At 46.9% G+C, this 144179-nt stretch overlaps 5 protein-coding genes and 1 long non-coding RNA gene across 14 annotated transcripts in view; 5 read left to right on the top strand and 1 right to left on the bottom strand.

The window, feature by feature from the left end:
• Positions 1–3363, top strand: part of LOC130386583 (protein phosphatase 1D-like) — a 20172-nt gene extending 16809 nt beyond the window's left edge. The window contains exons 7-10 of the transcript XR_008896135.1: positions 1209–1321; positions 1923–2039; positions 3067–3088; positions 3334–3363. The gene's annotated coding sequence lies outside the window, so the exon portion shown is untranslated. The remainder of the gene's footprint in view (positions 1–1208; positions 1322–1922; positions 2040–3066; positions 3089–3333) is intronic.
• A 4649-nt stretch (positions 3364–8012) lies between these two features.
• LOC130386158 (T-box transcription factor TBX2-like) lies at positions 8013–10282 on the top strand. Its single transcript, XM_056594933.1, has 4 exons — positions 8013–8290; positions 8715–8982; positions 9091–9237; positions 10202–10282. Exons 1-4 carry the CDS (start codon positions 8013–8015, stop codon positions 10280–10282), a joined length of 774 nt encoding a protein of 257 aa, XP_056450908.1.
• A 28954-nt stretch (positions 10283–39236) lies between these two features.
• On the top strand, positions 39237–48270 carry LOC130386585 (uncharacterized). 2 transcript variants are annotated; one of them, XR_008896136.1, is made up of 6 exons: positions 39237–39339; positions 42295–42407; positions 45096–45215; positions 46108–46132; positions 46397–46426; positions 47101–48268. It is a non-coding gene; the product is annotated as an uncharacterized LOC130386585 (long non-coding RNA). The 2 variants fall into 2 exon arrangements; XR_008896137.1 differs by lacking the exon at positions 39237–39339 and adding an exon at positions 41617–41890 and having other exon boundaries at positions 47101–48270.
• Positions 48271–51001: 2731 nt separating this feature from the next.
• On the top strand, positions 51002–60402 carry LOC130386584 (uncharacterized). Its single transcript, XM_056595592.1, has 7 exons — positions 51002–51269; positions 54626–54738; positions 55342–55461; positions 58390–58411; positions 58682–58711; positions 59354–59525; positions 60189–60402. The coding sequence occupies exons 1-7, from the start codon at positions 51209–51211 to the stop codon at positions 60298–60300; spliced, it is 630 nt and encodes a 209-aa protein (XP_056451567.1). The 5' UTR covers positions 51002–51208; the 3' UTR covers positions 60301–60402.
• Positions 60403–67893: 7491 nt separating this feature from the next.
• acaca (acetyl-CoA carboxylase alpha) lies at positions 67894–122943 on the top strand. Of its 8 annotated transcripts, none has more exons than XM_056595583.1 (55): positions 67895–68056; positions 69476–69752; positions 73728–73860; positions 74079–74217; positions 74432–74541; positions 75093–75174; positions 75352–75450; positions 76782–76888; positions 77364–77474; positions 77977–78186; positions 78717–78887; positions 80466–80627; positions 81277–81440; positions 82499–82649; positions 82928–83031; positions 83646–83873; positions 85353–85503; positions 85973–86107; positions 87205–87351; positions 87993–88181; positions 88975–89075; positions 89464–89552; positions 90104–90228; positions 90637–90750; positions 91172–91285; positions 91711–91800; positions 91920–92038; positions 93755–93778; positions 94441–94563; positions 95595–95738; positions 95983–96085; positions 96428–96535; positions 96658–96714; positions 96986–97030; positions 99075–99116; positions 100286–100501; positions 101010–101165; positions 102386–102610; positions 103944–104099; positions 105018–105164; positions 106130–106399; positions 106825–106922; positions 107498–107618; positions 108196–108306; positions 113285–113428; positions 113835–113955; positions 114472–114568; positions 114969–115065; positions 115460–115595; positions 115891–116068; positions 116999–117111; positions 118519–118673; positions 120236–120406; positions 122283–122419; positions 122777–122943. In XM_056595583.1, the coding sequence occupies exons 2-55, from the start codon at positions 69511–69513 to the stop codon at positions 122901–122903; spliced, it is 7209 nt and encodes a 2402-aa protein (XP_056451558.1). In that variant the 5' UTR covers positions 67895–68056; positions 69476–69510; the 3' UTR covers positions 122904–122943. The 8 variants fall into 8 exon arrangements, with proteins under 8 accessions (XP_056451561.1, XP_056451558.1, XP_056451556.1 ...); XM_056595581.1 differs by having other exon boundaries at positions 95595–95744; XM_056595582.1 differs by lacking the exon at positions 67895–68056 and adding an exon at positions 68076–68183 and having other exon boundaries at positions 95595–95744.
• Positions 122944–140237: 17294 nt separating this feature from the next.
• The window catches only part of LOC130386516 (LIM/homeobox protein Lhx1-like), a 4586-nt gene continuing 644 nt past the window's right edge, over positions 140238–144179 (bottom strand). Inside the window, exons 2-5 of the mRNA XM_056595466.1 lie at positions 143140–143360; positions 142241–142518; positions 141103–141268; positions 140238–140689 (exon numbers count right to left, since the gene is read on the bottom strand). Of these exons, the coding sequence (XP_056451441.1) occupies positions 140238–140689; positions 141103–141268; positions 142241–142518; positions 143140–143360 (1117 nt within the window). The remainder of the gene's footprint in view (positions 140690–141102; positions 141269–142240; positions 142519–143139; positions 143361–144179) is intronic.

Genomic DNA, 144179 nt, shown 5'->3' with positions numbered 1-144179 from the left:
AACGAAGCCCACTGACTGCACAGAGGCTGAGTCACCGATCACCAGGTTTAAGGTGTGGCTCACATCTGGATTTACTTGTTTGTGTCCAGCACTCTCTGATGTACACCCTGGTGTTTCCTCTGCAGGTGGCTTTCTTTGTGATTTATTGGCCACGACAGTCAGAGATGTTTACTTTGAGTTTTTCTAGACGCTTGATGAAAGTATCATAGAGTCCCTTTCAAGTTTGTGTCATGGACGCAAAAATCCCAGAGAATGCTCCCTAACGTCTTTTTTTCACAGTTAGCTACCACACGCATGACAATGAATTACTGCCAGTGTGGCTTTTGTCAGGTGTACAGTCCATTATGACAGCACAATACTTACCTCTCTGAATGACCTCGACATGCTAGGTTCCGTTCAGCCTGACTAAAAACATGAGTTATTGTCTCCCCGTATTTCATCATTTCATTTCATCTTATAGTTTTATTTTGCCAACCTCCTTGGGTATGTTTCTGTTTTTTTTGGGAACTTGATATCCCTTATTTGTATGCGGCCTTTATTGACCATTTTAATTCTCCCATTATCTGTCAGTTGATCTGCCCATAAGGTGGGGTCTTCACCAATGATCGCAGTCTCTCTCACACATCTGCTGCCCTCGTTGGCGCTGCTCAGGTGGCTCTGTGGTGGGGGTGATGCAATCTGCTGCTGTCTGTCTGTGTCGCCTCTGACACTTTCCTTCCGCACTCTTGCTGCTGGTACATCGCAAGCAATAGTTTGGCACTCGTTTGGAGTGACGAGAAAGGAACACTCGTAAGCAAAACAAAGCTTTCGCCGTTGTCTCTTGTCGCCGTTTGTTTGTCATTATCCCCCTGTCGCACGGTAAACTAATAGCTTTAATCCTTGCCAAGCCTAATAAAGGAGCCTCCTTTATTAGGCTTTGCCAATAATTCAAACTAGGCCTATTCATAATCAACCCTCTTCTGAATATAATCTGTATAAGCTTCATTAGAATTGTATTGAGCCTGGCTGTTCATCTTAGCCTTAATTAAAAATGCTTTCATTGTTTATTTGGTAGGCCAATGTCTGTCAGTGTCAGATCTACATCTTTCCCTTCATTACCACGTGTTCATTCAGGTTCATTTCTTCAAGGATAAGATAATATTGTTGCCTCTATATTCTTTGGTATAGATACACAATATAGTTAGACACCCTTTCTCTTTCATCTACAGTTGGCGTATTTGGTGACCCGTGCAATGTCACCCTTCTGGGCAAAGCAACGACGTACAACATCTCAAACCCTATCAGCAATGCAGACTGGGAATACACCTGGGCTGATTCTGATGTAAGTAAAACATTTATTTAGATAGATTACTGGATAATGGAATGATTGTGATTGATATAAAAATGACTAGCTGAATATTTTATTTAATGAGTTCAACGCTGACTCTGACTCCACCCATTCCAAATAAATGGACGCGCAATCATGCACAACAGAAGCTTGCTCTGGGTCATGAGTACGTGCACGAAGGGGTCACGCACGGGGAGCGGGGGAGGGGGAGGGGGTGTGCAGTACGACCGTTTGATTGACATACTTACTGTCCAATGCCACTTGGTGGGTCTGGAAAACATTTGCTGGAGTTTTTCGAGCCCTGCCCGTTCCACAGATGATTGACTTGTTTAATTTTCATGTCAGTACTTCTAACTCAGTGGCTGTAAGTGGGTTATGATAACGATTTCAAGTAATTTTGCAAAAATTGACAAAAAAGAGAATTCCATACCCAACCTTTAAGTTAAACTTTTAGGTAAATTAAGGGGTACAGTATTCCCGTAACTAATCCTCTTAATCCACAAAATTGTAAAGGCATGAAACAATTTAAGTGAATACAGTGCTGTCAATCATGTCTAAAAGCCCTACACATTCCTCCTGTATGCTTGAACTACAGGACGCCCTGGCAACTGATGCCCTTCCCAATAATGGAGGTATTACCTCATCTCACCGCTCTCTCACTTTGCTTGGATGCCGGAAGAACGTTTGTGTTGAAATTAATCGCCCTCCGAAGGTAAGAGAACCGTAGTCCTTGACCTCCATTCAGATAGGAAGCCCTGTGCATTGTTGTCATCTCTGAATATTTTCTGTAGCTGGCACTGACCCAATCTCCGCACAGTGTTGAATACGGATGCACCAGTTCTGATACAAAACCTTTAGTAGTCTGATTTCCAAACATTGGCATCATATGTTCAATATATAGCCACTATATCAGGATTATTCCTTGTTTCATGAGTAGCCTATTCTTTAAAATATGAAATAGATTTGTGATATTGCTACTTCTGTGTAACCATGGACCAACCCGCTCACATAAGGTTTCTCTCTGCAGATTTAGCGGGCCTATAGTTGAAAAGTAGGATGTAAGGCTATGTTATCACAAGTAAAATAAATGGTGAACATCGCTATTGTTACATTGTGGTATTGTTACACGAACAGATGACTTGACACGTAAACACTTCCACCCAAGCAATTTGTTATTTATTATCTCGTCAAACGAAAGGTCAATCAATAATAGCCCCTTGAATATAAGGGCCAGTCTGATACCCAATCTTTGGCTTGGTGACAGCTGGTGGTTAACAGCTGGGAGAATATAGATCTATATTCATTGTTTTGTCCAAGTGTAAGCAGGAATCAGAAATGTTGCCTTTGCAATTGCAATATTAAATAAAGAGGTAATGACGTCAGCTAGAAGCCATCAATGCTACTGAATCTGTTCTGCACCTTCCAAACTGCAACACTACCAAATGGAAGATACATCTGTGAACCGCATCGACTCAGACTCACCTCGGGCTCCAAGTCTTGTGCTTGGAGACGCCTTCACTTTATTTGGCAGAAACTTTTATCCAAAGCGACAAGATAACATTTTTGTCAGAACAAAGAGAAACAATATATATATATATGTCGGTACAGTTAGGATGTTCATAGAACCAAGGGCCAGGCTCTACATACTCTGAGCCAGTGGTCCCAGAAAGTGTTTTAAGAGTTGACTTGAAGAGTTGACTTCCTTTAAATCACATGTTCCTTTTCTCCTCTCATTGTAGCTCTACAGAACCTGCTGCACCAGTGAGTTTATTTTTATACTTGATAATTATCAGCGAGAAACCAAAAAAAATATATATATATATTATTCCACTCTAAACATTATTTCGATATAAAAACGAATTATATTTTCCCAAAATAATTTCCTGTTAATCTGATGTGTTGATGGAACCAATATCTTGGGGATAAAATGAGTATAGAGTTGAATTATTTGAATGATTGGTTTTTAAGTTTTAGTTAATGTTTACTTTGCATGTTTATTTCAACAGCTAACTGCACTGCTGCACCAGAACCTCAAGGTAGGGATGCATTACTTTCACCAACTCCACAAATGGCAACATGCAAACCTAATGTCTTCTGTCTCAGTTATCTGGTAGATTACGAATGTCTACAATTCATAAATAGAATTAGACTACGCCAAATGTGGTCGTTATTCTTTTACATTTAAAATGTTTTCTCTTTTGTCTTTTGAGGGCTGTACTATTAACTTGACCTGCTAAAATTATAAAATTAGTATAGAGTTGAATTATTTGAATGGTTGGTTTTCAAGTTTTAGTTAATGTTTATTTTGCTATGTTTATTTCAACAGCTGACTTCCCTGCTACACCAAAACCTCAAGGTAGGGATGCATTATCTTCACCAACTCCACAAATGGCAACATGCAAACCTATTGTCTTCTGTCTTAGTTATCTGGTAGATTACGAATGTCTACAATTCATATATAGAATTAGACTACGCCAAATGTGGTCGTTATTCTTTTACATTTCAAATGTTTTCTCTTTTGTCTTTTGAGGGCTGTACAATTAACTTGACCTGCTAAAATTATAAAATGAATATAGAGTTGAATTATTTGAATGGTTGGTTTTCAAGTTTTAGTTAATGTTTATTTTGCTATGTTTATTTCAACAGCTGACTTCCCTGCTACACCAAAACCTCAAGGTAGGGATGCATTATCTTCACCAACTCCACAAATGGCAACATGCAAACCTAATGTGGTCGTTATTTACTTATATTTTGAATGTTTTCCCTTTTTCTACTGAACTTTGGTTGTTCTTGTTGTTTGGTCATCTAATGTGTAACTGAAGTCTTTTGAGGGCGGTGCAATTAACATTACCTGTCAGTATTGTACTTCTACAGCTAATCCCACCGACAAATTATCCTGGATCCAATCGTTTGCTGTTGATTATTATTTTTCTCTATGCCGCTCAAAGCAGTATAGTATATAAACCCTGAATTCCAAAGTAAAACATTGATTTACCTCTTTAAATTAGAATAATCTGTAGTGTTTGCCAAACCTAAACCAAGATATTCAACACCCAAATCGGTAGATTAAATTGAAATATAGTCAGCAATTTCACAGACATCACATGGGTGCAACAGAGTTAAGCAACCCTGTTGGGGGAGGCTGAGTGTGTTAGCCATTAGTGTGTATTCTTACTGTGCGTTGATTTAGATTCAGAAGCTTTGCCAATCACCCTTCAATGTATTTCTGCTTGTAGAACGCATTGACCCCACAACCAGCAGCCCCCCACCTCTGGCTGCAATCTGGACACCGGTGGTCACTGGAGTGATTAAGGGGGGGATTGTCGTGGTCATTGCGATGGTCATTGCGGCGGTCTGCTGCAGAAAGAAAATAAGCAGGTATTACAAACAACATTTTTGATGACAGTCCAATGTCCTCATTGTCGCAGCCAGTAATTATGAACCATCTTCACCCAATTAATCCATGTGCAATTCAGTAATACACTGCTGGCTAAACAATATTTTCACTTAGATCGCCACATTTTGTCTCTCTTTACTGTGAATCTAATGTGTGTGTTTGTAGGCCTACATCTATTCTTCTGGATGTTCAGTGTGGCTGTTTGAAACCCATATTATGAGGGGTCGAACAATATTATGGTGCTCTTGTGCATTGAAGACTCTTTAGCCTACAGTTGATTACTGAATTGAATATTGAATAAACACTCGATAGAGCCAAGGCCTACATAGTGTAGTGAAGTGTATGCACAGAGCGAACGATAGAAAGATCATCAATAGGCTGATGTGGTCTGACTGGTTACTGTTTATTTACTGTTGAAGTAGATAATGTTGATACTAAGGCTTTGCCACGCAATGTCTTATGATTAACATTATAAACGATAACTTGAGATTATTGTGCGCAACACAATTTTTTAATGAATTATTCCTTTAAAATAAGAGATATTTTTTCCTTCGAATTACACATTTTGATAAGGTAGAAATATTAACATGCAGTTTATTTATGATGATGCCCTTTTTTCACTTTCTAATAATACAGTTGGTGGGAGCGGTTCAATGGAGCGGGTTCTTCAAACGAACCACAAAGCGGAAGTGGAGCAGATGCGAGACCAGAGGTTATAGCGATGCTAGACGTTTAGACACGTGACAAGGTTGAGTTCTATGGGCTGTGGAAGCTGGCAGACTCTTAATGCTGTACCAGGGTGCGCATTTATAAAAGGAACGTGATCATGCATAAATCATTTAGAAATCTGAATAGCATGAATAGTATAAATCTATATAGTAATATACAAATATTAATATCTTATATACGACAAAGTATATTATTATTATTATTATTATTATGTTGAGGTTGGTCAAGTGGATCAGGCCAATCAATCATAATTAGAGAACGTGTCTGAAGGTTATTATCTGTGAGTTACAATGTCCAAATTAAAAGAATAATATTAATCCAGTCTAGGACTGTGATTGATTTTGAACTCAATACTCCTCTCTTTCTCTCACGCTCTCTAAAAGGGTTCAGCATGGGCTGTGTTCTTGAGACATTGGCAAGGGGAGGTTTCTTTAAACTGCCAGTGTGGCGTGATGATGACTCATAGAAGAGTAGTTACTAACCACAGAAACGTCAGCATGTGGTTCAACTCTGAAATCGTTGCTTCACTAATAAATTGGCTTGATTGTATTGTATTGTATGGCTTGTATTGGAAATGATCTCAGTCTTGCACTTATTACGCAATCACAATCTCTCAATCTCTGCACAATATACAATAATGTGAACAATCTAAACACATTACAACATTAATACATTTAAGTAAGGAAGATTAGTTGGTATAGTGCAAACAATAAATAATTAAGCTTGATTATATGAAATGATTGACAAGACAGTTAAATTGAATAAGCCATGTTAACGATATTTTGAGTATTTTGTGACTATGAGAAGCAATGTTAGCCTGAAATCCATAAGAAAGTCATGCTAAATGGTCAATGTCAATGGTCAATGTTCAGATGACTTAATGCAGAAGGGTCAATACTACGTCAATAGTATGACGTAGCAGTACTTTTCCTCTTCTTTCCTGAGCTTTAGCATATTGCATTCTTAGGTCACACAGCACGCACTACTACACATCATTTGACCAATATCAATTTAACAGTGACTGCTGCAACAGAGTCAAGAAAACACCAGGTGCCACCTCATTTTAAGTGTCTGGTCTGGTATGTTGATCCAGTTTGAAGATAGTCCCATTAGTCCTTCATGGCCTCGTTGCCAGTTTCGTTGCCTTACCATGTCCCACACAAATCCACCGAAGTAGGAGATCTTTTGCTTGTTTCACTGTGGGAGCCTGTTGGACTTTGCTTATAACTGCGTATCCAGTTATATATTTATAATAATCATCTGCAACAGCTGTGATTCAAAATGAACACTGCAGGTTTGATAGGCCAACGCTGGAATAGTTAAGTAAGGTTAGTTAACATGTAAGAAACTTCAACTATTGTCATGTGTTCGATGAATGAGGATGACATTGTTGTTATTAATCTAAGTGTGTGTCCGTTTATGGTTATGAGAGGAAAAAGAGTGTAATGACATCATTGAGTTTCCCCAACCGCTTTTGTTCCACACAAACCATGCCATTAATTGGCATCTGCAGGCCCCAGCAAGTCCAAAAATGTCATCCCCATCTTGCTACGAACTTGCCTTCTGGAGATATGGGATTTCATTGGAGTTTTTATCCCTAAACCTATAAGCGGAAACTTGACTAAATTTGCAATCTACCTAACCCCTTCCAAAGCACACCAATGGACCTCCACAGGCTCCAATGATTCCAACCATGTTGCTTCCATCGGGCCTTTCTGCAGGTGTCTATTTTTAGGGGCAATATGTCCGTAGGTAAGTAGGTAGAGTTGAAAGGGTTGGCGCTGTTCCAGCTGAATCATAATTGTAAGTTGTTTTGTTTGTCCACCAGATGAAAGTAGACCCTAACTCTCTTTTGGATGTGTGCGTGTCTAGATGATCAAATAAATAGTTGGATGAATGCATGCTTTAATGCATAACAAAATGCTAAATAAGCGTGGTCAGGTGAAACATTCTTACCAATCTAAATAACTGCTTGACTGATGTTGTACCATGACCAAAGTATATGTCTCCAAAATACGTAGGCTATGTGGTGACCTCCTATTTGAGCCAATCATAACCAGTGCCTTCCAGCCCTGGACCGGGCCTAGAGAATCCAACCAATTCGTCTCTCTGAAAGTTTGGTATCTACGCTCAAGCTTCACCCCCTGAGATTCAGCACGTTGCATTCTTAAATCACACAAATGGATTAGGATGGATTTGATCTGAGGCACTTTCCTTTGCAGTTCATCTGACCACTAGTGAGCTGCGGGCCAGCCACTATCTCATGCGTCTGGGCTCTTCTCAACTCTCCTCAGCCTTTACGCAGCGTCTGGACTCTTCTCATCTCTCCTCTCTAAGCGCGATGCAGACCGCGGCTGCTCTCCTAAAATTCCGGTTACAGTTGTTTAAGTCCCTGATAGCCTCTCATACGATGCGTAATGTAGCTTCACGGAATGTTCATCGACACGTTGAATGTAGACGCGTCGTGTGCACCCTTGGGACCCCCCCCCCGCCCCCCTCCAACTCAGCGCCGGAGTCGCCACGGATCGCGCCCCATTCCGTCCCTGCCGCGCGGCCGACATGACCGACTTTGTAGCCACTGTTCCGTTTCTCCCCGGTTTCCCGTTACCCCCCGGTATCCTCGGCAAACGTTTCCCGGACCGCGGGCTCTGTGACGAGGCGGACCCCAGCGGGGGACCGGGAGAGGGGGGTCACCCACACCAAGTTCGAGGGGCTCGCTCTGCGCGGCTCGCGGAGGACCGCCCCGCGGATGATCCCAGAGTCACCCTGGAGGCGGGTGGTCTGTGGGGGGAGTTCCATCACATGGGGACGGAGATGGTCATCACCAAGTCCGGGAGGTAAATACACACACGTGTTTCTCAATTCAATTTAAACGATACCAATGAATCTTATCTCCGGACATTTAGGGAAAAGTCCGAGAGCAGCGGCGATAACCTGCAAGTTATCCCAAAATACATCGACTGGGATTGTGACACAAAAAAAGTGTTTTCTACTACTGATTTTCTCTTTCGATTTTAGAAGTAGCCTAGGCCTACTTTCCCTGCTGGCTTTGGGGATATTGTTGTTAGATAAAGATATATATATATATTACAAAATCCGTAATAATCTTCATAGGCTTCAATATTATGCATAACCTCTGACAAATGTACTTATTGTAAGTCGTTTTGGATAAAAGCGTCTGCTAAATGCACTGTAAATGTCTTGTTAACATCAAATGATCCAAGTCCTGATTTTCTGTTCTCTGGATAATATCCATTCCAGAAGAATGTTTCCTCCGTTCAAAGTGACCGTCCGCGGGTTGGATCCCGGCTCCAAGTACATCCTCCTGATGGACATCGTGGCGGCGGACGACCGGCGCTACAAGTTCAACCACTCGTGGTGGACGGTGGCGGGCCAGGCCGACCCGGAGATGCCCAGACGGATGTACATCCACCCGGAGAGCCCGTCCACCGGAGACCAGTGGATGTCCAAGCCGGTGGCTTTCCACAAGCTCAAACTCACCAACAACACGTCGGATAAGCACGGATATGTGGGTAAAAAACGAATAAGTTAAAGTAAAATCGGCGTTTTGTTGATTTAACATATTGCACACTTGATCTTTTATTTTGAAGTGAACTCATTTCTTCGTGCTTTCCAGACCATTCTGAACTCGATGCACAAGTACCAGCCGCGGTTCCACATCGTGAGGACCAACGACATCCTCAGGCTGCCCTACAGCACCTTCCGCACCATCGTGTTCCCGGAGACAGAGTTCATAGCCGTCACCGCCTACCAGAACGACAAGGTAGGGACACTCCAGTTCTCCCAGCACTCCCAGTAGGACTGGTGCTCTCACTCTGTAGACTCTCTCTCTCTCTCTCTCTCTCTCTCTCTCTCTCTCTCTCCCTCTCTCTCTAACTCTCTCTCTCTCTCTCTCTCTCTCTCTCTCTCTCTCTCTCTCTCTCTCTCTCTCTCTCTCTCTCTCTCTCTCTCTCTCTCTCTCTCCCTCTCTCTCTAACTCTCTCTCTCTCTCTCTCTCTCTCTCTCTCTCTCTCTCTCTCTCTCTCTCTCTCTCTCTCTCTCTCTCTCTCTCTCTCTCTAACTCAATATTTCTCTCTCTCTCTCTCTCTCTCTCTCTCTCTCTCTCTCTCTCTCTCTCTCTCTCTCTCTCTCTCTCTCTCTCTCTCTCTCTCTCTCTCTCTAACTCAATATTTCTCTCTCTCTCTCTCTCTCTCTCTCTCTCTCTCTCTCTCTCTCTCTCTCTCTCTCTCTCTCTCTCTCTCTCTCTCTCTCTTTTCCCTCTTCCCTCTTCCCTTCCATAATTGTGATTTCTCAAGGTCCTTGAGTATTTACCAATCACCATACGTATTCCATCTTCCTCTTCCTTGGACAGCTTTGTTAAAGCAGAGAGCCTGAAAGTTAGATCAACAAACAGACGGTGGAAATGAGTGGAAAATAATTCTACTCTGCAGGCCGGCCAGTTTGGGGTTATTTAAACATGCACACGTCATAGATGAGTACTGCATGAGTACATACATATGTACGTACGCGCATACATACATACATACATACATACATACATACTGTACATACTGTACACACAGCCGTACTCACATACCTACATACATACGTTCATACAAATGTTGTCAACGTATTAATATAGAACATGTTATCAACTTAATAATGTAGAACCTACGTTATCAACATCATAACAGAACGTCCCCTCCAGTGAGCAGGTCGTCTCTGACTCAGCGTTGTTTCGTCTCCAGATCACGCAGCTGAAGATAGACAACAACCCATTTGCTAAAGGCTTCAGAGACGCAGGAAACGGAAGACGAGAGAAGAGGTAACGTCAACCTAAGGTCTGTTTCCATTCTGCCGTGGACCAGTGACTCACACGGGAGGACACTTGACCCATGACCTCTCGTCCGGGTGGGATGACCTCATCTCTCTTCATGACTTCATCTGTCGTTCTGATGACTCCATCTGTTGTTGTGATGACCACATCTCTCATCTCTTGTGTGATGACCTCATCTCTCGTCCCCGTGTGATGACCTCATCTCTCGTCCCCGTGTGATGACCTCATCTCTCGTCCCCGTGTGATGACCTCATCTTTCGTTGTGATGACCTCATCTCTCGTGTGATGACCTCATCTCTCGTCCCCGTGTGATGACCTCATCTTTCGTTGTGATGACCTCATCTCTCGTCCCCGTGTGATGACCTCATCTCTCGTCCCCGTGTGATGACCTCATCTCTCGTCCCCGTGTGATGACCTCATCTCTCGCGTGATGACCTCATCTCTCGTCCCCATGTGATGACCTCATCTCTCGTGTGATGACCTCATCTCTCGTCCCCATGTGATGACCTCATCTCTCGTTGTGATGACCTCATCTCTCGTTGTGATGACCTCATCTCTCGTCTCTGTGTGATGACCTCAACTCTCATCCCTGTGTGATGACCTCATCTCTCGTCCCATGTGATGACCTCATCCCTCGTCCCCGTTTGATGACCTCATCACTCATTGTGATGACCTCATCTCTCATCCCTGTGTGATGACCTTATCCCTCGTCCGCGTGTGATGACCTCACCTCTCGTGTGATGACCTCATCTCTCGCCCCCCTCCGTCAGGAAGCAGTGGAGGCCCTCAGAGGGGGAGGAGGAGCCCGGCCCCCAGGAACCGGACTCAGACGACTCCTCCTGTCACCTGACCGGCGCCAGGGGGCCCGCCTCCATCCTGACGGCCAATCAGGGTGCTTGCACTTTAACACTAGGAACCAATGAGATCATGAGTTGAGATGAGTTGTGTTCTCACAGGGATTGTACCTTGTGTCATAAAGGGAGTGATAGTGTGGTGGTTAGGGGTGTTGGGCTATGAAAGATACTTGGTTCGATTCCCGATGTCCTACGATTTCACCGTCATGTAGGAGAACAGCCTCTACTCTATAGTAAATACTGAGTGATTTTTCTTCTGTCTTCAACGACAGATGGCTTCCATCTGTAAATACGTGGTAATTGGTGGATGATGTTTTCTGTCTTGAGTGAATGAGTCACTGTGAGTGAATACATCCTGGTTGGAAGAATGGGAATCTACGCCCTAAAGCTTATGACCGTGCCATCCAATCAGCTCGTCTGTGGCAGTGACTAAAGTATCAGTATCAACCAATGGAAACGCTCCTCCTTCCTCAGACGGGAGGAAGGCGGAGAGCGATGAAGACCTCAGTCCCCTGCAGCAGGGGTCCCCCGGAGACCCCGGCCGCTGGGGGGGCGCTGGGTCTCCTCTGGACCTCACCGAACGGGACTCCCCCCCTCTGAGGCCCCGACACCCGGGGTCCGGGAACGGACGCGGCGCGCTCCACAGGACGACCCCCAAACCCCCCCGACCCCACGGCGAGACGGAGCGGGAGCGGGGCGTGGCCAGAGACGGCGTGCTGCCCGCGGCGTGGCTGACCGCAGGGGGTCTGTCTGCGTTGGCGTTCTACCCGCAGCCCCTGATCAAGCTGGGGTACCCGGCGGTGTTCCTGAACCCCGGGCCGGCCGCCCTCCTCCCACGGGCGATCTGCGGCGCCGGGCGGCTGCTGGTGACTCAGGTAGGAGGACAGACAGACAGGTGCTCTCCTCAGGGAGGAGGACAGACAGACAGGTGCTCTCCTCAGGTAGGAGGACAGACAGACAGGTGCTCCTCAGGTAGGAGGACAGACAGACAGGTGCTCTCCTCAGGGAGGTGGACAGACAGACAGGTGCTCTCCTCAGGGAGGAGGACAGACAGACAGGTGCTCTCCTCAGGAAGGAGGACAGACAGACATGTGCTCCCTAGGTAGGAGGACAGACAGACAGGTGCTCTCCTCAGGTAGGAGGACAGACAGACAGGTGCTCTCCTCAGGTAGGAGGACAGACAGACAGGTGCTCTCCTCAGGTAGGAGGACAGACAGACAGGTGCTCCTCAGGTAGGAGGACAGACAGGTGCTCTCAGGGAGGAGGACAGATGGACAGGTGCTCCTCAGGTAGGAGGAAAGATAGACAGGTGCTCTCCTGACCGTTCAGGACAGGAGAAGAAACAGCCTTGTTGAAGAGAGTAAATCTAAAACTAAGTCTACAGCCCTTGATCCACAGTTCATCACAGTGGGTCTCCAGGGCTTCAGAGGCCGGCCACGCCCCTATCACAACCTGTCTTGTATATTGGACATAAAGCCCAATCCCATTTCTACCCCTTACCCCTTCCCCTTACCCCTCCCCCTTGTTTTGAAGGGGTAAGGGGAAGGGGTAAGGGGTAGAAATGGGATGGGCCTAAGTCTCTCTCTATACCGTAGATCGCTACATACAGGACTCATCCTGGTCTCTCTCTCCAGGGGGTCTCCGTGTCCCAGAGTGGAGGAGGGGGAGGAGAAGGGAGGCTCCCCCACCCCTACGGCCTCCTGGGGGGGGCGGTGAGGCCTGCAGGGTGGCCCCCGGGATTGGCCCCCCCCTCGGGGCCCCCCAGCACCACCGCCACCAAGAGGCCCCCCAGCCCGCGAGGCTCCCAGCCCTGGCTGAGGTTCAGCCCCTACCACACCCCCCCTCCCTCCAGGGGGCCCCTGACCTCCGGGCCCCCAGGCCCGCCGGGCCCCTGCCCCCCCCGCGGGTCTGGACCCAGCGAGGGACGCGTGACCAAGAGTGACCGGTAGTGACCGATAGTGACCGATAGGGACCTAGACCCTTGGAGACAACCGCTATCACAACCCCTACGTCCAGCCCCTACTGCTGCCAACTAACACTCACCCACTACCTCACCCACTACAACTACCTCTACCTCTACCACTACCACTACCACTACCTCTACCACTACCTCTACCACTACCACTACCTCTACGACTACCACTACCACTACCTCTACCACTACCACTACCTCTACGACTACCACTACCACTACCTCTCCCACTACCACTACCACTACCACTACCACTACCTCTACCACTACCACTATCACTACCACTACCTCTACCACTACCACTACCACTACCTCTACCACTACCACTACCTCTACCACTACCACTACCTCTACCACTACCTCTACCTCTACCTCTACCTCTACCACTACCTCTACCACTACCACTCTACCACTACCCTCTACCTCTAACATTGCCTACTAGTGGGTAGTTTACCCACAACCACTACCACTACCTATACCTGTACCCTCTACTCCTCTCTTGGAACTGGAGAGGAGGGAGCGAGGGCGGGACTTCAGTCACATGGGTATAGCGGTCAGAGTGAGGGCGGGACTTCAGTCCCATGGGTATAGCGGTCAGAGTGAGGGCGGGACTTCAGTCACATGGGTATAGCGGTGAGAGTGAGGGCGGGACTTCCGTCACATGGGTATAGCGGTCAGAGCGAGGGCGGGACTTCAGTCCCATGGGTATAGCGATGAGAGTGAGGGCGGGACTTCAGTTAAATGGCTATAGCGGTCAGAGTGAGGGCGGGACTTCAGTCACATGGTATAGCGGTCAGAGTGAGGGCGGGACTTTCACAACAACCTCAACAACGAAGGAAAACATTGATGAATATGAGAACACTTTTCTGAACTTCTACGAATCTGTACTCCAACATAACTTTAACAAACTATTTATGTATCGACAAAGTGAGACCTGCGGAAAACCTCTCTAAGATACTTTCGCTCTGTATCACCTAATAATTACCCATAATGCATTACTTTTTATTTAATAATTCCGTTCCCTTGTGTAAATAGAACATTTTTTAAACGATTGCTGTTTTTTTATATTCTTATAATGCTTAATGTGATTTTGTATTTTGACATCAAGGTGTAACTTTGATGTCGTCTGTGTTCTTGATCAAATTGAGGACCATCTTAGCTTCCCAGTCTTCCAAACTAAGAGAGGACTCTTAAAAAAAATATGTGTTTTTTGAAACACATTCTTATTGTTTTTGATCACAATATGATTAATAAAGACAATCACGTTTAAGTGGACTTGTGTGAATCTGTATTCCTAACTTGTTGATAAATATAAGGTGTAGGTCATATCAACGTCATGTGCACAGTACCAACAGTTTCTTGCATAATGGGTAGAAATATGCAATGCTAAGCTATAAATTGTAAAATAAGGTACAACTGTGCACCACTAGAATGCAATGTATTCCAGAGAAAATGTCACAATTTCGCTTTACCTGAATTACTACAATTGAAAATGCTGCACATTTCACTAATAAAGAAACATAACTTACAATTTATTTAATTAAAACACCGATTTGTATTAAAACTGCTCATAGGCGGATCAACCGGATATTACCGTTTTCAAGTAATGTCCAGTTTGAATCCTGAAATTCATGCTTAGAGCAAAGTTGACTGTCGAGGGTTGATGTCAGAGAGAAAGTGCAGTGAGCCAAACGCTGTCTACTGGTGCCACCTCGTGGAGAAGGATGGTACTGACGCTGATTGTTATTGTTTTGCTGTTACAGCTGTTACATGTGATTGATATGTCTCTCTGTGGCTACAACATACAATAAGTGCGAGTGCCTTGTGGTCCGTATAGGAGTGCAGGAGGCCAGGCTAGTGCTGTGGTGACTAGCCTTGGACCCCCAGGCCCAACGCTCTGGGTTCGTACCCCCAATGTCCACAGTCGTGGGCCTCCTCGAGCAAGCCGCCCCCTAACCCGTACCCCTGAAAATGAATCCACCGTGAGCCTCTTGTGTTAAAGGCCTCTGCTAACCTCTGGACGGGTGTGAAGCTCACAGGCTGCTGGGACTCCTGTTGGAACGTCCTCCACGCGTTTAGTCTGCAGGTCTGAAGGTCTCCTCCACCACAGTGGAGCTGATGCGATGCAGGCCTGGATGTACAGCGCATGTGACAAATGTGGTCTCTCCAGCTTTACACTAGCACAAAGGCACAGTCTTCATGGCTCTGCTGCTCTCGCTCCTTCGCTCTTGCTCTCCCCCTCTCACTCTCTCCTGATGGCCTATAGCTCACTCTCTCCCCCTCTCACTCTCTGCTGATGGCCTATAGCTCACTCTCTCCCCCTCTCACTCTCTCCTGATGGCCTATAGCTCGCTCTCTCCCCCTCTCACTCTCTCCTGATGGCCTATAGCTCACTCTCTCCCCCTCTCACTCTCTCCTGATGGCCTATAGCTCACTCTCTCCCCCTCTCACTCTCTCCTGATGGCCTATAGCTCACTCTCTCCCCCTCTCACTCTCTGCTGATGGCCTATAGCTCACTCTCTCCCCCTCTCACTCTCTCCTGATGGCCTATAGCTCACTCTCTCCCCCTCTCACTCTCTGCTGATGGCCTATAGCTCACTCTCTCCCCCTCTCACTCTCTCCTGATGGCCTATAGCTCACTCTCTCCCCCTCTCACTCTCTGCTGATGGCCTATAGCTCACTCTCTCCCCCTCTCACTCTCTGCTGATGGCCTATAGCTCACTCTCTCCCCCTCTCACTCTCTCCTGATGGCCTATAGCTCACTCTCTCCCCCTCTCACTCTCTCCTGATGGCCTATAGCTCACTCTCTCCCCCTCTCACTCTCTCCTGATGGCCTATAGCTCACTCTCTCCCCCTCTCACTCTCACCTGATGGCCTATAGCTCACTCTCTCCCCCTCTCACTCTCTCCTGATGGCCTATAGCTCACTCTCTCCCCCTCTCACTCTCTCCTGATGGCCTATAGCTCACTCTCTCCCCCTCTCACTCTCTCCTGATGGCCTATAGCTCACTCTCTCCCCCTCTCACTCTCTCCTGATGGCCTATAGCTCGCTCTCTCCCCCTCTGTCCATTCCTCTCAAGCCTCCACACAGACACGCACAAACATGATGCATAAGCTCACACACACACACACACACACACACACACACACACACACACACACACACACACACACACACACACACACACACACACACACACACACACACACTGATGAAAACGCATCACAGCACCGCAAATTAATTAAATATTACTCTTTGTAATTATTATTATTATAAAGCCTGCATAATTATTTAGTAATGATATTCTTTTATTAATGCATGAGATCTTTATATAACGGATGAAAATGCCGTTGCTCGCATGTCTCTCCCTTGTTCCTCTGCGTCCCGCTCCGAGCTCATCAGAGCCTCTTGGCGGCTCTCTGAGCGAGTCTCTGAGCTCCGGAGGTGACGGCTAACATGTTCCCTCCTTGGAGTTTCGGCGCGTCTCGGAGACATGTTTCAATGGTTTCTTCTCCACATAATGGACAACACCATTTTAGGATTTTGTAGATAAGTTAAAGACTAAATTTTGCCACTTTGCAATTTCCGCTTTAGCCAAGACAGACCCGGGGTTTACCCGGGTAAAAAATTTAGGCGTGGCTTAATACATTCTCCCCACTATACTCTGTTCACCTGTTCACAGAACACCAGCTCGTTTACCGTGTGTCTCTGTTAGAATAAACCACCTGTGGAACATTTACCACTCTCCGAGTCATACCTAGCCCGAGACGACCATACCACAAAGGATCGAATTTGGAGTCGGAATGAAGGGGCTTTTTTTATTAATTCCAGCCTTATTTACCGGTAAGTTTTAGCGTGGACTATATTTCGAGTGAGAGCGTGTGGGCCGATGAACATGCGACTATCTCGCATTCCATCGGATATAAACAATTGGTCTAAATTACTCGCAGTTTTATCTGGTAAATATCAACTTATTCTCAAACTTTAAATGAGGACTATACACCCTGCTCCCTGGCTTCTGGCAGGGCGTGGAATGCAAGTGCCCATTGAGTCACTTTTGGTAAGCAGCACTCGCGCTGCGGGATGAGCCGGGGATGTCCCGGTGGGCCGATACTCACGGCACTTTTTTTGTATATATTGGTCTGACCGGTCCATAAAACCAGTTGATCAGCGGCCCAATTGACACTGGGCTGGGCCAATCACTATCGGCATGGGGGGTTTCCTCACCATCAGGGCATGTCAGGGCATGTAGCCAACTTCAGTCTGCGTGTCCTCCGGTCACTGAAGTTGACATTTAGTTTTACCAGTGATTTTAGTTATACTATTTGATCATGGTGGGAGTCAAAGTCAAAAAATATAAAAAATCAGTGAGATGAAATCCCGCAAACAATCTTGAAAAGGAATACATTAGTGACTTTTTTGTTAATCTACGTTCTTGCTTTTTGTATTTAATCAAATAAATTCATGATATGGTACCCAAATGCATGATGGGTACCATATCTGTTCGTTGAAAATCATATCACGTCAACCGTAGCCAACCGTAGCTGTAGGCTGCTCGTTTACTCTCTCAGAGACGATATGGCCAATCATCATCTTGTCAATTGAGAGTGAACGAGCACACGCACATCGTCAATGACTTTGCTGAAACCAAGGCGCGTCGAATGCCTTGTCAATAAAATCGAGATGAACAGTTAATGTTAGGCCTGTATACAGGTTGGGTTGCAAAATGGCATTTTTACAATTCCTCAAACTACCAACATTTCTATCACAAAATATATAGGTAGATTATAAAAGGAAAATAATTATATCAAATAAAACAGTTTAAGGGTTATTATATTATGCCCCAACCAGACCTTCTAATATTTTTGTTTATAATTTGCCATATGTATCTATACGTTCTTAGAACTTCTAAAACTATCCAATATTATTGTTGGACTAGCCTACTATGGGCCCATCAGATGTGGTGCCTGAGTGTGTATGTGTCTTTATTTAGTTGGAATTTTATAATAGATGTCATGTTTGTAGTTTAGCCTAATCAAGCCAGCCCACTTAAGGGGGCAAATTAGCCTGTGTGTGTGTGTGTGTGTGTGTGTGTGTGTGTGTGTGTGTGTGTGTGTGTGTGTGTGTGTGTGCGTGTGCGTGTGCGTGTGCGTGTGCGTGTGCGTGTGCGTGCGTGCGTGTGTGTGTGTGTGTGTTGGGGGGGACCCATATCTGCCACAGGGCATGACCCATATCTGCCACAGGGCCCTTTGTAAAGTTGTTCCGCCACTGATAAGTACGCCGACAGTACACTTATGCTAGGCCGGGGTTTAAGCCGGATGGCGAAAACCGCCGCAGCAACGTAAGCATCGTGACCTCATAGCACCCCGACACAGTGTAGCCTGCTAACTTCTGCTTGACATTTTCTTTGATAGAAGAATCGCCCTTGTCCATAAATACCTCACGGGTACTGTGTTTGTTTTTTATTATCCCCCTGTCGCACGGCAAGCTAATAGTTTGAATTCTTGGCCAAGTCTAATAAAGGAACCTCCTTTATTTGGCTTTTCAAAGAATTCAAACTGGATAATCAACCTCCTTATCTGTATTAGCTTCACTAGAATTGTATTGAGCCTGGCTGTGTCTTAGCCTAAATTAATGCTTCATTGTTTATTTGGTAGGCCTATCGTTTAATGTCTGTCCATGTCAGGTCTACATCTTCCTCTTCATTGCCTCGTGTTCATTCAGGTTAATTTCTTCAAAGATAAGATTGTACAAAGGTTCATATTGATGTCCCTATATTCTTTGTTATAGATACAGTTAGACACCCTTTCTCTTTCATCTACAGTTGGCGTATTTGTTGACCCGTGCAAAGTCACCCATCAGGGCAAAGCAACGACGTACAACATCTCAAACCCTAAGAGCAATCCAACGTGTGATTACAGCTGGGCTGATTCTGATGTAAGTTAAACATTTATTAAAGTGGATTATTGAATGATTGTGATTGATATTAAAATGAGTAGCTGAATGTAAAAAAAAAAAAAAAAAAAAAAAAGAACTTTTAATCCACAACATTTTGAAGGCATGAAACAATTTAAGTGAATACAGTGCTGTCAATCATGTCTAAAAGCCCTACACATTCCTCCTGTATGCTTGAACTACAGGACGTCCTGGCAACTTATGCCAAACCCAATAATGGAAGTATATCCTCATCTCACCGCTCTCTCACTTTGCTTGGATGCCGGAAGAACGTTTCCGTGACAATTGATTGCCATCCGAAGGTAAGAGAACCTCAGTACTTGAACTCCATTCAGGAAGTCATCATCGTGATGATGACTCACTTCCTTTAGGAAGCCCTGTGCATTGTTGTCTTCTCTGAATATTTTCTGTAGCTGGCACTGAGCCAATCTCCGCACAGTGTTTATATATGGTCTAAAAAAAACAGTTCTGATACAAAACCTTTAGTGAGTCTGCTTTCCAAACATTGGTATCATATCTTCACAATATAGACACTGTATCAGAATTATTCCTTATTTCATGAGTAGCCTATTCATTAAAATAAGAAATAGATTTGTGATATTGCTACTCCTGTATAACCATGGACCAACCTGGTCCTCCGAGCTCACATAAGGTTTCTCTCTGCAGGTTTAGCGGGCCTATAGTTGAAAAGTAGGATGTAAGGCTATGTTATCGCAATGTTGCTGACCACTTGTTTTTTAATCCGACAAAAGCCTTGTAAGGACAGTTCCTCTGCGTCTCTCTCGTAGATCGCACCATCTTTCAACGTCTTTGTTTAATACGACTGCATCACCTTCTCTCACATGATCAGCAGCTCCCGGATTTCACTTTCTCTCCAGTTAGAAGTTAACTGATCAAGATATCGCTGTGTTGTCTCTGTGGAGACAGCGCAGCAACACCTCTACTCAACACCTCTACTCTAATCGACTCAGACTCGCCTCGGGCTCCAAAATCTTCGCTGTCAGAACAGTTAGGATGTTCATAGAACCAAGGGCCAGGCTCTACATACTCTGAGCCAATGGTCCCAGAAAGTGTTTTAAGAGTTGACTTGAACAGTTTACTTCCTGTAAATCACATGTTCCTTTTCTCCTCTCACTGTAGGACCACACAACCTTCTGCCCCAGTGAGTTTATTTTTATGCTTGATTATTATCAGTGAGAAACATGAATTAATGTATTTTTGCTTAAAATATTATTCCACTGTAAACATCATTTCGATGTCAAAATTAAATTTCCCCAAAACAAATTCCTGTTAATCTGATGTGTTGATGGAACCAATATCTTGGGGATAAAATGAGTATAGAGCTGAATTATTTGAATGGTTGGTTTTTAAGTTTTAGTTAATGTTTACTTTGCATGTTTATTTCAACAGCTGACTGCACTGCTGCACCAGAACCTCAAGGTAGGGATGCATTACTTTCACTAACTCCACAAATGGCCACATGCAAACCTATTGTCTTCTGTCTTAGTTATCTGGTAGATTACGAATGTCTACAATTCATATATAGAATCAAACTAGGCCATATGTGGTCGGTATTTGTTTTTATTTTAAATGTTTTTTCTTTTTATACTGAACTTTGGTTGTTAATGTTGTTTGGTCATCTAATGTGTTGACCTGAAGTATTTTAAGGGCTGTACAATTAACTTGACCTGTCAGTATTGTACTACTACAGCTAAAATGATAAAATGAATATAGTTTAATTATTTGAATATTTACTTTTCAAGTTTTAGTTATTGTTTTCCTTGCATGTTTATTTCAACAGCTAACTTCACTCCTGCACCAGAACCTCAAGGTAGGAAATAAATGTATTATTTTCATCAACTCCACAAATGGCAACATGTGAACCTAATGTGGTCATAATTTGTTTATGTTCTGAATGTTTTCCCTTTTTCTACTGAACTTTGCTTGTTTTTGTTGTTTGGTCATCTAATGTTTACCTGAAGTATTTTGAGGGATGTACAATTAACTTGACCAGTCAGAATTGTACTTCTACAGCTAATCCCACCGACAAATCTTAAACTAATTGTTTGTCAGAAACTTTCATTTCATGAGCAAATGTTTTTTTCCTGGATACAATCGTTTGCTGTTGATTATTATTCTTCTCTATGGCGGTCAAAGCAGTATAGTATATAAACCCTGAATTCCAAAGCAAAACTTTGATTCACCTCATTAAATTAGAATAATCTGTAGTGTTTGCCAAACCTAAACCAAGATATTCAACACCCAAATCGGTAGATTAATTTGAAATATAGTCAGCAATTCCAGAGGAATCATATGGGTTCAACAGAGTTAAGCAAACCCTGTTGGGGGAGGCTGAGTGTGGTAGCCATTAGTGTGTGGTCTAACTATGCGTTGATTCAGATTCAGAGGCTTTGCCAATGACCCTTCAATGTATTTCTGCTTGTAGAACGCATTGACCCCACAACCAGCAGCCCCCCACCTCTGGCTGTATTCTGGACACCGGTGGTCACTGGAGTGATTAAGGGGGGGATTTTGGTGGTCATTTTGGTGGTCATTGGGGCGGTCTGGTGCAGATAGAAAATAAACAGGTATTGCATGATACAACATTTTGATTACAGTCAAATGTCCTCATTGTCGCGGCCAGTAATTATGAACCTTCTTCACCGAAATGAATCCATGTGCAATTCAGTAATGCACTGTGCTCTCTCTTTACTGTGAATCTAATGTGTGTTGTAAGCCTACATCTATTCTTCTGGATGTTCAGTGTGGCTGTTTGAAACCCATATTATAAGGGGTCGAACAATATGATGGTGCTCTTGTGCATTGAAGGCTGAAGAGTTAACGTGAATAAGTGAGAGTGGACACATTAAATACTTCCAAAAAGTGTACCCATCAGTGGCGGAACATCTTTACACACAATAAATAATACTTCCTGCCAAGATTGTTTTCGGGATTTAATTTCACAGGTTTTCTTTTTTTAGATTTTGACTCCCACCATGATCAAATAGTACCTAAAATCACGGGTATATATAAACATAAATGTCGACTTCAACATTACCTTTAGAGATTGTTATACTAGCGGTTCGAGGACTCGCTGACTAAAGTATGTCTGGGCCGATGCCCTTTGGTGAGAAACCCATTTCGCCGATAGTGATTGGGCTAGCCCAGTGTCAATCGTGTCGCTGATCAACTGGTTTTATGGGCTGCTCAGACCAATATATAAAAATAAAAAGTAACAGGTTTTCTGCCAACTAAACTGTCTCTTTGTTAGTACCTTGTTTCACTGAATGTTTCTATTTCACTTTATGTATGAGGTGTACTGTATTCTGTTATGCTCAAAATCTCGAAAATAAATCTTATATAAAAACAAGAAAACACCAGATGCTTCCTCATTTTAAGTGTCTGGTCTGGTATGTTGATCCAGTATATAGTAAGATAGTCCCGTTAGTCCTTCATGGCCTCGTTGCCAGTTTCGTTGCCTTACCATGTCCCACACAAATCCACCAAAGTAGCAGATCTTTTGCATGTTTCACTGTGGGAGCCTGTTGGACTTTGCTTATAACTGCGGATCCAGTAATATATTTATCATAATCATCTGCAACAGCAGTGATTCAAAATGAACACTGAAGGTTTGATAGGCCAACGCTGGAATAGTTGAGTAAGGTTACTAAAAATGTAAGAAAAATGTAAACTATTGTCATGTTCTATGAATAAAGAGGACATTGTTGTTATTAATGAAAGTGTGTATGTCCGTTTATGGTTATGGACAGAAGAGCACCTGACAGGAGAAGAAACAGCCTTGTTGAAAAGAGTAAGTATAGAAAACTAGGTAATCTACATTTGGATTTAGGACATTTAGCAGACGCTTTAATCCAAAGTGACTAACAATTCATACGGTTAATCTACGTCACGTTTTCTGGAACGCCGCAATTTGCACGACCAATCTCGCCTAGTATGGACCGCCCACACCGCTCATCTGAATGTTAGAGAGAGACAGAGGTATCTGAAAAAAAAACAACGATTTTAGGCTCCTATCCTCATTTGTTACCCCCAGTTTTTTTGGTCCATTAGTATCGGCCTCACACTTGCCTCAAATAAATGTTCATGACATATATATTTATTTAGTCCACAACCCCTCCCCATACAGTGGAGATATCTTGAAAGCGTTCAAGAGCACTGATGCCTACCAATATGCTGTGGCTGAATGGGTGAAGGACGCTAAAGTGAGCCACAAATAATCTTTATCTGATAATGGCAAAATTAAGTACTATATATTTGTGACTTCTTGTGAACAATTTGTGGTGGGTTACTATCAATGATCGTTGAAATCAGTCATCAAAACGATAATTTCGCCGGGGACGCTTGGGACGAGTTTTCTTCAAGAATAATTTTGTACCCAAAACAAAACCAGATTTGAATCAGTATGGATTATTTTGGACAATGAATGAGGTATTAATACCAAGACTCTTTGGCTGGGACGTTGTCAACATTGGGTATATGGAGCAGAACATAGTGGGTCATATGTCAACGTTTTTTGCATGCATTTTATTCATTAGTAAGCTACATGGATATGCCATCTTTCAGAACCTTTCATTACCGGCACTAAAGAGAATAAAAGAGCGCATCCTCATTGTTTGATTGTGGTCGTAGGTGTTGTTGTTGGCGCTGAGTTACCACTGAAATCAGCGGGTCAGTGGGTGGGATCGGTCGTCAAGATGGCGGTGCACGTGAACCAAACGTATAAGACCATTCATCAGAAGAAAGAGAATCAACAATATATACCCATTTCTTTAGCCCTTTAATCCCAGTGAGTTCATCCCAGTCAGAGTCTCAGGGCTTCAGAGGCCGCCCGCCCCGGGCAGAACCCATCCTCCTGCATGTTGGGTATGAATCTCTCTCTGTACCGTAGAACTCTTCGACCAGGACTCATCCCGGTCTCTCTCTCCAGGGGCCCCCAGCCCGCGAGGCTCCCAAACCTGGCTGAGGTTCAGCCCCTACCACACCCCCCCTCCCTCCAGGGGGCCCCTGACCTCCGGGCCCCCGGCCCCCCCGGGGGTCTGGACCCAGCGAGGAAGCGGCTCAGGGCCGGAGCTGGTAGACTGGACCACCTCTGAACTCCTAGTGACCGAGAGTGACCGAGAGTGACCGAGAGTGACCAAGAGTGACCGATATTGACCTGGACACTTGGAGCCAACCGCTATCACAACCCCTACGTCCAGCCCCTACTGCTGCCAACTAACACTCACCCACTACCTCTACGACTACCTCTATGACTACCCACTACCACCACTGCTACCAACTACCACTACCCACTACCTCACCCTCTACCTCTACCCGCTACTACCACTCCCTCTACGACTACCCGCTGCCACCACAGTGTTCTACCCCTACCACTGCTCTACCCCTACCACTGCTCTACCCCTACCACTGCTCTACCCCTACCATTGCCCACTAACGCTATCCCACTACCACTACCCATACCCACTACCCACTAGTGGTAGAGGTAGTGGTAGTGGTAGCGGTAGTGGTAGCGGTAGAGGTAGCGGTAGTGGTAGTGGTAGTGGTAGTGGTAGAGGTAGTGGTAGCGGTAGTGGTAGCGGTAGAGGTAGCGGTAGAGGTAGTGGTAGTGGTAGAGGTAGCGGTAGAGGTAGTGGTAGTGGTAGAGGTAGTGGTAGTGGTAGAGGTAGTGGTAGTGGTAGTGGCAGTGGTAGAGGTAGAGGTAGTGGCAGTGGTAGAGGTAGTGGTAGTCGTAGAGGTAGTGGTAGAGGTAGTGGGAGAGTGTTAGTTGGTAGCAGTAGGGGCTGGATGTAGGGGTTGTGATAGCGATTGGCTCCAAGTGTCCAGGTCAATATCGGTCACTATCGGTCACTACCGGTCACTCTTCGTCACTCCATGTAGAGTTTACTTTGAAAACCAATGTGATTCGGTAACTGTGTAAAAAAAAAAGGGGGGAAATTTGGTCATTTTTTGAGGGAGAATTACCCAAGGAAATTGAATAAACCTCAAATTGTTATTACAGAGTTCACATACATTTGATTATTCCTTCATCAAAACAGTTTTTTTTCCTTTCATCACTTTAGTGGTTCAGAACTTTATTATTTAGGTCACATTGCCATCTATTGGCTAAGACATGCATAGTAACTAAGAAAATGAAAGTCACAGAATCCTGGACAGGACGTAAGAAAAATCATGGATTATATAATAATAATAATACTACATTTACAACAGTGTTGTCTATAACTTAGATAAAAAGGTTAGGTTATATTTATATATTCCTTAAGTCGAGCTAGAGTCCCTGCTTGTAAGCATGGCTTATTTACCATTCCGCCCACTTCCTTGATCATGTTTCTCCTGACCCACCAAACCACAAAACGCGAGCTCCCTGAACTTGTGTCATTGTCAGAATAAACAGCGAGTTGAACATTTACCACTCTCCGAGTCATACCTAGCCCGAGACGACCATACCACGAAGGATCGAATTCGTCACCTTGAACTTGTCAGAATGGACCTTTTCTTAGGCGGGAGGAAACTTTTTTTATTTCTATCTGCCTTATTGACCGCCGGTAAGTGTTGTAGCGTGGTATATATTTGGAGTGAGAGCGTGTATTTATTTAAAATATAGTTTTGAAACAATGCATTTATTGTGCATGCGAGGTCTATGTGACTCGCATCAAATTCAAAATAACTTTATTTTTCCGTTATGAACTTCACATGTGGAGGAGCAGCAGTGTGTGTCCATACCAAACAGTGCATACAATAAACAAACACGCGAGAAATAAATAAATAATTAAAAAAAGATATTAACACGAGAGGATACAGTTCAAAGAGGGGTTCAGCCATTCAAAAGTCTTATGGATGCCGGGACAAAGCATGACAGGGCTACTTGTCCTTACTATAGGGCCCCTGTGTCTGTGGCCTGAGGAGGTAAGAGTCAATAGGCCTACTGGCTGTGTAGATTGTGTGTGATGTCCAAGGTGATTTGTGTTGCTTTTTGCTTAGTCCTTTTGTCGTACTATATATTGATGAGTGATTCCTGCTGTTGTCCAATGATTTTGCTGCTCAGTTTGATGATTCTGTTTAGTGGGTTCCTATTGATGTTGGACAGTGCTCCAAACCAGGAAGTGATGTTAAAGGTGATTATGGATTCAATGAAACATCTGTCGAATTCCTATGAGAACGTATGGATGGACCTGGAGTTTGCAGAGTTTGCGAAGGAAGGAGAGACGTTAGGGGACCTTGGAGCGGATGGTATCACTATTTGTTTTTAAGTTGAGTTAGTGGTCGGTTGTTGTCCCAAGGCATCTATATGTGTCTACCCTCTCTATCGGCTGGGGCCTTACGGTAGTCTATTATTAGTTATTTTGTCTTGGTGATGCTGAGATCAAGGCAGTTCCGCCTGCACCAGTCTGAAAAGGTGGCCAGCTCAGACTGTAACTGGTCTGATGAGTTGGTGGAGTCCACGATGACAGGGTCGTCAGAATGCTTGATGTATGTAATGTCTGGGATTGTGCTTCTGCAGTCGTTGGTGTAGAACAGTAAGCTCCGTGCAGCATCGTAGTGTGGCGTCGTCTACCACTCTGTGACGTTTGTATGAAAACTGAAGCAGGTCAGTGTACACTTACTGACCTCTGCCTGTAGTTGTGTGAGAATTAGCCTCTCAAAGTCTTTCATGACCAGGCATGTTAAGGCCACAGGTCGGTAGTCATTATCACAGGTGGGTTTACTACTCTATACCTATAGGCCTACCTATTGTTTATATCCGATGGAATGTTGACACACCGATACGTAGACAGGTTTACAAAGATACTTCTGAATCAAAATCTGAATCAGAATTGCTTTTATTACATCCTTGCTTACATCTTATTGTAAGAGTTAAATTATTGGGCTTGATTCCTCAACAGCCAAATAGCAGCAACAATACAAGATAAAGTATATATTGGTAGGCCTACAAATTTAAATACGTAAAAAATAAGTCGCGGCATCGATAAATAATAATAAAATAAATAGTCAGTAGTATTAATAAGGGAAACCTAAACAGTTTGAGTAAGTTAAATAATAAAAACATAGTTGTAGCAAAGTGTAAGTGTGTTCTCGAGGTTATTACTAGTTAATGTGGTCCTACTTATATCATTATGGCTGTGTTTGACAGGAATGACTATGTATATATATATATATATATATATATATATATATATATATATAAAGTGACTATAGTGAATAGGTGTGCTGCTTATAAGGAAGTGTCACGTGATGGAGTTATCTGTACTGTGATCCCCTTGATTCGTACTGTCTGTATGCGGTGGCACATAGAGAAGGTGTCCGGTATAGAAGGTGATCAGGGCCTCCAGTCCGGAACCAGCGGCTTCGTTGACAGTAGAGGACGGTCAGCTGACGGCTCGCTCTTAGTTTTTCTCTCCCTCAACTTCTAATTTATTGACGGTTCCGAAGTGGAACCAAGGGGTTCCAAGGGGTTCCACTTAGGTACCGTCAATAAATTACAGTTTGAGTGACACAAAATCGTTGTAATTTACATTGTGTGTGACTTGCTCATATTAGAGACAATCATCCCTCTTGCTCCACTTGCTGATTTGAGTAACTCTGTCACCACCAGTTTGGTGTTTAATAAGTTCTGGTGGCCCCGTTTTCTGTTGATCAACAGTTCTGCAGGTGACTTCCTGTGAGCCAGTGGTGTGGCTCACAGGAAGGGCTAGATATGGTTTCTCGAGTCCATATGAGGTTTAGGAATCTGTTTGTTTTAGCAAATTCAGCTTAGGATCTACAGCTAAATTGAGGTCCAGTGTCTTGTTTGCCAGGCTCGTAAAAAAAGACTTGGTGTGGGGAATCACGGCAGAGGCTTTGCTGTCCTTCAGTTACGCAATTTCCGGTCCGTGCCATGAATAGAGGATGAGGTATATTACCACTTTGTTCCAAATTTTACTCTATGGCATGCGTGGTAAGCGCACTCAAGGGTTCCACAAATTAAAGCATTTGGTACGAGAGGACTTTAGCATTGTCTATTCTGCATTCCCGTCTGGTTATAGGCTGATTCTTGAGGGTCAACTGTGAATGCTCCGGCATAATGTCCCAACGTTGCAGAGTAACAGGTTGTCAAGTCCCTGTGAAAGTTAAACGAAGCCCACTGACTGCACAGAGGCTGAGTCACCGATCACCAGGTTTGAGGTGTGGCTCACACTGGATTTCCTTCCTCTGTGTCCAGCACTCTCTGATGTACACCCTGGTGTTTCCTCTGCAGGTGGCTTTCTTTGTGATTTGTTTGGCCACGACTGTCAGTGATGTTTACTTTGAGTTATTCTAGATGCTTATGAAAGTATCATACATGTCTTTCAAAGTTGTGTCATGGACGAAAACAACAACCCACAGAATGCTCCCCAACATCTTTCTACTGTTTACCACATGGATTACTGCCCAGTGTTGTTTTTTGTCAATTATGACAGCCAAATACTTAACTCTATGAATGGCCTCCGAATGCTTCCGTTCAGCCTGACTAAAAACATGAGTTATTGTGGTTCTTTTTTTGTGATTCTTGGCCAAGCCTTATAAAGGAGCCTCCTTTTATTAGGCTTTGCCAAGAATTCAAACTAGGCCAATTCATAATCAACCTCCTAATATGTATTGGCTTCATTAGAATTGTATTGAGCCTGGCTGTCTTCTTTTTTCCTTAGCCTTATTTAAAAAAATGCTTTCATTGTTTATTCATCGTTTAATGTCTGTCAGTGTCAGATCTACATCTTTCTCTTCATTACCACGTGTTCATTCAGGTTCATTTCTTCAAGGATAAGATAAAATAATGATTGTACAAAGGTTCATATTGATGACCCTATATTCTTTGTTATAGATATAGTTAGACACCCTTTCTCTTTCATCTACAGTTGGCGTATTTGGTGACCCGTGTAAAGTCACCCATCAGGGCAAAGCAACGACGTACAACATCTTAAACCCTACCGGCAATGCAGAGTGTGAATACAGCTGGGCTGATTCTAATGTAAGTTAAACATTTATTAAGGTGGATTACTGGATTACTGAATGATTGTGATTGATATAAAAATGAGCAGCTGAATATTTTATTCAATGAGTTTAATAGCCTACTGTTTTAGTGGCATTATGTTGCACATTAGGGTTATGTTGCACTTCTCCAAAGCATTGATTTATTGGCCATTTCTAGCAGCAACGTTGTACTTCAATTTGACACGGAGTGACATACAGGCCGACGCCATTTTCAATTCTGGGATGGCTACAGTATAGTGTTCTTATGGCACGTTTCCACCGGTGGGTTCGGTTCAGTATGAATAGGCGCGGTACGGTTCGCGTTTCCACCGCCAAATGTGGGCGGGGTCCGGACTAAGCAGTGATTAGCCATATTTATCTCACAGTCCTCCTCCGTTGGGGTACCAAGACGGTGGAAAGGAAACGATGGAAACGCGCCATATTAGATGATTTGGCAAAGGACCACGCAATACTTTGGAGAACAAATTAGATGTTTTTGTGATGTGTTTAGTTTAACTTTTAGGTAAATTAAGGTGTATCAATGTGTGTGTCAATCATGTCTAAAAGTCCTACACGTTCCTCCTGTACGCTTGAACTACAGGGCACTGTACTGGCAACTGACGGAGATCCCAATAATGGAAATATATCCTCATCTGACTCCTTCCTCACGTTGCCTGGATGCCTGAAGAAAGTTTGTGTTACAATTGATTGCCATCCGAAGGTAAGAGAACCTCAGTACTTGAACTCCATTCAGATAGGAAGCCCTGTGCATTGTTGTCATCTCTGAATGTTTTCTGTAGCTGGCACTGAGCCAATCTCCGCAGTGTTTAAATATGTCAGTTCTGAACCTTTCGTGAGTCTGATTACCAAACATTGGCATCATATCTTCACAATATAGCCACTATATCAGGATTATTCCTTGTTTCATGAGTCGCCTATTCCTTAAAATAAGAAATAGATTTATGATATTGCTACTTCTGTGTAACCGTGGACCAACCTGGTCACATAAGGTTTCTCTCTTCAGGTTTAGCGGGCCTATAGTTGAAAAGTAGGATGTAAGGCTATGTAACCACAAGTAAAATAAATGGTGAACATCACTATAGTTACATTCTGATCCAACACATTACTTGACAATTAACCAATTCCACCCAAGCATTTTGTTATTTATTATCTCCTCAAACAAAAGGTCAATCATTAATAGCCCCTTGAATATAAGGGCCAGTCGGATGCCCAATCTTTGGCTTGGTGACTGGTTAACACCCGTTTTGTCCGAGTGAAAGCAGGAACAAGAAATGTTTATTTTGCAATTGCAATACTTAAAGAGCCCATGCCATTAAAATCACATTTTTCCTATTGTTTGTTAAATAACATAGGTCTGAATAAGTTTGTGAGCTGTGGTAAGTTTGAAATCTATGCAGTTTGTCTGCTGAATGCAATAGGCAATGAAAGGAAAAAGGCAGAAGAAATTAGCCGATCTGGATAAGGTGACACTGTGACGTAGCGTTGTCAAATTATTATACATGGCCCTGCCCACTTGGTTGGTTCGTAACCACCCACAAGAATTCTGAAGGAGTCGTGATTGAGCTTGTGCTAAATGCTAATACGTGTACGGTAGTTGCTTAGTTCGTAGTAACAGGCTACTTACAGAATTTTGAATGCAATGGCAGAACGACATCGAAGTACATGAACTGCGACATGCTGCCTGCCGCCGGTTGCCGCGAGGCACCACCGCCACAAAGCACCACCGCCCGGCAGCGGGCAGCCGGGCGGTGGTGCCTCGCGCCGGCAGCAGGCAGCAGGCAGCAGGCAGCAGGCAGCGCGCGGTTCTGTCTACTACAGATTGATGTGGAAGTGGAAGAACCAGAGACGTCGGAGAACCCGACGAAGTCCTTTGTGATTCATTATATCGTCTGGACGTGCACACAGCTTTTGGCCGTGATAATATGTATTATTTGATATAGATATCTCTGTATTATATGATATTATTTAGATATAGAGCTCCAGGACTGTAACGCAAGTGTTGTACACTTCCTTTTTATTTGGATAACCGTTCTGCTGTTGGTGTGATGCCGCATAACACGCCAGACTCTCGTCTCTGGTATTTCTACAACGAGACTCGTAGTGGGGGTTATCTCAGCCATGGTTGAGAATTAATTGGGGGAAAGGAACTTTGGCTTTGACTCCCTGAAGTAGGCATGAACCACGACATGGAGGAGAAAGGGATTGTTGACCACGGTCGTCTCCCGCCGGAGCCTCGCTGCCGATGGACGCCTCGCTGCCGATGGACCACCGCCTCGGCTTCAGGAGGCGGTGATTAGCGCTGACCGCTGCCGAGGCGGCGGGAAGCATGGCTCAAGCGGGATACATTCGCGGCCAACAATCCCCTTCTCCTCCATGTCGTGGTTCATGTACTTCAGGGAGTCGAAGCCAAAGTTCCTTTCCCCCAATTTATTCTCAACCATGGCTGAGATAACCCCCACTACGAGTCTCGTTGTAGAAATACCAGAGACGAGAGTCCGACGTGTTATGCGCCATCACACCAACAGCAGAACGGTTATCCAAATAACAAGGAAGTGTACAACACTTGCGTCACAGTCCTGGGGCTCTACATCTAAATAATATCATATAATACATAGATATCTATATCAAATAATACATATTATTATATATCGTCTGGAGGTGCTGTGTGCACCTCCAGACGATATAATGAATCACAAAGGACTTCGTCGGGTTCTCCGACGTCTCTGGTTCTTCCACTTCCACATCAATCTGAAGAAGACGCGGTCGTTTGAGATTCATAATAACCTATCGTCTGGAGGCTCACACAGCTTTTGGCCGTGATAATATATATTATATGATATAGATATCTATGTATAATATGGGTTTCTAAGAGCCATTGCGATACATCCACCGTAAACAGAGCGCATGGTACCGTGGCTACAAGCTGCTCAGGGCCAGGTGATAATATATATTATATATTATATGATATAGATATCTATGGATAATATGGGTTTCTAAGAGCTATTGCGATACATCCACCGTAAACAGAGCGCATGGTACCGTGGCTACAAGCTGCTCAGGGCCAGGTGATAATATATATTATATATTATATGATATAGATATCTATGGATAATATGGGTTTCTAAGAGCTATTGCGATACATCCACCGTAAACAGAGCGCATGGTACCGTGGCTACAAGCTGCTCAGGGCCAGGTGATAATATATATTATATATTATATTATATTAGATAGATATCTATGTATAATATGGGTTTCTACGAGCCATTGCGATACATCCACCGTAAACAGAGCGCATGGTACTGTGGCTACAAGCTGCTCAGGGCCACACCCCCACCCCCCTCCTTGACCTGCCTTGACACGCCCACCATAACCAGAGCGAATGGAACTGTGGCTACAAGCTGCTCAGGGCCACACCCCCACCCCCCTCCTTGACCTGCCTTGAGACGCCCACCGAAACAGCGCGTTTGGGGGAAGCTCAATGTGCGACTGGTTCGGAGTGGCTGTAACTCTGCACCACGGCTGAATTTCGGGGACGTCTTTGAATACTGTGTTTGTGGCCCACTAATATCTATATTAAAGCATCCATAAAATAGCATGGCATGGGATCTTTAATAAAGAGGTATTGACGTCAGCTAGAAGCCATCAATGCTATCGAATCGGTTCTACAACTTCCAAATTGCAACACTACCAAATGGAATATACATCTGTGAGCCAGTGGTCCCAGAAAGTGTTTTAAGAGTTGACTTGAAGAGTTTACTTCCTGTAAATCCCATGTTCCTTTTCTCCTCTCATTGTAGCACTACGATCCAATCTGCTGCCTTAGTGAGTTTATTTTTATACTTGATGTATTTGATATATATTATCAGCAATAAACATAAATATTTAATTTTGAATTCATGTATTTTTGCTTAAAATATTATTCCAATGTCAACATTATTTCAATGTAAAACAAAATTATATTTTCTCAAAATAATTTTCTGTAAATCTGATGTGTTGATGGAACCAATATCTTGGGGATAAAATTAGTATAGAGTTGAATTATATGAATGGTTGGTTTTAAGTTTTAGTTAATGTTTACTTTGCATGTTCATTCCAACAGCTGACTGCACTGCTGCACCAGAACCTCAAGGTAGGGATGTATTACTTTCACCAACTCCACAAATAGCAACATGCAAACCTATTGTCTTCTGTCTTAGTTATCTGGTAGATTACGAATGTCTACAATTAATATATAGAATTAGACTACGCCAAATGTGGTCGTTATTTATTTTAATTTTAAATGTTTTCTCTTTTTCTACTGAACTTTGGTTGTTCTTGTTGTTTGGTCATCTAATGTGAAGTCTTTTGAGGGCGGTACAATTAACTTGACCTGTCAGTATTGTACTTAATTGTTGGTCAGAAACTTTCATTTCATGAGCAAATGTTTTCATTCTGGATCAATTTTTTTGCTTTGTATAGTATATAAACCATGAATTCCAAAGTAACACAGATTTACCTCGTAAAATTAGAACAATCTTTAGTGTTTGCCAAACCTGAACCAAGATATTCAACACCCAACTCTGTAGATTAAATTGAAATATAGTCAGCAATTCCAGGGGAATCATATGGGTTCAACAGAGTTAAGCAAACCCTGTTGGGGAGGCTGAGTGTGTTAGTCATTAGTGTGTGGTCTTACTATGCGTTGATTCAGATTCAGAGGCTTTGCCAATGACCCTTCAATGTATTTCTGCTTGTAGAACGCACTGACCCCACAACCAGCAGCCCGGCTCTGACTGTAGTCTGGACACCAGGGGGCATTGCAGGGATTGTGGTCGGGACTGTCGTGGTCATTGCGGTGGTCATTGCGTTTGAAAAGAAAAGGGGTATTGCAAACAACATTTTCGATCACAGTCAAATGTCCTCATTGTCGCAGCCAGTAATTAGGAACCATCTTCACCCAATTAATCCATGTGCAATTCAGTAATACACTGTTGGCTAAACATTATTTTCACTTAGATCGCAACATTTTGTCTCTCTTTACTGTGAATCTAATGTGTGTGATTGTAGGCCTACATCTATTCTTCTGGATGTTCAGTGTGGCTGTTTGAAACCCATATTATTCAGGGGTCGAACAATATGATGGTGCTCTTGTGCATTGAAGACTCTTTAGCCTACAGTTGATTACTAATTGAATTAATTGAATATGGATTAAACACCCGATAGAGGCAAGGCCTACATAGTTTAGTGAAGTGTATGCACAGACCAAACGATAGAAAGTTAATCAATAGGTTGATGTGGTCTGACTGGTTACTGTTGATTTACTGTTGAAGTAGATAATGTTGATACTAAGGCTTTGCCACGCAATGTCTTATGGATATCATAGTAAACTGTAATTTGAGATGATTGTGCCCCACAGAATTTTTTAATGAATTATTCCTTTAAAGTAAGAGATATTTTTTCCTTTGAATTATACATTTTGATATGGTGGAAATATTTACATGCAGTTTATTAATGATGATGCCCTTTATTCACTTTCTAATAATACAGTTGGTTGGAGCGGTTCAACAGAGCGTGATCTTCAAACGAACCACAAAGCGGAAGTGGAGCAGATGCAAGACCAGAGATGCTAGCAGCTAGACGTTTAGACACGTGACAAGGTTGAGTTCTATTGGCTGTGGAAGCTGGCAGACTCTTAATGCTGTACCAGAGTGTGCACTTTGGAGTGATTTTGGTCCAGTAACACAGAAATGGGATCATGTATAAATCTGAATAGGCTGAATATTATAAATCTATAAAAATATGAATATTATATTATTATATACTAGACAAAGTATTATTATTATTATTATTATTATTATTATTATTATTATTATTATTATTATTATTATTATTATTATTATGATGATGAGGCTGGTCAAGTGGAGTGAGTTAGAATGTTCAAATGAAAACAATATTATAAACCCAGTCTAGAACTGTGATTGCTGATCAACATGGGAGGCATATGTACTGATGTGGAAGCTGTGGAAGCTCTTCATGCTGCACCAGGGTGTGCACTTTGGAGTCACGTGGATAGGAATGAATCTTATTATCAAATTGAATTTTGTACTCGATACTCCTCTCTTTCTCTCACTCTCTCTCTTTCTCTCGAATATTGCATTTAATTTACGACTATGGACTTTTAAAAAAATCTATACAGTATCAATATTTTATACAAAAATTCTACAATATATTTTAAACTCTATATACTCAACTATATATATATTTTAACAGGATCAAGATAATCAACCCTATTAGATATAAATGCATGTTATTCTCCTGTCTCGTTGATTTCTGGATGGATTATGTATACGGTTAAGGGTTCAGCATGGGCTGTGTTCTTGAGACATTGGTAAGGGGGCGTTTCTTTAATCTTCCGATGTGGCGTGATGATGACTCACAGAAGGGAAGTTACTAACCACAGAAACGTCAGCATGTGGTTCAACTCTGATTGTTCTTTGCTTCATGAATAAATTGTCTTGACTTGTATTGCAAATGATCTCAGTCTTGCACTTCTTACAATCTCTGCACAATATACAATGTTATGAACAACGAAACACATGACTACATTAATACATTTAAGTAAGGAAGATTAGTTGGTATAGTGCAAACAATAAATAATTAAGATTGATCATTTGAAATGTTTAACAAGACATTTAAATTGAATAGGCCATGTTAATAATATTTTGAGTATTTTGTGACCATGAGCAACAATGTTAGCCTGAAATCCATACGAAAGTCATGCTAAATGGTCAATGTTCAGATGACTTAATGCAGAAGGGTCAATACTACGTCAATAGTATGATGTAGCAGGCCTTTTCCTCTTCTTTCCTGAGCTTTAGCATACTGCATTCTTAGGTCACACAGCACGCACTACTACACAACATTTGACCATTATCAATTTAGCAGTGACTGTTGCAACAGAGTCAAGAAAACACCAGGTGCTACCTCATTTTAAGTGTCTGGTCTGGTATGTTGATCCAGTATATAGTAAGATAGTCCCGTTAGTCCTTCATGGTCTCGTTGCCAGCTTCGTTGCTCTTACCATGTCCCACACAAATCCACCAAAGGAGGAGAATAATCATCTGCAACAGCAGTGATTCAAAATGAACACTGAAGGTTTGATAGGCCAACGCTGGAATAGTTAAGTAAGGTTACTAAAAATGTAAGAAGAATGTCAACTATGGTCATGTGTTCTATGAATAAAGAGGACATTGTTGTTATTAATGAAAGTGTGTGTGTCCGTTTATGGTTATGGACAGAAGAGCACCTGACAGGAGAGGAAACATCCTTGTTGAAAAGAGTAAGTATAGAAAACTAGTTCAACTACATTTGCATTAGGACATTTAGCAGACGCTTTTATCCAGAGCGACTAACAATAAGACCATTCATCAGAAGAAAGAGAATCAACAATACATACCCATTTCTTTAGCCCTTTAATCCCAGTGAGTTCATCCCAGTCAGAGTCTCAGGGCTTCAGAGGCCGGCCCGCCCCGGGCAGAACCCATCCTCCTGCATGTTGGGTATGAATCTCTCTCTGTACCGCAGAACTCTTCGACCAGGACTCATCCCGGTCCCTCTCTCCAGGGGCCCCAGCCCGCGAGGCCCCCAGCCCTGGCTGAGGTTCAGCCCCTACCACACCCCCCCTCCCTCCAGGGGGCCCCTGACCCCCATCAAGGGAAGCGGCTCAGGGCCGGAGCTGGTAGACTGGACCACCTCTGAACTCCTAGTGACCGAGAGTGACCGAGAGTGACCGAGAGTAACCGGGAGTGACCGAGAGTGACCGAGAGTAACCAAGAGTGACCGAGAGTGACCGGGAGTGACCGAGAGTGACCGAGAGTAACCGAGAGTGACCGGGAGTGACCGAGAGTGACCGAGAGTGACCGAGAGTAACCGAGAGTGACCGGGAGTGACCGAGAGTGATGCTTAATGTGATTTTGTATTTCGTCTGTGTTCTTGATCAAATTAAGAACTATCTTAGCTTCCCAGTCTTCCAAACAAAGAGAAGACTGGCAAGACTCTTAAAGTGTTTTTTGAAACACATTTTCATTGTTTTTGGTCACAATATGAATAATAAAGACAATCACGTTAAAGTGAGCTTGTGTGAATCTGTATTCCTAACGTGTTGGTAAATATTAGGTGATAGGTCATATCAACGTCATTGCTGTGCACAGCAAACCGTTGGTTATACCAACGGTTTCTTGCATAATGGGTAGAAATATGCAATACTAAGCTATAAATTGTGAAATAAGGTATGAATGTGCACCACTAGAATTCAATGTATTCCAAAGAAAATATCCTAATTTCGCTTTACCTGAATTACTACATTTGAAAATGTTGCACGTTTCTCGAATAAAGAAACATAACTTACAATTTATTTCATTGAAACTGCTCATAGGCAGATCATCTGGAAATTACAGTTTTCCAGTAATGTCCAGTTTGAATTAAATTCAAATGAAATTTGTCCTGAAATTCATACTTAAAGCAAAGTAGACTGTCTAGGGTTGATGTCAGAGAGAAAATACAGTCAGCCAAACGCTGTCTACTGGCTCCACCTCGTGGAGAGAGATGGTACTGACGCTGATTGTTATCATTGTTTTGCTGCTATAGCTAAATATAGCTATAACAGCGATACTATAACACAATATAATATCGCTCTCGCCCCCTCTCTGTCTATTTCTCTCAAGCCTCCACACAGACAAACATGCATCAGCGCACACACACACACAGACACACACAGACACACACACACACACACACACACACACACACACACACACACACACACACACACACACACACACACACACACACACACACACACACACACACACACACACACACACACACACACACACACACCATTACACACTGATGAAAACGCATCACAGCACAAATATTACTCCTTGTAATTATTATTATTATAAAGCCTGCATAATTATTTAGCAATGATATTATTTCATTTATGTATGATATAGGCTATTTATATAACAAGTCATAGTGCCGTTGCTCCCCTCCGGTTTTGACTGCTCTTCCTCGCATGTCTCTCTCTTGTTCCTCTGCGTCCCGCTCCGAGCTCATCAGAGCCTCTTGGCGGCTCTCTGAGAGCGAGTCTCTGAGCCATGGACATGGCTCTGAGCGAGTCTCTGAGCTCCGGAGGTGACGGCTGACATGTTGCCTCCTCGGAGTTTCGGCGCGTCTCGGAGACGAGCGATCCATCCCGCGATGATCCGCTCCAGCTGGGGGCCTCGCTGATCTCCATAACTCGAGTCCTATCCACCGCCTTCCTTCCTCCCTTCCTCCCTGCTGCGTGCGGGATGAGGCGCGCCCGCACCTGGCCGGAGGGTTTGATGTGTTTCATACGTCCGTCCCTGGAGCGGGAGACGATGACCACCGCTACGGAGATCAAACTATAAACACGCAGATAATATAGGACCAACCTTATTGTGCAGCCAAAGATACATGCTCTGTTTATCTTTAATCTAATACTATCTCATTATTTCTCCTATGAAACAAATGTCCCATCTGGATTTAATAAAAACACTTTTGTCTCTTATCTCAAAGCTCAATTAAGAATGAGTAGAAAGACGAATCCTGGCCGTGCTTTTCATTTAAGGGCTCCCCTTCGCAGGTGTTGGGTCGTTTCAGCCTGGCCGTGGAAGGCCTATAAAAAGGTATCTTTATTTAACACACACACACACACACACACGCACGCACGCACGCACGCACGCACGCACGCACGCACGCACGCACGTACGCACACACACACACACACACACACACACACACACACACACACACACACACACACACACACACACACACACACACACACACACACACACAATAATAATAATAATAATAATAATAATGTAATTATTTCAGTCTATCTATGCTACTTCTGATGACATGTTTCAATCTAACAACATGGATGGATGGTTATGAATGGTTTCTTCTCTACATAATGGACAACACCATTTAAGGTTTTATGATTTTGTAGATAAATTAAAGACTAAACATTGCCACTTTGCCATTTCCGCTTAAGCAAGACAGACCAAAGGTTTACCATGGGTAAAACATGTAGGCGTGGCTGATTACCATTCTGCCCACTTGCTACACTTACTCACTTTCACTTCAGTCATAGGCCCGATACGACCATGCCACAGAACATCGAATTTGGATTCGGAATGGAGTTGCTTTTTTTATTAATTCCAGCCTTATTTACCGGTAAGTGTTGTAGCGTGGACTGTATTTGGAGTGAGAGCGTGTGGGCTGGTATCTATTTGAAAGGATCGTTTTTTAAACGACGCATTTATTGATCGAACCACACTTATAACGACTATTATGGTGTGTTCCTGAAACCTCGGACGCCAGCCTTCCTAGTCGGAAGTTGGGAAATCGGCAACTAAATAAAATTCTTGCTAAGCCTATTGAATAAATATTAGTAACTCCATATTGGAGGACAAATAAATAATTTTAAAATATTCCAGGTATTAAACGATACAGTTCAAAGAGGGGTTCAACCATTCAAAAGTCTTTGGATGCCGGGACGAAGCTTGACAGGGCTACTGTGACGTTTGTATGAAAAGTGAAGCAGGTCAGCGTACTTACTGACCTCTGCCTGTAGTTGAGTGAGAATTAGCCTCTCAAAGTCTTTCATGACCAGGGATGTTAAGGCCACAGGTAGTCATCATCACAGGTGGGTTTACTAGTCTATACCTACCTATTGTTTATATCCGATGGAATGTTGACACACCGATACGTAGACAGGTTTACAAAGATACTACTGAATCAAAATCTGAATCAGAATTGCTTTTATTACGTCTCTCATTACATCTTATTAAGTACACAAGGGTTAAACACTTAGGCTTGATTCCTCAACAGCCAAATAGCAGCAACAATACAAGATAAAGTTAATCATGATTAGTAGGCCTACAAATTAAAATCTGTAAAAAATAAGTAGCAGCATCGATCACAATGATAAATAATAATAAAATAAATAGTCAGTATTAATGAGAGAAACTTAAACAGTTTGAGTAAGTTAAATAATAAAAACATAGGTGTGTAAAGTGTAAGTGTGTTTTCGAGGTTATTACTAGTTATAATGTGGTCCTACTTATATAAAGTGACTATAGTGAATAGATGTGCTTATAAGGAAGTGTCACGTGATGGAGTTATCTGTACTGTGATCCCCTTGATTCGTACTGACTGTATGTGGTGGCACATAGAGGTGTCCGGTATAGAAGGTGATCAGGGCCTCCAGTCCGTTGACAGTAGAGGACGGTCAGCTCACCTCTGACAGCTCGCTTTTAGTTTTTTTTGTCAATCAACTTGTAATTTATTGACGGTTCCTCAATCGAACCGAAGGGGTTCCACTTAGGGACCATCAATAAAGTACAGTTTGAGTGACACAAAATCGTTGTTATTTACATTACCTTCATAGTGACTTGCTCATATTAGAGACAATCATCCCTCTTGCTCCACTTGCTGATTTGAGTCACTCTGTCACCACCTCTGCTAGTTTGGTATTCAATAAGTTCTGGTGGCCTCGTTTTCTGTTGATCAACAGTTCTGCAGGTGACTTCCTGTGAGCCAGTGGTGTGGCTCGGTAGTTAAAAAGGGCTAGATATTGTTTCCCGAGTCCATGTAAGGTTTGGGAATCTGTATGTTTTAGCAAATTCAGCGTTGGATCTACAGCTGAATTGAGGTCCAGTGTCTTGTTTGCCAGGCTCGTGAAGAAAGACTTGATGTGGGGCATCCCGTCAGAGGCTGGGGTGTCCCATTTACGCAATTTCTGGTTAAAGAGAAAAATAATCCATTAGCAGTACATAGTCCGTGCCATGAAGAGAGGAACAGGTATATTATCACTTTGTTCCCAATTTTTCTCCATGGCATGCGTGGTAAGTACAGTCAAGGGTTCCACAAATTAAAGCATTTGGTACGAGAGGACTTTCGCATTGTCTATTCTGCATTCCCGTCTGGTTATAGACCGATTCTTGAGGGTCAACTGTGAATGCTCCGGCATTATTGTCCCAACGCTGCAGAGAATAGCAGGTTGTCAAGTCTGTGGGAAAGTTCAACAAAGCCTACTGACTGCACAGAGGCAGAGTCACCGATCACCAGGTTTGAGGTGTGGCTCACACTGGATTTACTTGTTTGTGTCATGCCACCTGCCCCCTTGACGATATCCCCTCCTCTCTCCTCCAGGATGTCTCAAGAGAGATCTTGCCATTTCTCACCTCAATTATCAACTCCCCCCTCACTCCCCCCTCCGCCTCTCCTCAAAAAAACAACTCTTAATACCATTTTAACCTTAACCAACTTAATATCCATTATTTGTATGGGGCCTTTATTGACCATTTTAATTCTCCCCTCTCCTCTGTCAGTTGATCTGCCCATAAGGTGGGGTCTTCACCAATGATCGCAGTCTCTCTCACACATCGGCTGCCCTCGTTGGCGCTGCTCAGGTGGCTCTGTGGTGGGGGTGATGCAATCTGCTGCTGTCTGTCTGTGTCGCCTCTGACACTTTCCTTCCGCATTGCTGCTGGGTCATCGCAAGTAATAGTTTTGCTATGTTTTTGCCCCCCAGCTACGTTAGCATCTTGACGTCATAGCAGCCCGACACAGTGTAGCCTGCTAATAAATCCAAGAAAAATAAGAACGCGCAACTATAAACAAAGAGCAAACAATGTAGGACGTCCAAGAAGGACGGTAAACTTCTGCGCAACATTTTCTTCAATAAACGAAGCTTTCGCCGTTGTCCATGAATACCTTGCGGGTACCTTGTTTGTTTGTTATTATCCCCATGACACATGGTAAGCTAATAGTTTTAATTCTTGGTCAAGCCGTATAAAGGAGCCTCCATTATTAGGCTTTGCCAAGAATTCAAACTAGGCCTATTCATAATCAACCATCCTAATCTGTTTTAGCTTCATTAGAATTGTATTGAGCATGGCTGGCATTCTTTTCTTAGCCTTAATTAAAAATGCTTTCATTGTTTATTTGGTAGACCTATCGTTTAATGTCTGTCAGTGTCAGATCTCCATCTTTCTCTTCATTACCACGCGTTCATTCAGGTTAATTTCTTCAAGGATAAGATAGGATTGTACAAAGATTCATATTTTCTCTCTATATTCTTTGTTATCGATACACAATATGACACCCTTTCTCTTTCACCTACAGTTGGTGTTTTTGGTGACACGTGCAAAGTCACCCATCAGGGCAAAGAAACAACGTACAACATCTTAATCCCTAAGAGCAATCCAACGTGTGAATACATCTGGTATAATTCTGAGGTAAATTAAACATTTATTAGGATGGATTACTGGATTACTGAATGATTGTGATTGATATTAAAATGAGTATCGGAATATTTTATTCAATGAGTTTAATAGCCTACTGTTTTATTGACCTACTGTTTTTATATTATGTTGACATGACAATTATATTTTTAGTTATCATGGGGTTAATGTCTGAGAAACGTATCAGTTGGATTTTTTTCTGTTGCAGTTCTCCAAAGCATTGATTTATTGGCCATTTCTAGCAGCAAATTTGTACTTCAATTTGACATGGAGTGACATACAGGCCAACGCCATTTTGAATACTGGGATGCTACAGTATAGTGTTCTTATGGCGCGTTTCCACTGGCGGTAGCTGTTTGGTTCGGTATGAATAGGCGCGGTACGGTTCATGTTTCTACCGCCAAAAGTGGGCGGGGTCCGGACTGAGCCGTACTTATCTCTCAGTGCTCCTCCGTTGGGGTACCAAGACGTCTGAAAGGGTGCCAACAAGTTCCAGCTACACACGCCGTCCGTTGATTGGTCGACCGAATCGTCACTTCTGTGCGACACAGGGTTAATAACAAACAAACGCATTACCCGCGAGGTATTTCAGAGGGGTGTTCCACGAACGGAGGTTTAACAAACACTGAGTTAACGCTGAACTCTAGGTTGATTGACCCTGTGCCGACCAACCCAGAGTTTTCGGTTCCACAGCAGCGGTTATGCATTAGTTCAATCAACTCGGGGTTGGTTAACACAGGGTTGTGCGCGTCCACGCCAAACCTAAAAAGACGTGATGTATCGATCATGGAAACCCTGATCGAAATGGCGAAACGGGCCGCTTATTTCAATGAAATGGAACTTCAGGTTCTCCTGGAGAGCTATGACGAGGAGAAGGACATTATCACAAGAAAAGGGAACGCTAAAGCCTCTGGAACCCGGAGAACCAAAGCCTGGCAGCGGATCGCTGACCGCGTAAATGCGTTAGTTACACGTCAAAAGCATGATCGTTAATATTCGAGCCATGAATATATAAATATCCCAGTTAAGCACACAACCCCTTTCTTCTAAGAAAATATGTACTCCGATGGCTTCCAAGCAGTCAACGGATCAAGTATAAAAATGAAGTATAAAAAACATATATAACTGGTAAGCTTTTCCCACCATCGTATTGGTATGAATTTAAATAAGCAATTTTTTTAAGCCAATAGTGAAAAGGCCGACAGTCGGCAGACTGGATCTGGCCCTCAAATTGTCTTGACCCCGGTGGAGGAGCTGTTAATAAACATAAATTCAGGGCGCCCTGGCATGGAGGGGGTACCTGGAGGTACCTACCTCCTCAGAGAGTCAGGGGCCATACCCCACTGGTTGAATGTAGGTTTTGGTGTTTTCTTGTATCTTAGATTTTTTTTGCGTTCGAAATAACACATGCAAACCATGTGCTTGCCACAGCGCATACTATTCCAAATGTTAATTTTTTTGGTAACCTAAAAGTGACAATTCATCAACTTCACAGATCAAGATGGATTAGTGCGTGTAACGATCAAACATTCTCCAGTGGATGCAAGTCCGTTAGGACTATTTTATACTTTGTGTTGTAAGTGCCTCTCGGCATAGTACTCAGACAATATTGCTCTTTGTATGATAGGAGGCCGATACAAATCTTGGATCGGTCATCTGAAAGGACTGAGATGTGCTCAGCATCTCCAACATTATAGCCTAGATAAAACGACCATTTGCAAAAAACGGAGGGCTACGCAAAGTCTGGAGTGAACTGAGGCCAGGTCCTCGATTGGTAGTGTTGGCTATGTAAGGCTTTTTAAATATATTAAAGATTTGCGCGAGAATATATAGGCCTATTTCTCCACTCCAGCAAAAAGTCATTTGATATGCCAAGATGTCGAGCCGTGGTCTTATCAATCGCTCCCGGTGGATTGCATGTATAATTTGCGCTCTGATATCAGCAGTTCTCTCATCAAAAGGGCATGCCATTGTGAACACATGAAATCTGCGGTGAACGCGGGTTGAAATACCCAAAACCGGGTTATGTTTCAAACTTAACCTGCGCAAAACCTGGTCCGACCAGGTTTGATTCAGAGCATATGTTTCTATAGCAACTAACATACCGTGATCCTTTTGGAACGGAAAACCTAGGGTTACCGCAAACCCTGGGTTAACTTACCCGGTTATGTGATAAAACCGGCTTTGTGGAACACCCCACTGGACAACGGCGAAAACTTTGTTTATTGAAAATGTTGTGCAAAAGTTTGCCTTCCTTCTTGGCAGGATACACCGTGTCGGGCTGCTATGAGGTCACGATGCTTACGTAGCTAGTGCGGCTATCGCTATATGACTTAAACCCCGCCCTAGCATAAGGGTACTGTCGGCGATGGAAACGCAAGCCTTAACTGAGCTGGGCCAAACCACACCTTCACTACCGGGCCAAGGCGTGCTGGGCCTAGGGGCACCCGCCGGTGGAAACGTGCCATATTAGATGATTTGGCAAAAGACAACTTAATACTTTGGAGAAAAAAATTGATGTTTTTGTGATGTGTTTAGTTAAACTTTTAGGTAAATTAAGGGGTACAGTATTCCCATAACTAATCCTCTTAATCCACAACATTTTGAAGGCATGAAACAATTACAATGCTGTCAATCATGTCTAAAAGTCCTACACATTCCTCCTGTATGCTTGAACTACAGGGCATTATACTGGCAACTGATGAAGAACCCAATAAGGGAGGTATATCCTCATCTCACTCCTCTCTCACTTTGCTTGGATGCCGGAAGAACGTTTGTGTTGAAACTATTTGCCATCCGAAGGTAAGAGAACCTCAGTACTTGAACTCCATTCAGATAGGAAGCACTGTGCATTGTTGTCATCTCTGAATATTTCCGACACAATCTCCGCACAGTGTTTGAATATGGATGCACCAGTTCTGATACAAAACTTTAAGTGAGTCTGATTTCCAAACATTGGCATCATATCCTCACAATATAGCCACTATATCAGGATTATTCCTTGTTTCATGAGTAGCCTATTCCTTAAAATAAGAAATAGATTTGTGATATTGCTACTTCTGTGTAACCATGGACCAACCTGGTCCTCCGAGCTCACATAAGGTTTCTCTCTGCAGGTTTAGCGGGCCTATAGTTGAAAAGTAGGATGTAAGGCTATGTTATCACAAGTAATATAAATGTTGAGCATCGCTATTGTTACATTCTGGTCCAACACAAGACTTGACAATTAACCACTTCCACCCAAGCAATTTGTTTATTTATTATCTCCTCAAACAAAAGGTCAATCATTAATAGCCCCTTTAATATAAGGGCCAGTCTGATACCCAATCTTTGGCTTGGTGACTGGTTAACACCTGGGAGAATATTGATCTATATTCTGTGTTACGTCCAAGTGAAAGCAGCAAACATAATGTTACCTTTGCAATTGCAATATTAAATAAAGAGGTTTTGACGTCAGCTAGAAGCCATCAATGCTACTATACCTGTTTTACAACTTCCAAACTGCAACGCTACCAAATGGAAGATACATCTGTGAAACGCATCAACCCATCAGCCTCACCTCGGGCTCCAAGTCTTGTGCTCGGAGACGCCTTCACTTTATTTGGCAGGGCCTTTTATCCACAAAGTCCTTTAAGAGTTGACTTGAAGAGTTTACTTCCTGTAAATCACTGTTCTTTTTCTCCTCTCATTGTAGCACTACGATCCAATCTGCTGCCTTAGTGAGTTTATTTTTATACTTCATTATTATTAACGAGAAACGTAAATATTTATTTTGAATCTATGTATTTTTGCTTAAAATATTATTTCAATGTCAACATTATTTCGATGTAAAACAAAATTATATTTTCTGAAAACAATTTCCTGTTAATCTGATGTGTTGATGGAACCAATATTTTGGGGATAAAATTAGTATAGAGTTGAATTATTTCAATGGATGGTTTTAAGTTTTAGTTAATGTTTACTTTGCATGTTTATTTCAACAGCTGACTGCACTGCTGTACAACAACCTCAAGGTAGGGATGCATTACTTTCACTAACTCCACAAATGGCAACATGCAAACCTATTGTCTTCTGTCTTAGTTATCTGGCAAATTATGAATGTCTACAATTAATACATAGAATCAGACTATGCCAAATGTGGTTGTTATTTGTTTATATTTTGAATGTTGGCCCTTTTTCTACTGAACTTTGGTTGTTCTTGTTGTTTGGTCATCTAATGTGCAACTGAAGTCTTTTGAGGGCGGTACAATTAACTTGAAATGTCAGTATTATACTTCTGCAGCCAACCACACCGACAAATCTGAAACTAATTGTTGGTCAGAAACTTTAATTCCATGAGCCAATGTTTTTATCCTGGATCCAATCGTTTGCTGTTTATTATTATTTTTCTCTACGGCGATCAAAGCAGTATCGTACATTTATAAACCCTGCATTCCAAAGTAAAACATAGATTTACTTTGTAAAATTAGAACAATCTGTATCGTTTGCCAAACTTAATCCAAGATATTCAACACCCTCTAAATTGAAATATAGTCAGCAATTTCACAGACATCATAAGGGTTCAACAGAGTTAAGCAACCCTGTTGGGGGAGGCTGAGTGTGTTAGCCATTAGTTTGTGGTCTTACTATGCATTGATTCAGATTCAGAGGCTTTGCCAATGACCCTTCAATGTATTTCTGCTTGTAGAACGCATTGACCCCACAACCAGCAGCCCCCCACCTCTGGCTGTATTCTGGACACCGGTGGTCACTGGAGTGATTAAGGGGGGGATTTTGGTGGTCATTTTGGTGGTCATTGGGGCGGTCTGCTGCAGAAAGAAAATAAACAGGTATTGCATACAACATTTTTCGATTACAGTCAAATGTCCTCATTGTCGCGGCCAGTAATTATGAACCATCTTCACCGAAATTAATCCATGTGCAATTCAGTAATGCACTGTGCTCTCTCTTTACTGTGAATCTAATGTGTGTTGTAAGCCTCCATCTATTCTTCTGGATGTTCAGTGTGGCTGTTTGAAACCCATATTATAAGGGGTCGAACAATATGATGGTGCTCTTGTGCATTGAAGGCTGAAGAGTTAACGTGAATAAGTGAGAGTGGACACATTAAATACTTCCAAAAAGTGTACCCATCAGTGGCGGAACATCTTTACACACAATAAATAATACTTCCTGCCAAGATTGTTTTCGGGATTTCATTTCACAGGTTTTCTTTTTTTAGATTTTGACTCCCACCATGATCAAATAGTACCTAAAATCATGGGTATATATAAACATAAATGTCGACTTCAACATTACCTTTAGAGATTGTTATACTAGCGGTTCGAGGACTCGCTGACTAAAGTATGTCTGGGCCGATGCCCTTTGGTGAGAAACCCATTTCGCCGATAGTGATTGGGCTAGCCCAGTGTCAATCGTGTCGCTGATCAACTGGTTTTATGGGCTGCTCAGACCAATATATAAAAATAAAAAGTAACAGGTTTTCTGCCAACTAAACTGTCTCTTTGTTAGTACCTTGTTTCACTGAATGTTTCTATTTCACTTTATGTATGAGGTGTACTGTATTCTGTTATGCTCAAAATCTCGAAAATAAATCTTATATAAAAACAAGAAAACACCAGATGCTTCCTCATTTTAAGTGTCTGGTCTGGTATGTTGATCCAGTATATAGTAAGATAGTCCCGTTAGTCCTTCATGGCCTCGTTGCCAGTTTCGTTGCCTTACCATGTCCCACACAAATCCACCAAAGTAGCAGATCTTTTGCATGTTTCACTGTGGGAGCCTGTTGGACTTTGCTTATAACTGCGGATCCAGTAATATATTTATCATAATCATCTGCAACAGCAGTGATTCAAAATGAACACTGCAGGTTTGATAGGCCAACGCTGGAATAGTTGAGTAAGGTTACTAAAAATGTAAGAAAAATGTAAACTATTGTCATGTTCTATGAATAAAGAGGACATTGTTGTTATTAATGAAAGTGTGTATGTCCGTTTATGGTTATGGACAGAAGAGCACCTGACAGGAGAAGAAACAGCCTTGTTGAAAAGAGTAAGTATAGAAAACTAGGTAATCTACATTTGGATTTAGGACATTTAGCAGACGCTTTAATCCAAAGTGACTAACAATTCATACGGTTAATCTACGTCACGTTTTCTGGAACGCCGCAATTTGCACGACCAATCTCGCCTAGTATGGACCGCCCACACCGCTCATCTGAATGTTAGAGAGAGACAGAGGTATCTGAAAAAAAAACAACGATTTTAGGCTCCTATCCTCATTTGTTACCCCCAGTTTTTTTTGGTCCATTAGTATCGGCCTCACACTTGCCTCAAATAAATGTTCATGACATATATATTTATTTAGTCCACAACCCCTCCCCATACAGTGGAGATATCTTGAAAGCGTTCAAGAGCACTGATGCCTACCAATATGCTGTGGCTGGATGGGTGAAGGACGCTAAAGTGTGGCACTGGGCCACAAATAATCTTTATCTGATAATGGCAAAATTAAGTACTATATATTTGTGACTTCTTGTGAACAATTTGTGGTGGGTTACTATCAATGATCGTTGAAATCAGTCATCAAAACGATAATTTCGCCGGGGACGCTTGGGACGAGTTTTCTTCAAGAATAATTTTGTACCCAAAACAAAACCAGATTTGAATCAGTATGGATTATTTTGGACAATGAATGAGGTATTAATACCAAGACTCTTTGGCTGGGACGTTGTCAACATTGGGTATATGGAGCAGAACATAGTGGGTCATATGTCAACGTTTTTTGCATGCATTTTATTCATTAGTAAGCTACATGGATATGCCATCTTTCAGAACCTTTCATTACCGGCACTAAAGAGAATAAAAGAGCGCATCCTCATTGTTTGATTGTGGTCGTAGGTGTTGTTGTTGGCGCTGAGTTACCACTGAAATCAGCGGGTCAGTGGGTGGGATCGGTCGTCAAGATAGCGGCGCACGTGAACCAAACGTATAAGACCATTCATCAGAAGAAAGAGAATCAACAATATATACCCATTTCTTTAGCCCTTTAATCCCAGTGAGTTCATCCCAGTCAGAGTCTCAGGGCTTCAGAGGCCGCCCGCCCCGGGCAGAACCCATCCTCCTGCATGTTGGGTATGAATCTCTCTCTGTACCGTAGAACTCTTCGACCAGGACTCATCCCGGTCTCTCTCTCCAGGGGCCCCCAGCCCGCGAGGCTCCCAAACCTGGCTGAGGTTCAGCCCCTACCACACCCCCCCTCCCTCCAGGGGGCCCCTGACCTCCGGGCCCCCGGCCCCCCCGGGGGTCTGGACCCAGCGAGGAAGCGGCTCAGGGCCGGAGCTGGTAGACTGGACCACCTCTGAACTCCTAGTGACCGAGAGTGACCGAGAGTGACCGAGAGTGACCAAGAGTGACCGATATTGACCTGGACACTTGGAGCCAACCGCTATCACAACCCCTACGTCCAGCCCCTACTGCTGCCAACTAACACTCACCCACTACCTCTACGACTACCTCTATGACTACCCACTACCACCACTGCTACCAACTACCACTACCCACTACCTCACCCTCTACCTCTACCCGCTACTACCACTCCCTCTACGACTACCCGCTGCCACCACAGTGTTCTACCCCTACCACTGCTCTACCCCTACCACTGCTCTACCCCTACCACTGCTCTACCCCTACCATTGCCCACTAACGCTATCCCACTACCACTACCCATACCCACTACCCACTAGTGGTAGAGGTAGTGGTAGTGGTAGCGGTAGTGGTAGCGGTAGAGGTAGCGGTAGTGGTAGTGGTAGAGGTAGTGGTAGTGGTAGTGGTAGTGGTAGAGGTAGAGGTAGTGGTAGCGGTAGTGGTAGCGGTAGAGGTAGCGGTAGAGGTAGTGGTAGTGGTAGAGGTAGCGGTAGAGGTAGTGGTAGTGGTAGAGGTAGTGGTAGTGGTAGAGGCAGTGGTAGAGGTAGAGGTAGTGGTAGTGGCAGTGGCAGTGGTAGAGGTAGTGGTAGTGGTAGAGGTAGTGGTAGTCGTAGAGGTAGTGGTAGAGGTAGTGGGAGAGTGTTAGTTGGTAGCAGTAGGGGCTGGATGTAGGGGTTGTGATAGCGATTGGCTCCAAGTGTCCAGGTCAATATCGGTCACTATCGGTCACTACCGGTCACTCTTCGTCACTCCATGTAGAGTTTACTTTGAAAACCAATGTGATTCGGTAACTGTGTAAAAAAAAAAGGGGGGAAATTTGGTCATTTTTTGAGGGAGAATTACCCAAGGAAATTGAATAAACCTCAAATTGTTATTACAGAGTTCACATACATTTGATTATTCCTTCATCAAAACAGTTTTTTTTCCTTTCATCACTTTAGTGGTTCAGAACTTTATTATTTAGGTCACATTGCCATCTATTGGCTAAGACATGCATAGTAACTAAGAAAATGAAAGTCACAGAATCCTGGACAGGACGTAAGAAAAATCATGGATTATATAATAATAATAATACTACATTTACAACAGTGTTGTCTATAACTTAGATAAAAAGGTTAGGTTATATTTATATATTCCTTAAGTCGAGCTAGAGTCCCTGCTTGTAAGCATGTAAGCATGGCTTATTTACCATTCCGCCCACTTCCTTGATCATGTTTCTCCTGACCCACCAAACCACAAAACGCGAGCTCCCTGAACTTGTGTCATTGTCAGAATAAACAGCGAGTTGAACATTTACCACTCTCCGAGTCATACCTAGCCCGAGACGACCATACCACGAAGGATCGAATTCGTCACCTTGAACTTGTCAGAATGGACCTTTTCTTAGGCGGGAGGAAACTTTTTTTATTTCTATCTGCCTTATTGACCGCCGGTAAGTGTTGTAGCGTGGTATATATTTGGAGTGAGAGCGTGTATTTATTTAAAATATAGTTTTGAAACAATGCATTTATTGTGCATGCGAGGTCTATGTGACTCGCATCAAATTCAAAATAACTTTATTTTTCCGTTATGAACTTCACATGTGGAGGAGCAGCAGTGTGTGTCCATACCAAACAGTGCATACAATAAACAAACACGCGAGAAATAAATAAATAATTAAAAAAAGATATTAACACGAGAGGATACAGTTCAAAGAGGGGTTCAGCCATTCAAAAGTCTTATGGATGCCGGGACAAAGCTTGACAGGGCTACTTGTCCTTACTATAGGGCCCCTGTGTCTGTGGCCTGATGTTAAGAGGCAATTAGGCCTACTGGCTGTGTAGATTGTGTGTGATGTCCAAGGTGATTTGTGTTGCTTTTTGCTTAGTCCTTTTGTCGTACTATATATTGATGAGTGATTCCTGCTGTTGTCCAATGATTTTGCTGCTCAGTTTGATGATTCTGTTTAGTGGGTTCCTATTGATGTTGGACAGTGCTCCAAACCAGGAAGTGATGTTAAAGGTGATTATGGATTCAATGAAACATCTGTCGAATTCCTATGAGAACGTATGGATGGACCTGGAGTTTGCAGAGTTTGCGAAGGAAGGAGAGACGTTAGGGGACCTTGGAGCGGATGGTATCACTATTTGTTTTTAAGTTGAGTTAGTGGTCGGTTGTTGTCCCAAGGCATCTATATGTGTCTACCCTCTCTATCGGCTGGGGCCTTACGGTAGTCTATTATTAGTTATTTTGTCTTGGTGATGCTGAGATCAAGGCAGTTCCGCCTGCACCAGTCTGAAAAGGTGGCCAGCTCAGACTGTAACTGGTCTGATGAGTTGGTGGAGTCCACGATGACAGGGTCGTCAGAATGCTTGATGTATGTAATGTCTGGGATTGTGCTTCTGCAGTCGTTGGTGTAGAACAGTAAGCTCCGTGCAGCATCGTAGTGTGGCGTCGTCTACCACTCTGTGACGTTTGTATGAAAACTGAAGCAGGTCAGTGTACACTTACTGACCTCTGCCTGTAGTTGTGTGAGAATTAGCCTCTCAAAGTCTTTCATGACCAGGCATGTTAAGGCCACAGGTCGGTAGTCATTATCACAGGTGGGTTTACTACTCTATACCTATAGGCCTACCTATTGTTTATATCCGATGGAATGTTGACACACCGATACGTAGACAGGTTTACAAAGATACTTCTGAATCAAAATCTGAATCAGAATTGCTTTTATTACATCCTTGCTTACATCTTATTGTAAGAGTTAAATTATTGGGCTTGATTCCTCAACAGCCAAATAGCAGCAACAATACAAGATAAAGTATATATTGGTAGGCCTACAAATTTAAATACGTAAAAAATAAGTCGCGGCATCGATAAATAATAATAAAATAAATAGTCAGTAGTATTAATAAGGGAAACCTAAACAGTTTGAGTAAGTTAAATAATAAAAACATAGGTGTAGCAAAGTGTAAGTGTGTTCTCGAGGTTATTACTAGTTAATGTGGTCCTACTTATATCATTATGGCTGTGTTTGACAGGAATGACTATGTGTATATATATATATATATATATATATATATATATATATATATATATATATATATATATAAAGTGACTATAGTGAATAGGTGTGCTGCTTATAAGGAAGTGTCATGTGATGGAGTTATCTGTACTGTGATCCCCTTGATTCGCAGTCTGTATGCGGTGGCACATAGAGAAGGTGTCCGGTATAGAAGGTGATCAGGGCCTCCAGTCCGGAACCAGCGGCTTCGTTGACAGTAGAGGACGGTCAGCTGACGGCTCGCTCTTAGTTTTTCTCTCCCTCAACTTCTAATTTATTGACGGTTCCGAAGTGGAACCAAGGGGTTCCAAGGGGTTCCACTTAGGTACCGTCAATAAATTACAGTTTGAGTGACACAAAATCGTTGTAATTTACATTGTGTGTGACTTGCTCATATTAGAGACAATCATCCCTCTTGCTCCACTTGCTGATTTGAGTAACTCTGTCACCACCAGTTTGGTGTTTAATAAGTTCTGGTGGCCCCGTTTTCTGTTGATCAACAGTTCTGCAGGTGACTTCCTGTGAGCCAGTGGTGTGGCTCACAGGAAGGGCTAGATATGGTTTCTCGAGTCCATATGAGGTTTAGGAATCTGTTTGTTTTAGCAAATTCAGCTTAGGATCTACAGCTAAATTGAGGTCCAGTGTCTTGTTTGCCAGGCTCGTAAAGAAAGACTTGGTGTGGGGAATCACGGCAGAGGCTTTGGTGTCCTTCAGTTACGCAATTTCCGGTCCGTGCCATGAATAGAGGATGAGGTATATTAGCACCCTGTTCCAAATTTTACTCTATGGCATGCGTGGTAAGCGCACTCTAGGGTTCCACAAATTAAAGCATTTGGTACGAGAGGACATTAGCATTGTCTATTCTGCGTTCCCGTCTGGTTATAGGCCGATTCTTGAGGGTCAACTGTGAATGCTCCGGCATAATGTTGCAGAGAGTAGCAGGTTGTCAAGTCTGTGGGAAAGTTCAACGAAGCCCACTGACTGCACAGAGGCTGAGTCACCGATCACCAGTTTTGAGGTGTGGCTCACATCTGGATTTCCTTCCTCTGTGTCCAGCACTCTCTGATGTACACCCGGATGTTTCCTCTGCAGGTGGCTTTCTTTGTGATTTGTTTGGCCACGACTGTCAGTGATGTTTACTTTGAGTTATTCTAGATGCTTATGAAAGTATCATACATGTCTTTCAAAGTTGTGTCATGGACGAAAACAACAACCCACAGAATGCTCCCCAACATCTTTCTACTGTTTACCACATGCTTGACAATCGATTACTGCCAAGTGTTGTTTTTTGTCAATTATGACAGCCAAATACTTAACTCTATGAATGGCCTCCGAATGCTTCCGTTCAGCCTGACTAAAAACATGAGTTATTGTGGTTCTTTTTTTGTGATTCTTGGCCAAGCCTTATAAAGGAGCATCCTTTTATTAGGCTTTGCCAAGAATTCAAACTAGGCCAATTCATAATCAACCTCCTAATATGTATTGGCTTCATTAGAATTGTTTTGAGCCTGGCTGTCTTTTTTTTTTCTTAGCCTTATTTAAAAAAATGCTTTCATTGTTTATTTGGTAGGCCTATCGTTTAATGTCTGTCAGTGTCAGATCTACATCTTTCTCTTCATTACCACGTGTTCATTCAGGTTAATTTCTTCAAGGATAAGATAAAATAATGATTGTACAAAGGTTCATATTGATGTCCCTATATTCTTTGTTATAGATATAGTTAGACACCCTTTCTCTTTCATCTACAGTTGGCGTATTTGGTGACCCGTGCAAAGTCACCCATCAGGGCAAAGCAACGACGTACAACATCTTAAACCCTACCGGCAATGCAGAGTGTGAATACAGCTGGGCTGATTCTTATGTAAGTTAAACATTTATTATGGTGGATTACTGGATTACTGAATGATTGTGATTGATATAAAAATGAGCAGCTGAATATTTTATTCAATGAGTTTAATAGCCTACTGTTTTAGTGGCATTATGTTGCACATTAGGGTTATGTTGCACTTCTCCAAAGCATTGATTTATTGGCCATTTCTAGCAGCAACGTTGTACTTCAATTTGACACGGAGTGACATACAGGCCGACGCCATTTTCAATTCTGGGATGGCTACAGTATAGTGTTCTTATGGCACGTTTCCACCGGCGGGTTCGGTTCAGTATGAATAGGTGCGGTACGGTTCGCGTTTCCACCGCCAAATGTGGGCGGGGTCCGGACTAAGCAGTGATTAGCCATATTTATCTCACAGTCCTCCTCCGTTGGGGTACCAAGAAGGTGGAAAGGAAACGATGGAAACGCGCCGTATTAGATGATTTGGCAAAGGACCACGCAATACTTTGGAGAACAAATAAGATGTTTTTGTGATGTGTTTAGTTTAACTTTTAGGTAAATTAAGGTGTATCAATGTGTGTGTCAATCATGTCTAAAAGTCCTACACGTTCCTCCTGTACGCTTGAACTACAGGGCACTGTACTGGCAACTGACGGAGATCCCAATAATGGAAATATATCCTCATCTGACTCCTTCCTCACGTTGCCTGGATGCCTGAAGAAAGTTTGTGTTACAATTGTTTGCCATCCGAAGGTAAGAGAACCTCAGTACTTGAACTCCATTCAGATAGGAAGCCCTGTGCATTGTTGTCATCTCTGAATATTTTCTGTAGCTGGAACTGACCCAATCTCCGCACAGTGTTTAAATATGTCAGTTCTGAACCTTTCGTGAGTCTGATTTCCAAACATTGGCATCATATCTTCACAACATAGCCACTATATCAGGATTATTCCTTGTTTCATGAGTAGCCTATTCATTAAAATAAGAAATAGTTTTGTGATATTGCTACTCCTGTATAACCATGGACCAACCTGGTCCTCCGAGCTCACATAAGGTTTCTCTCTTCAGGTTGAGCGGGCCTATAGTTGAAAAGTAGGATGTAAGGCTATGTTACCGCAAGTAAAATAAATGTTGAACATCGCTATTGTTACATTCTGGTCCAAAAGATGACTTGACACTTAACCACTTCCACACAAGCATTTTGTTATTTATTATCTCCTCAAACAAAAGGTCAATCATTAATAGCCCCTTGAATATAAGGGCCAGTCGGATGCCCAATCTTTGGCTTGGTGACTGGTTAACACCCGTTTTGTCCGAGTGAAAGCAGGAACAAGAAATGTTTCTTTTGCAATTGCAATACTTAAAGAGCCCATGCCATTAAAATCACATTTTTCCTATTGTTTGTTAAATAACATAGGTCTTAATAAGTTTGTGAGCTGTGGTAAATTTGAAATCTATGCAGTTTGTCTGCTGAATGCAATAGGCAATGAAAGGAAAAAGGCTGAAGAAATTAGCCGATCTGGATAAGGTGACACTGTGACGTAGCGTTGTCAAATTATTATACATGGCCCTGCCCACTTGGTTGGTTCGTAACCACCCACAAGAATTCTGAAGGAGTCGTGATTGAGCTTGTGATAAATGCTAATACGTGTACGGTAGTTGCTTAGTTCGTAGTAACAGGCTACTTACAGAATTTTGAATGCAATGGCAGAACGACATCGAAGTACATGAACTGCGACATGCTGCCTGCCGCCGGTTGCCGCGAGGCACCACCGCCACGAAGCACCACCGCCCAGCAGCGGGCAGCAGGTGGCAGGCAGTGCGCGGTTCTGTCTACTACAGATTGATGTGGAAGTGGAAGAACCAGAGACGTCGGAGAACCCGACGAAGTCCTTTGTGATTCATTATATCGTCTGGACGTGCACACAGCTTTTGGCCGTGATAATATGTATTATTTGATATAGATATCTCTGTATTATATGATATTATTTAGATATAGAGCTCCAGGACTGTAACGCAAGTGTTGTACACTTCCTTTTTATTTGGATAACCGTTCTGCTGTTGGTGTGATGGCGCATAACACGTCGGACTCTCGTCTCTGGTATACTACGAGACTCGTAGGGGGGGTTATCTCAGCCATGGTTGAGAATGAATTGGGGGAAAGGAACTTTGGCTTTGACTCCCTGAAGTAGGCATGAACCACGACATGGAGGAGAAAGGGATTGTTGACCATGGTCGTCTCCCGCCGGAGCCTCGCTGCCGATGGACGCCTCGCTGTCGATGGACCACCGCCTCGGCTTCAGGAGGCGGTGATTAGCGCTGACCGCTGCCGAGGCGGCGGGAAGCAGGGCTCAAGCGGGATACATTCGCGGCCAACATCCCCTTCTCCTCCATGTCGTGGTTCATGTACTTCAGGGAGTCAAAGCCAAAGTTCCTTTCCCCCAATTTATTCTCAACCATGGCTGAGATAACCCCCACTACGAGTCTCGTTGTAGAAATACCAGAGACGAGAGTCCGACGTGTTATGCGCCATCACACCAACAGCAGAACGGTTATCCAAATAACAAGGAAGTGTACAACACTTGCGTTACAGTCCTGGGGCTCTACATCTAAATAATATCATATAATACATAGATATCTATATCAAATAATACATATTATCACGGCCAAAAGCTGTGTGCACCTCCAGACGATATAATGAATCACAAAGGACTTCGTCGGGTTCTCCGACGTCTCTGGTTCTTCCACTTCCACATCAATCTGAAGAAGACGCGGTCGTTTGAGATTCATAATAGCCTATCGTCTGGAGGCTCACACAGCTTTTGGCCGTGATAATATATATTATATGATATAGATATCTATGTATAATATGGGTTTCTAAGAGCCATTGCGATACATCCACCGTAAACAGAGCGCATGGTACCGTGGCTACAAGCTGCTCAGGGCCAGGTGATAATATATATTATATATTATATGATATAGATATCTATGGATAATATGGGTTTCTAAGAGCCATTGCGATACATCCACCGTAAACAGAGCGCATGGTACCGTGGCTACAAGCTGCTCAGGGCCAGGTGATAATATATATTATATATTATATTATATTAGATAGATATCTATGTATATTATGGGTTTCTACGAGCCATTGCGATACATCCACCGTAAACAGAGCGCATGGTACTGTGGCTACAAGCTGCTCAGGGCCACACCCCCACACCCCTCCTTGACCTGCCTTGACACGCCCACCATAACCAGAGCGAATGGAACTGTGGCTACAAGCTGCTCAGGGCCACACCCCCACCCCCCTCCTTGACCTGCCTTGACACGCCCACCGAAACAGCGCGTTTGGGGGAAGCTCAATGTGCGACTGGTTCGGAGTGGCTGTAACTCTGCACCACGGCTGAATTTCGGGGACGTCTTTGAATACTGTGTTTGTGGCCCACTAATATCTATATTAAAGCATCCATAAAATAGCATGGCATGGGATCTTTAATAAAGAGGTATTGACGTCAGCTAGAAGCCATCAATGCTATCGAATCGGTTCTACAACTTCCAAATTGCAACACTACCAAATGGAATATACATCTGTGAGTCAGTGGTCCCAGAAAGTGTTTTAAGAGTTGACTTGAAGAGTTTACTTCCTGTAAATCCCATGTTCCTTTTCTCCTCTCATTGTAGCACCACACAACCTGCTGCCCCAGTGAGTTTATTTTTATGTATTTGATATATATTATCAGCAATAAACATAAATATTTAATTTTGAATTCATGTATTTTTGCTTAAAATATTATTCCAATGTCAACATTATTTCAATGTAAAACAAAATTATATTTTCTCAAAATAATTTTCTGTAAATCTGATGTGTTGATGGAACCAATATCTTGGGGATAAAATTAGTATAGAGTTGAATTATATGAATGATTGGTTTAAAGTTTTAGTTAATGTTTACTTTGCATGTTTATTTCAACAGCTGACTGCCCTGCTGCACCAGAACCTCAAGGTAGGGATGCATTACTTTCACCAACTCCACAAATAGCAACATGCAAACCTATTGTCTTCTGTCTTAGTTATCTGGTAGATTACGAATGTCTACAATTAATATATAGAATTAGACTACGCCAAATGTGGTCGTTATTTATTTTAATTTTAAATGTTTTCTCTTTTTCTACTGAACTTTGGTTGTTCTTGTTGTTTGGTCATCTAATGTGAAGTCTTTTGAGGGCGGTACAATTAATTTGACCTGTCAGTATTGTACTTTTACAGCTATACCCGCCTACAAATCTGAAACTAATTGTTGGTCAGAAACTTTCATTTCATGAGCAAATGTTTTCATTCTGGATCCAATTTTTTGCTTTGTATAGTATATAAACCATGAATTCCAAAGTAACACATAGATTTACCTCGTAAAATTAGAACAATCTTTAGTGTTTGCCGAACCTGAACCAAGATATTCAACACCCAAATCGGTAGATTAATTTGAAATATAGTCAGCAATTACACAGATGGTCATATGGGTTCAACAGAATTAAGCAAACCTGTTGGGGGAGGCTGAGGGTGTTAGCCATTAGTGTGTGGTCTAACTATGCGTTGATTCAGATTCAGAGGATTTGTCAATAACCCTTCAATGTATTTCTGCTTGTAGAACACATTGACCCCACAACCAGCAGCCCGGCTCTGGCTGTAGTCTGGACTCCAGAGGGCATTGCAGGGACTGTGGTCGGGACTGTCGTGGTCATTGTGGTGGTCATTGCGTTGGTCATTGCGGTGGTCATTGCGGTGGTCATTGCGTTTGAAAAGAAAAGAAAGAAAAAGGGGTATTGCAAACAACATTTTCGATCACAGTCAAATGTCCTCATTGTCGCAGCCAGTAATTAGGAACCATCTTCACCCAATTAATCCATGCGCAATTCAGTAATACACTGTTGGCTAAACATTATTTTCACCTAGATCGCTAAATTTTGTCGCTCTTTACTGTGAATCTAATGTGTGTGTTTGTAAGCCTACATCTATTCTTCTGGATGTTCAGTGTGGCTGTATGAAACCCATATTATGAGGGCTCGAACAATATTATGGTGCTCTTGTGCATTGAAGACTCTTTAGCCTACAGTTGATTACTAATTGAATTAATTGAATATGGATTAAACACCCGATAGAGGCAAGGCCTACATAGTTTAGTGAAGTGTATGCACAGACCAAACGATAGAAAGATAATCAAGAGGTTGATGTGGTCTGACTGGTTACTGTTGATTTACTGTTGAAGTAGATAATGTTGATAATAAGGCTTTGCCACACAATGTCTTATGGATATCATAGTAAACTGTAATTTGAGATTATTGTGCGCCACAGAATTTTTTAATGAATTATTCCTTTAAAATAAGAGATATTTTTTCCTTTGAATTATACATTTTGATATGGTGGAAATATTTACATGCAGTTTATTTATGATGATGCCCTTTATTCACTTTCTAACAATACAGTTGGTTGGAGCGGTTCAAGGGAGCGTGTTCTTCAAACGAACCACAAAGCGGAAGGGGAGCAGATGGAAGACCAGAGGTTATAGCGATGCTCAGGGCCGTCGATAAGGGGTGAAAGGTGATGACGATTCTAGGGGCCCACAGCCCAGGGGGGGCCCACAAAAAAAAAAATATATATATTTTAATTTTTTATTTTACTACCAGCCCATAGTACTACCATAGCGCCCCCCCCCGTCAACAATTGCTCCCTCGTCAACAATTGCTCTTTCCACCCCCCCTGTCAACAATTGCTCCTTACACCCCCCCCCCCCCCCCCCCCCGTCAACAATTGCTCCTTCCAGCACCCCCCCCCCCCGTCAACAATTCAGCGCAGGGGGGCCCATCAGTAAATCTTGTCTAGGGGCCCAGGAATTGTAGCAACGGCCCTGGCGATGCTAGGCGTTTAGACACGTGACAAGGTCGAGTTCTATTGGCTGTGGAAGCTGGCAGACTCTTAATGCTGTACCAGAGTGTGCACTTTGGAGTGATTTTGGTCCAGTAACACAGAAACGGGATCATGTATAAATCTGAATATGCTGAATATTATAAATCTATAAAAATAGGAATATTATATTATTATATACTAGACAAAGTATTATTATTATTATTATTATTATGATGATGAGGCTGGTCAAGTGGAGTGAGTTAGAATGTTCAAATGATAACAATAATATAAACCCAGTCTAGAACTGTGATTGCTGATCAACATGGGAGGCATATGTAATGATATGGAAGCTGTGGAAGCTCTTCATGCTGCACCAGGGTGTGCACTTTGGAGTCCCGTGCATATGAATGAATATTATTATCAAATTGACTTTTGTAGTCGATACTCCTCTCTTTCTCTCACTCTCTCTCTTTCTCTCGAATATAGCATTTAATTTACGACTATGGACTTTAAAAAAAATCGATACAGTATCTATATGTTATACAAAAATTCTACAATATATTTTTAACTCTATACTCAACTATATATATATTTTAGCAGGATCAAGATAATTAACCCTATTAGATATAAATACATGTTATTCTCCTGTCTCTTTGATTTCTGGATGGATTATGTATACGGTTAAGGGTTCAGCATGGGCTGTGTTCTTGAGACATTGGCCAGGGGGCGTTTCTTTAATCTTCCGATGTGGCGTGATGATGACTCACAGAAGGGAATTTACTAACCACAGAAACGTCAGCATGCGGTTCAACTGATTGTTCTTTGCTTCATAAATAAATTGGCTTAACTTGTATTGCAAATAATCTCAGCCTTGCACTTCTTACAATCTCTGAATCCTGAAATTCATACTTAAAGCGAAGTTGACTGTCTAGGTTTGATGTCAGAGAGATAGTACAGTGAGCCAAACGATGTCTACCGCCGCCCCCTCGTGGAGAGAGATGATACTGACGCTGATTATTATCATTGTTTTGCTGTCATAGATAAATATAGCTATAACAGCGATACTATAACATAATATAATATCGCTCTCGCCCCCTCTTCTCTGTCTATTTCTCTCAAGCCTCCACACATACGCAGACAAACATGCATCAGCGCGCACACACACAAACACACACACACACACACACACACACACACACACACACACACACACACACACACACACACACACACACACACACACACACACACACACACACACACACACACACACACACACACACAATAGTAATGTAATAATGATGTAATTATTTCAGTCGATCTATGCTACTTCTGATGAGATGTTTCAATCTAACAACATTGGATCAATGGTTATGAATGGTTTCTTCTCCACATAATGGAAAACACCATTTAAGGTTTTATGATTTTGTAGATAAGTTAAAGACTAAACATTGCCACTTTGCCATTTCCGCTTAAGCCAAGAAAGACCGGGGGTTTACCTGGGTAAACACCTGTTCACAGAACACCAGCTTGTTTACCTTGTGTCTCTGTTAGAATAAACCATCTGAGGAACATTTACCTCTCTCCGAGTCATACAGCCCGAGACGACCATACCACAAAGGATCGAATTTGGAGTCGGAATGAAGTTGCCTTTTTCATTCATTCCAGCCTTATTTACCGGTAAGTGTTGTAGCTTTTTTAAACGACGCATTTATTGAGCGAACCACCATAAATACCATAGGTGCTCTGTATCTGTGGCCTGAGGGTAAGAGGCAATATTGCCTGGCTGTGTAGAGTGTGTGTGATGTCCAAGGTGATTTGTGTTGCTTTTTGCATAGTCCTTTTGTCGTATATTGACGAGTGATTCCTGCTGTTGTCCAATGATTTTGCTGCTCAGTTTGATGATTCTGTAAGGGAAGTGATGTTAAAGGTGATGGTGAGGTATGGATTAAATTACAAATATGTGGAATGCTTTCAGAACGGGTTGATGGACCTGGAATTTGCAGAGTTTGCGAAGGAAAACGAGACGTTGCTGGAACTTGGAGTGGATGGTATCACAATTTGTTTTGAAGTTGAGTTTGTGGTCGATTGTTATCCCAAGGCATCTATATGTGTTTACCCTTTCTATCGGCTGGGGCCTTACGGAAGTCTATTAATAGTTATTTCGTCTTGGTGATGTTGAGTTGAGATCAAGGAAGTTCCGCCTGCACCTGTCTGAAAAGGTGGCCAGCTCAGACTGTAACTGGTCTGATTTGTTGGTTGAGTCCACGATGACAGTGTCGTCAGAATACTTGATGTAATGTCTGGGTTTGTGCTTCTGCAGTCGTTGGTGTAGAGTGTGTAAGGAACTGGTGAGATGACAGAGCCCTGTGGAGCACCTGGAGAGATCCTTCTGGATGAACTAAATAAAGTAAAGGTGGCCTTTAACTAAGTTTTTGTCCCATTAGATGGGGTTGCCCAGTATTAAAGGCACTTGAAAAGTCTACGAACACCAGCCGCAGAAATGACTTGGGCTTTTCAAAGTGGGTGTAAGCTGCGTGCAGCAGCGTTAGTGTGGGTCGTCTACCCGTCTGTGACGTTTGTATGAAAAGTGAAGCAGGTCAGCGTACACTGACCTCTGCCCTTAGTTGAGTGAGAGCCTCTCAAAGTCTTTCATGACCTGGGATGTTAAGGCCACAGGTCGGTAGTCATTATCACGTTTACTCTACACCTAGGCCTACCTATTGTTTATATCCGATGAAATGTTGACACACTGCTATACGTCGAATTACTACTGAATCAAAATCTGAATCAGAATTGCTTTTATTACGTCTTTCATTTCATCTTATTAAGTACACAAGGGTTAAATACTTAGGTTTGATTCCTCAACAGCCAAATAGCAGCAACAATACAATATAAAGTAAATCATGATTAGTAGGCCTACAAATTAAAATATGTAAAAAAATAAGTAGCAGCATCGATCACAATAATAAATAATAATAAAATAAATAGTCAGTATTAATAAGAGAAAGTAAAACGGTTTGAGTAAGTTAAATAATAAAAACCTAGGTGTGTAAAGTGTAAGTGTGTTCTCGAGGTTATTACTAGTTATAATGTGGTCCTACTTATATCATTATGGCTGTGTTTGACAGGAATGACTATATATATATGGAAGTGTCATGTGATGGAGTTATCTGTACTGTGATCCCCTTGATTCGTACTGTCTGTATGCGGTGGAGAGTGACAGAGAGTGACCGATAGTGACCGATAGTGACCGATAGGGACCAAGAGTGACCGAGAGTGACCGAGAGTGACTGATAGGGACCGAGAGTGACCGAGAGGGACCGAGAGTGACCGAGAGTGACCGAGAGTGACCGAGAGTGACCGAGAGTGACCGATAGTAACCTGGACACTTGGAGCCAACCTATCACAACCCCTACATTCAGCCCCTACTGCTACCAACTAACACTCTCCCACTACCTCTACCTCTACCACTACCTCTACCTCTACGACTACCACTACCACTACCTCTACCTCTACCTCTACGACTACCACTACCTCTACCACTACCTCTACCTCTACCTCTACCTCTACCACTACCTCTACCACTACCACTACCACTACCACTACCACTACCACTCCCACTACCTCTACCACTGCCTCTACCTCTACCACTACCACTACCTCTACCTCTACCACTACCACTACCTCTACCTCTACCACTACCACTACCTCTACCTCTACCACTACCTCTACCTCTACCACTACCACTACCTCTACCTCTACCACTACCACTACCTCTACCACTACCACTACCTCTACCACTACCACTACCTCTACCTCTACCACTACCACTACCTCTACCACTACCTCTACCACTACCTCTACCACTACCTCTACCTCTACCTCTACCACTACCTCTACCACTACCACTACCACTACCACTACCACTACCACTCCCACTACCTCTACCACTACCACTGCCTCTACCACTACCACTACCACTACCTCTACCACTACCTCTACCTCTACCACTACCACTACCTCTACCTCTACCACTACCACTACCTCTACCTCTACCTCTACCACTACCTCTACCTCTACCACTACCACTACCACTACCACTACCACTACCTCTACCACTACCACTACCACTACCTCTACCACTACCTCTACCACTACCACTACCACTACCTCTACCACTACCTCTACCACTACCACTACCACTACCTCTACCTCTACCACTACCACTACCTCTACCACTACCACTACCACTACCACTCCCACTACCTCTACCACTGCCTCTACCTCTACCACTACCACTACCTCTACCTCTACCACTACCTCTACCACTACCACTACCACTACCACTACCTCTACCACTACCACTACCTCTACCTCTACCTCTACCACTACCTCTACCTCTACCACTACCACTACCACTACCACTACCACTACCTCTACCACTACCACTACCACTACCTCTACCACTACCTCTACCACTACCACTACCTCTACCACTACCTCTACCTCTACCTCTACCACTACCTCTACCACTACCTCTACCACTACCACTACCTCTACCACTACCACTACCTCTACGACTACCAATACCCACTTCCTCTTACCATTGCCCACTAACGCTATCCCACTACCCTCTACCTCTAACACTGCCTACTAGTGGGTAGTTTTCCGACAACCTCTACCCATACCCACTACCACTACCTCTACCCCTATCTTTACCTTCTACAGGTAGGGGAGCGAGGGCGGGACTTCAGTCACATGGGTATAGCGGTCAGAGTGAGGGCGGGACTTCAGTCACATGGGTATAGCGGTCAGAGTGAGGGCGGGACTTCAGTCACATGGGTATAGCGGTGAGAGTGAGGGCGGGACTTCAGTCACATGGGTATAGCGGTCAGAGTGAGGGCGGGACTTCAGTCACATGGGTATAGCGGTCAGAGTGAGGGCGGGACTTCAGTCACATGTGTATAGCGGTGAGAGTGAGGGCGGGACTTCAGTCACATGGGTATAGCGGTGAGAGTGAGGGCGGGACTTCAGTCACATGGGTATAGCGGTGAGAGTGAGGGCGGGACTTCAGTCACATGGGTATAGCGGTGAGAGTGAGGGCGGGACTTTCACAACAACCTCAACCAGTGGCGTTACATCATGGTGATATGCCCCGGTGCAAATATTTATTTTGTGCCCCTGCCTTGTCGTGTGGTCCTGCTTACTACAGCAAGGGTTTCGTATAATTTAATTAATTAATTAAGTGCGCCACCAGAGGGCGCCCCCGACACATTAGCGATCGCCTAGGTCCTTTTTTTTCTTCCTCCATGGGCCCCTGATGCCGTCTGGGCCGTCGATATTTATTATTATTTATTTATTTGATTAGGACAGTGCACATTAATCAACATGTCAGCAAGAGCATCAATATAAATATGCCGGAGTTAGCTTAATTGCTCATTTTCATCCGTTGTCCTAAGGCAAGTCAAGAACATAAAAACAACATACAAAATAGATAAAAAAACACTTTTACACACAAAATAGGTCCCAATTCACATCAAGAGTCCATGTAAAAAAAGTAGAATGACCAAAGGTTACATATGAGAGCAGGTCTGGCTTGCTACTAACCACTCATTTACGCCACTGACCTCAACAACGAAGGAAAATATTGATGAATATTTTAACACTAACTTCTGAACTTCTACGGATCTGGACTCTAACATAACTTTCACAAACTATTTATGAATCGACAATGTGAGACCTTTGGAAAACCTCTCTAAGATTCTTTCTCTCTGTACCACCTAATAATTAACCATAAGGCACTACTTTTATTGAATAATTTCGTTCCCCTGTGTAAATAGAGTTTTTTATACATTCTTATAATGCTGAATGTGATTTTGTATTTTGTGTTATGTTTAACTTTGATGTTGTCTGTGATCGTGATAAAATTAAGAACTATCTCAGCTTATCAGTCTTCCAAACTAAGAGAGGACTCTTATAAAAATAATATTTTTGGGAATCACATTTTTTTTGTTTTTGGTCTCAATATGAATAATAAAGACAATTACGTTAAAGTGGGCTTGTGCGAATCTGTATTCCTAACGTGTTGGTCTTGCGTCATATCAATGTCATTGCTGTGCACGGTTCGTACCAACGGTTTCTTGCAATATTAATGTGTAGAAATATGCAATACTAAGCTATAAATTGTAAAATAAGGTACAACTGTGCACCACTAGAATGCTATATATTCCAAAGAAAATGTCACAATTTCGCTTTACCTGAATTACTACATTTGAACATGTTGCACGTTCCAAGAATAAAGAAACATAACTTACAATTTAATTCATTAAAACACAGATTTGTATTGAAACTGCTCATAGGCAGATCAACTGGAAATTACAGTTTTCAAGTAATGTCCAGTTTGAATCCTGAAATTCATACTTAAAGCAAAGTTGACTGTGCTTGTCCACTGGCGCCACCTACTGACGCTGATTGTTATCATTGTTTTGCTGTTATAGCTAATACATATGATTGATATGTCTCTCTGTGGCCAAACCCGAACACAAACGTACAGTTCCTTCGCTATTTCAATACACCGTCTAAGAACCAGCCACCCATACCTTGTTAATTACACACTTGATCCCATATAATAACGAAACTATTAAAAACATCATCTAGGTGAACTGGATGTGGGATTTGGATTTAAAAATCATCAGAAGATTCAAAGCGTATGAGTTTCCCTTCAGATGGAGAGGTACACGAACGATTTGTATTAAATATATTCTTCTCCCCACAGCATGCGACTGAGCAGGAAGAGGAGGGTACTAAGCCCCACCCACATGATGTTCTGCGACGTGATTGGTTCAGCTTATAATGGAGAGCATAGAAACAGAACAGATAGATAAACAGTACATGTATATATCGGCCGTCGTTTCAAACGACTGTGCGTGTGCAGACTATTAATCTACGCTGTTCATGTTTAATATGGTTAGTGGATATAAAATATATATAGGATGCTCTCCCCTTGAATAATTCACAAAATATGATTGTTATTCTGTGACCGTCGCGGTCACTCAATTATAACGCTATCATGCTGTCTTCATTGGCTCAAAACTCCAAACAATACGTATTTTAATAAATTCACACTTTTATTTAGAGTGTAGTTTCACTGTTTATGCATATTCTACGCGTTGTCGGCTGAAGCCTGCACCCCTGTCACCGCGGTCTGCTCTTCTACGCGTCGTGCTTCTATGCGCGCATCCACGGGTCGGAGGTGAACGTCCAGGAGTAACCCGCACCGCGTCACATCGCACCACTCTCTGCTGTTCATGGAAATGAGCTCAGCATGATCTGTGTGTACTTTCATCCCAAGTGAAGATGTCAAGGTAAACCCGGACCCGGTCTACTACACACAGCGTCTGGATCTGCAGAGGAGGAAGGATTGCGTGCCAATTCTTCACACAGGGTGAGCCCCTTGTGTTGTGTGTGGTTGTCGGGGTTCTTACTTCGCTGGTGTCTTCTTGCTGTCTGTGTTGGCCCTGTCACTTGACGTCCAGCCCGCCGGCCCAGGCCACGCGTGTGTACACACACAGGTAGACACCACACTTTGCATAGAAACTCCTCAATTCCGATTCGGCGGCATCGTTTACTGGTTACCTTTCATTCATAATCACGGATTATGCAGCGCTCGACGCTATTATCTGCGTATTTGTTGTGCTGTTCTAAGTGGTTGACGCAAAATGTGTGTGTGTGTGTGTGTGTGTGTGTGTGTGTGTGTGTGTGTGTGTGTGTGTGTGTGTGTGTGTGTGTGTGTGTGTGTGTGTCTGTGTCTGTGTCTGTGTCTGTGTCTGTGTCTGCCCGGTTTTTCTGGTCCCACAGGTAAGTGGTCCCCAGGTAAGCTGTTGCTCATAGGGACCCCGCGATGTGCTTCACTCGGTAGTAAACTTGTGTGGTTGCGTTGCATTCTGCTATGCGGATTGTTCACATTCCCAAAGTCGGAATCCGTTCCTAGAAGTCCTAAATTGATGAGTGTCATATCCTATTTCTAAAAGGTTTGCTTTACGTTCTGTGTTTTAATTGTAGTTATTGACGTGAGCCAACGTTTGATGGTTTCCGTTGGATCGTTTTAAGCTTTGGTTTCAGGTTCTCTGGGTTTCGTAGTAGAAAACCACTTCTCAGATCATGCAGGCTCTTTGACGTGTGTCGTTTCGTTCTGTTAACCCCTAGTTAGACCTGGAGGCTCTGCAACAGACCAGCCCCCAAGCTGCGATTTCACAAGCTCTCCTGCAATATCATCCTTTCATTTTTTTATTTTTGTTCAGTTTATGCAACACGACAAACAACTGGTGACCTTATGGTGTTACTCTGTCCCCAAGGGTGGACCCCTGTGTCTTTCAGCATCCTCTCTCTCTATCACCCCATCACCCCATCTTCTCTCATCCTCTCTCTCCTTCTCTTGCCTGTTGTCTGTCTGTCTGTCTGTCTGTCTGTCTGTCTGTCTGTCTGTCTGTCTGTCTGTGCTTCCTCATCTGTCTCTATCGCCCTATAACCTCATCCTCTCTCTCTCTCTCTCTCTCTCTCTCTCTCTCTCTCTCTCTCTCTCTCTCTCTCTCTCTCTCTCGCTATCGTCTGTCTGTCTGTCTGTCTGTCTGTCTGTCTGTCTGTCTGTCTGTCTGTCTGTCTGTCTGTCTGTCTGTCTGTTTGTGTTTCGTCATCTGTCTCATTCACGGCCCTGTTGCCATGGAATTGTACCCTAGTGTAAACATTGCACAAAATGCTCACACAGGAAACCTAGACGTGTTTCAGTGAGGAGAACGCCACTAAGACGCCGGTCATATACTCAGTATTAACATGAATCCTAACGTGCCCCTTTCTCTCCCTCCAGTGGTAGCAGCCTGTACTCGCCCCCCGCCCACCACCATGGCCCAGCCGGACCCTCCTCCCAACGCCCGCAAGAAGCCGGTCCTGGGCGGTCTGCCCTCCCGCTTCGTGGTGGGCTCGGTGTCGGAGGAGAACTCTGAGGACGAGGCGGCGGGCCGGCCCGACGGGACCCAGGAGGGCAAGGAGACGCCGCGCTCCGCCTCCCCGGCCTCCTCCCTGGGCTCCGACAGCACCTACGAGACGGGCTTCGACAGCAGCGACGGCGCCCCCAACAACCTCAGGTCAGAACCCCCACCAACCTCGGGTCAGAACCCCCACCAACCTCGGGTCAGAACCCAGAACCCTCGCCGAACCTCAGGTCAGTCAACCTGCGGGTTACAAACAAAGTTGTTGGCGTTCCCCGTCTGTAGCTGAGCCAAGCTTCATTCACGTTTACCTTCAGGGCGTTTAGCTGACGCTTTTATCCAAAGCGTCTTACAATAAGCACATTTGTCAGAAGAATAAGAAATAAAAATATATATCGCTGTCGGTACAGTTAGGATGTTGATAGAACCAAGTGCCGAGCACTAACCATCACTAGGTTAACCCATGCCCAGTGTACAACAGAGATGGCCCGGGTAAGACGCTACACAATGCTAAGGACTATTTTTAAGTGTAAGGACATACAACAGATAATAAGTGCGATTGCCTTGTCCGTATAGCAGTACAGAGTACAGGAGGCCAGGCTAGTGCTGTGATGTCTAGCCTTGCACCCCCCAGGCCCAACGCTCTGGGTTCGTACCCGCAACGTCTGATGTCGTGGGCCTCCTCGAGCAAGCCGCCCCCTTAACCCGTACCCCTGAAAATGAATCCACCATGAGCCTCTTGTGATAAAGGCCTCTGCTAAGGCCTAAAAAAAAAAAAGTTTGGTTCCTGTTGGTTGTCAGTTGAGGTCATGGGTAGGTAGGGAATTTATTTTCTTTTTTTATTACATTTTTTCCAACGGCAGCGAATGATAGGTAGGTTGTTTTCATTTAAAAACGAGAAAATTCGCTCATCCTTGTACAGAATGAAGAGGTGCTGTACCAAAACGTAATTATAGTTTGCATCAAAAAAAAAGAAATTGCAGGCGATGCAGGCCTGAATGTACAGCGCATGTGAAAAATGTGGTCGCTCCAGCTTTACACTAGCACAAAGGCACAGTCTTCATGCTCTCTCTCTCTCTCTCTCTCTCTCTCTCTCTCTCTCTCTCTCTCTCTCTCTCTCTCTCTCTCTCTCTCTCTCTCTCTCTCTCTCTCTCTCTCTCTCTCTCTCTCTCTCTCTCTCTCTCTCTCTCTCTCTCTCTCTCTCTCTCTCTCTCTCTCTCTCTCTCTCTCTCTCTCTCTCTCTCTCTCTCTCTCTCTCTTTCCCCCCCCCGACCTTCTTTATTTATCATCTATGAATCTAATGTTGATTCATTCCCTCGAATGTTCAGCCTGGTGAATGAACTCCCGTCTCTTCATCCTCAGGGAACGATCTTCTCTTTACGTCCTTTAAGCCCTGGACCCTTCAGTTCTCTGCTGGTTGTCTGTTGGTTCTCTGAAGGCTGCTGTTGTCTCTCCTTTTGACGGACCCTCTCTACTGATGGGTCTGAACCGGCTACCCTCGGTTCCCTTGGTGTCGTCCCTCTGGAGGACCACGCTGTCCGCTGAGGCTCCGTGTTGGGACGGAAGGCATCTGGTGTCCAGACACTCGTATAGTTTACCTTCACCCAAGGAGATTGAGTTCCCAGAACACTATTTCACCCCGCTTTGCCATTCGATGAAACAAGCTATTCCTTATCCATTATTCATCCAGGCTATCCCTAAGTCTGGGCTAGTCTGAACGCTAGCCTAAATGCTATCCTGAAGGCTAGCCTAAATGCTAGCTTAAATGCTAGTCTGAACGCTAGCCTAAATGCTATCCTTAATGCTAGCTTAAATGCTACACAATTTTCTGGATGTCACCACCAGTGGTTGGCATGTGTACTGGTTTTGTAGTCAGTTTCACGGCTGGAGCGGGCGTGACAGCACTGAAGGGGGAGGGGAGGGGGGCCAATGAATACTTGGTATAGTATTCTATTGTCTCTGGTCGCTGTGGAACAAGAACGACTCAAACCTCCGCTGGGCTGGTTGCTATCCCGGGAACCGGCATTCTGGCAGTAGCTCCCTCTCTCAGTCTCTCCCTGTCTCCCTGTCTCCCTCTCTCAGTCTCTCTCAGTCTCTCCCTGTCTCTCCCTGTCTCTCCCTGTCTCCCTGTCTCTCTGTCTCTCTGACTCCCTGAATCTCTCTCACAGACTCACTGTCTCCCTCTCTCTCTGTCCCACTGTCTCCTTTTCTCCCTGTCTCCCTGCCTCTCAGACTCCCTGTGTGTCTCTGGTTCTCTGTCTCTCTGTCTCTCTCTATCACTGTCTTCCTGTCTCTCTGTCCTACAGTGTCCTTTGCTCCCAGTATCCCTGTCTCACTGAATCCCTGTCTCTCTGTGTGTCTCTGGCTGTCTGGCTCTCTCTCTGGCTCTCGCTCTCTGTCTGGGCGTGTTACACTTGCTCTCTCTGTCTGTTCCTCTCCCTCCCCCCCTCTCTCTACACCCCCCACCCCCCCCCCCCCCACTCCCCCCCCCCCCCCCTCCTCTCTGTGATGTTAGCTTGCTGCGTCAGTCCCAAGCAGTCAGCCTGACAAACGGGCTGGGGAACTGCCACACCTTCCCTCCCTCTCTCCCCCTCTCTGGGGTGGGGTTCTGCTCCTGTTGGAGACGCCAGTCCTGGCATGTTGACACACTTCCACTCCAGGGAACCTGAGCCGTCGGTTTGTGACGGCACCGCGACCAGGTCCACCTCGCTTCTGATCCCCTGGTCCAGAGACACGCCACCTGGTCCAGACACGCACATACCCTCCCTGGTCTCGACTGGGTCACCCCGGCTATCGCCATGTTTACTCATGATGTTTTATGATTACTCAATCGATTAAAAAAAATAAATAAAAAAGATAGTTCAACAAATAATCAATAGTGTTTCCCAATGAAAGTTATTTGCAGTTTGATTGGTGTATGTACTTTACTGATCGGTTCCGATTAGAGCCAGTGTTCTGGAAGTTGCTCTGATTACCTTGGCCTTACAGAAACTCAACCTTTTTAGAACAATGATTTAGACCTGGCTGAGATGAACCGTCCTGGCTGCCTTTACATTCATATTGAACTTTTATCTGAGGCGATGAACAAGTGGGGCTGAGAGCAATCAAAGCGTAAACCAGTTTGATTATGCAACTACAGAACTAAAACCATATCTCTATAATCCTGATGTTTCTGTAGCCTGCAGTCCTATGCTTTCGGCAGTCCTACGATCGATCCCTCGACTCTCCAGGGCTCGTCTACGGCCTACGCTACAATAAACATATATTCTAGATAAGACACGCTACTCCAATGCCACGATCTACTTTCACCTGCTTCTAGATCTGCGAGGATGTTTATGTCTCTATACCTGATGGTTCACAGACACCCGCTGTCTATAAAAGACGGCTACAGTTCAATATGGCCACAACCTAACTGCGCTCCATAAATCTCTGAACACGTGACTAGCAGAAGCAGACAGGATGGTCTATTTGGCTGGGTGTTTGACTCTCAGTCTCAAGGTTGTGGGGTTTGATCCCTAATGCCGCAGCCTATGCTCGTGTAAGAAAGGATATCGGTGTGATTGTTTGAATGAATGTGCTTTTCAGTTTGAGTTTGAGTTGAGCAGCTGCCCGTAACTTAGAAATAAGTGACCATATATGGACTTCTCTTCTCCTCTGGTCCGACCTGATAGGTCAGACAGCGATCCGGATGATAGGACTTGAATGGAAGACCTTTTTAGAAGTGTCGATATGGATGAAGGGGTTCTTCACCACACAGAGGACCTTGCTATAGACTGCAGAGCGGTAGATGCGTGTGGAGGCTTCTGGGTCCTAAAGGGGCCGGGTTCTAAAGATCCCAGGTTGTAAGGTCCCGGGTTCTAAAGGTCTGTGGTTCTAAAGGTGTGTGCAGGCTCCGTGGTTCTAAAGGTGTGTGTTCTCTGTGGTTCTAAAGGTGTGTGTTCTCTGTGGTTCTAAAGGTGTGTGTTCTCGGTGGTTCTAAAGATTTGTGTTCTGTGTGGTTCTAAAGGTGTGTGTTCTCTGTGGTTCTAAAGGTGTGTGTTCTCTGTGGTTCTAAAGGTGTGTGTTCTCTGTGGTTCTAAAGGTGTGTGTTCTCTGTGGTTCTAAAGGTGTGTGTTCTCTGTGGTTCCCCAGACCCAGCATGTCGGGTCTCCACCTGGTGAAGCAGGGCCGGGACCGCAGGAGGATCGACCTCCAGAGGGACTTCACGGTGGCCTCGCCCGCCGAGTTCGTCACGCGCTTCGGGGGGAACAAGGTCATCGAGAAGGTCAGAGGTCATTTGGTTTATCCATGATGTTTATTTGTCCGCTGATATTCATAAACATACTTTTAGTGCCGATACCATATTGATTATTCTCATCCGTGGTCGTTTTTCGCACTTCTTAACAAGGGAACAGAACAAAATGTTTTTATGATATTGCTCAAACCCGTCGGTTAATATACGCCGTTCTCACGGCTTTCCCGCTAACTCTCCGATCGCTGCAGGTTCTCATCGCCAACAACGGTATCGCCGCGGTCAAGTGCATGCGGTCGATCCGGCGCTGGTCCTACGAGATGTTCCGCAACGAGCGAGCCATCCGCTTCGTCGTCATGGTGACTCCGGAGGACCTGAAGGCCAACGCAGGTCAGCGTTTTTATCGGGAGTGCGCTCCGAATTAAATCGTAAAAACACAAACTACTGTAAGGTTTAACAACCGTCAAGTTCTGGGTGCTCAGGCTAGAAGTAGCCCCTCCTTAAGATTAACGCAAAAAACATTAACAACGCTAATATTTATTGAAGATGTTCAAATCCGAATTGTCCCGTTAACCTTTGACCTTTTCACCTCGTCTCCAAACAGAGTACATAAAGATCGCAGACCATTACGTCCCGGTGCCCGGAGGGACGAACAACAACAACTACGCCAACGTAGAGCTCATCCTGGACATCGCCAAGCGCATCCCCGTCCAGGTACGACCGGCTGCTGCCGCTGTGACGCCGTGATGCTAGCCAGGTTGCTAGGTTACGTTAGCATCCTTAACCCATGGGTTGCTAACTATGAATGGGTTCCATAATGGAACGACTGCCTTCTCTGTTTCATTACGAGATCCTTAGTGTGTTTACAGATGGAACCGAAGGAACACTGTTTTGATAAAAAAAAATTACACAGAGTACTTAAATGTAGACGTAACCCTTTACGATAACTTGAACGTAAGTATTTCACTCTTCGGACATGGTAATAACGAGAATGTGTCGTTGGTTTGACTGCGTGAAGAACCTGCCGGGTCCTGGGTTTCTAAGGTAGCTCCGCAGGCGACCCAAGGCCCGGGTCGAAGGTTGAGGAACCTCTGGGTTCTGAGACTTGTGTGTTGTATCTCCTTAGGCCCAATCCCATTTCTACCCCTTACCCCTTCCCCTTCAAAACAAGGGGGAGGGGGAGGGGGAGGGGGGAGGGGGAAGGGGTAAGGGGCAGAAATGGGATTGGGCCTTTTTCCGACTTTGTTCTGGCTCTTTGCTCCCAGGCCGTGTGGGCCGGCTGGGGTCACGCGTCGGAGAACCCCAAACTACCCGAGCTGCTGCACAAGAACGGCATCGCCTTCATGGGTGAGTGGAGCGTCAGTCGAGTAGAGTTCACCTCGACTCGGCACAGCATTTTCTTCCTTTCCTTCTTCCTCACCGTCCACCCGTTGTCTTTGCCGTGCATCGTGTGATCCTACGTGTATTGATTGGTTTGTATAATGATCGGTTTTTAATCCTGATCGGTTTGTGTTCTGTCCCCAGGTCCGCCCAGTCAGGCCATGTGGGCGCTGGGAGACAAGATCGCCTCGTCCATCGTAGCGCAGACGGCGGGCATCCCCACGCTGCCCTGGAGCGGCTCAGGTCAGCTAGCCCTCCAGCTAACGCTAACCCACAGCCTTAAAGCTAGCCCTTCAGCTAACGCCAACCCACAGCCCTAAAGCTAGCCCTTCAGCTAACGCTAATCCTTCAGCTAACGCTTACCAACAACCTTAAAGCTAGCCCCTCAGCTAACACTAACCCACAGCCTTAAAGCTAGCCCCTCAGCTAACGCTAACCCACAACCTTGAAGCTAGCCCTTCAGCTAATGCTAACCCACAGCCTTAAGGCTAACCCTTCAAGTTGCTACAGTCCACTGGGTACCATCATAAGTCCTTTAGAAGCTAACCCACACTTAACTATTCATTATCCTTTAGGAGAGCTAACCTTAGCCCTTTAGCCTACTGTTATCCTTAGGTAAACTAACCCTATCCCTTCAGCTAACTATAATCCCTAGTGAAGCTAACCCTAGCCCTTCAGCTAACTGTAATCCTTTAGGGAAGCTAATCCCTTCAACTAACCATAATCCTTTAAACAAGCTATCCTATCCCCTCAGGGAAGCTAAACCTACCTTTCAGGAATGCTCAGAGTTCCGTCCCTACCTTCCTGTGTCTCGCAACATCATAATTTACACATTCCTGTTCGGTGAGGCGTTCTTAGTAACTGTTACAAAGTACAAGGACCGCTCTGGCAGCATTGTACCTGACTAGGGGTGATTTATTTTTACAAGACAGGCGTTTCCAGTTGTAAATTACAGGATGTTTATTTTGTTTGCCTTTTGCTACAACTAACAATAGACAGGATTTGTTTGTGTGTTTAAAAAGACTATGTGTTTGAGTTACCACTAATTAAATGTTATTTGTACAGCCCTTAATCACAGGTACAGTTTCAAAGGGCTTAACAGGCAATACACTTAGTTTATTTACACAAAATTAACCGTTACATTAATATATTTATCACTATTATTGAGGTTGAGGATGTGTCAAAAATGTCCAAGGGCCTTCTCTGGGCCTCGAGCCTCGGGTCTACATCCTGATGTCCGCTGTGTCTTTCTCGTGGTGTACACGGGCAGCTGTGACTCAGGAGGTAGAGCGGGTTGGCTGGTCACCGGAAGGTCGCTAGTTTGATCCCCGGCTCCTCCTAGAGTGTCGAGGTGTCCCTGAGCGAGACGCCTCACCCTGACTGCTCCCGACGAGCTGGCTGTCGCCCTGCGTGGCTGACCCCGCCGTCGGTGTGTGGATGTGTACTGAAGGGGTGAATGTGAGGCTGTGTTGTGCAGCGCTCTGGGCGGCCGCTGGTTCGGGAGCGCAGTATGAATGCAGACCGTTCACCGTTTCCATGCGCGTGTTGACGTCGTGGTTCGCGTGTCGCTGCAGGGCTGACGGTGGAGTGGACGGAGGCTGAGCAGAAGAAGAAGCTCATCAACGTGCCCTCAGACGTGTACGAGCAGGGCTGCATCCCCGACGTGGAGGCCGGCCTAGAGGTCGGTACCCCCCCCCCCCCCAGGGAGGGTGACTCACGGTGACTGTGTTTGACTCCCAGCCGAAAGGACCTGGGTTCGAACCCCGACGTCCGCGGTCTACCTGGAGGCGTCCTGGAGTGGGATGACCTTTAACCCCCAGCTGCTCCTCAATGACCTGTTTCTGAGAGTCTTTACTGGTAGTGTCCGCAAAATAGGGAGAATTTACACTATAATACTATAGTACTACAATAGATTAGATTCAACTTCTTTATCATTGTGCCGAGTACAGAGACAACGAATGCAGTTAAAGTAGTAAGATGCAGAGTATGTGCATGTAATGATAATATATATGCAGTGTCTACAGTCGTAATAGAGAAAGTACTGATTATAGGAATGGTAATGATAGAGAAAGTACTAATAGTCGTATTAATTGTGTGTGTGTGTGTGTGTGTGTGTGTGTGTGTGTGTGTGTGTGTGTGTGTGCGTGTGCGTGTAGGCTGCCGAGGTGGTGGGCTACCCTGTGATGGTGAAGGCCTCCGAGGGCGGCGGAGGGAAGGGCATCCGCAAGGTCAACTGCGCCGACGACTTCCCCAACCTCTTCAGACAGGTGAGTGGGGGCGGGGCTTAGGGTGGAGGGGGTGTGGTCTGGGCCGGAGGGGGTGTGGTCTGGGGTCTCAGTACTTTGAGGTACCAGAAGGTAAATATCAATCAGGTGCAAACTATCTCTAGTGGAATAGTTTGAACCAGGCCAGTCTGCCGTCTCTGGTTTACGTTAACAGCGTAAACTGAGTTTACGTAGAAAAAATAGGTTAAGAACGAAAAATATGTTTACCCTCAGTTTACTTCTTCACTCATAGCGTATGTACAAAATTATGTTTCCCCTCATAGTCTACGTAGAGAAATTGGTTGACACTCAAAGTTAGATACCGAACAATTCAGATTTATTTGCTATAAGAATGTAAACCCTAGCAGTGTCCTTCCAACTTCCCCAAGCCCCCCGGGTTCACTCAGGGGGGGGTCGAATGCTCCATCACTCCAATCCCCACCCCACTGAGGTGCACAGTGTCCCAACCCACCTCTGACCTCTGACCTCTGACCCCTCACCCCAGGTCCAGGCGGAGGTCCCCGGCTCGCCCATCTTCGTGATGCAGCTGGCGAAGCACGCGCGCCACCTGGAGGTGCAGATCCTGGCCGACCAGTACGGGAACGCCATCTCCCTGTTCGGGAGGGACTGCTCTGTGCAGCGGCGCCACCAGAAGATCATCGAGGAGGCACCCGCCACCATCGCCACCAGCGACGTCTTCGAGGACATGGAGAAGGTACGGCGCCGGGGCTACCACCGTGGTGTTAGGGTGGAGCCTCCACCCTGAGCCTCCACCCTGAGCCTCCACCCTGAGCCTCCAGGTGGAGCCTCCACCCTGAGCCTCCACCCTGAGCCTCCACCTGGAGACAGTGCTCCACCCCTCACCACACCACCGCTGCTGTGATCCAACGTGACGACGACGATGGGTTTCAGAGAGTGTTTGTCTCCTAATATCGTCCTTTTGGAAACAGGACGGTTGAACGGCTTGAGTGTTCGATTCCCGAACTCCACCGAATATTACCAGAAAATATTCTGTGCAGAAATACATATGTTCAATATGCAATATAATCAACAGAAAACATTCAATTATTTTAAAGATATAGATTTTAATTGAAATGTCCATTAATATTGTAAAAAAGGTGGAAAGAATAGTTGGATATGACGTGAATGCACAAAGGACGCTAAAATACTCCACTGAGGTCAGGTGAGGTACTGCAGCATTGTGTTGAGTTCGTCCTCCCCCCCCCCCCCCCCCCCCCCCTTTAGTGTGCGGTGAAGCTGGCCAAGATGGTGGGCTACGTGAGCGCAGGCACGGTGGAGTACCTCTACGGGAAGGACGGCAGCTTCTACTTCCTGGAGCTGAACCCCCGACTGCAGGTGGAGCACCCCTGTACGGAGATGGTGGCCGATGTCAACCTGCCCGCCGCACAGCTGCAGGTCAGACACACACATACACACAGTCAGATACACTACACACACACACACACACACACACACACACACACACACACACACACACACACACACACACACACACACACACACACACACACACACACACACACACACATGGACACACACACACACACACATGCATGGACATGCACACACACATGCATGGACACGCACTCACACAAACACACACACACACACATGCATAGACACGCGCATAGACGCCTAGACGCACAAATGCACAGACATGCACACATGCAGGCATAGACACATGGGCACACGCACGAATAGAGGCACAAAAAAGTACACAAACAAAACGCACACACGCATAGACGCTCGCGCGCACAAGCCTCGACACGCGCATAGAAACAAGCATGCATAGACGCACACACACATACATGCGTGCACACACGCATAGACACAAACACACGCACATAGACACGTGCGCACAGACACACACAAACACACACACAGATAGACAACAACACACACACAGTAATGCACACCATGGTAAACTCGTGCTCCTCACCCACAGTCATGTGTACATGCTCATAAATGAATTCATGCACGCAGTCCCTCAGCTACACACATAAACACACACACACACCCCCCCCCCCCTCCAGGCAGCCCCCAGTCAGGGTGTGTGTCCGTCTCAGTGGGGCGCTGGTTAGCCACGCGCCGCCGGGCCCCCGTATCCATGACAACGGCGTGAGAGGCACCGGGACGAGGGTCAATGTGGCGGTGATGGGTCACGTGTGTGTGTGTGTGTGTGTGTGTGTGTGTGTGTGTGTGTGTGTGTGTGTGTGTGTGTGTGTGTGTGTGTGTGTGTGTGTGTGTGTGTGTGTGTGTGTGTGTGTGTGTGTGTGTGTGTGTGTGTGTGTGTAGTGTATCTGACTGTGTGTGTGTCGGACTCATTATTGGTGTTTCTGTCCAGCTGTGTGTGTGTGTGTGTGTTTGTGACACTGTGTGCATAGTGTTCCCCTGACTGTGTGTGTGTGTGTGTAGTATATTGTACGCGTGTGTATGTAGGTCAGGGTGTGTGTAGTATATTGTGTGTGTGTGTGTATGTAGGTCAGGGTGTTTTGAGGTGTGTAATCAAGCAGCAGACCTTTGTCTTCTTCGAGCACGAAGGGGGTCGCACTAAACCCCATCTCAGATTGGATACCAATGTTCACATGTTCCTCGCGCACGAGGAGGACGGAGGTTGGAGGCTGGGGTCTGCGTGTGATGTTATAACATAGATCCCAGGCTGTGGATGCTTGTAGCCAAACCGTACAACCCTATGGGGGTCGATACTGGGAACAGAACTACCAACCCTGGCACTGTCAATGCCTTGCTCTGCCGGTTGAGTAACAGGGAATCAAACACCAAATACATGCCCTACCAGTTCATCGTTTCGACCTCCTAGGTATATTTGACATTGTATTTACATGACAACCAATCACCTGTTTTAATTGGCTTAATGAGGCTAATTTGTGTATTGGTTCATTAGACTAAACTCTCTCTCTCTGTGTGCGTGTGCGTGTGCGTGTGCGTGTGCGTGCGTGTGTGTGTGTGGTCCAGATCGCCATGGGGATCCCCCTCCACCGCATGAAGGACATCCGGATGCTGTACGGGGTCCATCCGTGGGGGGACTGCCTCATCGACTTCGAGGGGCTGTCCACCGCCCCCTCCCCCCGCGGTCATGTGATCGCCGCTCGCATCACCAGCGAAAACCCCGACGAGGTACAGTGAGCAAGGCAGCCTGGGGGGTCGGGACTCTTTAGAAGGGGTCTTTATGTGTTGTGTTTGTATTCATAGAAATGATTGGGATCATGAATTACATTTTCTCAATAGTGCATTTTTAAATGTATTCACAAGTTTATTAAGACGTAAGAAATGAATACAAATATCAACAAAATGTCACGTGGAAAGCTTAAAAAACATTCATTGTGCGTGTGTCTGTTTGCGTCTGTGTGTGTGTGTGTGTGTGTGTGTGTTTCCCTCTGCGTTGTGTGTCTGTGTGTGTGTGTCTGTTTGGGTCTCCATGCGTGTCTGTCTGCTTCTCCGTGTCTGTGTCTGCGTGTGCGTGTGTGTCTGCGTGTGCGTGTGTGTCTGCGTGTGCGTATGTGTTTCCGTCTGCGTTGTGTGTCTGCGTGTGTGTGTGTCTGCGTCTCCATGTGTGTCTGTGTTTGCGTGTGTGTGTCTGTGTGTGTGTCTTTCTGCGTTACGTGGGTGTGTGTCTGCGTGTGCGTGTGTGTCTGCATGTGCGTGTGTGTCTGTCTGTGTGTCTTTCTGCGTTACGTGGGTGTGTGTCTGCGTGTGCGTGTGTGTCTGCGTGTGCGTGTGTGTCTGTGTGTGTGTCTTTCTGCGTTTCGTGGGTGTGTGTCTGCAGGGCTTCAAGCCCAGCTCGGGCACGGTGCAGGAGCTGAACTTCCGCAGCAACAAGAACGTGTGGGGCTACTTCAGTGTGGCGGCGGCCGGCGGGCTGCACGAGTTCGCCGACTCCCAGTTCGGACACTGCTTCTCCTGGGGGGAGAACCGCGAGGAGGCCATCTCGTAAGGACACGCACAGAGAGACACGCACAGAGAGACACGCACAGAGACACGCACAGAGAGAGACACACACAGAGAGACGCACAGAGAGACGCACACAGAGACACGCACAGAGACGCGCACAGAGACACGCACAGAGAGAGACGCACAGAGAGAGACGCACACGAGACACGCACAGAGACATGCACAGAGAGAGACGCATACCGAGACACGCACCGCACAAACGGGGGAGCCACACGCACGTTCACTCACAAAGAGACTCACACAGAGACACACTCGCACTGAAACAGACGCGCACACACACACACACTCACAAAGAGACACGCACCGCACAAACAAAGAGCCACAAGCACGTACGCTCACAAAGAGACTCACAAAGAGACTCACAGAGAGACACGCATGCACACTCGCACACAGACTCAAAATGAGAAAGACGTGCACACACACACACACACACACACACACACACACACACACACACACACACACACACACACACACACACACACACACACACACACACACACACACACACACACACACACACACACACACACACAAAGAGACTCACACAGAGACACACATGCACATCAACTCAAACAGACCCACACACACGCACGGCATCACAAAGAGTCTGAATCACCTTCAGTTCAAGCATTGCTTATTTGGATTTGTTGTTTTCTGAATAACTTGTACATCCCTGAACATTCATACATCTACTGTGGAAAACTTCTACCTTGGCTGAACTGGGGACAACTAGGGGAGTTCAAGTTTGTTCGCTGATACAGCGGACATTGTCCCGGACCTAGTTGTGAGGGATCAGCATGTCTCAGGGGACACTGTCGGGTTTTCCTTGCTCTCTTAAACGCTTGTCCTTTAAAGTGTTACATAATGTGTTCCCTGCCTCTGTGAAGCTCAATGAACAGCCTTTCTGTTTTGAGGGTCGCTATTTAAACCAAAGTACCTTCCCTCCAACTCTGTAGCCGCTGACACAACACAGTCAAAGCAAATGCACCGTCCAGCATCGCGTCCTTCACCCTCTCTCCTCCTCGTCTGCGTAGCAACATGGTGGTGGCCCTCAAGGAGCTGTCCATCAGAGGGGACTTCCGGACCACGGTGGAGTACCTCATCAAGCTGCTGGAGACCGAGTGCTTCCAGTCCAACAGCATCGACACCGGCTGGCTGGACCGCCTCATCTCGGAGAAGATGCAGGTACGCCCTCTGTCGCACGCCCTGAACGTAGCTGAAGGACCTTCTAGATCTGGAGGCTGGAGACGTAGCTGAAGGAGAGATGTTTTGTGGGGCGACGTTGTTCACAGGGAACTAGAGACGCTGAGGTTGTTTGAGATGAAGGGTTTTGACGTGTGTGTGTGTGTGTGTGTGTGTGTGTGTGTGTGTGTGTGTGTGTGTGTGTGTGTGTGTGTGTGTGTGTGTGTGTGTGTGTGTGTGTGTGTGTGTGTGTGTGTGTGTGTGTGTGTGTGTGTGTGCAGGCGGAGCGACCGGACACCATGCTGGGCATCGTCAGCGGGGCTCTCCACGTGGCCGACGTCAAACTCCGGAACAGCGTCTCCAACTTCCTGCACTCCCTGGAGAGGTAAACCCCGGGAGTATCACATCGTTACCGCTCCATCGGTCACATCTTAACCAGTCACATCTTAACCAGTCACATCTTAACCAGTCACATCTTAACCTGTCACATCTTAACCATTCACATCTTAACCAGTCACATCTTAACCAGTCACATTCAATTCAATTCAATTCAATTTTATTTGTATAGCCCTTAATCACCATTACAGTCTCAAAGGGCTTAACAGGCCAAATATTTGTCACATCTTAACCAGTCACATCTTAACCAGTCACATCTGAACCATTCACATCTTAACCAGTCACATCTTAACCAGTCACATCTGAACCATTCACATCTTAACCAGTCACATCTTAACCAGTCACATCTTAACCAGTCACATCTTAACCAGTCACATCTTAACCAGTCACATCTTAACCAGTCACATCTTAACCAGTCACACACAACGACACTGTACTTAGTGAGACATTGTTTCTTTATAGTTTAATGTTGTTGACCTGACTCTAGTTAACATTTTTTCCTTCCGCTTCTGGTATCAGTATCGGAACAACTCTCGTTAGTACATGATAACGTGCCGAGTCGTTTAGGACCTTAACTTCCCCCCCCCCCCCCCCCCCCCCCAGGGGCCAGGTCCTCCCCGCCCACACCCTGCTCAACACGGTGGGGGTGGAGCTGATCTACGAGGGCACCAAGTACGCGCTGACGGTGACGCGGCAGTCGCCCAACTCCTACGTGGTGATCATGAACAGCTCGTCGGCCGAGGTGGACGTCCACCGGCTCAGCGACGGGGGGCTGCTGCTGTCCTACGACGGCAACAGCTACACCACCTACATGAAGGAGGAGGTGGACAGGTACTACATCACAGCTACACCACCTACATGAAGGAGGAGGTGGACAGGTACTACATCACAGCTACACCACCTACATGAAGGAGGAGGTGGACAGGTACTACATCACAGCTACACCACCTACATGAAGGAGGAGGTGGACAGGTACTACATCACAGCTACACCACCTACATGAAGGAGGAGGTGCACAGGTACTACATTAGAGCTACACCACCTACATGAAGGAGGAGGTGGACAGGTACTACATCACAGCTACACCACCTACATGAAGGAGGAGGTGGACAGGTACTACATCACAGCTACACCACCTACATGAAGGAGGAGGTGGACAGGTACTACATTAGAGCTACACCACCTACATGAAGGAGGAGGTGGACAGGTACTACATCACAGCTACACCACCTACATGAAGGAGGAGGTGCACAGGTACTACATTAGAGCTACACCACCTACATGAAGGAGGAGGTGGACAGGTACTACATCACAGCTACACCACCTACATGAAGGAGGAGGTGGACAGGTACTACATTAGAGCTACACCACCTACATGAAGGAGGAGGTGCACAGGTACTACATCACAGCTACACCACCTACATGAAGGAGGAGGTGCACAGGTACTACATCACAGCTACACCACCTACATGAAGGAGGAGGTGCACAGGTGGGGGCGATGGTGATCAGATGGTTCTAGAGCCGGGCGGAGCAGGGATGGGAGATGGTAGATTTAGTAGGGGTGGGGTTATAAGAGATATTGAAAGGGGTGGAAGACATTAGACGTAGGGGTGGGTGGTGTTTTAAGAGATATTGAAAGGGATGGATACATTAGTAGTAATAGCCGTAGTCTGGTGGGTGGTGTTATGAGAGATATTGAAAGGGCTGGGGAGTTGATGTAAAATATTAGTACCGCGTTGTTATTAGAAATTAGAAAACGGGGAAAGGGAAAGTTGTAGCCATCAATGCAAACTTTAGTCAGAGACATTAATGAGCGTTATTTATTAACCTCAATTATTCTGTTAGAAATGTGTTAATGTTTCTAACAGAATCCAGTCTGTCTGTGTTTCGCTCCACCTTAAGCTCAGGAGACAGTCCGACCAAGACCTTTTGTGTGTGTTCCTCTGACACAGTGTGTGTGTTCCTCTGACACAGTGTGTGTGTTCCTCTGACACAGTGTGTGTGTTCCTCTGACACTGTGTGTGTGTTCCTCTGACACAGAGTGTGTGTTCCTCTGACACAGTGTGTGTGTTCCTCTGACACTGTGTGTGTGTTCCTCTGACACTGTGTGTGTGTTCCTCTGACACAGTGTGCGTGTTCCTCTGACACTGTGCGTGTGTTCCTCTGACACTGTGTGTGTGTGTGTTCCTCTGACACAGTGTGTGTGTTACTCTGACGTTGTGTGTGTGTGTGTGTTCCTCTCATGTCGTGTGTGTGTTCCTCTGACACAGTGTGTGTGTTACTCTGACGTTATTTTTGTGTGTGTTCCAGGTACCGCATCACCATCGGCAACAAGACGTGTGTGTTTGAGAAGGAGAACGACCCCACGCTGCTGCGCTCGCCGTCCGCCGGGAAGATCATGCAGTACACGGTGGAGGACGGGGGGCACGTGTTCTCAGGACAGTGCTACGCCGAGATAGAGGTGGGGTGTGTGTGTGTGTGTGTGTGTGTGTGTGTGTGTGTGTGTGTGTGTGTGTGTGTGTGTGTGTGTGTGTGTGTGTGTGTGTGTGTGTGTGTGTGTGTGTGTGTGTGTGTGTGTGGACCGACGTGGGAGGGAGGTGTGTGTGATGTAGGATAGTGAGTCTGTGTGTGTTACGGTGGAGGTGTTGTGTAGTCAGACGGTGTTTTGTCGACTGGGGGTTAAACCCTCCACCTTGTGGCCGGGAGGCAAAGTGGACAGGTGACGAAGACTGTGATGTGATGTTATAGTACCTGTAGGTGATGATGATGATGATGATGATATGTATAACCTCCAGATAATGAAGATGTTGATGATGATGATGTTATGTGTGACCTCCAGGTGATGAAGATGGTGATGATGATGATGATGTTGTGTGTGACCTCCAGGTGATGAAGATGGTGATGATGATGATGTTGTGTGTGACCCCCAGGTGATGAAGATGGTGATGACCCTGACGGCGGCCGAGTCGGGGTGCATCCACTACGTGAAGCGGACGGGGGCGGCGCTGGAGACGGGCTGTGTCATCGCCAAGCTGCAGCTGGACGACCCCAGCAGGGTGCAGCAGGTCAGTGGGGGGGGGGGGACCCCAGCAGGGTGCAGCAGGTCAGTGGGGGGGGGGGACCCCAGCAGGGTGCAGCAGGTCAGTGGGGGGGGGGGGGGGACCCCAGCAGGGTGCAGCAGGTCAGTGGGGGGGGACGGACCCCAGCAGGGTGCAGCAGGTCAGTGGGGGGGGGGGGGACCCCAGCAGGGTGCAGCAGGTCAGTGGGGGGGGGGGGGGGGGGGACCCCAGCAGGGTGCAGCAGGTCAGTGGGGGGGGACGGACCCCAGCAGGGTGCAGCAGGTCAGTGGGGGGGGACGGACCCCAGCAGGGTGCAGCAGGTCAGTGGGGGGGGGGGGACCCCAGCAGGGTGCAGCAGGTCAGTGGGGGGGGGGTTGCTATGTTGCTATGATCGTGGTGTGTGTGTGTGTGTGTGTGTGTGTGTGTGTGGGTGTGTGGGGGTGTGGGGGTGTGGGGGTGTGTGGGGGTGTGTTTGTGTTTGCTTCCATAACAACAATGTGTGGATGGATTGATATGATGTGTTAACCTGTTTGTTGGGTGACAGACAGACAGACAGGTTTGTCGATCTAGTTATTGTGTAGATAGATGGATAGGTATTGTGTGTGTGTGTGTGTGTGTGTGTGTGTGTGTGTGTGTGTGTGTGTGTGTGTGTGTGTGTGTGTGTGTGTGTGTGTGTGTGTGTGTGTGTGTGTGTGTGTGTGTGTGTGTGTGTATCTACACATGTATAGATGGATGGATCTATATCCATTCATATAGATAGAGATATATCTTTAGAGATAGAGATGGTTAGTATAGGTACTGTGTGTTTATAATGGATGGATGGAGGTGTGTGTCTGACTGTTTGTGTATAACAGATAGAGGGGTGTGTCTGACTGGGGGGCTGTGACTCTGGGGGTGTCTGAATGTGGGGGGTGTCTTACTGTGGGGGTGTCTGACTATAATGGAGGTGTGTGTGTCTGAGAGTGTGTGTGTATAACAGGTAGAGGTGTGTGTCTGACTGTGTATATAATGGAGGTGTGTGTCTGAGAGTGTGTGTATAACAGGTAGAGGGGTGTGTCTGGCTGTGTGTATATAATGGAGGTGTGTGTCTTGGGGTCCTGCAGGCTGAGCTCCACACGGGGGTCCTGCCTGTGATCCAGGCGGTGGCGCTGCGGGGGGAGAAGCTGCACCGCGTGTTCCACAGCACCCTGGACCACCTGCTGCACATCATGAACGGCTTCTGCCTCCCAGAGCCCTTCTTCAGCATCAAGGTCAGCACACACAGACACACACAGACACAGACACACACACACACAGACACACACAGACACACACACACACACAGACAGTAGATACACACACACACACACACACACACACACACACACACACACACACACACACACACACACACACACCGGATTGACCAAAGAGTATCATAATGTGTTAAAGAGCTGCTTTATGAATAGAGATTATGAAGGTTATTCCGCATGCTGACCTGGTTCTCTCCTTGTTCCCTCGTGTGTCTCCTTGTCTCCTTGTTCCCTTGTGTGTCTCCCTGTCTCCTTGTTCCCTTGTGTGTCTCCTTGTTCCCTCATGTGTCTCCCTGTCTCCTTGTTCCCTTGTGTGTCTCCTTGTCTCCTTGTTCCATCGTGTGTCTCCTTGTCTCCTTGTTCCCTCGTGTGTTTCTTTGTTCCCTCGGGTGTCTCCTTGTTCCCTCATGTGTCTCCTTGTCTCCTTGTTCCCTCGTGTGTCTCCTTGTCTCCTTGTGCCCTCGTCTGTCTCCTTGCCCCCTCGTGGGTCTCCTTGCCCCCTCGTCTGTCTCCTTGCCCCCTCGTCTGTCTCCTTGCCCCGTCGTGTGTCTCCTTGCCCCCTCGTCTGTCTCCATGCCCCCTCGTGCCCCCCCCCCCAGCTGAAGGAGTGGGTGGAGCGTCTGATGAAGACCATGCGGGACCCCTCCCTGCCGCTGCTGGAGCTGCAGGACATCATGACCAGCGTGTCGGGTCGCATCCCGCCCGCCGTGGAGAAGTCCATCAAGAAGGAGATGGCCCAGTACGCCAGCAACATCACCTCCGTGCTCTGCCAGTTCCCCTCCCAGCAGGTGATGCTCACTCACTCACTCACTCACTCACTCACTCACTCACTCACTCACTCACTCACTCACTCACTCACTCACTCACTCACTCACTCACTCACTCACTCACTCACTCACTCACTCTTTCACATGCTTGCTCACTCACTCTTTCATTCATTCATTCATTCTTTCACACGCTATCACACTCAATTACTCACTCACACTCACACACACGCTCATTCTCTCTCTCTCTCTCTCTCTCTCCCGCTCAATCACTCGCTCACCCACTAACTCACTCTCTCACCCCCCAATGGTCCCCTATTAATTGTGTCCAGTAATGTTTGTCAGGCCTTTGTTTAAACATTAAATGAATGAATACTATTATTTGTACTCCGTAGTGACCTTATGGATGAGCTTAGACCACTCCTCCTTTAGAGGTACACCAGTCTCTCCTAAACACCGTCTATATCTATATCAGGGATGGGCAACTGGCGGCCCGCGGGCCAGATGCGGCCCGCAGGCCGCCAGTTGCCCATCCCTGATCTATATGGTGGTTCTCTACAGGCCAACATTATAATGTAAATGTTTGTATGGAAGTGACGGTGATAATGTAACGACATGCTGAGTATTTCGATTTCGATTATGTGAGGTAGAGATAAGACTGAATAAAGATACTGGTAATAATGTCTGTATGGTAATGATTTGATAATGTAACAAGATGATGATGGTTACATGACGTTATGATATGACCTAATGAAGATACTGGTAATCCCGTGATATGTGGTGCCGAGACATTAACCATGTGTTGTGTGTTCCTCAGATCGCCAACATCCTGGACAGCCACGCCGCCACCCTGAACCGCAAGGCGGACCGGGAGGTGTTCTTCATGAACACGCAGAGCATCGTGCAGCTGGTGCAGAAGTACGCACACCTCTTCCCCGATCACCGTTTATCTTCGGGGCATTTAGCGGACGCTTCGATCAAGTACATTTGTCAGAAGAATAATAAACAACGATATATCGCCGTCGGTACAGTAAGGATGTTCATAGAGCCAAGTGCCAAGCTCGACCAATCGCTAGCTTAACCCATTCCCCGTACACAACAGAGATAGCTAGGATAAGATGCTACACAATGCTAAGGACTATTTGTAAGTGCCAGGACGTACAACATACAATAAGTGTGTACCGTCTGACTAGGACTGGACTTCCTCTATTCTCGTCTAACTTAGTCAACGTCTGTGTGTGTGTGTGTGTGTGTGTGTGTGTGTGTGTGTGTGTGTGTGTGTGTGCGTGTGCGTGTGCGTCTCCAGGTACCGCAGTGCGATCCGGGGCCACATGAAGGCGGTGGTGATGGACCTGCTCCGTCAGTACCTGAAGGTGGAGGTGCAGTTCCAGAACGGTAACTACGTCACCGCGTCAAACATCTGTGTGACTCTGTGATGTCTCGTATGGGGCGGCATGTGGCTGAGGAGGTAGAGCGGGTCGGCTGGTCACCGGAAGGTTGCTGGTTCGATCCCCGGCTTGAGCGTCGAGGTGTCCCTGAGCAAGACACCTCACCCTCACTGCTCCTGACGAGCTGGCTGTCGCCCTGCGTGGCTGACACCGGCGTCGGTGTGTGTGAATGGGTGAAGAGCTTTGAGTGGCCACTGGTTAGAAGAATGCTGTATAAATGCAATCTATTTACCATTTACCCTATAGTCTCACTATAAATACACAGGTGCAATCTTCTTCTTGTTAGATTTTACTAAATTAATCGACAGTGTTATTGCTATTAGTATAACCACATTACCCCTTAGTGAGGTTGGATCTAATCGCTTGCATTATGTTGCGTTTAGGCAGAGGTGTAATTACCCTGCATGTCCACACGATGGTGCTGGTGGACAATGGATGACTACTACCTTCAGCACTTGCCTTGAAAACTAAATATTAATGGCGTGCGTGTTTCCACAGGGCACTACGATAAGTGCGTGTTCGCCCTGCGTGAGGAGAACAAGGGAGACATGTCCAACGTGCTGAACTACATCTTCTCCCACGCCCAGGTCACCAAGAAGAACCTGCTGGTCACCATGCTCATTGTAAGTTCATGTGTTCATCTGACGTTAGTGCGCTCATGTGTTTATCTGAGCCTCGTATGTTCATGTGTCCATCCTGCTCATCGTAAGTTAATGCGTTCATCTGAGCCTAGTACGATCATGTGTTCATCTGATCCTGGTTCATGTGTTCATCTGATCCTGGTTCATGTGTTCATCTGATCCTGGTTCATGTGTTCATCTGATCCTGGTTCATGTGTTCATCACACTCATCGTAAAATCATGTGTTAATCCAAGCCTAGTATGTTCATGTGTTCATCATGCTGATCATAAGTTCACGTGGTCATGTGATCCTGGTTCATGTGTTCACCATACTCATCATTAGTTAGCGTGGGGATCTGATCTCGGTATGTGCATGTGTTCATCACGCTCATCTTAAGTTCATGCGTTCAGGACCAGCTGTGCGGTCGTGACCCCACCCTGACTGACGAGCTGATGGCCATCCTGACGGAGCTCACCCAGCTCAGCAAGACCACCAACGCCAAGGTGGCGCTGCGAGCCCGCCAGGTCAGACCCGACTCCACCCGCACCGTCACCCGCCTACCTCACCTCCACCACCCCCACCTCCACCTCCTCACCTCCATCACCTCCACCTCCTCACCCCCGCCATCACCTCCACCTCCTCACCCCCGCCATCACCTCCACCTACCTCCCCGACATCACCTCCTCCGCTACCACCTCCTCCAACCCCCCCACCTCCACCTCCACCCTAACTCTACACCCCCATCACCTACCTACCTCCCCACCACCACCTCCACCCCACAACAACAACACCATCAGCGACCTACCCCTCCACCCCCACCTCCACCCCCACCTCCACCCCCACCTCCACCACCACCACCACCTCCCCCTCCACCTCCACCCCACCAACCACCATCTCCTCCACGCATCCCGTGGAGGAGATCCATAACCAGTGATTGTGTCCCAGGTGCTGATCGCGTCCCACCTGCCGTCCTACGAGCTGCGCCACAACCAGGTGGAGTCCATCTTCCTGTCCGCCATCGACATGTACGGCCACCAGTTCTGCATCGAGAACCTCCAGGTAGGGGATGGGGTCTTCTCCCAGTAGGGGATGGGGTCTTCTCCCAGTAGGGGATGGGGTCTTCTCCCAGTAGGGGATGGGGTCTTCTCCCAGTAGGGGATGGGGTCTTCTCCCAGTAGGGGATGGGGTCTTCTCCCAGTAGGGGATGGGGTCGCCTCCCAGTAGGGGATGGGGTCGCCTCCCAGTAGGGGATGGGGTCGCCTCCCAGTAGGGGATGGGGTCGCCTCCCAGTAGGGGATGGGCTCTTCTCCCAGTAGGGGTTGGGCTCTTCTCCCAGTAGGGGTTGGGGTGGCATTATCACCGTTGATTACAAACATTGTAATTAGGGTGGTCTTTCTAAAAGATTCTAAAGATCGTTCTCCCCTCAGGCTCACGCTCTCTCCGTCCCTCCGTCTCGGTCTTCTTCTCTCTTTCTCTCTCAATAGAAACTCATCCTGTCGGAGACGTCCATCTTTGACGTGCTGCCCAACTTCTTCTACCACAGCAACCAGGTGGTGAGGATGGCAGCGCTGGAGGTAAAGAACCCGTCAGTGATCCTCTCTCTCTGTCTCTCTCCCTCGCTCTCCCTCTGAAGTCTGGTTCCATGCATGTCCCGTTTCTCCCCTCTCCTCTGGCGCCCCCTGCTGGTGAGCAGGTGTACGTGCGCAGGGCTTACATCGCCTATGAGCTCAACAGCGTTCAGCACCGGCAGCTCCGCGACAACACCTGCGTGGTGGAGTTCCAGTTCATGCTGCCCACCTCTCATCCCAACAGGTACACACACACACACACACATACGCACAAACATGGACACACGCGTACACGTATACACACACAGGTACACACACACGACACACATCGATCTGAACACATTCAGGAGTGAAGTATATGGAGACACACACCTGCACACATCTGCATCAGATCTCTCTCTCTCTCTCTCACACACACACACACACACACACGCGCGCACACTCTCAAACATAGACGCACACACGCACGTACGTAGGTGTGTGTGTCTCCATATACCTCACTCCTGTTCGTACAGGTACACTCATTCGCCTCCCTCCGTATCCTGCTTCTATCCCAGTTTGTGGCATCGTGGAAGAGACCCAGTTCTAGAAGTATATCTGCTCCATAAAGAAGGCATTCGTTGAGGATGTATCCCATACTTCCTATAAAGAATGTTTGTAGGAAAACAGGATAACAGGAACGACTGATGAGAAGGGTGTATTGATTAATCAAACAGCCGATTTAACAGATTAGTCCAATTCCTGATTGAAAAGCACTTGTGTCTGAAAGGCTTTCAGCAGAGTAGTCGCAGACAGTTCAAGGTCAGAAGTATTTTGGTTCTTTATCTGTTATCACTTTTAAAGTGTGGCGGTATTTCTTCCATGCTGCTATGAATGAGTGAACTCCCCCTAACCATGCGGCAATAAACCTGTTTATGCTCTTCATAAAACAAAAATGATGACCATGCCAAATGATAAAAGATATATTCAAACAGAAGTTAAATCATTCTCTATCTCCTCAAGTGTGGGGCCAGCCATGCTTGTAAATCCTTTATGATAAATAACTCAACTTGTGTTATTATTGTTATTCTCATATTATATTCAATTTGAATTGGTCTCGTCAAATCCTGGTTAATATTCACCTTTTATCTAGAGTGGAATATCTGTGAATATGCAGCCTTGTTCCTCCTCCTCCTCCTCCTCCTCCTCCTCCTCCTCCTCCTCCTCCTCCTCCTCCTCCTCCTCCTCCTCCTGTGACTCACTGTCTGTGATTAGTTTGTTCCTTCTCATAGATATGTTGTGATGAGTGTGTTCCTTCTTATAGATATGTTGTGATTAGTTTATAACCCCCCCTCCTCAAACGCCGCCCCCACGCCGTCGCATGCGGCCCGTGTCATGTGTCCGCATTAACCTGTCGTGATTGGCTCCTTAGCAATCACAACCAGGTGTGTGTGTGTGTGTGTGTGTGTGTGTGTGTGTGTGTGTGTGTGTGTGTGTGTGTGTGTGTGTGTGTGTGTGTGTGTGTGTGTGTGTGTGTGTGTGTGTGTGTGTGTGTGAATCCACCAGGTTGGAGGTCGATGAGTCGTAACGATCCACTAGGGGCATCACGAGTGGGGCAGTGGCGTTGAACTACCCATCATGCAACTGTTCGGACTCTCCCACTTGTGATGTCACAAGTGGACCCCGAGATGGCTTTTAAACGGCTCGTATCGGCCAATCGACCCCCCCACCTGGTGGTGAAGGAGGGGCCGTTTAACATGAAGAGCGGAACCCCCCCCCCCCCCCTCTCGTTCAACACCTGCTTCAATGTGCCCTTAAACATTCTACACATATGCGCCGCACACACACACACACACACACACACACACACACACACACACACACACACACACACACACACACACACACACACACACACACACAGTGTCTGGCTGATGCCTGCCACTAACTCCATGGTAACTGTTATGATGTTTGATTGCAGAGGGAACATCCCCACACTCAACAGGTATAGTAAACTTCTTCCTATTCCAGCTAGTCTGTAGCCGTAGCCTTGACCCAGTAGGCTAGCTAATCAGTCTGTAGCGCTAGACCGGACACAGTAGGCTAGCTAATCACTATGTAGTGCTAGCTAATCAGAAGGCTAGCTAATCACTATGTAGTGCTAGCTAATCAGTAGGCTAGCTAATCACTATGTAGCGCTAGTGACGCAGTAGGCTAGCTAATCACTATGTAGCGCTAGTGACGCAGGAGGCTAGCTAGCTTGCATGATCTTAACAAACGCCACATATGTATCAGTGTGTAGTACTTATGTTTGTCTGTGTTTGTTGGTATAAAGTAAAGGTCCATATGTGTTTCCCCATCAGTATGGACCCGGACATTTATAGTATAGTACTGGGTGAAGCCATAATGTGACTTAAAAGTGGCCAGTATACTGTGGTGGTAGGATGTCTGACTCCCGGTGCCGAAAGGTACCGGGTTCAAAACCCCCATATACCCGCAGCCTACACTGTAGAGTGTAGACCTTCGGATTCCCGTGCCTACCCTTCCCATCCATTCGCCGTCCATCTCTTCTGGGATGACGCGTCTTCTCCAGTTTAACTGGAGGGCCGATAGGCACAGCAGTGTGCACCGCTGTGAGTGCTCTGACCCGTCTGCCTGTCCTCCCAGGAGACTGTCCGTCCCCATACTGGACGGCAGGAGGGCGTCGGAGGGTAAATTGCGGAGCATACAGCAGTATGTTAGCATAGACGAGGCTAACGCGGATAAGGAGACTGAGTCAGACGCAGACAGGTTTGGACCATTCAGAACCCTTCTCTCGCTCTGGGACAATCAGGGAACTAACACGGAGGGTTCTGGGAACTCTCGAAACCGTCAAGGGCTAATATGGTTACTTAATTTGGTTGGTTTAATCGTTTGTGGTGAGGGAGATTCTGCGGTGAGGGTCGTTCTGAGACACTCGTAACCTTCTGCGATCATCGCTTTCTGGGGTGAATTCATTGAATTCTTATCGTGCATCTGTGGTTTTATTACTCTTTACTGACCCGTAATTCACCCTTAATTCAACCCTAAGGGTCTTTAAAGCGCGTGACTTTGTGTGTCCCGCACTTCTAAACGCCTGAAGTTCCCCTATTCGACCACCAGGTGCGAGGCTGATTGGTCTTTACACGAAATTTCAAAAACTATCCACTTGTGACCTCACAAGTGGGTGTCTGATGGATGGATCCGCACACCAGTCGGTACCGTCCACCAAGAGTGGGACCGGTTTGTGGATCTTTCCATGCACCACTGAGCTGGGAGATGTAGAACTCATGGTTGTGATGTCACACGTAGATAGATTGACCATCGGCGCCTACCTGGTGGTCAAGCGGACACCCCCTGTAGAAGGAATCCAAAGCCTTTCTTGGGATGGGAACCCGACAGAGCTCAACGAGAACCAGACCGCAGGATCTGGTGAATCTGGCGGTCGCGTCTGTTCGTACTCACGCCTTCTCCCTCTCCTTCTCCTTCTCCTTGTCTTTCTCCTCCTTCTCTTTCTCCTCCTCCTCCTTCTCATTCTCCTCCTTCTCTTTCTCCTCCTCCCCCTTCTCCTCCTCCTCCTTCTCATTCTCCTCCTTCTCTTTCTCCTCCTCCTCCTTCTCCTCCTCCTCCTTCTCATTCTCCTCCTTCTCTTTCTCCTCCTCCTTCTCATTCTCCTCCTTCTCTTTCTCCTCCTCCTTCTCATTCTCCTCCTTCTCTTTCTCCTCCTCCTTCTCATTCTCCTCCTTCTCTTTCTCCTCCTCCTCCTCCTCCTCCTCCTCCTCCTCCTCCTCCTCCTCCAACAGGATGTCCTTCTCCTCCAACCTGAACCACTACGGCATGGTGCACATGTCCAGTGTGAGCGACGTCCTGCTGGACAACTCCTTCACCCCGCCCTGCCAGCGTATGGGCGCCATGGTGGCCTTCCGCTCCTTCCAGGAGTTCACCAAGTCAGTGCAAGTCAACCCTAATCCAGGCCGCCCGTTGGGCCAGCCTAACATAACAGCTTATGTTTGTGCTTCTGCTTTGTGGTTTCTCTTTGTTTGCTGAAACAGTTAGTTTAATTTGTAGTATCATGACATCATGAGTAGATGCGTTGCATATTTCAGCTTTTGGCGCTTTTTGAAAAGATTTTCCCCGGGCTACACGTATTACCTGGGGGGGTGACGGTGGATCTGTCTTTCTGTCCTACAGGAACATCGGAGACGTTCTGAGCTGCTTCTCGGACTCCCCGCCCCCCAGCCCCACCTTCCCCGAGGGGGGGAACCCGGTCCTGTACGGGGAGGACGACGTCAAGGTACCCAGCACAGAGAGTTAGCATGTACAGGTAGCCGTTGAGGGCTAGAAGTTTGCAGTTCATATTTAGCAGTTGACAGTTAGCATTTATCGGTTTGCAGTTAGCAGTAGACAGTTAGCAGTTGACAGTTAGAAGTTGACAGTTGATGGTTTACAGTTTGCAGATAGCAGTTAGCAGGTAGCTGACGTTGACCGTTGACTGTTTAACAGTTGACAGTTAGCAATTTTTTGCTAGCTGTTGACAGTTAGCAGTTGATGGGAAGCTCCCCTCTCAGACCACCAGAACCCTACAAGAGGGTGTCCGTGCGGTGGTGAAGTCAGTCTGTTGTCCCCCCCCCCCCAGAGCATCGTGGACGAGCCCATCCACATCCTGAACGTGGCCATCAAGACGGACAGCGACATCGAGGACGACGGGCTGGCCGCCATGTTCCGGGAGTTCACCCAGTCGAAGGTCAGCTGATCGGCCTCTTCCTCTCCTCCTCCTCCTCCTCCTCCTCCTCCTCCTCCTTCTCGTTCGCTCGAGACATGTATCCTCACCCTCGCTCGGCCGTCTTCTCTTCTCTCTCCCCGCAGAAATTGCTGCTGTTCGAGCACGGCATCCGAAGGCTGACCTTCCTGGTGGCGCAGAAGGTAGGCGGTCTGCATGTCCACGTCCACGGAAACCCCCTCCCTCTGTCCTCCCTGTAGGCCGTTCTGAAGAGCACCTTTGAAGAGCTCCCGTTTGGCAGCTAGTCTAATCTCTGAAATCACCAATAACAACTGAATTACCCTGGAATGTGCATGCGAGTGTTCCTGTTTCAATGCAGTAGCACTAATTGCTGCTGTGTGATCTGAAATCTGGTTTTCCCTTCCCCGTACGCTTGCCTCTCCTGTTCCTCCCGTCTCTCTGCCTGCTCTGCAGGACTTCAGAAAGCAGGTCAACTGTGAGGTGGACCAGAGGTTCCATGTGAGTATGTTCATGGGGCCGGGGAAGTCAACAAAACTTTCCTCAAAGACGCATGAGTTGAGGAAGATCCTCTGCAGTTTTTTCGGCATGTTGCACAGTTTTCCACCAGCCGAGATGCATCAATATTGAAGTCTCCCTACCTCTGATATATGTGTCACTACGTCCCCCAGTTAGAGGAGCAAACGTTTTGTAGGGATTCAGATATTTACCGTAAGGTAGTTACGTTTCAGACCCCCCATCCCCCTCCTCCTCCACCACCACCACCACCACCACCACCACCACCACCACCACCACCACCACCACCACCACCGCTAGCTCACAGCGCGATTAGCATTTACTCCTCCTCTCCGACATAAGCACCTCCTCACGGCCTCTCCCTGGTGGTGCAACACACCCTGATGATAATGACAGAGGATCCAAACCCCGGGTTACGCCCCGAAGACGCCTCCGCTCCGCCGCCTCCACAATAGAGCCGTGATTTCCCCCCGACCGCCGTCTGATGAGCCGTAATCGCAGCCGCCGCCGCCACCGCCGCCGCCGCCGCCGCCTGAAGCCCGCGCTCAGCGAGACCGCCGTACGCCAGCAGCCGACTCACCCTCGCCGACGATTACCACGCACTCACTCCCATACGCCTCCCCTCACCCCCTCACCCCCTCCCTCCCCTCACCCCCTCCCTCCTCTCACCCCCTCCCTCCCCTCACCCCCTCCCTCCTCTCACCCCCTCCCTCCTCTCACCCCCTCACCCCCTAACCCCCTCACCCCCTCACCCCCTCCCTCCTCTCACCCCCTCCCTCCCCTCACCCCCTCCCTCCTCTCACCCCCTCCCTCCTCTCACCCCCTCCCTCCTCTCACCCCCTCCCTCCCCTCACCCCCTCCCTCCTCTCACCCCCTCACCTCCTCTCACCCCCTCCCTCCTCTCACCCCCTCCCTCCTCTCACCCCCTCCCTCCTCTCACCCCCTCCCTCCCCTCACCCCCTCCCTCCCCTCACCCCCTCCCTCCTCTCACCCCCTCCCTCCCCTCACCCCCTCCCTCCCCTCACCCCCTCCCTCCCCTCACCCCCTCCCTCCTCTCACCCCCTCCCTCCTCTCACCCCCTCCCTCCTCTCACCCCCTCACCCTCTCACCCCCTCACCCCCTCACCCCCCTCACCCTCTCACCCCCTCACCCCCTCCCTCCCCTCACCCCCTCCCTCCTCTCACCCCCTCCCTCCCCTCACCCCCTCCCTCCCCTCACCCCCTCCCTCCCCTCACCCCCTCCCTCCTCTCACCCCCTCCCTCCTCTCACCCCCTCCCCACCGCTGAATCACCGCCCCCCTTCCGTCCGCACGGCGCCTACCGCCGGCGTGACGTGCGTCCGTGTGAGTCTGCGGTTCTTCCGGCGCCGTTTGTGTTTACCAACGAGTCCTGGGGGGGGGGGGGAGAGGTGATGAACGGCCCTCTGATTGGTCGAGAGGCGGTGTCTCTCAGGGTCACGGAAAAAACAAAGGCCCAGCCCGCCCGCCCTGAAGTGGAAACGTGGGGTGAAAGAGGCGATGTTTTATTCATGAGCGCGCTGGATTGTCAGTTGGTTGTCTGGAGGGGGGCGGGGGGGGGGGGGGGGGGGTTACACATCGTGTGTTTCCCTCCGTCGTCATTATGTGCTCAAGCGGTCCGTGTGAATACACGCTGATTCACGCCGCAGGCCGGACAGCGCCCCCATTACTGCGGGATGGGGGGGGGGGCGAGGGGTCCTCTGAATGTAAACGAGCTTTTGATGAACGCCGATCGACGCTCACTTGAGCCGCCGCGGCGTTCCCGGCTCCGACCCGCGCTCCGTGATTTGGTTTCAAGGCGACTGTGCGGGCCGCTCAGCCAAATGATGCACTTTAAATGCATGTGCTGTCCGCCCAACCACAACACAGCGCTGGGGCTGGGGGGAGGGGGCGGGGGCATTTACATGATGTTGTGGACCTTCTGTGTTGTTGTTAACTCAACACTTCTTTCCCTCTGTCCCTCCCTCCCTCCCTCCCTCCCTCCCTCCCTCTCATTACCACTCTCTCCCACAGAGAGAGTTTCCGAAGTTCTTCACGTTCCGAGCGAGAGACAAGGTAAACACACACACACACACACACACACACACACACACACACACACACACACACACACACACACACACACACACACACACCGTAGCGAGGGACCGACAATGTAAGCGTTTCCTTGAGTTCATTAGCGCGTTTAAAGTAATGTATATTTAAATAGAAATAATGTTTAAACTTCTAAATATAAACCTTCATAAGCAAGATGAATGACACACACACACACACACACCGTAGCGAGTGACAGACAACGTAAGAAATTCCTCGAGTACATTAGCACGTTTAAAGTAATGGATATTTAAAAAAAGATATATCAATATAGAAATAATGTTTAAACTTCTAAATATATACCTTCATAAGGAAGATGAATGACGCGCGCACACACACACACACACACACACACACACACACACACACACACACACACACACACACACACACACACACACACACACACACACACACACACACACACACACACACATTGTAGTACACATTGGGGTACATCACGATCGCTCTCCCACGAGCCCCCTCGTTTGGCTCTCTTCAGCGTCGCCACGGAAACTCATTAAAGTAATGAACTATTTAATTATGTCTCCCATTTAAGAGAGATGACACCCATTAGGAGAGCGTCCAAGATGGAGATTGCCTTGGCGTTAATTGACTTAATACGGGCGCGTGGCTCAAAGGCATCTTCCCGCTTCCACTTCTGAAATCGTGCTAATCTCCACTCCTGATTGGCTGCTGCTAATGACCGCCGTGATAGCCCTGCTTCCCTGGTAGCTCTGACGTGTAGCAGCGCTGCCTTGTAGTGTAGATAAGGAGAAGCACCCCCAGAAGAACACTTAAAATTACTCCCACTGGTCCACTAGTTAGACGCTTCCATCCAGAGAGACGTGCAGTGAGCCTTTTCCTGGATTCATGTCATCTACTGAATGGGTAGTGGTCAAAGGGACCTTAAGGTGGACAGAGGGTATCGAACCCAGAACCTTTTGAACGGCGATCACTACGCCAGGGGTTTATAACCTTCTGACCTTTGTTCAGGTCTCCTGAACAAACCTCCCTGACGTCTCTCTGACGGTCTCCCCCCTGACGGTCTCCCCTCTGACGGTCACCCTCTGACGGTCTCCCCCCTGACGTCTCTCTGACGGTCTCCCTCTGACGGTCTCTCCCTGTAGTTCGAGGAGGACCGTATCTACCGCCACCTGGAGCCTGCGCTGGCCTTCCAGCTGGAGCTGAACCGCATGAGGAACTTCGCTCTGACGGCCATCCCCTGCGCCAACCACAAGATGCACCTGTACCTGGGCGCCGCGCGCGTGGAGCAGGGCATCGAGGTCACCGACTACCGCTTCTTCGTCCGCGCCATCATCCGCCACTCGGACCTCGTCACCAAGGTGGGTCCCGCCCCCTGGACCTCGACCTGGTCCCCCTGGACCTCGACCTGGTCCCAGTGGACCTGGTCCTGGGTCAGACCTGGTCCCCATGGTAGACCTGGTCCTGGGTTAGACCTGGTCCTGGGTTAGACCTGATCCTGTCAGACCTAGTCCTGGTCAGACCTGGTCCTGGGACAGACCTGGTCCTCAAGGTGGGTCCTGCCCCGCAGACCTAGACCTAGTCCCGGGTTAGACCTGGTCCTGGTTAGACCTGGTTCCGGGTTAGACCTGGTCACGGGTCAGACCTGGTCCTGGGTCAGACCTGGTCCTGGGTCAGACCTGGTCCTGTCAGACCTGGTCCTGGGTTAAACCTGGTCCTGTCAGACCTGGTCCTGGTTAGACCTGGTCCCGGTTTAGACCTGGTCACGGGTACACCTGGACCTGGGTTAGACCTGGTCCTGGTCAGACCTGGTCCTGGGTTAGACCTGGTCCTGTCAGACCTGGTCCTGATGGGTGTGTCCCCCTGCAGGAGGCCTCCTTCGAGTACCTCCACAACGAGGCGGAGCGTCTGCTGCTGGAGGCCATGGACGAGCTGGAGGTGGCCTTCAACAACACCACCGTCAGGACCGACTGCAACCACATCTTCCTCAACTTCGTCCCCACCGTCATCATGGACCCCTCCAAGGTCAGCCCCCGCCACCTGACGTAGAACCCTGACGTAGAACCCTGACGTAGAACCCTGACGTAGAACCCTGACGTAGAGCCCTGACGTAGAACCCTAACCCTGACGTAGAACACCAATCCTGACGTAGAACACCCTGACGTAGAACCTTAACCCTGACGTAGAACACCAGCCCTGACGTAGAACACCAACCCTGACGTAGAACACCAACCCTGACGTAGAACACTAGCCCTGCAGTGGAACCCTGACATAGAACCTTAACCCTGTCGAGACTGACGTAGAACACTAGCCCTGACGAAGAACAGTCACCCTGACGTAGAACCCTGACGAAGAACAGTCACCCTGACGTAGAACAGTCACCCTGACGTAGAACACCAACCCTGACGTAGAACAGTCACCCTGACGTAGAACAGTCACCCTGACGTAGAACACCAACCCTGACGTAGAACACCAACCCTGACGTAGAACACCAACCCTGACGTAGAACAGTAACCCTGACTTAGAATCCTAACCCTTACGTAGAACACCAACCCTGACGTAGAACACCAACCCTGACGTAGAACAGTCACCCTGACTTAGAATCTTAACCCTTACGTAGAATACTAAAATAGAACCCTAGCCCTGACGCAGAACCCCCTCCCTCTCCCTGTGCTTGCCTCCTAACCCCCGCCGCGCCCCCAGATCGAGGAGTCGTTGCGCTCCATGGTGATGGCTCCTCTTCCTCATGTCCCCCTCCTCCTCCTCCTCCTCCTCCTCCTCCTCCAGATCGAGGAGTCCGTGCGCTCCATGGTGATGCGCTCCTCTTCCTCATGTCCCCCTCCTCTTCCTCCTCCTCCAGATCGAGGAGTCCGTGCGCTCCATGGTGATGCGCTCCTCTTCCTCATGTCCTCCTCCTCCTCCAGATCGAGGAGTCCGTGCGCTCCATGGTGATGCGCTCCTCTTCCTCATGTCCCCCTCCTCTTCCTCCTCCTCCAGATCGAGGAGTCCGTGCGCTCCATGGTGATGCGCTCCTCTTCCTCATGTCCCCCTCCTCCTCCTCCTCCTCCAGATCGAGGAGTCCGTGCGCTCCATGGTGATGCGCTCCTCTTCCTCATGTCCCCCTCCTCCTCCTCCTCTTCCTCATGTCCCCCTCCTCCTCCTCCTCCTCCAGATCGAGGAGTCCGTGCGCTCCATGGTGATGCGCTCCTCTTCCTCATGTCCCCCTCCTCCTCCTCCTCCTCCAGATCGAGGAGTCCGTGCGCTCCATGGTGATGCGTTACGGCAGCCGCCTCTGGAAGCTGCGGGTGCTGCAGGCCGAGCTGAAGATCAACATCCGCCTGACGCCGACCGGCCACCAGATCCCCATCCGCCTCTTCCTCACCAACGAGTCGGGCTACTACCTGGACATCAGCCTGTACAAGGAGGTCACCGACTCCAGGACGGGACAGGTGGGGCCCAAAGACCGACAGGTGGGGCGCTCACACTCATCCTCCATCTGCCCCTCCTCCACCTCCACCTCACCCTCTCTCCTCCACCTCCCCCTCCTCCTCCTTCTCCTTCCCCACCCTCTCCTTATTATGTAGTATTCAATAAATACATTTATTTATACATCTTGTAATTTATTTCCCCCTCAGCAACTTATTCAGACCAAGGATGGGAGGTATGGGGCAGGTATGGGGCAGGTATGGGGCAGGTATGGGGCAGGTATGGGGCAGGTATGGGGCAGGTATGGGGCAGGTATGGGGCAGGTATGGGGCAGGTATGGGGCAGGGAGGGGCAGGTATGGGGCAGGGAGGGGCAGGTATGGGGCTGGTATGGGGCTGGTATGGGGCAGGTATGGGGCAGGTATGGGGCAGGTAGGGGGCAGGTATGGGGCAGTTAGGGGAAGCTAGGGGTTAGCGCTTGTTGCGCAAAGTTGCCTGGAGGGTGGCGGTCAGCATAGGGGAAGCGAATCCAGTGACTGGGAGTCAAACACCCTGAACAGGTGGTTTCATTAGTATCTCCGAGCCCTGTCCTCAGAACGTGAAGGGAACAGAAACAGAGACGAGGAGATGAACAGAACTAGATTTAGTGTCTGGGAGTGTGTGTGGAGATGATTATAGTGGGAGCGGTGTGTGTTGAGGTGAGTCTGAGTGGAGGTGAGTGTGTGTGTGTGTGTAGCTGAGTGTGTGTGTGTGGGGGCTGAGTGAGTAGAGATGAGTGTGTGAGGGCCGTCTGCACTGGTCCGGTGAGGTGAGCCCCTCTCCATCCATACCATCCACCACAGACATTGGGGCCATTTGTTGTCGTCTGTTGTGTGTAGTTTTTCATGTCACTGTTATGTTGGTTTGTTTTTGGTTGAATTTGTGTATCAAGTGGAAACAAAAATGTTTCAGCAAGAAACTACAAATTTATCCTAAGGTTGTGTCTTGTAACTGTTAAGAGATGAACATGTAAAACCATCTGATATCTGATCATTTATAACCAGTAAAGTCACATCAGATAAACTGGCGATTCAATGTCAACAATCAAAGTACCGTATGCGTGATAATGAATCGTAACACACTTTTCAAAATGTGCTTTACATTATCAAAAGTCCCACAGTGAAAACGGCAACAGACCATAATAACACAGTAGGGCTAAGACACAGCCCTTATCCCAGCCAGCAGAAATAAAACACACTCTCTTCTTCACGTCATCTCATTGCTCTTTTGGTTCTCGTTGTTTGGCGATTGTTTGACGTCGTGTCTCTGGAGACCCCGTCTCCCTCCCCCCCTGACCCGTCTCCCTCCCCCCCTGACCGTCTCCCCCCTGTGTGTCCAGATCATGTTCCAGGCCTACGGGGACAAGCAGGGCCCGCTGCACGGCATGCTGATCAACACGCCCTACGTCACCAAGGACCTGCTGCAGTCCAAGCGCTTCCAGGCCCAGAGCCTGGGCACAACCTACGTCTACGACTTCCCCGAGATGTTCAGACAGGTAGGCCTCTCACACCCTCCCACACACACACCTCAGACAGGTAGGCCTCTCACACCCTCACACACACACCTCAGACAGGTAGGCCTCACACACCATCACACACACACACGCCTCAGACAGGTAGGCCTCACACACCCTCACACACGTCTAAGACGGGTAGGCCTCACACACCCTCACACACACCTCAGACAGGTAGGCCTCACACACCCTCACACACAAACACCTCAGACAGGTAGGCCTCTCACACCCTCACACACGCCTCAGACAGGTAGGCCTCACACACCCTCACCACGCTCAGCCTCAGACAGGTAGGCCTCTCACACCCTCACACACGCCTCAGACAGGTAGGCCTCACACAAGCCTCATCAAGGTCGGCTTAGCTCATGAGATAGAGAAGCTGTCTTGTATCCGAAAGGTTGCTAGTTCGCCTTGCATGGTTGACGCTGCCGTCGGTGTGTCAATGTGTGTATTAAGTCGCTTTGGATAAAAGAGTCTCCTAAATGCCCTAATTGTAATTGTAAGGTAGGCCTCAGCGAGCCACGCCTCGCCGCAGTCGGCCTCGTCCCAGGAGGAACAGGAGGCTGATCTTTGTTTAAAAGCGTTTTTATATCAGGTGCTGGGGGATGTTCTTCAACATCCTTCACTGTGTCTATAGGATGTTAATCAATGTGTTACTTTACATTCACTCTGATTAATAAGAGTTGTACCGTTGGTCAGAGCGAGGAGGTCAAGTTGAACCTTGTCGATGTTGAAGTTCCTCAGTCATAGTAAACCACATGTTGTTCATAAAACACGACATGACGCACTTTATTATGTAAATTATGTAAAATATTCCAGCATACTACCAAGACACTGCATAATGCTACACATCAATACCAGAGTCATGATAAAACATAAACCGTGTGTGTGTGTTTCCAGGCCCTGAAGAAGCACTGGGCCTCCTGCAGTGCCTTCGCCGACCTGCCCAAGTGCCCTCTGCCCTCTGAGCTGCTGACCTTCACCGAGCTGGTTCTGGACCCCCAGGGCCAGCTGGTGCAGATGAACCGGCTGCCTGGCGGCAACGAGGTGGGACCCTGTCCGTCTCCACGTCTGTCTTTTGCTCAGTTTATGTCCCTCTCATTGTCATCGTCTCGCCCTCTCTCTGGCCCTCTCATTATCTGCCTCTCTCTCATCGTAAACTGTCTCTCTCTCTCATCATTTGTCTCGCTCTAATCATCTGTCTCTCTCTCTCATCATCTGTCTTTCTCTCATCGTCTGTCTCTCCTTCAATCGGTCTCTCTCTCTCATCATCTGTCTCCCTCTCTCTGTCTCTCTCGGTCTCTTATAATCTGTCTCTCCTTTTCCAGCTTTCATAAACTATCTCTCTTGCTCTCTCTCCTCATCATCTGACTCTCTCTCTGTCTCTCTGTCTCTTTCTCTCCCCCTGTCTATTTATATATCCTTCAGACCTTCAGTCTTTTCATGACTGCCAGAAGAGCCTGTATCTATAATAACTACAGCCTGTATCTATAATAACTACAGCCTGTATCTATAATAACTACAGCCTGTATCTATAATAACTACAGCCTGTATCTATAATAACTACAGCCTGTATCTATAATAACTACAGCCTGTATCTATAATAACTACAGCCTGTATCTATAATAACTACAGTTAGAATGTGTAATACCTCCTCTGCTCTCTAGGTGGCTCTGCACATCTGTGGCTCGTTTGTTCGGTTAAACAGTCAAATTGTTTTTATATAACGAAGGCTATTAGTTTCCCCTGAACCATAATGCACAACTTCTCTTTTACACTCCAATCTTTTCCAAACAATTTCAACCTTAATGAGATGATAACTGCAAGGATGTCTCAGGTTACGTCTCCAAACCTTTCCATTTTTTAATCATTAAAACAAACCACACAACTGTTAATATCAACAAACACACGAGGAGATGGACTTTATGGATCCCCGACTCTAAATCCGGGGACCTTCTGTTCCCATGGTTACATCGGGGCTCCGCCCTCTGACCCATCTCCCCCCCCCCCAGATCGGCATGGTGGCGTGGCGGATGACCATGCGCACGCCGGAGTACCCGTCGGGTCGCGAGGTGGTCGTCATCAGCAACGACATCACGCACAAGATCGGCTCCTTCGGGCCGCAGGAGGACGTCCTGTTCCTGCAGGCGTCGGAGATGGCGCGTGCCGACGGCATCCCGCGGGTCTACATCGCCGCCAACAGCGGCGCCCGCATCGGCCTGGCCGAGGAGATCAGGCACATGTTCCACGTGGCGTGGCAGGACCCCGCCGACCCCTACAAGGTACGGCGCAGGGCCGCCGGTGCCACCGGACTGGTTCTACGCTGGTTGGGTTCCCAGTTTGTTTATGTTCCTAACTGATTCTGAACTGGTTTGAGTCTCAGGTTGGATTGGGTTGTAACCGTGTTTGGTTCTAAGGGGATTCTGAACCGGTTTGGTTCTAAAGACATTCTTCATTGATTTGAGTTCCAAGTTGGTTTGGGTTCTAAACTGGTTTGGATTCTAAACTGGTTTGAGTTCCAAGTTGGTTTGGGTTCTGAACTGGTTTGAGTTCCAAGTTGGTTTGTGGTTATGAACTGGTTTGTATTCCAAGTGGCTTTTGGTTCTTCTAAACTGGTTTTGTTCCAAGTTGGTTTGGGTTCTGAAGAGATTCTGAACCGGTTTGTGGTTCTGAAGCGTGTCTGGACGGGGTGTGTGTGTTCCTGCAGGGCTTCAAGTACCTGTACCTGACCCCCCAGGACTACAAGAAGGTCTCAGCGCTGAACTCAGTGCAGTGTGAACACGTGGAGGACGAAGGGGAATCCAGGTGTGGCTTCATCATCATCAACCCCTCATCATTCACCCCTCATCATTCACCCCTCATCATTCACCCCTCATCATTCACCCCTCATCATTCACCCCTCATCATTCACCCCTCATCATCAACCCCTCATCATCAACCCCTCATCATTCACCCCTCATCATTCACCCCTCATCATTCACCCCTCATCATTAACCCCTCATCATCAACCCCTCATCATTAACCCCTCATCATCAACCCCTCATCATTAACCCCTCATCATTAACCCCTCATCATCAACCCCTCATCATCGTGTGTGTGTGTGTGTGTGTGTGTGTGTGTGTGTGTGTGTGTGTGTGTGTGTGTGTGTGTGTGTGTGTGTGTGTGTGTGTGTGTGTGTGTGTGTGTGTGTGTGTGTGTGCGTGTGCTAAGGGAAATTAAAGGAGTGTAAATGTGTGTGTGTGCGTGTGCTAAGGGAAATTAAAGGAGTGTAAATGTGTGTGTGTGTGTGTGGTCCAGTACTAGGGAGTGTTAACCTTGTGTGTGTTGGGGGTCCAGTACTAGGGAGTGCTAACCTTGTGTGTGTTTGGGGGGGTCTCTAGGTACAGGATCACAGACATCATCGGTAAGGAGGAGGGTTTGGGGGTGGAGAACCTGAAGGGCTCTGGGATGATCGCTGGAGAGTCGTCCCTGGCCTACGACGAGATCATCACCATGAACCTGGTGAGGAGCACAACTCTATTCATACCTTCATAACGTTCATACGCTCATTCATCCACACGCCACCTCTCCTGTTTTAATTCAAACCTGGTTACTACAGTATTGTGATTTCTGTATGGGGTATGTATGGTAAAAACATATTCAACCCTCAGACGTAGAGTAAACAAATCACCCATTCACACACGTTTACATCTATATTTATTTAGGGCGTTTAGCAGACGTTTTTATCCAAAGCGACTTACAATCAGTGCATTTGTCAGAAGTAAGAGAAACGACAATAAATCGCTGTCGGTAGTAAGGTTGTTCATACAACTAAGTGCTAAGCACTAACAATCACTAGGTAAACCCATTAACCGTAGACAACAAAGATAGCTCACACTTATTCACTAATACCTGCACCCATTGATTGACGAACATTCACTCACTCATTCAGTCATACATTCACTCATTCACACCCAGTCACACACTTATTCTTCATTCATTCTGATTATTTAATGAATTCACCCTCTCATCCTCCTCCTTTCGTTCCTTCTCCCTCTCACCCTCTCACCCTCTCACCCCCTCACCCTCTCACTCCCAGGTGACGTGCCGGGCCATTGGCATCGGGGCGTACCTGGTGCGTCTGGGCCAGAGGACCATCCAGGTGGACAACTCCCACATCATCCTGACCGGTGCGGGCGCGCTCAACAAGGTACACACTCGCACACACACACGCACACGTAATGCACACACTCGCACTCACATTCACGACACGCACCTTCATGCATACACGCAACCACACACGCGCACGCACGCACATTCACACTCACATCACCACACACGCATAATTTCACACGGTCACACTCACGCACCCGCACACATAAACGCTCACCCACTCACTCACATGACTACGGACACACACACGACTACGCGCACACACTCACTAAGACAGACACAGTCCCACTCAAGCCCCAGTAGGGGGGGGTGTGCAGTGGAGTGGACGGCCTGGTGTTCTGCAGCAGTGCGGCGTTGTGGAGACCAGACCAACGCTCCTGACCGCTTAATAACGCTGGACAGACACCTCCTCTGCACTGGACTGCGTTGGTTAAGCAGGAGGTCTTCAAACACTGGCCATCGGGAGATAGAAGACAGGACTGCAAACCTGAAGTATAACCCGATGCCACGTTTAGAGAAGTATGAGTGGGAACGTCTGGATGTTGTGACGTCACAACTTAAATATCGATCATAAGTAATTAAACAAGAGTGTAGTCAGGCCCCCGATCGCCACCGTCGTCAAGCCCGACGTTGGTTTGTCCCAGAACAGGAGAGCGCTGGTTATTTTCCGCTGTGGTTTTGTTGTTCGTACTGAGAGGAGCGACGGCGGGCCCAGAGCCATTGTGGTCGCGCCTTCACACAGCGCACACAAACACACACACACACACACAAACACACACAAATACACACAAACACGGGCGGAGGGCCGACGTCTAAATCAAAGGAGATGGGGTTTGTAATGGAGTACACACTTCACATCACATCACGGCGGCTGGTTCCGGCTGGTCAGGCCCCCCCCCCCGGCCCTCCCCCTAAGGGCTGCTCCGCCTGGCTGCCCGGCTGGCTGGTTGCATGGCTGCATCTCTACCTGCCCTTGCTGGCTCTCTGTCTGATTGCCTGTCTGTCTGCCTTTCTGGCTGGCTGGCTGGCTGGTTGGCTGGCTACCGGCCTGCCTGCCTGTCTGTCTGCCTCTCTGTCGCTCTCTCTCTGCCTGTCTGTGTTCAGGCCAGTTTGCTTGCCTGCCTGTCTCTCTGTTTGTCGGCCTGTCTCCCTCTCCGTCCCCTATCTGCCTTCCTGTCTCTTCTCTCTATGCCTTTCTGCCTGCATGTCTGTACATATCTCTCTCTCTCTCTCTCTCTCTGTCTCTCTGTCTCTCTGTCTCTGTCTCCCTCCCTCTCTCTCTTTCTCCCTCCCTCCCTCCCTCCATCTCTCTCTCTCGCCCGTCTCTCTCTCACTCGGCCTCTCAGCTTGCCTCTGCCTCTCTCCCTGCCCGTCTCCCTCTTTCTCCCTGCCAGTGTCCCTCTCTCCCTCTCCCGGCCTGTCTGTCTACCTGTCTGTATCTCTCTCTCTCTCTCTCTCTCTCTCTCTCTCTCTCTCTCTCTCTCTCTCTCTCTCTCTCTCTCTCTCTCTCTCTCTCTCTCTCTCTCTCTCTCTCTCTCTCTCTCTCTCTCTCTCTCTCTCTCTCTCTCTCTCTCTCCCTGCCCGTCTGCCTCTCTCTGACTGTCTGCCTGCGCGCTGCCTGTCAGTCAGCCTGCTATAATTGAAAGAGAACAGGCAGTTGTTATTTGCATAGAAATAGCTCGGGGCCGCGGCGCAGCCTCCTGCACCCATATCATTTGTTCCTAATCAAAATGAAAGTTTTGCTGAGACAGATTGTTTTTGTCTCTCTGTGTGTGTGTGTGTGTGTGTGTGTGTGTGTGTGTGTGTGTGTTTAGCTACATATGTTTGAATGTGTGTGCATGCGTGTGTTTACTTTGCGTGCATGAGTGTGCGTGTGTGTGTGTGTGTGTGTGTGTTTAGCTGCATATGTTTGAATGTGTCTGTGTGTGTGTGTGTGTGTCTGCGTGCCGTTCGTGCGTGCGTGCCGTGCGTGCGTGCTTGCGTGCTCCTCGTGCATGTCTCCTCCATTTACTCATCAGTCCATTAACGCGACTCCTCTCCAAATTACGTGACAAATTTGCGACATGACAAAACATGCAAATAGATCAATGATGACATATCCATTTGCAGCTCTCCTCTTCCTCCTCCTCGTCCTCCTCTCCTTTGTAACAAGCTGCGGTGGTTTTTAAATCAACTCTCCCATTAGACGTCCATGATGAGAACAGAGAGCCGGTGATAGCCAATCACAGGGAGACGCTGGGGGCTGGGGGGGGGGGCTTCCTGTGGGCTGTAAATGAGTTTTTAAAGTGGTGTTTGGTGGAGGGAGTCACTCAGGGTTACAATAAGCATACATGGCGGCAAACAGACATTATTCGGGAAAAAGTTGTTACTTGGAAGGGTCGGGAATGTTTCAACCCAAACTACAGTCCGGGATCAGGCTTTCTTTCTTTTTTTTGTTTGTTAGGTCTGAGACTAACTGCACATAGCCCAGTGAGCTGTGATATACTCATACACAGTATAGACAGAGCTGTACAGCTACTACACAGGCATACACACACACACACTCATACACAGTACAGACAGAGCTGTACAGCTACTACACACACATACACACACACACACTCATACACAGTATAGACAGAGCTGTACAGCTACTACACACACATACACACACACATGCACACACACATACCTACCACGTACCTAGCGTAGGTGGGGGGGTGGAGGTGACGGTGGAGGTCTCGTGGGTGGGGGTGGAGGAGGCGGGGGGTCGGAGGCCTCGATGGGTGGGGTAGAGGAGGTGGGGGAGGTGGAGGTGGGTGGGGGTGGTGGAGGCGGGGGGGGTGGAGGAGGGGGGGGTGGAGGAGGGTGGGGTAGAGGAGGTGGGGGGGTGGAGGTCCCAGTGGGTGGAGGTCTCGGTGGGTGGGGGTAGAGGAGGGCGGGGGAGGTCACACACACACATACACATACCTACCACGTACCTAGCGTAGGTGGGGGAGGTGGAGGTCTCGTGGTTGGGGTGGAGGTCCCAGTGGTTGGAGGTCTCAGTGGGTGGGGGTAGAGGAGATGGTGGAGGTCTCGGTGGGTGGGGTGGAGGAGGCGGGGGAGGTCTCGTGGGTGGGGGTAGAGGGCATGGGGAGGTGGAGCAGGGTGGGGTAGGAGGAACGGGGAGGTGGAGCAGGGTGGGGTAGAGGGATGGGGAGGTGGAGCAGGGTGGGGTAGAGGGCATGGGGAGGTGGAGCAGGGTGGGGTAGGAGGGATGGGGAGGTGGAGCAGGGTGGGGTAGAGGGCATGGGGAGGTGGAGCAGGGTGGGGTAGAGGGATGGGGAGGTGGAGCAGGGTGGGGTAGAGGGCATGGGGAGGTGGAGCAGGGTGGGGTAGAGGGCATGGGGAGGTGGAGCAGGGTGGGGTAGAGGGATGGGGAGGTGGAGCAGGGTGGGGTAGAGGCATGGGGAGGTGGAGCAGGGTGGGGTAGAGGGACGGGGAGGTGGAGCAGGGTGGGGTAGAGGGATGGGGAGGTGGAGCAGGGTGTGCGTGTCAAGGTGAGCGCGGGGCCCCGGCCGGCCGGCTGACAGCTTTAGCGGCGCGCTGCAGATTTGTGGCGGCGCGGCCGACGTTAGCGGTGATAAAGAAAGTAAATGATGACCGAGAGGAGGGAGGAAGGAGAGAACACTGATCCTCCCCAGTGACCTCTCGCTCGCTCGCCCTCTCCCTCGCCCTCACTCTCTCTCTCGGTCTCGCTCTCCCTCCGTCTCACTGTCTCACCGCCTCTTTCTCGCTCTCACTCTCTCGGTCTCACTCTCTCTTGGTCTCAATCTCTTACGGTCTCGCTCTATCTCACTCTCTCTGTCTCACTCTCGCTCCCACTCCCTTGGTCTCACTCTTAGGTCTCGCTCTATCTCGCTCTCTCAGTCTCACTCTCTCGCTCTCATTCTCTTGGTCTCACTCTCTTAATGTCTCGCTCTATTTCGCTCTCTCGGTCTCACTCTCTCACTCTCTCTTGGTCGCTCTCTCTCTGTCCTGCTCTGTATCTCTCTCTGTCTCTTTCTCTCTCTCTGTCTCTCTGTCTTTGTCTCACTCTCTCTCTGTCTCTGTCTCTCTCTCTGTCTCTCTGTCTTTGTCTCACTCTCTCTCTGTCTCTGTCTCTCTCTCTGTCTCTGTCTCTCTCTCTGTCTCTCTGTCTTTGTCTCACTCTCTCTCGGCCTCTCTCTCTCTCTCTCTCTCTGTCTCTCTGTCTCTTTGTCTCACTCTCTCTCGGCCTCTCTCTCTGTCTCTCTGTCTCTCTTTCTCTGCCTCACTCTATCTCTTGGTCTCTCTGTCTCTCTCTCTGTCTCTCTCTCTGTCTCCCTCTGTCTCTCAGTCTTTATGTTTGTAACCTGCCGGCTGTTCATGTGCGTTTTGAGACGGAGTTGGTTTATAGCTAGCTGGTTGGTTTATATTATAGCTAGCTAGCGCACAGAGGCAGTTCTTTACACAGCAGGAGTTGTGTAGTACTCTCGTTGTCGTGCGTTATTCAACCTGACACACACACACACACACACACACACACACACACACACACACACACACACACACACACACACACACACACACACACACTGTGTGTGTGTCTGTCACAGACAGCTCAAGCAAAACTAAAATGTAATGTGTTGCTGTAATGCAATGCATTTTGTATGCAGCGTTTGAATTGTATTATTTGAAATCTACATTTGGAGGTTTTGTTTGTGTTTTAGTTGCTCTGAGTCAGGGAGTTCTGCATTATATTACATCATAATACCAGATTTGTTTTTGACACCCTGTGCTGGGAAGAGGGGTGTTAATTATGTTATATTGTATGATATCATAATGTGTCATATTTGTGTTTGACCAGATACTTGGCAGATAGTTTTACAAATATGTACTGTGCAGTGAGGGGTGTGTTATGTTATGTTATGGTACGTGATATCATATGTATTATAGGTCATGGGCAGGGAGGTGTGTGTGTTCTGTTATGTCGTGGTATATGATATTTAACGTATTTATTTATGTTTCTCCAGGTTCTGGGCAGCGAGGTGTACACGTCAAACAACCAGCTGGGGGGGATCCAGATCATGCACAACAACGGTGTGACCCACTCCACCGTGTGCGATGACTTCGAGGGCGTCTTCACCCTCCTGCAGTGGCTGTCCTACATGCCCAAGGTGAGGACCGGGACCAGGGGGTCACAGTTTGAATACGTTAGAACCACAGAATCCAGCTCAAACTAGACATTCGTAGACTAAACACACAATTGTGATAAAAATTTTGGAATTTGGAATTTTTTATTGCAAATTAGTGACGCAAGGTAATGCAGAAATGTAAGTTATGAGTCCTACTACTACTATTGGTATATCCGTACAAATATATATTATTGTTAGATGAAATTACCTGTTTAATTTATTTAATATCCAATTATAGTTGCTTTTGTATTTTTACATTTGCTCTATTTTTCATTCAACAAATCACAAATACAATACAGATGGTGATTTCTGTGTGTGATTTCTCTGTATGATTTCTGTGTGATTTCTCTGTGTGATTTCTGTGTGATTCTGACTCCTGCGTCTCCAGACTAACGCCAGCCCGGGGCCCATTCTCAGCGCCAAGGACCCCATCGACCGGCTGATCGAGTTCATCCCCACCAAGGCCCCCTACGACCCCCGCTGGATGCTGTCCGGACGCCCCAGTCAGTGTAAGACCCCCTTCCACAGGCCTGGGTTGAAGGAGCCTGTTTACCTCCAGGTCTCCTGGTTAAAGGGGCTGTCTAGGGTTTGGGTTTTAAAGAGCCCCATTTCAGCAAAACGCCGCTTAACCCTGACCTGCTCCTTAATGGTCTGTATCACTCTGGATAAAAGTGTCTGTCCAATGACAACATAGTCAGAAATAGTAACTCTTATTATTTTTCTCCTTCTGCTCCTCCTCCTCCTCTTTCTCTCTCCTCCCTCTCCTCCTCCTCCCTCTTCTCCTCCTCCCCCTCCTCCTGCTCCTCCTCCCTCTCCTCCTCTTCCTCTTCCTCCTCCCTCTCCTCCTCCTCCTCCTCTTCCCCTCCTCCTCTTCTCCTCCTCCTCCTCCTCTCCCCTCCTCTTCCTCCTCCTCTCCTCCTCCACCTCCTCTAATCCTCCTCCTCCTCTTCTCCTCTCCTCTTCTCCTCCTCCTCCTCCTCTCCTCCTCCCTCTCCTCCTCCCCCCCCCCCCTGCTCCTCCCCCAGCCCCTAAGGGCTCCTGGCAGAGTGGTTTCTTCGACCAGGGCTCCTTCATGGAGATCATGCAGCCGTGGGCCCAGAGCGTGGTGGTGGGCCGCGCCCGGTAGGCTGCACCCCCCCCCCCCCCCCCCCCCCCCCCCCCCCCCCCCCCACCCCGTGTGTGTGTGTGTGTGTGTGTGTGTGTGTGTGTGTGTGTGTGTGTGTGTGTGTGTGGTGTGTGTGTGTTGTGTGTGTGTGTGTGTGTGTGTGTGTGTGTGTGTGTGTGTGTGTGTGTGTGTGTGAGAGAATCTGTGTGTGTGTGTGTGTGTGTGTGTGTGTGTGTGTGTGTGTGTGTGTGTGTGTGTGTGTGTGTGTGTGTGTGTGTGTGTGTGTGTGTGTGTGTGTGTGTGTGTGTGTGTGTGTGTGTGTGTGTGAGAGAGAGAATATCTGTCTTTGTGTGTGTGTGTGTGTGAGGTGTTGGTGTTTGTCACGTAGGTTTGTAACGTGTGATGTTTTAAATAAAGGTTGGGAGGAATCCCTACCGGAGTGGTTGCCGTGGAGACCAGGTCGGTAGAGCTGACCATCCCAGCTGATCCGGCCAACCTGGACTCTGAGGCCAAGGTAAGAGCTGGACGCACGCACGCACGCACGCACACGCACGCGCACTCACACACATCTTCTGCAATTGATCGGGTTGTGTGATTGGGTATGGGTCAGATATTCATGGTTATTGATCTGAACAGGGTATTGATTGTTTGATCGGTTATTGATTCTGTATTGATTGTGTGATCGTGTATTGATTCTGTATTGATTACTGTGGGATCGGGGAATTGATTTTGAATGGATTTTATATTGATTGTATGGGTCATTGATAAGGGATCGTGGTGTGGTTTGTGTATTGATTGTGCGGGTCATTGATTATGGATCGCGGTGTGGCTGTGTATTGATTGTACGGGTCATTGATAAGGGATCGCGGTGTGGCTGTGTGTTGACGCCCTATTGATCGGCCCTGCAGGTCATCCAGCAGGCGGGCCAGGTGTGGTTCCCCGACTCGGCCTTCAAGACGGCCCAGGCCATCAAGGACCTGAACCGCGAGGGCCTGCCTCTCATGGTGTTCGCCAACTGGAGGGGCTTCTCCGGGGGCATGAAGGGTACGAATGCGGCTTCACCCTGACTTCCCCCCATGACCCCCACCCTGACCCCCTGACCTCCACCCTGACCTCCTGCCCCCCACCCTGTCCTTCTGACCCCCGCCCTGACTTCCTGACCCCCACCCTTACCTCCACCATGACCTCCAGACCTCCTGACCTCCACCTTAACCTCTTGACCCCCATCCTGACCTCCTGACCCCCACCCTGACCTCCATCCTCCCCGACCCCTCCCTGACCTCCACCCTGACCTCCTGACCCCCACCCTGACCCCCACCCTGTCTCTCTGCCCCCCCAGACATGTACGACCAGGTGCTGAAGTTCGGGGCGTACATCGTGGATGGGCTGCGGGAGTACCGGCAGCCCGTGCTGGTGTACATCCCCCCCCAGGCGGAGCTCCGCGGGGGGTCCTGGGTGGTCATCGACCCCACCATCAACCCCCGCCACATGGAGATGTACGCTGACAAGGACAGCCGGTGAGCCCCGCCGAGAGACCGCCCACACCCCTGCTGAACCAATGGGGTGGTGTTATAGTGGTGTTATGGTTGTGTTATGGTGTATCTGGTTGTGTTATTGTGTATCTGGTTGTGTTATGGTGTATCTGGTTGTGTTATGGTGTATCTGGTTGTGTTATGGTTGTGTTATGTGTATCTGGTTGTGTTATGGTTGTGGTGTATCTGGTTGTGTTATGGTGGATCTGGTTGTGTGATGGTTGTGGTGTATCTGGTTGTGTGGTGGTTGTGTTATGGTGAATCTGGTTGTGTTATGGTGTATTTGGTTTTGTTATGGTGCATTTGGTTGTGTTATGGTTGTTGTGCTATGGTTGTTGTGTTATGTTGTTTGATGTTTTGGTGTATTTGGTTGTATTCTGGTTGTTGTTTTGGTGTTTCTGGTTGTGTTTGCCGGTTGTTATTTTGGTGTTCTTGTTTACCCAACAGACTTGTATTGGTTGTTGTTTGTTGTTTTGGTCGTTTGTTGTTGTTTTGCTGTGTTCTAGTTGTTTTTTAGTGTTTTCTTGTTTACCCAACAGTCTTGTTTCGGGTTGTCGTTTGTTGATGTCTTGGTTGTCGTCTGTTGTTGTTGTGCTGTGGTCTCGTTGTCTTGCTTCGGGTTGTCGTTTGTTGTTGTCTTGGTTGTCGTCTGTTGTTGTTGTGCTCTGGTCTAGTTGTCTTGTTTCGGGTTGCCGTTTGTTGTTGTCTTGGTTGTCGTCTGCTGTTGTTGTGCTGTGGTCTAGTTGTCTTGTTTCGGGTTGTCGTTTGTTGTTGTCTTGGTTGTCGTCTGTTGTTGTTGTGCTGTGGTTTAGTTGTCTTGTTTCGGGTTGTCGTTTGTTGTTGTCTTGGTTGTCGTCTGTTGTCGTTGTGCGGTGCTCCTGTCTGTCACTGACCTCCACCTTCTCCTCTCCCCAGGGGCGGCGTTCTGGAGGCCGAGGGCACGGTGGAGATCAAGTTCAGGAGGAAGGACCTGGTGAAGACCATGAGGAGGGTGGACCCCGTCTACACCGGCCTGTCCGAGCGGCTGGGTTAGTCCACCGGGGGCCTTGCACTGCTCACCGCAGCGTCTCAGAAGGCGTCAGACCCCGGCTAGCGGAGGTCCTGAGGTCCTCCGATGGGTTCAGCAGACCTCCCCGAAACCCCAAACCAGGCTGGAAGTTGGGACTTTGGTTAAGATACACAATTAGGATAAAAAAATAATTTGATTTGTATAGCGCCTTTCATCAAGGCCCAAGTAAGAAAAAACCTTTTAATTGAATATAAAATATGAATAACAATATAAATAGAAAATAATCAACAATGAACACAGGAGTTGCCAGTTTTGGACTCAAATATGTGACACTAAGAACAAATACAATCGTTTAAAAATGTCTTGACAACGCCAGCGCCAAAATGAAAAGCCGTCAAAGATTGCCTCCCCCCTCACCCCCCCGTCAGGGGGAGGGGGGGTGGGGCACTTGTTTTTATCTCCGTTGGATGGTATGATCTTCACAGCTCTGGAGGTGTCAATCACAGCCTGGGATCAATCCTCAGCCTGCCCTCATCATCTAGCACCACCCCCCCCTCCACCCCCCCCCCCCTCCTCCACCCCCTCCTCCACCCCCCCCCCCCCCACCTCCGCCCTCCCCTCCCCACCTATCGATTCCTCCCCTGGGCTCCTGGGAGGTGGGGGTGCTGTGTGGGCTCGTTGGGGGCTGGAGGCGATCTCAGCTAGGGTGGGGGTGGGGGTGGGGTTGGAGGTGGGGGTGGAGGTGGAGGTGGGGGTAGGGGTTGGGGGTGGAGGTGGGGGTATGGAGGTCTCACCAATTGGCGAATTGACAGAAATCACTCTCCTTTGCTGACAGCAGGCCGGTGCTTTGGTCAGCAGTGCGTTATTTTTAGTGTGTGTGTGTGTGTGTCTGTGTGTGTGTGTGTGTGTGTGTGTGTGTGTGTGTGCGTGTGCGTAGCAGTTAGTGAGAGGCGGTTCAGGGGGAACCCGTGGATGGGTGTTGTGAGCGATGGACAGACGGACGGACGGACGGACGGACGGACGGACGGGCAGACTGACGGACGGCTGTGTTTAACTCACACAGCCGTGTGAGAGTCGTGCGTTGTTTACGTTTAGACGCTTTGATCCAAGCGACTTCAGAGCGTCCAATCCAAACTGGTGCTGATGAGAGTGCTGCACCACGGCGATGTAGTAAATAGCGGTACATTCACATGACATAAGAATAATAGAGATAATAATATAAGAATAATAATATAAGAATTAGTATGTTTTTATTGCACCCTCAAGGTCCCCTTAAAGCGCAGTAAAAAGAAAGAAATAATAAATCACGTTTGTCTGAGTTAAAACTGCGCCGAGTGAAACTGAACGGAATACCCGAATGACCATCGACCACATGTTGTCTCCCGTCTCCCCACTGAAGGAAGTGTCTCGGACTCTCTCCCCGCAGGGACCCCCGAGCTGAACCCCGTCGAGAGGAAGGAGCTGGAGGGCAAGCTGAAGGAGCGCGAGGAGTTCCTGCTGCCCATCTACCACCAGGTGGCGGTGCAGTTCGCCGACCTCCACGACACGCCCGGACGCATGCAGGAGAAGGGCGTCATCACGGTGAGACTGAGATATAGATTACACTATTGTTGTATACATGGTATTACAACGGACGGCGCGGGCTATCAGGGTGAGAGGAGACACTACCTTTGTTAGACGTGACATCACTTCCTGTCTGTCTGGACGTTGCATCACTTCCTCTCTGGACGGGACATCATGGTTCGAGCTGATGATGTCAGATGGCCTCTGAGGAGCGGTTTCGGTGATGCAGCATTTAAAAACATTTTTCAAAAGCTTAGAATAAGTCGTTTGTTCACCAGGTTTGATCCAGTGTGTCAATTATTCCAACGGCTAATACTTTTACATATCATCACTTTGTAAGATTTAACTTCATTAACATACACTTTCATGCGATCAACCCATTCATTTACTTTATGAAATGCTGGTTTGTTAAGCAGCTTAATGTTAGACATCTTGACCTTTGAACCCAGAGCCTTCCCGCTGGGAGTCGAACACCCGAACAACTCTCCTGCTGACACAGACTGACCCCTGATGGGTCGACTGACTTACCTTTATTCCCACACTTATAATCTCTGTTTAACTTCCTGCGTTGTGTCATGAAAACAAGGCGCTACCTTCTGTTATCCACGCTGATCTGTGATTGGCCGAGGGGAAATATTCCTAGCCAATCCCGCATTCCTCTGAGGCTCGGGATGTGTTGTTCTAATTATCACGCGATGACCCTGGTCCATCGCCCCGGCAACCACAGACCTGCCTCGGGCGGCCATTCTCTCTCTCTCTCTCTCTCTCTCTCTCTCTCTCTCTCTCTCTCCTCTCTCTCTCTCTCTCTCATCTCCTCTCTCTCTCTCTCTCTCTCTCTCTCTCTCTCTCTCTCCTCTCTCTCTCTCTCTCTCTCTCTCTCTCTCTCTCCTCTCTCTCCTCTCTCTCTCTCTCTCTCTCTCTCTCTCTCTCTCTCTCTCTCTCTCTTATATGTATATTCATATAAATGTCTTCCACTTCATTGCCTAATACTCATTGCTGCAGTTGGTATTAGATTCTGCAATAACTGAGGGGGATAAAGACTTTCTTTAGTTTTCTGATCAGTTAAAATTAAGCGCTGATGGGAAATATTTCCGTTAGAACAATAGAATAACTTTCCACAGTTCCAACCATCGCTACGCTATCAGGACATGGGGCATTTACTCCCAACTACAGAAACGAAATTGTAATTTTGTCAAGCTGATGAAACGGTTATTTGTCAGTTTTTTTTAGCGTTGATGCAGACCTGTTTGTTCGTATCTACGCTAACAAAAACCAACACAAATGATTTGGTTGTTTCTGTGTACGCCAGTTAAACTGTTTATTGGTTTTTTAGCACCTAGCTAACAAAAACCACCATAAAGGTTTGGCTATTTTTGTCTACGCTAGTAAAACAGTTTATTAGTTTGTTAGCACCCACGTTAACAAAACTGTTATTTGTTTGTTAGCCTCAATGCGTACAAAACCATTCTCCGTTGGTCAGCCCCCAGTGAACAAACTTTATGTGTTTATCCGCGTCCGCGCCAGCCTAGCGGGCGTTTATCTGTTAGCCTCCATGCTAATAAAGCTATCCTCTCCGACAGGACATCCTGGAGTGGCCGACCTCGCGGCAGTTCTTCTACTGGCGTCTGCGGCGGCTCCTGCTGGAGGACACGGTGAAGGGCAAGATCCACGCGGCCAACAACGAGCTTACCGACGGACAGGTGCAGGCCATGCTACGGCGCTGGTTCGTCGAGGCCGAGGGCACCGTCAAGGTGAGACTGGCCGTCTGTCTGTCTGTCTGTCTGTCTGTCTGTCTGTCTGTCTGTCTGTCTGTCTGTCTGTCTGTCTGTCTGTCTGTCTGTCTGTCTGTCTGTCTTCACAGTCTAAAGGGTTTACAGATGTAAACTCACCTAAAGAGATGTGATGATGACTATTTTTGTTTCTTGTTCTTACTTAGTTAAACAATTTTACATTTGTAGATCATATTCATACTTTATTTCAGCAATAATGACTCATTATTTAATGTAATATCAGCCAAAGGGAAACGGGTTAATTAACTGGGCCAATGTTTGACTTATATAATCATTACAATATAATCATGGCTTCAGGATTAGCATTATGGTAACGATTTCAGAGTTTTTTGTCACATTCTAATTATACACACATCTCTTGGTTTGGGTTATTGCAAAACGTCCCAAATCAGCCAAGGCCAATTTGTGAAGAACATGAGTTCCTCTAACTCTAAGCTTGATTGAACCTCATTCTAGGCCTGTTTGAGGGGACTCTGAATAGTGGGGACTCTAGACGTATACAACAAAGATAGCTAGGATAAGATGCTACACAAGTACTATTTTTAAGCGCCAAGACCTACAACAAACAATAAGTGGGGACCACGTCTCTTGGTCCTCAGTTTTCCAAGAAACCCACGTCTAGTCTACCATCACATGACCGCAGGGCGCAACAGAGGGGCAGGAACGTTGGTGGAATTATATCGAGTCCTATTGATCCAAACCGAGATACGAGCGTCAATGAATAGGGACCCTGGAGGTGGAAGGGGTCCATCGGAGGCGGTTAGCGCCCCGGGGGCTAGCCGCAGAGCTAGGGCTAGCCGTCCCCAGTCTTTCTGTCTGAGGACTATTAAGAAGCAGGCCTCCCATTGGCTGCCGGGGCTCCAGTGATGTGCCCCGGCGTCATTAATCACCGGGCTGGCTGGGGCAGATAGCACGGCAACACGCTGTTTCTTAATTAAAAGCAAACAGATTAGAGATGATTAATACGGGCATTAAGGGTTCTGCCGGACCTCAAGTCCAGGCGCTCATAAAGAGAGACGTTGAATGCCCCCCCGAACACACACACACACACACACACTCACACGCACACACCCCGACCCCTCCCCCCCCCCCTCCCTGTAAAATGGACGCTAATCCTGGCTTTGTTTAATATCGGAGGTTTCAGAAATGGATGAATATTCATTTTTCTTTTCTTCCTTCCCTCCGTTGGGGCCAGGCAACAAAAGCACTCCATTGTTTATTTTAAATAATGGTTTGTTGTGTTGTGTTGTGAAGAGGACAATATTTCCCTCACAATAAAAGCGTTTATCAGTTTGAATGCTGTTCTTTCACAGTAAAGGTATTCTGTAGTCCTGAGGCTCTCTGGACCTGAGAGCAGGCGTCCGCCACCAGGGCCTAAGCCTGCTGAAGCCCGCTTAGTGAGCGCTCAGGACCTCGCCATACTGGCGTCCTCCTCACTAGCGGGTTTAGCTAGTAGGACCTTAGCAGTAGTTAGCAGTGGTAGTAATGGTTGTAGCGGTATCCATTATATAAATATTTATTTTTAATGGTTTCATGTCGTTTATTTCTTTACCAGAACTATGATTGATTTGAATGAATAATACATTTATTTGATTGATCGATTGATTGATCTTAACAATTGATTGTCTACTGAGGGCCTACCTTAAACAAACGATAACGAGGAGGTGGTTGATTGATTGATTGATTGATTGATCTATTGATTGATTGATTGATGTATTGATGTATTGATGTATTGATGTATTGATTGATTGATTGATTGATTGATGTATTGATTGATTGATGTATTGATGTATTGATGTATTGATTGATTAATTGATTGGCTGCGGGTTGTGTGCAGGCCTACCTGTGGGATGATAACGAGGAGGTGGTTGATTGGCTGGAGAGGCAGCTGGCGGAGGAGGAGGGGGCGCGGTCTGTCGTCGACGAGAACATCAAGTACATCCGCAGAGACCACATCCTCAAGCAGATACGCAGGTAACGCACGCACAAACGCACACAGACACACACACACGCACGCACCCTACCTGACATCAGAGACCTTCCAGATCAACATGGGGTTGATCTTTCTCATCATCATTTATTTAAGAGTTTATCTCAAACTTTAACATTTGAAAGGCAGTGTTGTCGTGGTAAAGGAACATTTGCCTCACTAAAGCACAAAACGTGAAATAATCCTAATCAATTATTGTATTGGTCTACAAGTGTATTAATCTCTCAGCAGAATATGTTCAGAAGACTTTTCATTCGCTTTAAGTTGGAGGATGAATGGATGCGAAGGAAGGGTCATGACCTCATTCCCTCCCTGTGCCCCCCCCCCCCCCCCCCCCCCAGCCTGGTCCAAGCCAACCCTGAGGTTGCCATGGATTCTATCGTCCACATGACCCAGCACATCTCCCCCACGCAGCGGGCCGAGGTCGTACGCATCCTGTCCACCATGGAGACCTCGTCCTCCACCTAGAGGGGCCGAGAGACCCCCTCCCTCTCCCTCGCTCTCTTCCCCCCCCCCCCCCCCCCCCTCCCTCTCGTCCCTCCCCTCCCTCCTCCCATCTCTGCCTCTTTGCTCCCCTCTCTCCCCTCCCCCTCCCCCTCCCCTCTCATCCTCTCTCTCCTCCCCCTCCCCCTCCCCTCTCCATCCTCTCTCTTCTCCCATCGCTCCTCTCTCCATCTCTGTCTCTCTCTCCCCACTCCTCCCAGCTCTCCTCTCTCCATCCTCTCTCCTCTCCCTCTTTCTCCTCCCGTCTCCCCCCCCCCCCCCCCCCCCCCCACATTGCCCCAGCCCGTCTCCCAATGACCGCGACGCCCCCCGCTGGAGTCTGGGGGTAATTGGAGGAGCCATCGCCACAGCCCCACGGCGCACGCCAGGGGTAGCCATGAAGCCGCCGGCTATGATTCACACTTATCTCCAGGGGGAGGGAGGGGGGGGAGGAGGGAGGGAGGCGGGGGAGGTGAAGGGAGGGAGGGAGGGAGAGTGTGGTGAAATGACAGATGTCAGTTTTAACACTTTTCTGTGTACATTTCCGTTTGACAATGCGTATGTGTGCGCGTTGAACCGTTAAGCTATAGTTAATATAAGGGAAAACAGGAAACCGTAGAGACCTAAACACTAGCGTGTGGCGCGTCACGTTTGGCGTGTTCTGACCCCGTTTACATACGATTTACGACTACGGCTCAGAATTAGAATCGTCCCGTTTCGTTCCTTAATGTGGGCTGAGTTGACCACGGTGAGTTAAAGACGGGGGTTCTGGTACGTCGGGGTCATCCCTAAACAAACCCCGAACCTTAATACTCTGACGGTACGTTTACTGGGGACATCGGCTCCGTGATTGGTCGACAACGGGCCGACGACTTTACTGCAAAAAATATAGGATTTGCACACCTTGTTCGGATGCACTTAATGAGGGTGCTCCGACATGGGGTGCACAGTGGGGGGGGGGGGGGGGGGGGGCAGGGGCAGAGGGGCGGGGTGGGCCAGGCCAATGAAGGTAGGGGACCGGAGGAGGGTAGGGGGTGGTGGAAGAAGGAGGTGGAGGAAAGGGGGTTGGAGGGGGAGGAGAGGAGGTGGTTTGCTTTAAGAGATGGACAGAGGACTCCCAGCAGGGAGTGGGGGCCGGAGCAGCCCCCCCCCCCCTCCCACTAGCAGCATTAGCGAGGTAGCACCCGCTGCACACGGAATGGCAGCTGTCACTTCTGTCTTAGAAACACACACACACACACACACACACACACACACACACACACACACACACACACACACACACACACACACACACACACACACACACACACACACACACACACACACAGTAACACACGCGTGACCCACAGCCCGCCACAGGAGCGTGCAGGCTGCTGTTGGTGCACTTTACTGCTCATTGTTCCCTCGTCTGGCCTCCAACGTCAGCGCCACGGCTTGCACACACACACGCACACGCACACACGCGCACTCGCATGCATGCACACTCACGTACACACTCACGTGCACACTCACATGCACACTCACGTGCACACACACACGCACACTCACGTGCACACACACACGCACACTCAAAAGCAAACACACACACACACACGTAATCACATGCACACACACTCTCACATGCAAAAACACACCCTCAAACACACACACACATTAACCCGCAAACGTATTCACATTTACACACAGTCGCGTGCACACACAATCACACACACTAACATGCACACGCACAAACACTTACAGACACACACAATCACACACATTAACATGCACACACACACACACACACACTTCCTCAGAGTTGTGAACTAGAAAGGAAGTTTTCATGTGAAACAACTTGCAGAAACATTCAGGCTAAGTTCTCAAGTGATTGGGACTTGATTCCAGAAACAGTCTTAAAAAGGTTCACACTTTTTTGAGTTTAATTTTCTCAATGTTTTTGTGTCGTTTATTTTTTTACTAAAAGTGATTCAATTATTGGTCCGCTTTGTCAGGTTTGCTGGACCAGTACACCTGGTTTGTACAACTTAACTGGTTCATACTTTCTGAGTAATTCATTTAGTTTACTGATACGTTTGCATGTTTAACTTTAGTTTTTTCTTTTTTTAAATACTGACTTGCTAGAAACGATATGACATCGAGAGTTGCGAAGAAACGTGGACAAGCAAACTAAAACCTTATTATGATGGAAGAAAATATACTTTTTAACAAACTACTGAAAAATGACGTTGAACTAAATGCTGAACTAAAGCTGCCAAACAGACAAACATGTTCGACTGTGTTTGAGGTTACTGTGTTCCCTGTTACTTTTTAAAATGTTTATTTTCCGGACTGTGGTTGGAGATTATATTTACAATGTTGTACCCTGATGACCATGACAATAAAAGCTAATGTAAAAAGCACCAAGGAGTCACACGTCTTTCTGACCCCTCCGACAGCGCCTCACCAACGACGGGAAGCGGGATCACGTTTCCCGGGCTAATTTAATTTCTCCGTCGCGCAAACCCGAATCTCTCCGAAGACGGATAACGACGATGACGTCACCGGCGGCCTCGTTAATTCCTCCCCGGTCGGAACAAAGTCGTAGCGCCGGCGGAGAGCGATGGATCATCCTGAGACAATGGCGTCCCATTAACGGCGTTTTATTTTGTCAGCCCTTTAAACATCAACCGTCTTAGCGTGGATGAAGCACATCAAACAGAAAGTGGGGGGATCCATCTCACACCCCTTTTGTTTCCCCCCCCCCCCCGTCCCTGCCCCCCCTTGGCTCTGTCAACTCTATTACCCAACGACCAACAAATATGTGAGACAAATTGAGTTGCTCGGGCCCAATACCCACCACAATTATAGGACGCCCAATAAGAAAATGATTCATTTGGCGGTATAATTGGAACCGCGTCTTGCCAGGTCTCCCCGGAGAGGTTGGGCTCATTTGTAGCGGGGATCCGGCGCCCGCTAATTCTCCCTTTAATCACGGGCGGGGGGAGGACTGGGGGTCCCTGAGTCGACCAGCCAAAAGGAGGAGGGAGAGGAGTGTTTCCGACCAACTTGGAACAAACTACACGACTTGGGTCCTTTTTTTTTCTTTTTTTTTCTCTCCATTATTTCAGGACACAATTAAAGACGGAACCGTAAAAAACACATGAAATTCCAATTTGTATTCTTCCTTGTTAATGAACTGCCGTTTTCTGTGCACCCTAAACCAAGCAGAACTCAGACGTTTGTTTCCTTTTCATAACGGTGTGTTAAAGCTGGTTTAGTGCGTTAGGCCCACAGGCCTACAGCTTAGTTAAGGGTAGCATTTAGCTATCTTAAGGGTAGACCTACAGTCATGTTAAGGGTAGGACTACAGCTATGTTATAGGACTACAGCTATGTTAAGGGTAGACTGAGAGACATGTCAAGGGAAAACACTGTCCAACAGCAGTTAGCCACCGGTAGTATTTAGTAATTTGTTTTGTTCTGCGGTTTATATTCTTATCTGTTTCTTCACACTATCTGCCATCTCCTGCTCCCCCACAAACCTCTTCTGTAGCCACCGTAAGTTAAACGCTGTTTTTGACGTTCCATGTTTGTTGTTGCTGGGAACGTTGGAGAACGGAAGGGCGAGGTCATGGAAGTTAAAGTAAAGACAGGTTTCAAGAGGCGTAGGAATCGACTCGGAAGAATAAACAGTTGGAGGGGGAGAGAGGTGGGGGAGGGGGAGGAAGGCTTTAAGACATTGTTCGAGAGGTTCAATCTCTCGTCGGAAGGAAAGCATAATTCCATATCCACGCGTCGCAGAGACTCGACGGCTCTTCAGAGACAAAACCGGTGACCCAGTTGCCAGATTGTAATTAGTGTGTGTGTCTGTGTGTCTCCATCTCTCTGTCTCTTTCTCTGTGTGTGTGTATGGGTGTGTGTGTCTCTCTGTCTCTAGCTCGCTCTGTCTCTCTCTGTATGTGTCTCTCTCGCACGCTCTGTGTCTCTCTCTCTCTCTGTCTCTGTCTCTGTCTCTCTCTGTGTCTCTGTCTCTCTCTCGCTCTGTCTCTCTCTCTCTCACTCTCTCTCTCTCTCTCTGGGACACCACTACATGGTCTATGGTCACAACGTCTCCAGATCTTTTCGTCTTCTCATTATCGCTGGTGAGGTTTCATCTTTTATGTATTTTAATACAAAGTCATCAAACCTGGGAATGTACCATTAATGACCCAGTACCATTAATACACCAGTCAATTAACCAGCACCACTAATCAATCATCCCAGTGATCAATCAATCCCCTCTGTTTACTAATGAACCAATCAAGCAGGCATCAATCAACTAGAACCATCAATCAATCAATGAATCGTTAATCAGTCAACCATTCCTCAATGAACCCATCATCAATCAACAGTCAATCAACCGGTACATCAATTAACCATCAATCAGTCAACCACAACCATCAACCAACCATCAATCAATTCACCAATACCAATCCACCAATGGCATCCATCGACCTGAACCATGTGACATGTGGGGGCTGGCCCGCCGTCTCTTCTGTTTCTCCAAGCTTTACTATGCTAGGGCTAAGGCTCATGCTGCTACTACTGCTAATGCTACTGCTAGGGCTCATACTGCTGCTAATGCTAATGCTAGGGCTCATACTGCTACTAATGCTTATGCTACTGCTAGGGCTTATACCTCTACTACTGCTAATGCTAGGCCTCATACTACTGTTAATGCTAATGCTACTGCTAGGGCTCATACTGCTGCCAATGCTAATGCTAGGGCTCATACTGCTACTAATGCTTATGCTACTGCTAGGGCTTATACCTCTACTACTGCTAATGCTAATGCTAGGGCTCATACTACTGTTAATGCTAATGCTACTGGTAGGTCTCTTAATGCTACTGCTAGGGCTCATACTGCTACTGCTACTAGTACTGCTACAGTACTACTATTACTGCTCCTGGTAATAGTACTCGTACTGGTACTGCTACAAGTACAGCTACTGTCACTGCTACAGGTACAGCTATTACTACTACTGCTACAAGTGCTGCTACAAGTACAGCTACTACTATACCTTCTAGTACTACTACTGCTACCACCACTACTGCTACCCCGTACTCGGGTAGGCTACTCTACGTGCCTCATGTGTTGATAAACCCGGACACCGTCGCTATCATCCTTACACAGGAGATCTTGTGGTTTTGATGTATTGTTCTAATCTCGGGGCCTGGGTTCTAATCTCGGGGCTAACCAGCGGGTTGCTATCATCTGCTTTGTGCCTCGCTGGAGATGAGGGGGGGAGCGCCTCCTTATCTCCGTCCTCTGACCCGTAGCCTCTCTCCCGGCTGGGATTGGAACCTATGACCTCTCCCTTCACAGACGTCCTTATCTATACGCCTGTAATCTGGAAGAACACACACACGCACGCACACACTCGCGCGCCGCGCGCACGTGAACCATTTCATACACCCCCGTGGTGGGGGGGCTGTTGGATGAAGGATGCCTGGTACTCTGTATTTATTTCGTTTTTATGGGGCACATCTTTTCTAAGAACTGAATGTATTCACGGAATTCATTCAGTTGATGAATACATCCTGGAAGACGCCCATATTAGTACATTTTTGTTTATTGAGGCATAATAAATGTATAAAACATGAATAAGATGGAAGGATGGATGGGTGATGGTTTGTTAGATGTGAGGATGATGGTGTCTGGATGAATGAATGGATGTCGGATGGGTGGGTGAATAGGGGATGATTGGATGACCCTAGTACTGCACCTCTACTACGACTGACACCTGCCCTCCACTGGCAGAGAGAGAACAGCCAGGGAGACTCCGCTCATAACAGATCAGTCTCCCTGCGTTGGTCCAGCCTGGCTATTGCCAGACCAAGCTCAATCGTAGATCGCACGTTGGTCTGCAACGTGCGATCTACAGTCTACAAATGACTGTACGCAATTGGCTGCTTGCCGTCGCTTCCCTGTCGTCAAATTGTTAAACCAGCCAGTAGTGCGCCAGGGGGGAAAGCCAGCGTGGCGATTGGCTCCCGCAAAAAGGTATTGAAACTAGAAAGAAATGTATTGCCCTTCTCCAGACTCTTCTGCGGGGCGACCGCAAATCGCCGGCAGAATGGGCGGGGCTACCCAGCTTTGGTCCTCCTGTTAGAGCCTGATTGATCCGGAGGCAAAGGGCCTTTAATGCCTCGGCGATGACAGACGTTTCAGATCCTTGTGGTCATGCCACTGGAATGGTGAACCAACACACAGAACCTCCTCAAAATCCCTTCAGCACACATTCATTACACCTGCGTCAGACTCACTCAGCCGTAGTGTGTTTATGTTTATGCAATGCATCAAGGTACCGTAAACCCTGACAGTAAAACATACGTCCGGTCGAATTAAAAAACGTTACCGGAGAGAGAGCAGAACAACCAGATTCAGGATCACCCCAAAAACACCCCATAAACCTAACGTCTCTTTTATAATGCGAGGGGACCAGCGAGCACGGGCCCCCCAAAAATAAAAGCTTTGTGGCCCTCGGGGACCGTGAGGGCCCGCCTGCCTGCCTGCCCGACCAGGGGCTTAATCTCTAATCCCCATTAGAACCGTTCCTCCAGGGGCCCCCAGATTAGCACGCCCTCTGATCACCCCAGCTCCGCGCGTTCCCCCGCCCGCCTGCAACAGCTTAGTGCCCCCTGTCTGGGGAATACATAAAACAGGGGCCCGACCGGGGGCCCCTCCGGGGGCCGGCTGCAGCAGGCGGAGGCGACGTGGACAAGCTGCGACCGGCGATATCAAGCCAGGTGTAAATGAGTAAATTCAGGAGAGGGCCCCTCGCATTCTGGAGGAATCATAGACCGGTCTCTGGTATCAAGGACCGGTCTCTGGTATCACGGACCGGTCTCTGGTATCAAGGACCGGTCTCTGGTACCACGGACCGGTCTCTGGTATCAAGGACCGGTCTCTGGTATCACGGACCGGTCTCTGGTATCACGGACCGGTCTCTGGTATCATGGACCGGTCTCTGGTACCACGGACCGGTCTCTGGTATCAAGGACCGGTCTCTGGTACCACGGACCGGTCTCTGGTATCAAGGACCGGTCTCTGGTATCACGGACCGGTCTCTGGTATCACGGACCGGTCTCTGGTATCAAGGACCGGTCTCTGGTATCACGGACCGGTCTCTGGTACCACGGACCGGTCTCTGGTATCACGGACCGGTCTCTGGTACCACGGACCGGTCTCTGGTACCACGGACCGGTCTCTGGTATCACGGACCGGTCTCTGGTATCATGGAGAGGTCTGTTGACCGCGGACAGATCTGGGATCAGAAAGAACCGGTAAGAAGGAGTGTGTGTGTCTCTCTCTCTCTCTCTCTCTCTCTCTCTCTCTCTCTCTCTCTCTCTCTCTCTCTCTCTCTCTCTCTCTCTCTCTCTCTCTCTCTCTCTCTCTCTCTCTCTAACATGAAAGACCTCCATTAACAATAACATGGTATGATATAATGTGTACAATATTAATACAACAATAACAGTAATAGTCATAATAATATCCTGGATAAAAAAAAACAGTCTGTGACAGAAATGCAGACCAGGTGAGTTTTCTTCCTGCGACAAGCTGCTGATTACACACACACACACACACACACACACACACACACAGAGACAGACACACACACACACACACACACACACACAGACATAGACACACACACAGAGACACACACACACAGAGACACACACACACAACATTAACATTCATAGAGGCAGTGGAGCGCAGTGAAGCGCGACCATCACACCGGAGAAGAGATGAGGAGGGAGGGGAGGGGGGGAGAGGGAGGGGAGGGGGGAGGGGAGCTGTAGGTGGAAGAGGGGGAGAGTGGGAGAGGGGGGAGGAGAGGGGGAGGGAGATAAAGGGGAGGAAGAGTCAAAAGGGGAAGGGAAGACAAGAAGAGGGGAGGTGGAGGAAAGGAGGTGCTGGGGGGAGGAGGGGGGGGGGGTTAAGGCTTATGGAGGGGGAGGGGGAGGAGGGGGTGTGATGTCTGAGTCGGGGAGAGGTGGAGGAAGAGGTTCATGGTGGAGGGGAGGGGGAGGTCCTTAGGTCTGATTGCGAAGGCAGGGATCAGGTGGAGGGTGGAGTGAAGGGGGGGGGGGGGGGGGGGGCGAAAGGGTCTGTTGGGAGGGAGGGGAGGAGGGGGAGTGAGGAGGTGGGGGTGGAGGTGTTCGGCTGGGGGGGTGGAGCAGAGGAGAAGGGTGAGGAGGTGGAGTGAGGGGGGGACTGGGGGTTGGAGGTTGTGAGGGGGGCTGTGGAGTAGAGGGGGTGGGGGGGGTGGGGGGGTGTCGGGGGGGGGGTTGTTTTGAAGGTTGCCCAGAGTGCGCTCCAGAGAAAGGTCAGTGCGCAGCGCGCCGCGGCCTCGGCCATACATCATGATTATTACTGTATAGGTCATCGATCGCTATGGAAACACACGCCACCACCGGCGCCGGCTGACCGACCAGGCAGTGCCGGACCCCCGGACCCCGGGACCCGGTCCGGGGGTCCGGGGGTCTCTCTAACCCCCCCCGGCCTCGCCGGTCCCCCAACTAGACCCGTTTCATGGTTCTTTCATGGATCTGATTTACTCTTATGTTTAGAGTCGGACGCGCTAATCCTCTTAGACAGATGTGAAGAATCACCATGTTCTGCTCATTTACCATGCATGTTTCCTATTTTATACATGTAATCATTTATTCGTATTTTATTTAAAGGTTCCCCCTAAATGGAGGCCAGATATCCTTTGACTTATCATCTCCATGCTGTGTTGTAGACGAACAAAAAGAGACAAATGGAAAGCAGCCTACTGCATCTACAGAAGTTATGAAGAGAGCTCTGGAAGACGGATTCACACAGGAACTAGCAAGAAAGGTGAATAACAGTCGGACACACATACACGTGCACACACACACACGTACACGCACACAACCACGCACACAACCACGCACACACACACACACACACACACACACACACTGTAACACACACACACACACATACACATACACACACACACACACACACACACACACATACTGTAAAACACACACACACACACACACACACACACACACACACACACACACACACACACACACACACACACACACACACTGCAACAAACACACACACACACACACACACACACACACTGCAACAAACACACGATCACATTTACATACGCCACTGTTTGCCACTTAATGGTGAAGCCCAGAAATGCTGACCCACGGCGTTTTGCATGAACGGCAACATCCGTCGGAGGCTGCGGTGCGGCGAGCGGCGCCCGTATTAAAATGCATACATAGCGGTGACATCGCTGACGCGTGGAGGGACCGGCTCCCGGCGGGCCGATCCGCCGTCGTCTGGGGGGAAGGGGGGGCTGCCTGGGGTGGGTTTGTCATGGTGGGTCGTCCTACACACGCCGTCCTCCACATCATCTGAAGGACGCTGCCGGCCGACCGGGGAAATCATCGGGCGTCGCGACGAGACGAGACGCGACGCTTTGCGTTCCAAGAGAAAAACCACAACAAATGTACGAACTCATGCATACTGCACACCGGGGCGGAGACGCGGAGGCTGCTATAGGGCGCGTTCGCACGGAAACCCTTTCAGACGCTTTCAGATTTACAGAACTTTGTTGCCTCTCAGCAGTGGCATGAAATCGTCTATGGGATGTGTGGCTCACATCGAAAATATCTAACCCGGACACTCTAACCTCCCCCAAACATACCCAAACTCCAACACCTAACCCATGTCATATCCAATCCCGAAAATCAACCCTAACCTACACTCCTTACCCTATCCTTCTAACCCCAGTGTTACCCAAACACTAAACCTCCATCCAAACCCTAACTCTGTCCTAGTCCCCTAACTCTAAACTATCCTCCTAACCCTAAACTACCCTGTCCTAGGCCCCTAACCCTAACTCTGTCGTAGTCCCCTAACTCTAAACTATCCTCCTAACCCTAACCTACCCTATCCTAGGCCCCTAACCCTAACCCAGTCCTAGGCCCCTCACCCTAAACTACCCTCCTTACCCTAAACGACCCTGTCCTAGGCCCCTAACCCTAACTCTGTCCTAGTCCCGAACTCTAAACTAACCTCCTAACCCTAAACTACCCTGTCCTAGGCCCCTAACCCTAAACCACCCTCCTTACCCTAAACTACCCTGTCCTAGTCCCCTAACCCTAACCCTGTCCTAGGCCCCTAACCCTAAACTACTCTCCGAACCCTAAACTACCCTCCTAACCCTAAACTACCCACCTAACCCTGTCCTAGGCCCCTAACCCTAAACTACCCTCTAGACCCAAAGTCTCGGGCCCTAGCTTACCTACTCTCCTAACCCTAACCCTCTCCTAGGCCCCTTACCCTTTCCCAACCTACTTTAGCCCTGACCATACTCTCCTAACCCTGACCCTATATCCCTCCTTCCCTTGCCCCCTAGCTCCCATGAAAGAAGACATCTTCGTGGACAACAGAGGACCCTACAGATGATCAGGAGGAACCAGGGACTGAAACGGGGCCCTTCTTGATCTAATGAAATGGATTCCCTCCTGGGCCAGCCTGGCTAGGCGGTATTGTCAGAAGCCTTAGATTAAGTCTCCGCCGAACGCTTTTCACAACTAATGTCCAAAACTATTTACATATAATACCTGCTGTGCACCACTCTGGATGTCTGATAACTAAACAAGAAGAATCCTATAAAATAATCCGCACACCGACCGAGGAAACGTTCAGCACTCATATTCGTTTTTCTTCTACACAAATAATTATAAGATCTGTTTACCGGTAAGTGTTTATCAATGCATAACTTGGCGCTGTAGCGAACAGAGAGAGCGCTCCGATAAGGGCTGCATATACACCGCCATGTATTGTCGCCACAGCCCTTGAGATAAACACCAACGTGTTGACGTGTGACAGTGGTGGAGCCGGCAGATACGGCGGAGATTCTCTCTGATTGGAATCCACTGCAGAGGAATATAGACGGATGTGAGAGGTATAAAGCAAAGGGAGCAGGCGGCTGGCGTTCTGGTTTATAGGACTGAACGCTAGATTAAATTAAGATAGCGCTTATAAATTAATCATTCGGTGTGCGCTCGCTGTTGTCCAGGTAGTCTAAGCAATTTATGAAATACCCCCAAAGGAAGGCTTTTAATTTGAGAATCTGAACAAACAAATCAGCTCCGTGTTTGTTCCTGTGTCATAGAAGTGTCTGGAGACGCTGGCTCTGTGCAGGTCTGGTCTGCTGTTGATACCAGGGTTTGACTAGAACATGTCCTGCAGAACTCTGGAGGGATGCTCTTCATGTCTGTAAGGGTAAAACACATCTCTGGAAGGAGTAAGTTGTGGTTTCAATACACACTTGTTCAGAGCATAGCCTTTCATACGGGGAATGGGTTAACCTTGTGATTGTCAGTGCTTGGTTCTATGAACATCCTCACTGTACCGACAGCGATATATTGTTGTTCTTCTTTCTTCTGACAAATGTACGTATTTTAAGTCGCTTTGGATATAAGCCTCTGCTAAATGCCCTACGTGTTAATGTAAATATCTAAAAGGAGTAAGATGTGGGTTAAGTTTGAAGCAAGGGGTCCCCCTCCACCACCATCATCATCATCATCATCTGATACATCATCACCCAGGTCCAAGCCACTGTGCTCCCCGCTGAAGGCCCAGGGTAAGGATCATCCAGGGACAGATCTCCATCTAATTGTGGAGCGAGTTCCCAGAATGCCTGTTACACGTACGTAGGCTAGCTCTGCTCTCTGGTACAGCGGCTCATAACGTTATCTCTGAGATGGAAATGACAAGAGGTACTTGTATAGTACAATATGCTAGCCTGGCTATACCCATGCTGCCTTGCGCGCAGTTTCATTTCGCTCTGCCAGGCAGCCTGGATTCCATGGATCCGAATTTCGCCTGAGATAGGGAACCAATCACAGAACGGGGAGAGACGGCAAGACGATGACGACGTCTATTCGACACACCCTTCTTCCTCATCGAATTTCTGTCGCTCTACCTACGTCCTCTGGTATAATTGATATGATTGGCTATGAGCTACGTACAGACTCATATGATAGACATTCGTAGCGCCCAATAAACGGCTCCGGGCAATCGTAAACCACACCTCAAATATGAGAAAATGAACGTGTGGTTCCCAGACCTTCTCAATGTAGACCGACATGAGGTCTGGCGTTAGCCAGGCTAACAATACGCAGTATTATTACTGTACTATGTTATAGACACAATGTTGTACTACACTATAGATACTGTTCAATATTATAGAAACAATACTTTACTAGATTATAGATACTGTACTCGATTATAGATACTGTACTAGATTATAGACACACAATACTGTACTAGACTATAGATACTGTACGTATTATAAACACAATACTGTACAAGACTAAAGATGCTTTTGGACTATACTATTGGTACTATCCTATAGATACAATACCGTACTATATTCTAGATACCATACTATATTATAGTTAATATACTGTACTTGTATAGATAGATAGATACCTATACTACAGGTAGTATGGTATACTCGCCCTGTCTCTTTAGAACTCATTATACTATACAATACTATCGGTACTACCGCATCCTCGCCCTGCCTCCCCAGTACTCATTGATGAGTCCTCCCTATAGATACTATACTATACTATACTATACTATACTATACTATACTATACTATACGATAGTATAGTATACTCTCGGTGTGCTACAGTATCCCCCCCTGTCCTCTCCCTCTGATCCACCAGGAGGGGACCAGAGCAGACAGTGTGAGCATCGCTGATGCTGCTGCGCTCTTCAACTTTAATCAAAAGTACCTCCTCCCCCCTCTCATAATAATAGGCCAGTGAGCATGCAGGAGGTGGACTCCACATCAATCACTCCCCACATTTCACACCAGCGCAATAAATATGCTAATGAGCGCAGGCCAGTGTCTCACGCTTCGAGATCCCGGAGAGAAAAAAAAAGAACGAGAAGAAAAGTGTATTAATTGCCCATGGCCAGAGCAGCGGTATTACAGTGGCCAATGATTATACAACGTGTGAGTGATTTTCATATATTAAGCGGACCTGCCGCTTTGGGCCAAAATAAAGTAAAAGGAGTCGAACGAGAGAATCGGGTCAAATTCATCAACCAATGAACAGGCAAAGGGTAATGACAAAAGGCCGGCCAAATGCTTTCCATTACAAAGGAAAACACATTCTCAGATCCTAATCTTAAAAAGGCAGAGGAATTGTATTAATTAATTAACTTATAATAACGTGTTTCACGTCGGCATGACTTTACTCCTTTTGAATTATAGTAATATGCCCTGGGGGTGGAACTGGCATTTAGGTGCAGTGTTAAGGCTTTTATTAAAACACGTCCTGTTGACAGACTGGAGACTGTGAATGCAGGCAGACTTTTTGTCAAACATGTTGCCTTGCCTTGCCGTTAAAGTGGATTTAGGCCTTTGACAACATTCAGGGAGTATTTAGCTTCCTCAATTTATATATTTCTCATTAAAATAGTGTCAGCTAGTATAGTGTCCTCGACTAGCTAGGAACTAATAGTAGAGATGTGAAAGGTTAGATAAGCTGACACTAGTTGCTATTTATTAAGTATTTTAAGCTGCCACTTTTATCAAAGCCACTTACGGTGAATTGTAAGCTACAGGTCAAGTAGCAGGTAGGGGTCAGGGGTCGTCCTGTGCCTGGCCTCCTACAGGTTAGAGTTTGGAAATGTGAATTGAACCCAGAACCTTTTCTGGGAGGGCCACCCAATGCACTGTCCTCAAAAACAAATCGATGTGGAAGTTAATCATCAAGTGCAACAGAGATAAAACTAAAAACAATTGGACGTGTACAACCCGGGGTTTGGCTCATAAATGTGTTTTAAATGCACATATAGTCTCTGTGGGCGGTTTGCCTGGGCGGTTTAATGCTGTAATCCGTGTCACATAGATTTACATTGATTACCTGGTGGTGTGTTTGCCTTGCAAATCTCTGCCTTAATCAAGGCATTTTGTTTGGCTAAACAAGGATTACTCAGATTAACAACAAGAGCGTTATCTTCTTCCAACAGACACCACCATCGCTTGATCATAGCTAATAGTTTTAGCTTAATTCATGACAACGTTTGCAGAGTCATCGCTTATTTTTATGAACTAATTGATTCCGTTAACGTCTGCGTATTTCAGAGGAAGGAGAATGACTTTGGGGTCTGCGGTGTGGCTAACGTTCTCTTACGCTCCTGTGTGGTTTATTACTTTGCGATGCTGGTGCTAACTTTGTGAAGTGTAGTTAGCAGGTATGCTGTGGTCTGCATGGGAGACAGCTTTGTATCACGGAGAGCCTGGAAGACCAGTCGAGGTAGTTTGGGTCAGGGTCGGCTGCTTCATGCACAACTGTACCGACTATGACCTCGGAATACATATGGATGGAGGTATTTCCAGAAAATGAACAAGCAATACGAATAAGTTCAAGAGATCTCTCATGGGACTCCCCATTGATGCAGCAATCATAACTTGGCATGGATAAGCTGTTTCACACGGTGATTCAGAGAGTCGAGGACACTCAGAGACGTTCCAAAGAAATGTACCTTGAGAATAAGATGATGTGCTCGACATTATTTGCACTCAACTTTCTATGGCAGATTTCTCCAGAGCTCAGAGCTTATCCCGTTACAGAACTCTGTGTGAGCTCATTTATTCTAAAGGGCCGCTGATTTTAACTTCTCCTCCCAAGGGGGTGATTTAGGATTTAGGATGTGGCTTCTTCCATCTCCCGGTCTCACCGCTACAGAGGAAGAGCTTGTTAGGCTGTGTGCTGTCCACGTCTCATACTTCTGATGAGAAAGTAGTGTTCAGATATATATGTGGGCGGCACGTGGCTCAGGAGGTAGGGCAGGTCGGCTGGTAACCCCGAGGTCGCTGGTTCGATCCCCGGCTCCTCCTAGTGTCGAGGTGTCCCTGAGCGAGACGCCTCACCCTCACTGCTCCCGACGAGCTGGCTGTCGCCCTGCGTGGTTGACACCGCCGTCGGTGTGTGAAAGTGTGCATGAATGGGTGAATATTAGGCAATATTGTCAAATGCTTTGAGTGGCAACTGGTTAGAAGAGTGCTGTATAAATGCAGTCCATCTTCAGAGGGGAAGGTATGAGGAGGGCCTTGAAGGGACGAGGCGTTGCCCAGAGAGGCCCTGGACGCAGCCTGGATACCGTCGGACAGGGAGAGATGGGACTTGTAGTCTTTTACTGGTCTCTGAACTACAGTAAAGTAAAGTCCACCTCGGAGTGTTCTCATTGGTCAGAATCTCTCTCAGGTCGGTACCAGGTGCTGTTAATGAGCTAATAATAAGAACTTCTTGAGAACAATAAGTTCAGCCCCTTGCTTTAGTAACTGGTTTAATCTTTATTTAGGGGGGTTTCCCCATAATCGTGAAGTTTGAACTAGTAGAGGTCAAAGGTCACCACCATGGTGTAGGTCATGAATGATCCAGGATCAGATGAGAGGATGAACTTAGAGCTCCTACTGGTTTCTGAGGACCAAATGGGTCGCCATAGCTCCACCGCATACCAAACGTACCCAAAGTGTCACCCCACCGATTACACCTCCTCCAATCTGAGAGTACTTTCAAACTCATGAAGACGTCATCACAATTTCTACAGCTAAATATAAAGGTGGTTATTTTTGATTAAAAACAATAAAAACCCAACAACCGTGGACACCACATCCTGAGAGAAAGCTTCACTCGAGTCGAGTCCCATGTCAATAGAGAAAATAGATGAGTTTTATGGTTATTTTAATTTTGCCTTTAGCTGAGCAGTGAAAATGTTCTCAAGACGTCCATTTTATAGCAATTACAAAATGCTTCCAGTTTTCCTCTGACCCAAAAGAAGATCAGGAAAGAGTTTTGTGTGCAGTGAATACCACAACATGTTTATCGTGTTCATATCCTAAAGTAAAGCCACCTTCCATAAATCCAAGACAATGTTGTATCCATAAACTTATAGGAAGCCTACATCACAGGATTATGCACTTCTAAAAGTGTTTTATTATGCAGTCTTGCTTGTCATAAGCTTATTTGAAACGAGTCTCTAGACAATCAGAGCACATATCACTGTCCGCATCGGAGACCGTCAATGCCTGGAAAATGTATTGATTCATCTGACATAAACATTAATGACGTGGATGCGATATCACTGAAGCCCACACAGCGTTTGTAGTGTTTGTGCTGCAGTTTATTTGGCAACTGTTTTTCTACTTATTTTAAACACAATAATACAAACTAGCACAGTGAGGAACCACATAAACAGAATAAATACAAAAGTTTGGTTTGTTTGCAATAATCGTCTTATCTGTATTTAAATCGAGAGTATTTTTATTTTTTTCAAAGGTGGTCGATATTCAAACCCTGAATACTGTTCAAGTAAACCGTGGACTGCTCTATACAACTGTGTGTTATTGTTTAATACCTTTCAAAGTCATTATTCATATTTAGGTTTTGTGTTGTCCTTTTAAAGGCAAACCTGTGTGCTGGGTACCAAATCATTAACATTACAGAGAGGAGATAAATATCGATCGGTTCTTCACAATGCACCCTGGCCCTGAGAGAAGGCATTTGGTCAAATGATCATCGGTTAATACACATGAGAAATGGGTTTAATTAGTCGATAACTCTTAAAAAAAAGTTAACATTTGAATGTTTTGGCCCATATAAGACTGATGTTAACATAAAAAACAATATATTATAGGAAATGTGGAAATCATTTTCGTTAAATGTTTTATGGCCCAGAGACTGTAATGATGAAATAACGTTCTGCTTTTCATCTAATATATTAATTTAAGAGTAGATAAATAAATAAATACCTGCATAAATAGGCCACATAAAGAAATACATAAATAAATAAATAAATAAATAGCCCAAATAAATACATAAATAAAGCGCAAACTATGACTAAATAAATAATATAAATAACGCATCTTTAAAACATACATTAACAAATTATTTCAGAAGATATAGCATTACATTTGCCTTTCATTCTTTTTTTTTCTTATTATTATCAATCCCGTTTTATCCGGTTCGGTGCTGTGGTCAATTCCCGGTGGTCCGGTTCTGTCGAGCCCCGGTTGTCTAGTTCGGTCGATTCCCGGTGCTCCAGTTCAGTCGAGTCCCCGTTGCTCCGTTTCGGTCGAGTCCCCGGTGGCCCGTTTCTGTCGAGTCCCCGGTGGTCCTGTTTCGGTCGAGTACCCGGTGCTAAGGTTCTGTCGAGTCCCGGTTGTCCGGTTCTGTCGAGTCCCCGGTGTTCCCGCGGTCCTGCTGCTACCAGACGGTCCCCTCGCTGACCTCGGAGGATGGCTGGGACAGCTGGTTCGTGTATCCGTTCTCGCTGAGCGACAGAACCGTGAACGGGGTCCCGGACGAACCACACATGTCGCTGGACACGCTGCGCATGGAGCCGGGCCCCATGGACCCGGGGCCGTTGGATCCGGGCCCGTTAGGCTCCGGACTCGGCGAGTCCGCGGCGTGGTGGTGGTGGGAGGCCGACATGATATCCGAGTAGCACGGGACGTCCTGGTGCCCGGGGTGTTGGTGCTGGTGGTGGGGGTGTTGATGGTGGTGGTGGTGCTGAGGGTCCATGCCCCCCAGCGGGGTGCCGGTGGGGACGGAGGAGGGGACGTACCCCAGGTCTGCGGGGGTCTGGGCCTGGGAGGACGGGGGGCCCTGATAGTACTCGTAGTTTCCCCCGGAGCCGTAGTACTCACCTGGGTAGTCTGGAGGGTCGGGACAGACGGAGGAAACGGAATTAAAGACCAATAAGGCTATTTAATCATGTATCTCTGCATCTCATGCGTAGAACTGCGTCACTAAAACGTACCCAAATACATTCTGAAAACGATTTTCGTTTTAGTTTTTAACATAAGACAAAGGAATAGCGGTCGTGTTTATTCCACGTGACGCCAATCCAATGAACAATACGGACTTTAGCGTTCAGTCCACCTTGGTGAAAAAGAAGATTTCATCAAACGTGCGCGTAAAATACAAACGATTCCAAATAAACTCCGGTTGACCAAAAGGCGTCTTCCTTTTGGTCAAACGGAGTTTATGTGGTATCCTTGTTTGGTTGTTTTTTCATTTCAGCGGGGTCCGCGGAGATACCCCAAGGGAGCCGGGGTCCACAACCCACCTGCATAGTAGGAGAAGGGCCCCCCGGCCAGAAGCTCCCCGGGCTCCATGCGCTCCCCGAGGCTCCGCATCCTGCGCGGGCTCCGGAAGAACGCGTGTCGCCTCGCGCCCAGCGCGCTGAGCTGCTTCATGCGGCGCTCCTTGGAGCGGCGGTTCTGGAACCATACCTGGAGAGACACAGAGTCAAGGTTAATATAGATATTAATATAGATATTCATGTGTTTCTCGAACCATACCTGGAGAGACACAGAGTCACGGTTAATATAGAAATTAATATAGATATTCATGTTTTTCTTGAACCACTGCTGGGGAGACATAGAGTCCCGTTTAATATATAGCCTATATATATATATATATATATATATATATATATATATATATATATATAGTTCCGGCGTCATTATAGTCATCATAATGACACCGGAACAACAAGGTTAATATAATAATAGTTTATAAAGGTTTATATTTAATATTAAGTATAGTTTTTCCTTCAGGTTTGTCCCTGAATGATAATAAATATATATATATATATATATATATATATATATATATATTATATATATAAATATATATATATATATATATACATAGTCATCATAATGAAACCGGAACAACCAGGTTAATAGACTACTAAATATATTATATTAGAAAGGTTTATATTTAATATTAAGTATATTTTTTCCTTCAGGTTTATCCCTGTAACACTGATTGTTAACAACAATATTATTAATAATAGCCCAGGGCATCACAATAGTATAACCATTGTTAGAAAATGTTCTTAATTTAGACTGTGGATTATGGTGAAAATATCATACAAAAATAATAAATTGTGTGTGTGTGTGGGTGCGTGCTTGCGTGTGTTTGTGCGTCTGTGTGTATGTACGTGCGTGCGTGCGTGCGTGCCAGTGTGTGAGTGTGTGTGTGCGTGTGTGTGTGTCTGTGTGTGTGTGTGTGTGTGTGTGTGTGTGTGCGTGTGCGTGTGCGTGTGCGTGTGTGCGTGTGCGTGTGTGTGTGTTCGAGAGAGCGAGCTTTATTTTGCACCTCCTCTGTTTATTTTTTTTCCGCTAAGCTTCCACCTGTTCTAATCGTTAATTGGCGTGACGTCACATCCGCCTCGTCACCGAGCGCCCCCCTCGTACCTGGATGACCCGCATGTTGAGCCCCGTCTCCTGAGCCAGCTGCTCCCGGATGTGGCGCGTGGGTTTCGGCGTGGCCGCGAACGCCGCCTTGAGCGTCTCGAGCTGCTTGGCCTTGATGGTGGTCCGGGGCCCGCGCCGCTTTCCCGCCACGCTCGCCTCCTCGTTCTCGTTGTTGGCGCCCTCCTTGTCCGAAAGCGGGCCGCCCTCCGACTCCTTGCCGTCGTCCGCCAGCGGGTCCTGCGGGTCCGGGGAGAGACTCGGGTCGCTGCACGTCGTCACTACGGAGGAAGACAAACACACGATGTTATGTTAGGTATTATGGATTGTTCTATTATGTTATGTTATGTTATGTTATGTATTATGTATTGCTATATGTTGTTATATTACTTGTGATGTTATATTATGTATTATGTAGGCCTATTGTTTTATTATGTTTTATTATATATGGTGTATTATGTTATATAGACTACAATATATATAGATACTGTGTCGGTACTTTACCACGTCTGAGAGGACACACTACAGCCCATAATAATCATAATAATAATAATGATGATAATAATAATGATAAATAATAATAAAATAATAATAAAAAAGATTATAATAGGCCGATACATTATAATAAATATTTTCAAACTAATATTTAATAATATCGGAGGATATATTTAATCTGGAATAATAATAATAATTTACTAATAATATTTATACTAATCAAATAAAATGAATATAGGCAACAAAATACTACTACTAATATTAATGATATTATTAATATAACGCTAATTATGTTATCTATATATTCATATCTGATACAATAGTCCCCACGATAGCGTTATCCTCCCTTAGTGAACAAAGGGGTTCGGGGTTCGGGTTTCTAGTCCGGGTAGGGGTTCGAGTCTCACCTGACAGCAGCACGGTGTCGCGGCCCTGGCTGTTCTGGTAGTCCTCCTTGCAGATGAACTTGAGCTCGTCCAGGACGTACAGCTCCTCGCCCGTGGACAGCTGCTTGTTGCACATGACGCACGTGAAGCAGCCCAGGTGGAACACCTTGCTCTGCGCGCGCCGCACCAGGTCGCTGGGGGAGATGCCCTCAGAGCAGCCGCCACACTTTGTGCCAAACCTCCTGGAGCCAAGAAACACAGGAGGAGGAGACGATACTCAATTATACATTTACATTAAGGGCGTTTAGCGAACGCTTTTATCCAAATCGACTTACAATTTGTCTGAAGAAAGAAAAACAATATATCGCTGTCGGTACAATAAGGATGTTGATATACCAAATGCCAAGCACTTACAATCATTAGGTTAACCCATTCCCTGTATGCAACAAAGATAGCTAGGATAAGATGCTACACAATGCTAAGTACTATTTTTAAGTGCCAGGACGTACAACACACGATAATTGCGTACATTAAGCGCCAGGACGTACAATAAGTGCGTAAAAGAGGGGGGGGGGGGGGGGGATATGAACACGGTGAAACTCAAATAATACACAACGTTAAGAATATTCACGTACAATTACAGTTCAAAACAGTACAAAATGATTACAACTGAGAGACTGACGCACAGAAGGCTAGTAGTTCAGATTGTTCACCTATTTTTCACATTTCATGCAACTTCGTTTAACTGGGCCTGATTGCAGGATTCTGCATTGAATTGGAAGGAATTATCTGATTATCTTCATTGAATTGGAAGGAATTATCTGATTTAGATATACATTGCTATTTTCATTTTTCAAATTTCAAATCTTTCGTTTTCGTATAGAGAAAGCAACGTGTAGGTCCGTTTCTAAAAACATGCATTCACAGCTGGACATATTTTACAAATGTTAAAAATTAATTGAGTAGGCTACTAGTGAGATTACATGTAGGCCTACATGTGGTTGTTGTTGTCGTCGTTGTGTCGTGGTGGTAATACGTTGGTAAACTAATAGCGTCGGTGA

The sequence above is a fragment of the Gadus chalcogrammus genome, chromosome 7, assembly GCF_026213295.1.
Source record: "Gadus chalcogrammus isolate NIFS_2021 chromosome 7, NIFS_Gcha_1.0, whole genome shotgun sequence".
In the NCBI taxonomy this organism is placed as follows: Eukaryota; Metazoa; Chordata; class Actinopteri; order Gadiformes; family Gadidae; genus Gadus; species Gadus chalcogrammus.
The sequence above is the reverse complement of the archived record's forward strand: the minus strand, read 5'-3'. Positions and strand labels throughout refer to the sequence as shown.

Coding starts and splice junctions, on each gene's coding strand:
- LOC130386158 (XM_056594933.1), top strand. CDS start 8,013: ATGACCGACTTTGTAGCCACTGTTCCGTTTCTCCCCGGTTTCCCGTTA. Junction 8,291..8,714: donor GTCATCACCAAGTCCGGGAG/GTAAATACACAC, acceptor TATCCATTCCAG/AAGAATGTTTCCTCCGTTCA. Junction 9,238..10,201: donor CCGCCTACCAGAACGACAAG/GTAGGGACACTC, acceptor TTTCGTCTCCAG/ATCACGCAGCTGAAGATAGA.
- LOC130386584 (XM_056595592.1), top strand. CDS start 51,209: ATGGACCTTTTCTTAGGCGGGAGGAAACTTTTTTTATTTCTATCTGCC. Junction 51,270..54,625: donor ATCTGCCTTATTGACCGCCG/GTAAGTGTTGTA, acceptor TTTCATCTACAG/TTGGCGTATTTGGTGACCCG. Junction 55,462..58,389: donor CAATTGTTTGCCATCCGAAG/GTAAGAGAACCT, acceptor CTCTCATTGTAG/CACCACACAACCTGCTGCCC.
- acaca (XM_056595581.1), top strand. CDS start 69,511: ATGGCCCAGCCGGACCCTCCTCCCAACGCCCGCAAGAAGCCGGTCCTG. Junction 83,032..83,645: donor TTCCTGCACTCCCTGGAGAG/GTAAACCCCGGG, acceptor CCCCCCCCCCAG/GGGCCAGGTCCTCCCCGCCC. Junction 95,745..95,982: donor CAGGAGTTCACCAAGTCAGT/GCAAGTCAACCC, acceptor TCTGTCCTACAG/GAACATCGGAGACGTTCTGA.